At 39.9% G+C, this 144179-nt stretch overlaps 1 protein-coding gene across 2 annotated transcripts; it reads left to right on the forward strand.

Annotated features, from left to right (window-relative positions):
* The first annotated feature begins 302 nt into the window (after positions 1-302).
* VCAN (versican) lies at positions 303-116049 on the forward strand. 2 transcript variants are annotated; one of them, XM_072860701.1, is made up of 15 exons: positions 303-569; positions 8439-8514; positions 17370-17741; positions 29829-30003; positions 30118-30245; positions 42594-42887; positions 55050-58235; positions 78429-83948; positions 86124-86237; positions 88598-88711; positions 95617-95775; positions 96536-96618; positions 111572-111716; positions 112867-113049; positions 113511-116049. In XM_072860701.1, the coding sequence occupies exons 2-15, from the start codon at positions 8445-8447 to the stop codon at positions 113639-113641; spliced, it is 10674 nt and encodes a 3557-aa protein (XP_072716802.1). In that variant the 5' UTR covers positions 303-569; positions 8439-8444; the 3' UTR covers positions 113642-116049. The 2 variants fall into 2 exon arrangements, with proteins under 2 accessions (XP_072716802.1, XP_072716803.1); XM_072860702.1 differs by having other exon boundaries at positions 304-569; positions 55050-55466.
* The last annotated feature ends 28130 nt before the right edge of the window (positions 116050-144179 follow it).

Genomic DNA, 144179 nt, shown 5'->3' on the forward strand with positions numbered 1-144179 from the left:
AGGGGACCCGTCCCGCCGCACGGGCTGCGGCTCCCCGGTACTTTCGGGGCCGCTCCCGGGCTGGGGTCTGCGGGGCCCCGAGGGCTCCCCGAGGGCTCCCCGAGGGGGCGGCCGGGCCGGGTGGCGGGAGGGGGGGACCGGGGCGAGCTGCTCGGCGGAGGCAGGCGCTGGGGGCTCTCCTGCGCCCAGCAGCTGCGGGAGCTTTGCAAATTGCAAGGAGGCTCTTGCAGAGCTTGTGAACCCTCCTCTCCCCGAGCCAGCGCCCCTCCTCTGCAGCGCTGACGGTACAACGATATAATAATGATGGGTGGCTGAGGCTCGCATTTGAACTTGCAGGCGAGCTCCCTTTGCCCACAACTCGGTTCAGGCTCCGCTGCTCGGAGTCAGGTGCTCGCCGGCGGGGAGGGAGGGGAGACCGAGCTCTGGGAGAAGGGGAGACCCCGGAACCACCGTCTCCTTCCAGCACTAACGAGGGGATTTACTCTTTCATGCGGCCACTGGGATCTCTGGACTAGCCTAGCCACCACGTTGTGATTTTTTGCAATCTCTGCAATACGCTACCTTTTAAGGTAACTATAACTCTTTTAATGCGGGTTGGTTTTTTTGCGGTTTTTGGTTGTTTTTTTTTCTTTAGATATGATTGCCAGCAAGCACCTAGTGTAAGACTTAAAACGGTTGTTTTACTGCTGGTACCTGTAAGGACAAAGAGTTGAACTGCAAACCTTTAGCGGGAGAGAATAGCGATGATTGGTGAATTTAAACAACCTGGGGTAAGTTCAACGACACGTGGGGGGAAAGGAGAAGGGATGCTCGGGGACCCACAAAAATCCCCTGGTGCGAAGAGGAGAACAAAGAAAACTAGGAAATAAAAGACTTTGGGGTGGGACCCCTGACAGAAGTCTTTGGTACTGGTTGTTTGAATGGCCGGGAAGGTAGAGCTGCACCTTGGTGTGCGATGGGGCTCAGGAGGGAGCAAGGAGGAAGCTATTTCGACGGGTGTTAAATACACAAAGCGCCCGTGTGGCAGGGGCGACAAGAACGGACCTTTCCTCCGGCCACCAGGTTCTCTTGCGCGGGGAAAACCGTGTGCTCAGCCTCCTCCGCTCTTGTGTGTTCCCCCATCCCCCTTTTTTTTTTCTTTTTTTATTTTTTTTTCCCCCTCTTCCCTGATGTTCCTGGAAAGCTGCTCGCAGGGCAGAGCGGGGCTGAGGTGCTCAGAGAGCATCTCTGCAGAGGAGACGGAGAGCAGGAGTCCTGTGAGCCACATTTTCATTGCTGAAAAAGGGGGCGGTGGGTGAGGAGGAGGATCACAAGGTCAGTGGAGCAAAACGCCCCCTTTTACACCCACGGCCAGCTTCTCGGGGCACGGGCACTGCCTTCCCCGGCCGCTCCTCGGGATTTCGCCTTTGTTTTACAAAGAAAAAGTGAGAGCATCGTGGAAGGAATTAAGGGAGTTTCGACGGCGGGAAAAAGCGGGTGGGTGTGTGTGTGGGGGCGGCATCGGCAGAGGGTCGGGATGCCCGCGGCAGGGGATGGGACCCCGCGGGCAGCCTCCATCCGGCCCCCGCCCGGGCGGGCCCCAGGCACCGTCCCCACACAAAGGGGCGACGGGGAGCGGGCGAGGGCCGGGGCCAGCCCTCATTGTCCCCCTTGTCACGTCCTCCCCGGCCGCCCCCTCTCCCTCCGGGCACCGGCTTTCGGGATTAAGCCCCGATGGCTTTTCTTCTCTTTTTTCCCTTTTTTCTTTCTCTCTCTCTCTCTCTCTCTCTCTTTTTTTTTTAAAGGAATGAGTGTTGAAACGTGTTGCAGAAGCCCATCCCAGGATGGAAGAGTGTAAATGTTGGGTGGGTTTGGGGTGGTTTTTTTGTGGACCCCCCCCCCCCGCCCCCCCCCCGTTAAAAAGGCTGAGTGAAAGGGGAAGTTTCCTTCCCAAAAGGAGTAAGACTTGGCGGAGCGAGAGGGGCGCAGCGCCCGGCGGGGAGCCCTGGCCGTGGCGACGATGCGCGCTGGCGGGGCGGACCCGGCCGCCCCCGGGACGCGCTGTCGGGCAGGGCGGGGGGGAGAGGCTCTGCCGGGGCTCAGCTGCGGGGGTCGCCGACGGCCGCTGCTCAAACGCGTCCTGGGTCGGCCGGGGGGTCCCCAGGCGAGCGGAGCGGGGGAAGGCAGGCGGGGGCCGGCGGGGAGCGGCGGGCCGGGGCCGGGGGGTCCCGCCGCAGGCGGGCGCGGCCCCGGCCGCTCTCGAGGAACGGGACGGGCCGGGCGCGGCGGCGGCACCGCGGCGCCCCCTGGCGGCGAGCGGCGGGCTCGTCGTTTCTGTAGTCGCTCGTTTCCCGCCAGAGGGCTCCGGTTTCCCTCACCTTCAAGAGGAGGGGGGGAAAAAAAAATCTTCATCATAATAAAATAATTTTTAAAAATTGTCGCCGCGGCGTTTCGGGCTGTTCCTCGCGCTCCTCGGACCGACGCGGGAGCTGACACCGTCGATGGCCGCCCGGCGGGTGGTGGTTGACAGCAGGGCGGAACCGGCGGGTTTCTCGTCTCCCACCGGGCCCTCTCAGCGCCCCGGGCCGAGGGCGTGAGGCGGGCCCGGGGGCGCGGGTGCCGGCTGAGGGGGTGTAAGAGCACCCGCAGCCTCCTGAGCCCCAGGGCTAACGCCGAGGCTGGACAAGCCCGTAAGACGCGCTGAGGAAACCCTTGTCCAGCCAACACGCGGGCCCTTGTGCTGAGCCCCGCGATGGTGGTGCGGAGTCCGTGGGTGCCATGAGCTGCATCTTTACGTCTTTTTCCCGTTGCTGCTCCTCACGTGTGCCCCGTGCTCCCTTCACCGTGCTAGTGGTGTGGGTGCTGGGGAGAGGTGGGGCAGAAGAGGTCCACAGCTGTCCTGGTGAGCAGGCTGGCAGGTGAGGAGGCAGAGCCTGCTTTTGGGGTGATGCCGGAGGGAGCACGGGGGCGTGCGTGGCTCCACAGGCACACGAGCTCCGGGACCTCGCTCCACGCACTGCCTCCCACAGTTTTCCACTGTGTCTCTGTGAGGCTGTCCGAGAGCCCGGAGCCGCTTTTGGCATAAATGAGCGCAGGCCTGGGAGGGACGTCCTCAGGCAGCAGCTTCTCGGCAGCTGCCAGAGCGAGGAGAGCCAGAACATGCTGTGCTCTGGTCACTTTTCCCGTCTGCGCCTCTGCCTGTGCTTGGGGCTGGAGGCAGCGCCGCTTGCCTGGGGAAGAGTTCCCCCTGCGACTGCTGGTGCTGGAGGTGGTGAGGAAGGGATGGTGCAGGTGCCCCTAGGACCTTCTCGGAGGCCTTAGGAGGACCTTTGCAAGTGATGGGCTAAGCAGACGCCACTGAAGAATGAGATGCAGGCCAAGTCCACCATGTGGCAGCACAGCGGGCTAATTAATCACATGGAAGAGACGGTGAAACTGGCAAAGTTAATTAGGCAGCGCTTACGGTGAGGTTGATACATGTCAGCAATTAACAGTTAGATGGCATAAAAGGATCAAAGGACTGCAAAAACAAACAAAAGTGCAGACTGTGCATTTGAGAAAGGATAGCAGTTGTGAAGTTTTTAGGCAGAGCTCAGAAGGTAGCAAGAAGGTGTGCTACATCTGGGGTTGGTCATTTCTAGCTTGCTGGGGTTTCACTGGAAAGCTGTGTAATTTACTGTTTTACCCGTTAGTAGGAGCAGCAACCTCAATTCACTTCTCTAGTGCCAGGTTCTGTTAGGGTTCCCCCCCCCCTTTTTTCTTTTTAATTTTTTATGTGAACCCGACTTTCACTATGGAGGCAAAGAAGGTCAATGGGCAGAGGCTGCTTTTTATGTGTTTAAGGAATATGTCCAGCTTTCACAATACAGCTGTAGAGCATGTGCTGAATCAATCTCAGTGTGACCTGAGAAGCTGCAGCCTTTAAAGACAGTGTCAACTCTATGAAAGTAGCTAATTTCTCATTGTTCCAACTTCAGAGAAATTGGGAATAGTTTTTGGATGGTAGATTTTAGTCTGTTCCAGACCAGCACAATTCATTTTCTTAACCTGGAGTTTAAAACAAAGAGAGACACAATGTTTTCCCATCTGGTTAAATTAAAATAGCATTGGTGTGAGATCAAGCTTACATTGTAAACTAAACATGAACTGGAATTTGATCAGAAGTTATTGCTCCTACGAGTTTTTGCTATGGTAAGGGAAGGTAGCAGTGGCTGCAAAAATAGGAGCCCTGCTCTCTCTTCACAGAGAGAACCTCTGCTGCTCGTTTTTAAAGATGTGAAGTTTGCCAAGGACTTGGCATCTTTTGGTTAAAAGACGCTGTGCTCAGGGTTGCATCCAGTTTAAAAATGTAGTGCAAATTACTACTGTAGGTCGGTCTGCCTGTAGTAGCTCCTAATAAAATGGATCAGTCCAGTTGGAAACTAGCCACCAGGCAACCCAAGTTTGGTCACATTAAGTGAGATACTTTTTTAACAGAAGGTGGAAATTAAACACTTACTCAAGTCTTGCAGTCCTGAGTTGGCAGGATTTTCTTACTGTGTCCATACTATTGTGGCTTTCTCTTATTCTAGGTGTAGTGACACCAAGGGGAAAAAAAAAAAGCTTGTGGAAAAAGGTATGGTTACAAGGATTTTGGCTAATTACAGTGGACTTAGGGGCAGTACGGCAGCCAGCCAGCGGAGGCCTTTGTAAACTGTAGAGTGCAGGAATGGGAAATACAAACCAGTTTTAGAGCAGAGATTTTGCTCAGGAGGCTGCACCGTCTGCTGCAGCCTCTGCCAGCGAAAGGGGAGGAGGCAGGAGCAGTCACATCTGATAGCGGTGGCCTGGAAATGTGGGGAGCACTGCGTGGGAATCGGGGTGCTAGGTGTAAGCAGCAGCCTCTGCCTCGCCTGTGGCTCTTGAGGAGGATTGCTGGTACTGGGTCTGCAGAGCTCTGCTTTCTCCTAAGCCAAGCTGCCCTGGGGCGCTGAGTGAGGTACTGCTGCTATGATCTGCACGCTGTTGTTTGGAGAGGGTGGCAGGAGTAATTGCACAATTAATTCTGGCAGCTGTAGTGGAACAGCATGCAGTAACCCAGGAGTGTTTATGGGACCCCACTGAAGACTGGAGTGTGAAAACCCTCGTGCATGGAGGGTTGCATGGGAATCATGCTCGTGAGCCTAAGGGCTGAAAATCGTACCCTTTCCCCAATGTTTTTCATTGCTTGAGTAAGCAGCTTGGGGTAGAGGAGATTTAGAAAAAGAAAAGGTTGAGGGAGGATTTTCCAGGAGTCGGGTGGGGATTTTTGGCAGGTGTCTCATATTAAGCTCCATGCTCAAACAGTGCAATTTTTTTGAGCTATCCGAGCTCTTGGTGCAGCAGGTGTAATTCCTGCACTACTCAATATGCGGCTAAATAGCCATCACAGCCATGAATGCTCTCTTCTGTACCAATGGTTGAGTTCAGCGGTCACAGGATATCTTGAAAATTATCCTTCCACAGCTGTCTTTCTGTTTTCATATTTAATTGTGGGTGTGTATATTGTGTTTAGTGACTGGAAGCTGAAGATGTGAGTTTTTTTTTCAATAAGATTCCTCAAATTGCATTTGTAATGCAGTCACCAACACGACGTTGGAGGATCTGTGCTTGTGCGCAAAGCGGAGAGGAATGGGAAGATGAGGTCATCCCTGTACTCTGGACTTGTAGCATAGGGCAGAAACTTGGGGTTTGTCATCTTACCAAACGTGGAAGCAGTTACACCATCTCTTGTCATGACAGTGTTGCAGTGAGCTTCTGAGGGCAACAGGCCTCCCATTGACATGTGCCAAGTATGCAGGTACTCCTGGCCAGGGCCGGTGCAGTGGAGCAGGTGGTGGGTGCAACATGCAACCAGCCCTGTTTAGCTGCAGCACACCCGTCTTCCAGGAAAAAGAAAATCCTTTATTATTTTTCTTGGCAAATCTCTTTGATTCCGTTGTTTCTGGTCACAAAAGCCAAGGTGGCCTTCTAGGGGAGGAGGGAGATAAAGCGTATGGGTAAACATGGAAAGCTAAACTTGTAAACAGTTTGTTCTTGATTTTTTTGTTTAGCTGTTGATGTAGCCAGTGTGATGCATGGGAAACACATGTGGACAAAACATCTTAAAAGAAGGTCTGGAGCCACTCTGCTTTCACAGGGGCCAGAGCTTTTGCATTGTCTTGCAGGCGGGTCCAGCATTCACCGCCTTTGAAGGTGGAGAAGCCTGTGGTCTTCTTATTGTGCTCTCTTCAGAGTGCTTGTGTTACTGAAAGCACTAGTCTGCAGTGGCTTTGGTGCTTGAGACTTCCAGCAGTTTCAGGATACAAGGGTTGTGCACATCTGTAGGCTCATCATGACCTCTCATTTTTTTTTAAATGTTGTGTAATAATGAGAATCATTTAAGTGTTTATCTAAGCAAACACGTGACTGTCTGTACTTCAGAGTCGGTCCATTGCATTAAAAGGACTTCGATGTCTGCAGCTCTTATCTTGTGCAATCTCCTCACTCTTAACAACCTTCTACAGGGAATTACTAGGGCATACATAGTATCCCAGGGCACAATACAGATTTTTACAGTTAGTTATTAAATAGCCACTTTTGTTCTCTCCATGTACAGCTTGGCTTGTGTAAGTGGAGGGAGAGATAAAACTCTGGCTGGATGATGTTGGGGGTATACGTTAGAGTCTTCAGAAAAAGTTTTATGGCAAATAGGGCCCTAACTGAATGAAGTCAAAGAAGTCCTGGTTCTTGTTTGGGACTCAGTCATAAAAAGTGCAAATTCCATGAAGTTAATATTGCAAAATAAGTGATATCACATTATACACTCAGCTCTATTGAACGGCTGGAGCAGAGATGGGGCGGCTTTGGCAGCATGCAGTCTGCTCTGCGGAAAGCAGCTGTATTCTTTCCTCCACGCCCTGGGAATAGGTTGCAGCATATGTTTCCCAGTGCAACCAGCCAGCTCTGGCCATCCACATATAGGGAATGAAAAGCTCTTGGGTTTTCAGCCCTTTTGGGTGGGAATTTTTAACATGATGCTGTTATGTTAGAGATTGCCTCATTAGAAAGGCTTGGTTTGAGATGTTTTGCATCTTTTCTGAACTGTTCAGCCATTACAGGATAGATGCCAATTCACACAGACTCGTGAAGTTTGGGCTGCAGCTGTAAGCTGTGGAGAAAACTTTCCTGAGATTGAACACGTCACCAGTAGTTTTCTGAAGATGTTTCTCTGTGTGTCTTGCTATCATGTTCAGTATACCTTGTGGAGGTTTTTGAATGTATTAGTTAAGTTTTAACCCTAGAGCATTATATGTAACTACTAAAGAACTAAAATGCTAACGTAAAAATGCTAAAATATGTATGTGCAATACAAGTTCCATAGTTATAATACAGATTTATGTCTATTAAATTTCTGTTTCACTGTTCCTTAAAGCAGTTCCACTGTAATCTCTCTTGGACAGGAAAAAACTATCAGTTCAGGTTACTTGCCCAAGTAAAGAATCCAAGTAGCATATTTTGACAGCAATATCAGGAAACTCAGGATTTTGTGATAAAAATTTTTCAACGGCAGTGTTTGACAAACTATTGCTGAAAGTTATTTATTACGTTGGCTCGATAGTATGTATGTGTAACTATACGGAAGAAGGACTATTTATAAACCCTTTATAGAAGTTGACTTTTATGGGACTTGTAATGCTTTTGTTAGCGAACTTTTGAAATTTTTGGGATATTTACAGATTCAACATGTGTAACTAAGAACAGGAATAAAGATGAAGATGTACTATTATGAACATGCAATATATTTTTAGGTATATATGATATATGTGGAGAACTTTTCAGCTGTTAGAAGGTGGAGCCTATAAAGGAAGTGAGAAGCAAACCCAAAGGGAACTGACATGTCTGAGTATCATTCTGGACTCAATGACCTGAAACTCATTATGAACTTGTATTCGATAGGGACACATTGTCTTTATAATAAATTTCCACCATAAAATATTATATCGAGAAATCTTGAAAGCAGGAAGTCATCTGGCAACCTACTTAGAGATGGGAGGGATCATAATGTGGACATTGACTTGCCATCAGCGTTCAGGAGAAGTTTGTCATGGGAGCTCCTTCTGACATGAATCGGGTTGTTAGCTGTTGCTAAATGAGAGGGTAGTTTGTGTTACAGACATAAAACTACCCAGAGGTTGGGTCTGAACTGGCAACACCACACCAGGAAAAAGTCATCAGATTATACTCATATACTGCTACCACTGCATGGGAATAAATTTAAAACAGTGAATAAAATGGCAGAAGATCAATATATTAAGAATTATTCACTGTCCTGCTGAACATATTTTTAAAGTAGATGCCTGCTTCTAATATCAATGACAAATATTGATGTACTGAGTTACAACACCTGATAAGGACACAATGCAATACTAACCACTTACTCCTTTGTTCTTTATTTGTAGGTCAAGATGTTGTTAAGTATAAAAAGTATCTTATGGATGTACTCTACGTTAGTCATAACATGTATGCTACCTAAAGGTAAGTCTGTTATACACAGAACCATTTATTAAAATTCATTTTAGTGGTCCAGTCGGTAGGGTATTTCCCAGGACTCAGGAAACAACCCAGACTCAGGAGATTCAGTTTCTGGTCTTGCCTCTGCCACTCTTTTTGCTGCAGTGTGTAACTAACTTCATTTCCATGTTCTCCTCATTGCCTTACTGATGTATATAGAAAACTCTTGGTGGGTGGGGATGTTTTTGACAAGGTTTTTACATGCCTGTCTGATGTCTCCTGAGGTTTGTAAGTGTCATTACTGTAATTCAAGTAATAATAAAGAAAGTGCCATAGGATTACATTGTGTAAAGCAAAAATAAATTGCCTTCTCCAAATATTCAAGAATGCATTTTAATCTTTTAACCTGTGCTTCTGAAATGTTGACCTGTTGGCCAGTTATGTCTTGCACCTTCATTTTCAATGATCCACTAAGGAGCTCCTTGCAATAGATGAGGTGAGGGCTGATGGGGAGGGCTTATTTTAGTGGAGGGCAGACACCTTCCATGGGAGCCTCCCTCCATGGTGCCATGGAGGGAGCAATGAGCAGTGCCGGTGGCATGGGAGGAGGAGCAGGTTCCTGGGACAGGCCTAGCCAGGCTGCAGAAGTGGTGAATGAAATGGGGGAGTTTTCGGGCTACAGGAATACTGGTTTGGCATACCTCCCAGTCGGATCCCAACGCACGTGCTCCTGTATGCTGCGCCACAGCAGCCTTTTGTGTCTATAGGTCACAGCTCACACCCTCGCTGTATTCAGGGTGAAAGGTGCCATGTGCAAGTGGGATACAGGGGAAACCAGTAGCCTCAGTTTCTGCTTTGCTCTGTGATCTGCCAAGGAGCAGTTGGGGACATGCCTCTGGAGTGGGCAGCCTGGCTGCCCCCCCTGTTGTGGGGGGGCTGCCATGAGCTAGCCTGGTGGCAGGTCCCTTGGCTGCTGGGGTCTGGAGCAAGGACGTTTTAGGGCAGCTGCAGGTCTTTGGTTTGGGTGGAAAGGAGGAGCCCTTGCTACTTCTCTTGGTGATTACATGCTACCACTAAAGTATGTATTCATGTGTGGTTGCCATGGTTATTTGAAAGTTTGAGTCAAGCCTGTAGTAAGGAAAAGGTCCCTACAGCTGCTGCAGACTCACAAAATTGGGATAATAGCTTTTCCAAGCCTCAAAGCAAGATTTTTCTTGTTTGGGTTTTTTTTTTTTTTTCCTTCTTTTCTTTCCAGGAACTCCTCAAACTGACTTTAGCCTTTGGGAAAATCAAATGTACTCATTTTTTTTCCCAGCTTGAACACTGTTGCTAGCAAAGTCTTTAGGTAGTCGTGTAAGATAAAGGAAAAGACTGTTGTGCTTAATGGAGCCAACTAAAAAAAAGTGGGTTTTTTCCCTCAAGCAGGTTGGGAGCACCATCCTTTACTATTTCCCACCATCACTTCCTCCTTAAAGCTGGTTTTGTTTTTCCATTCTTCATTAAACATATACCAGGCCAGGACAATTAGACTTGTCCTCAGGGACAACAGACTCAAAGCTTCAGGCAGGGGGCAAGCCACTAAAACTGAGCTTCCATTTTCTTATTCGTGGAGGTCTGAGACTGATTTGGTTATTAAATGTCAAGCTTTTTTTCTCTCCCCAGTTTTTTACTTAGTAAATTATCTGTAAGTGTAGACGGATGTATAGATCTTGGATCCACAGCTGACAGTTAATAATTTGTTCATATGAAGCATTCCAAGAGGCAAAGTAAGTGATTGTCAGAAAAGGTCATGGACTTGCAATGTAAGTCGACACGGTGAACTTGGAAGTTTTTATCTGATAAGCTACTTATACTTAAAGGGGGCTTATAAGAAAGATGGAGAGAGACTTTTTACCAGAGCAGGACAAGGGGCAACAGTTTTAAACTGAAAGAGAGTAGGTTTAGACTGGACATAAGGAAGAGATTTTTTACAACAAGGGTAGTGAGACACTAGAACAGGTTGCCCAGAGAAGTTGTGGATGCCCCATCCCTGGAAGTGTTCAAAGTCAGGTTGGATGAGGCTTTCAGCAACCTGATATGCTGGAAGATGTCCCTGCCCACGGCAGGGGCGTTGGACTAGATGGATCTTCAGAGGTCCCTTCCAACCCAAACCACTCTGTGATTCTAAGTTATGGCTTTCTTTAAGGCAGAAATGTCTGTTTTTAAGGTATAGGAAAAGGAAGAGCTGCTAGCAATAATTAGTCAGCTTCAAAATGGAGTAAATGGTAGTACATCACTCACACAAAGAGAGGTCTAAAGATAAGATTTTACCTGAAAATCAGCTTTGGAATGGAGAACATGTAAGGAGATAGAATAAGTAAGGCAAAGGAATCTGACGAGAAATTTAAACCTAACATTTCTGTTATGACCTATTGAAAGTCTCTTCATATTTACTTAGGGCATAGTTCCATGGTCAGTCTAATTGCACATACATTTTAGCACTAAATGGGATAGTTCTGCCCTTTTCCATCCCCCAGTGGAGTTTGCATGCTTTCCTTTGTGCTGACACTAGTATTTATGTGCGGATATGGCCAGCTGAATCAGGTAAATGACTTGTTTGAAAGAGCACACGGCATTTCTTGCAGGTTATTTTTCCACTGGATCAGACCTTTGATCTGACTCACTGCCTTGTGCAAATGCTAATGCTGGCAGAATTGAGGGATTGGGAGTACATGACTGGAAGTGGGGAGGAGTGGGATGGATCCTTAGGGTGGTAGAAGATGGGATGGCACCTTTAGATGTCCCCTGACTTACTCCACCTTTTATCACCTCTTAAATGGCTCACGTTGTCTCCAGAGTAGAATTTTTAGTACTTAAGCAAGTTCCGTATGAACGTCCCGGTAAGGGCTTCTCGGGAATATAGACCAGGTTCTGACTGGTCCTTATTTGCCTGAATCTTTCGGAAGGAATTCAGAAAGACCCTTATGTTCCTAGAATACACTGTGAACTTTGTGGGGATTATTTTTGAAGTTGGTGGCCATACTTTTGCCATAGAGAGTCTTAAACATGTTCAAAGTATGGCCATGGTGAAGAAGACAAAGATGAAAAACTTTTTCTTTTTCATGAATTGATCCAAGGGAGTCTGTGGGATCAACTCATATCCTTCTGTTTTGTAGAAATGTCAGTCAGGTTGTGTAATAACATTTTTGAGGATGAGTGTTACAAGATTACAGACAATCTTTACAAGTACAGCTGTTTCTTTTGTTTAAAAAATACTAAAAAATAAAATATATCTCTGCATTTTGAAGAGTTAGACATCTTAAGTTTCAACTTTTTTCTTTTTAAATCCTAAATTTGAATAGAAAAACTGAAGCCTTGAAATCTTTCATTACCATGATTCCATTCCCACAATGGATTGGATCATTCCATATGATTTCATTAAATTTAATTAAATAGCTCAATATGATGCATTGCAATATTTCCTTTCAAAAGCTTTCAGGCAAAACTGTTCTGAAAGTTTAAAATTTTTCTTTTGAGAGTCATATGGGAAATTTGTAAAAATCAGCAGTTATTTTTAAAGTGTAAATCCTGGAATCTGTGAGTCTTAATATTAAGTCATAACAAAACTGAAGCTTAATTTAAAACACAGCAAGTTATAAACCTGCAAAGTTTTATGCGTTCACCACTAATCATTATTCCTGTCTTTGTTTTCCCTTCCACTCTCATCTTTGTGAATGGTCACATTCATAAATACCTAGCAAGTTTGCATGGTGTGCTCTTTAGATTTTATGTAGCAACAAAAGTATTTTTCCTTTGAGGGCAAATTGAGAATAGTCTTGCATGGCTTCTTTAAGACTTTAAATTCTCAGAGGATGTGTGTCAGGAAGGCAGCAGGAAATACGGTGTAAGCTTCTGCGGTCGCGGGAGTGCCCCTCTGTGAGACCTTTGCTGTTTGCTCTGGTACATGTGAAAGATTAATGACAGAAGTTCACGAGCAAGGTTTACGCCTACTGCTAGTGTGACATTTACTCACTTTGAGCTAGCTGGTGTTAGGATGTTGTAGTTTACAAGCTGGACCTTGTAATTATGATCCATGTTGGAGTTTATTTTACCCATTTTAAGCAACTATTTGTCATGCCATGAGTGAGTATGCTTTCGTGAAAGCCCTGTAATCCAGAAGACAGTAGAAATCCCCTAGATTGCAGTGTGTGATATGTTCTTTCAAAGGTATATAAATAATATATCAGTTTAAACATCAGTTTATCTGATCATGTTTGTGTTCTATATGTGCTATAAAACATGTGTGCATGCCTATGATGTCTGCATATGTTATGTTGAATTCTGCAGTTGAGATTTACATTTGTGTGGCTTCCTGTGATTTTCTTGTAGAATATGAAGGTAGCCGGTTCTTCTTCATGCTATGCCTCCTTCTCTTATTCTGCCTGCTCAGACCACAAATCACCTGGTAAAGAACTCAGTGAGGGTTTTTACTGGGTCTCAGTCTGTTACCTCTGCTGTTAGAGTTTCATACAAGTTTGTGTAAGCGGTGCATTCATTTTAATTTATCATTATCTTCATTAAAAGATTTATGGTTAATGAAAAGACTTCTCTTAGGCTCAGTGTTAGTAGTCAGATTAACAGAACACATAATTTCATTGATCCTTTCTATTGCTGCTGGTAGGCAGGGCAGTATACCATGTGTCTAGGAAGGTTGTTGATGAACTAAAAAATGAGATTCAGGGTTTTTTGTCTCATAAATTTGGCTTAAATTATATAGAATTTTTTATTCTTTAAGCATGTGGTTTTTTGTCTACATACTCAGTAGCAACATTCTGTTCAGTTAAGCTTAACTAACCTCTAGGCAGTGTCACTTCATGTAGGGCATTCTTTTCTTCAGACTTCTTGTCCATTACAGACCTACTGGTCTGGTCGTTATGGTTAATGTAATACAAAAGGGCAGAATTCTGTCTTTTTTTTTTTTTCTCTTTAGATTTCTATTTTAAGGGTTTTGTAACATTTGCAACAGAAAAACCGTAAAAATTCTAGGGAAAGAGACTTTGTTCTTAAGCAAGAAGTTCTTCTGTAGTTTGTCTCCCACTTCAAAAGAAAGATATCAAGCTACGTGTCATTGGTAGGATAAGCTGACTTTGCAGCTGAAATGGTAGACTGGGGGACCTAAGGCAGTTTTGCTGAGGAAAAAAAAAAACATGAAAAGGCAAGCTGGAATTTTTTTTTTTTTAAAGAGTGTGCTACATGCCATCATCCCCATGATAAATTGATACAAATGCATAGCCATAGCTTCAGGTTTGGAGAAAATAAGACAGTAATAAGTTGTGGCAAAATCCTACCTAGTAAGTTAGGCCTGACAGGACTGTCTTCTGTCAGGACACTGCATGGGAGAAGTTTTCATCCTGCATTCCATTCCAGCTACTTATTCTGATGCTGGAGTTATTTAGTATTTAAACAGGGGAAGACAACAAAAATACCCAACTGCTAAGGCACACTATCTACTGAATCTGCCGGTAATCTGACTGCATTGTGCTGCTCTTGGCCCAGCTCTGTAGTCCCATCATCTTGTACAAATCTCCTATTGACTTTGCTGGGAGTTCTGCCAAGATATATGTTTGTCGCCAGGTGATTTGGACTTAGCTATGTATTTTATTTCTTTATTGTCTATGTATTTTCTGTAATTAGGCATGAGTGATACATATTAGTTAGCAACAGAAAAAAATACTTATATTAATTGCCAACCTGCTTAGTAATTTCAAAACCATCCTCTTGTTTAAGAGTACATGATGTTACAAGTATTCTAGGCCCTTCATGGCCACATGGAGATAAGGTATAAAACAATGTTGGCAAATACCTGCTTTTCTCAGTTTTTGTCCAATTTACAAAGAGTTACAAAATGTTTTGTTCATATTTTTGCCTGCCATGTCCCTTCTAAGGAACAGTCTATCACATAACATTGATAGTGGCCTAAAAGGAGACATAACATGGAGTATAAGCATAGGGAAAATGCTAAAGGAACAGAAGGGCTCTATGGATTAATAGAAGATATTGATGCTTTCTGCATTGGCCAGTAAATTCTGCTTGACTAACTAACATAGACTGCTGCAAGAAATCAAGCTTTTTGGAACTGTGCAGGAACATCACTTAATCGTATGTTTCAATGCCAATTTTTTTTTTTTTTCAGTAGGGAAAAGCTTCTCCCCTCGTCTTCTCCCCTCGTCTTCTCCCCTCGTCTTCTCCCCTCGTCTTCTCCCCTCGTCTTCTCCCCTCGTCTTCTCCCCTCGTCTTCTCCCCTCGTCTTCTCCCCTCGTCTTCTCCCCTCGTCTTCTCCCCTCGTCAAAACAAAGAGTGCTTTTATATAGTGTTTTATAATGCTTTCTACAGTTAGACAGGCATGTTTGTAGCTACATGGTCTCCTATTCTGGGACGTAGCCCAATTTAGGATAGATCTAGTTTGCATATCATGATGATAAATTTTGTTTGCCAACGGTTTCAGTCTGCTGATGTGAAGACATAAAGTTTAAAAAGAGGAAATTTCCTCAGCGTTCAGTGCTGATATTCCAGATCACTTGTAATCAGAAACAACGTTCTCAAAAGTTTATTAAAATTCTGTCAGTCAGGATAATTATAACTAGGTCATTTTTCATTTAAGAAGTTCCTGTAATGTATACAGATGACAAGAGATCATAATAAATACTAAATATTTTGAGACCGATTTTAATCTCCCAGCTGTGCAATTTGGCAGTAATTCCAACTTGCAACTAATAGGACTGAGTATTCATTCTGTTTCTTTATCTCTACCCCATTGTAACTCAGTGAAGTTTTAATAAATTAAAGGTGATATAAAAGGTAGTGGTGTTTCCATACTGTACATCTTCAAGATAATATCAGCCCTTTCTAGTTTTTAGCAATCTATTCACCCTAGGTGAGTTTAGTTTTTATTTCATTATGGAAATTAAAAAAAAAAATCATCAATGGAATTTTTTTCCTGAAGAAATGTGTATGCAATCAAAGCTTTTGAGCTAGCCTTTAGTCTTCAGTAACTTCTACAGGCTTGTCTTCACGCCTTGTGTAATTCTCCAGTCTTCAGTTTTATATTGGACCTGTTTTGTCTTTCCCTGTTTTACAAATAGATTCTTGCTAGGTATGGGCCCAAAGTGTATGAAGTGATTAGTTTCTTTGACTATTAAATGTGATTTGTACCGGTCTCTGTTTATGAGTTAATGGAAGAATGAAAATCTTACCACATGCCTGAATCACAAGAGTGAGCATCTTGCTTGTAAATGTGCTCAGACAGTGCTGTTCCATGTGAACTTTTCAGCTGAGCTTTGGATGCAACACAGCTGTTTTGGCACAGCACTACCTCATTGTTGTTATACTCTCTCTAGTCTAATCAGTTTTGATACAGTCATCTTGAATGTATCTGCATTGTGTTTCCAAGAATTTCTAGTTAGGTAGGCATGGATGGAAAGGACCTGAGGACTTCCATTCAGACTTCTGGGTCTTCCTTGGTCAGTCCATTTTTGTTGTTGTTTTCCTAGTTAGTACTTTATTATTAAAATGCTTGGCCATCAAGCTGATGATTCTTGTATTGAACCTTTTTAGATAATACTATTAATACTTTATCCTGTATAAAGTAATCTGTCTGTTAAGAAATCAACTTAGTGAGCAATTTTTCCCTTTTCCCCTTCTTTCTTTTTCCCCCCAAAAAATCTTCTACTCTTTATGGAGAGATTATATTTTTGATGACAGATAAATAGCTAGATAATTTTCATGTGCTGGTGTCTCCTATTTCATGTATCACTCTGTTGGTGGCTAGTATTTGAAGTTATTGTATTTCTAAACTTTACGAATCTTAGCTCACTTCAAATTAATGATCAGCATGTTCTACCTTTCAAAAAATGTTAGAGTGCAGGACAGTGAAAGAGGTAAGATAGATACTGTTGTGCATCCTCATTAAGCCATTCTGTATGGTGAAATAACATTACGTAAAAAAATAAATCTAACAGAAATCCTCTCTTCAGACAGTTGCTGTGTGCAGGCTGGATGAACAGTAGTCAACTTTCCCCTCAGGATATTGTCAGATGGAAACATTTCACTGTAAAGTGTTTGCAGCTGGAGATGTCATAAAAAATGATAAAGGTCCTATCATGTCAAGTCTGAGCCAAGTAGGGACTTTCTGTGTGCTTTACTTCCTTCTTTGCTTTAACATCCTGAAATACCTTATTTCTTCAATGTGTTAAATTCCCTGAGGCTACAAGGAAATAATTTTAAAATAATGACTATTTGGGAGAATCTCAAAGGCTTTTGTTTCAGCTCTTATGCAATAAAAAGAGTTAACCATTGAAGGAATAATGGAGTAAGGGTTGTCATGTATGCAAAGTCATGGGCTATGTTTTACTCTTAGGACAGGAGCAAATGAACAAGGTACTGTGAGGTAAGGACAGGTGCAAACATCAGTAGCTCCTCTGTGTGCATGCTTTTGGCCAGCAATAGATGCGAGATAACTCACCATCTTTCACTCAGAGTGGTCTTCCTCCTACAAAGTAAAAAAACATAGCTTTTATAGTTCATCTGTCATCTACAATTTCAAAACAGTTTCCGAAGAAGGTCAATAACTTGGTGACTATAACAAATGGAGAAAATAAGTCAGAGAGCAGTGAATTAAATTTGCCCAAACAGAAAAGGGCTCCATCAGCAGCCTAGGATATTGTCAAATTCTTTTTTAGCTTATACTAATCAGTCCTGTTAGAAATCAGCTAAGGTTCATGGGTTTCTGGTCTTGCACGTCTGTGAATCGTTAAATAACAACAAAATGTGTCTGTTTCCGATTTTGCTGTGCCACTAATGTGATTTCTCCTTTCTCTCTCCCCCCTCTCTCCTTTCTCTAGTTAAAGCAGAAAAAAAAACCCTGGTAAAGGGATCCCTCTCTGGAACTTCAGTCCTGCCATGCTTCTTTTCAACCACACCCACTATAGCCTCCAGCTATGCAGCTGAGTATCTTCGAATTAAATGGTCAAAGGTTGAACTGGATAAAAGTGGAAAAGATGCAAAAGAAACCACAGTCCTGGTGGCCCAAAACGGCAACATCAAAATAGGTCAAAGCTACAAAGACAGAGTGTCTGTTCCGACCCATTCAGAGGAGACTGGTGACGCTTCGCTGACATTCTCTAAGCTGCGTGCAAGTGATGCAGGGGTGTATCGCTGTGATGTTATGTACGGGGTTGAAGACACACAAGGCATTGTATCATTGGCTGTTGAAGGTAAGGATTTATCGATTTCATTTGTAGTCATCAGTGACTCCAGTTAAAACAGTAAAAGTTAGTATTTAACATATAACTGGAAAGCATTTAAAGGAGCATCTTTAGCAATTTGCCCTTCCTTAACTGTTCACTCTTCCCATTCTCTTTCTGTCTTCTATTTATTCTTATGAATCTTTTCCAATCTGTAGCTGTCTCATTTCTCACTTACACCTTTGGGGAGGCTACTCTTGATTCCTAGAGTAAATGCTGTTTGCTTATTCTCAGAGTAGTTTGATACTTTGATTGGGTTTATATCCTTTGCAAGACAAACTCCTTTTACTTCTTTGGGGTTTGTTTGGGGTTTTTTTAGGAGATAACTCTAAAGTCCTCTTAAACCAGCCCTTTTGAAACATGATACATATTGTACTAATACATCTGTCTGAAAATGTCAGTGTCCTTACAAGAAAATAGACTTGGCAGGCAGAAGCAGTTTCTTTTTAATTGTTTGTGTAGGATGAAAAGAAGCAACTGCCTTGCTACTGGAGCTGTGGTTGGCCTATCTTGCCACTTGACGTACAAACCATAATGCCAACAAAACTGGGAGCCACTCTTTCTGCGATAGGAATTTCAAGCACAAAGGAAGAGTTTCTTTTGTCCCAATAATAAAGGTTGGATAGGTAGGAGGAAACCCATCTGGCAGAAGCTGCAGGAAAACAAGTAAGGAGGTGGCTGCTAACGTTCTTCCATGTGGAGGATCCAGGGCTAAGAGTTTGCCTGCCATCACTATAAGGAAATAGCCTCCAAAACTTTGAGGGGGAGAAGTGTACATGTAAAGGGATAGAAGAGACAAGACTTTCAAAACCACATAAGTGGCGAAAGGAGCATCTGATCTACGGGTGTTTTTCTCCTAAGAGCCTGCCTATACAGCATGATAAGTACAGTGTAGAGACCGTTCCAGAGCTTGGTGCTATAGCTCTGTCAGTTTGGCACTGAGCCTGAGCTAGCAAACTGCGCTGAAAGGCAGGACATATTAGCTCAGGCTCTGTGCCATGTAAATGCAAATTCTGGACCCAAATTGCTCTGTGTGCTTGGAACAGCACTGTGCTGTGTGGATGTACCAGCTCGTGTGAGCCTTAGTTTGGACTCTGCCTTGTACTCCTTTGCACTTAGGTGTTTTTTGAAAGTTCAGTATTTACTCAAATGACTGAATCCCAAAACAAACATTAATATCTGCTGCTGGAAATTATGGCTTTGGCTAAGATTTTTTTTGTGAGCTTAATACTGCATTGTTCTTCCAATATGCTTAACCTAACTTGAACAGTCTTTCGGCATTGATTCAATGAAAGGTTTGGAAGGTGTGGTCTTAATTTGGAAATGCAATAAATCAGTGTAACCATTAATGTCTGTATAACTTCATAAACTGTTTAGTCCTAATGGCAAAAGCAAAAGAAAACCTGGTTTGAACATTATTTTTCAGTAACTAGTGTACCTGGCATTCCTTATTCCTTTTCAAGTGCTCCCTTGATTACATATCTATATCCAGAAGCAGCAGATGTTTACTACAATAAAATATCTGATGATTTATGGCAATACTTTATCTTCTGTAGTTAGTGCTCCTGCAAAACACTCTAATGAGATGAACTGATCAGATTTATTTTTTTTAATTGAAAGAAAATTTCACACACACCACTTTCTTGCTGTGACTGTTCTTTTCCATGGTTGCTTTAATGTCAAAATTTCATGAGGGGAAAAAGCCAGATCTTGATCCAAATGGAAAATAGCATTGTTAGACTGTCATTTCTGCACTCCATTCTCCATTTTCTACATTAGAGTAAACAAATGTCATTTATCAGACTCATAAGGATTTCCTGTGAATGTTGCTGCTCAAATATTCTGCCCTTATTTCAGTAAGGCTTTACAGGTTTTTTTGTGATTTCAGCTTTTATTAAAAAAAAAATCAGTCCGAAATGTAATTTATTTCCATTGTGTTGTCTCTCTGAGTCTGTACCCAATCTGGTAACAATTGCAGAGATGTGATCTTCTGTACACTTTCTTTGTGCATTCTTTGCTGCCTGTCATTAGTGTGGTGTGGGGAGATCTTTCCATGTTAATTGTGGTAACTTCAGAGCTGACAGCTAGCATGGTTCAGCACTGTGCTTTGGTCAGCTCTCCCGGCCGGAGCTGGGGCTGGTGCTTGCAGGGCAACCATGAAGTCCTGGTAAAATTGTCACCACTTTTGCTATTCTGCACATTTCATGCTCATCACAAGTGAAACATAAAATGCATTTGTGTAGCACTCTTCTTCTGAAGACTGAGCAGGCATGTGTTGCTTTAGCTTTTCAGTGGATTAAAAGTATGCAGAAAAAGTGGTAACTTTGGCTCAGGTAGTACTTGCTTGATCATACAGCTTAACCCTAAAGTGAAGCAGAATCATTTTATTAAGGATAGGAAGCTTCTGCAAAATTCCCTGTGTGGGGTAATTTAGGTGTGGGAAGAAATGTTACTAATGCTTCAGAAAGCAACATTCATCTGTTTCTTTCAGTGCCAACACTGTTATGTGTGTTAAGTCTAATTTGATAAATTTCTCAGAAATGGCCAAATGAAGTAGGCCAAAGCTTATCTGCATTGTTCTGCTGAAGTAGATGAAATTGCTCTTTTGTTGTTATGATGACTTTATGAAGTTTGTGTGCTTGCTTGTTTGGGTATTTTTAAACCAATGCAGGACTTTAGTTCTAGGTATTTTCAGGACTTCCATTTGTTTTACGGACATTCCCTCATTTGAAACTTTCAAACAAAAAGCATTCCAGCATCAATGAAGCCAGGTAGATAAGCTTAGACAGCTGTGCTGTTTGTTTTTCAAATGAACCCTTGCAAGTAAGATAATAGATAACTGGGAGAGCTAACTTGAATAAGAAAAAAAATACTGTAATTGCTATTTCTATCCTTTCATTTAGGTATGTTAGGAATATAAAACTGCTCTTGAACCCATTGTGCATCAAATGAATGTATTTTACCAGTGATGGGATGTATTGTGAATGAAAAATGGGATTTCTAAGAAGAATAATTTTCTCTGTAGCACATAGTTTTTCCCAGGTTAAGCTGTACAAGATGAACAGTTGGTATTAGTCATTGAAAGTAAACAGTAAAACTTTTAATGTCTAATTTTTTTTTGCCTGAATCTCAAGACCAAGGCTGTCTACAAAGGATGTGTATAATTATGCATCTACTTTTTTTTCTGTGTAGCTATCACAGCAGACAGAGAATTTGTATGTAAATATCTAGTTAATTTGCTATTTTTAGATGCCAAATGAACTTCTTAGGTTCATAAAACTCAGATTTATATGTTATTAAAAACAGTATAAATATTAGTTTTACCAAGAAGATGGGATGTAAATACAAAACTGCCTTATTTGACCATGACAAACCTGTATGTCGGTGCTTTGACTCAAAATGCTTCAGCATCGAATCCTACCTTGCCATAGGATTATTTATATAGGGTCTGAGTAGAAGACTTTGTTTTTAATATAATAAACTGTTACCTAATTTACGCTCTTCGCAAATTAGGCCAAAACCAAATTCATGTCTGTACCGTTTCACACAAAAGATCTGTCTGTCCCAGTGTCCTGTTCCAATTAAAGCAGCAATAGCTGATACCAAAGGGCAAATGTAACTGTTTTTCCTGTGTACTCTATTGCTGTCAGAGACTTGTCACCCATGGACTTCCTGAGGCAGAGGTGATGGCTTTGTGTTAGACAATCCTGCACAGATTTCCCCCCCCCCCCATTTGTTTTTTGGACATATGTAAATTTTTAGTATCCACAGCTGGACTCCTGGTTAAGCCACCGCTTAATCACTGGTTAAGTTAGTTATTATTCACAAGGAAGATATACATGTTTAATCACCCATGTTGCCTTTGTCTCAACATTGCATATTTCTACTTCATCCTTTTTAGACAGGTAAAACCTTTCTAAAGAATGGCAGGATCTTGGAAACTGCCATAATTCTGTGCTTTTTCTTTGCTTTGCTTATAGGCAGAACTTATGCCAACTGCTTGGGTATCAATACCTGCTTATATTCTGCTCACTAGGAGCTCAGAGACATCACCGAGACACTGTGGCTTAACATGGTATCTTGTATCCGCTGAGCAGTGCTTACCCGTATGTGCATCATTAGCTTGTGATAGAGGTGGAATAATTTGATTTGAACTCTGTTTAAACTGCTCAACTTAAAGCTAAGTTTGAACTGCCTTGTTTTTACTAGGGGCATAAGAGTGGTTGTGTTCATGTTACTAACTGGGGTGACTCAGTTGTGTGTACAGTCCTGGGGATCTGATCTGGGAAAGTCATAGCAATGTAGGACTAGAAGGACATGCTGGGTCACTTAATCTAGTTCCTTTTGGTATCGCAAGTAACCATGTTACGTGCTGTGCTACATGCCTTTATTTATCCCGAAATCAAGCCAGAGCACCCATTCACATGGGTTATCAGGCGCTTTGCATATTTCATCTCTAAGATCAGTGTGGTTAGATTGAACTGTACCCTGTATGTTACTATTTTCATTTTACAGCTGGTGAAAGTGTAGGGCAGAGGAGTGAAACACTTAATTTTAGCCCATGCAGGAAGTTTCAGGGCAGCCAGATGCCTGCCCTGCTTGTTAATCGCAACCGCAGAGCTGTCCTTGAGGCAGGGGACAGCACCAGTGCCGATAGGTCTGCAGGCTCATGCAGAGGGGCAGTTTCATTGCACTAGATACTGCCTTTCCTGTTACTAATTGTGGAAAATGCTTTCCTTACACCCTAATTGCTGCTATAATTACATCGACCTCTCAGACAGGGTTATTTTATGTTCAAAATGGATCTAACAGTATTACAGTGTTATATGCTTCAGCTTCTTACAAGAAGAGAAATATGCAGAACAAGTAATTCATATTCATTTTTCCTGCCACGTCTTGTCTTCCCTGACTTCTCTGCACATCCCTCTGAAATTTTCCCTTTTTCTCAAGAGCAACTCTTCCTTTGTCAGCTCTTGTAACTTTATCTTTCTACAGTGTTTTGAGCTTTTCTTCTGACCCTTCTTGATGTTATTAAACCCAGAAGTCAAACTGTCTCATGATAGGAGTCCTTGGCCTCACAGTTTTTGAATGCTTAATGTTATTTTGTCTTCATTCTTAGTTGTTTCCTTGCCACTGTTGTATGAAAATGTCAGGTCTCGGGAGCCTTCAGTTATGTGAGAGATGGTTTTCACTTCTCTGTAGCTAACACCGAGCTTCACACTTTAAGCTGCTTTTGAACACTGGTGGGTTTTCACTGTATCCCAGTAGAGACATTTGGGAACAAAGTGGAGGTTGATGACCAGGAGGTAATGCCTTTGAAGATCATCCCCAAGTGTTCACTTGCCTGCTTTACTGGACACAATTTAACAACCTTGACTTGAATGCCAAGTCTGAAATTAGGAAACCTGAAATCAGGGTGGGATTTATTTCACCTTCAAAAATTTAAGGTTGTGCGCCTAGTCTAAGCTAAACACACAGGCACATGCTAACTTCAGCTCCTCTCTGATGAGAGTCCTGGGTGAGATGAGCTCTCTGGCAGTCCATATCCCTGGTCACCGATTAGAGAGATTTAGATGACTAGTTTAGACTAGACTTCTAACCTTTAGGCAAAGCAAACTTTGAGCTGAATCCCAGAAAGGATTTTATAAAAGTGTTGCTGTACCTCTCTATGTCCACATTTATTCCCTCTCTCTAGTTATAACAAAGTCTGCTTGTATAAAATAGTTTTGAGATTCCTAGAAGTGCAATGTAACAGTACTCTTCATTCTGGAACATAATTGAATATTTAATGAAATTCTTGTTTTGTGTGGTGCTATGATATTGGGCAATAAAAAATAACTTGTATGACCAAGTGTAATAAAAAAGAAAAAATCTGAACAAACCACTCACTTGAACTGATTTTTTGTTATCCTCCTTGGAGATGATTGGATTTAAAGGGATAAAAGTGGCAAACGGGATCATTTCAGTTTTGTTGCTCTTTTTTGATATCTTGTCCATGAATGTTTTTTACCAACAGTGAGGGCACTTTATCTTTTCCTCACTGGTATTTTGGGAGACTACTGTTTTCTTGGGCCTCATTTTGGTCGTTTCTGTTTGATTCTGCTGCAAGTCTGAGAGCCGTTTTTAGTCTTTCTAGTTTTGTTTTGTTTTTTTTAAAGAAAATCCTAGGCTTAAAATACTGACCTTGTTAATGGAAAGAAGCAGCAATTAGGGAAGCAGAGTAGATGGTAATTCACATTTTCCTTTTTATGCAAACTCTTCTTTCTTGCAGGCATTATAATGATAATAAATGGGAGTTGTTTCCAATGTGGGAATGCTGCCACTCAGTTGTGCTGTTAGCCCTGAGAGATTGTGTGTTGACAACCTAATTGATTTATTCTCTCTACAGCCAGAACTCCCCTTCATTATCTCTTAAGTATGGCATTTGAAGAGATGCTTTTATTTAATCTTTTAGACTTATCTGTCTTGAAACCTTACCGTCTCTTGATGTTGAACTTCCGTGCTTCCTTGCTAACTAAATTAACATGGGCTGCTGCATTTTTAAGATTGTGTTTTACTCTCCTGCATCGTGGATCCCAAGGAATCTCCGACTTCTGTAGCTGGGAAGGAAAGAGCACAATGGGTAGCGGCCATCAAAGGATGGGAGAGGGAAATTTATTTCTGGGTGAGAAAGGCCCAGGGTCTATGTGCAATGCACGTCAGGAACAGGAAAGCAAATGTCTGATCAAGCTGCCATGTCGCTCACATAGGGACTGGGAACATGGCAGCTGAAGAGCAGCCTGGTGGGGTTTCTGCATCAGGCTGGAGGTAGGACCTTTGGTGGGAGACCTCTGAGCCCAGGCAGCACACAGCGTGCCTTCACATGCAGGATGGTGGAGCAGGGCCAGTACTAATGGCTAAACTGGTTTTAGGATGTTGGCCATCCCCCAGTATGAGGCTGTGTATTTTTTTGTTTTAAGTAATTTTCATTTAAGTAGCAGTGCCTTGGCCTCAGTGAACACTTAGGTGACCTAGTACGTTGCTGTGCAGAGATAACGGGGTGGGGCAGGTGATCCCACTGTGTATTGAGAGATCAATACAGATGTAGTAAAGAAGTCCACCCCCTGAGAAAAACACAGGTAAAGCTTAGCATCAATCACCTTCCTTATCTGGACCAACTTGATCAGAGGAGGTCGTGTACACCTGCACACAACTGCGTTGCTCTGTGAGGACGGACACAAAGATTATGCACAGAGGAGCAACGTGTGAGTTAGTGCAAGAAGTCTCTGTCCCTGGAGAGCAGGAGGTGCTGGGGCTGACAGAGCAGAGGGGTTGGTATGCACTTTCTCTCCCCATGATGAGAAGTTCCCTGAGGCATTTGGCAAGGAAGCTCCTGCTGATGTAAGGCGAGCCTGTTCTTCTCAGGTTGCCAAAGCCTATGACAGGGGTCAGTAGATGGGTGCAAAACCTCAAATGAGGAACACAAATGAATTATTCATGCAGGAAGCTGAAAATGCTGCCCTATTCCTTCCTTTCATACAGTGCTCAGTCCTGTAACCCCTATTTTGGCATGTATTTGTAATGTAAATTGTCTTCTGCATTAAAGGCAAGGAGGATCAACAAACTGTGTGGTAGCTTTGGCAGTGGGTTGGGGATTATTTCAGGGGTCTGCACCACAGTGGCTAAGGTTTGAACATAAAAATTAACAGAATAACAACCACTACCATCATAATCTTTTCTCTTTAGATATTCTTTGCTGTGGGAGACAACTTCTGAAATTTTAGCTTTATGTGCCTTCAAGAATGCATGTTGCAGCAGTGTGAGCTCACTAGTGAAAGTGAACTGTAATTCATTAGCCATACAAGAAACCCTTCCCGTGCAGTTCCACGAGGTTTTGCTGCATGATACTCTGGCAAGTAATAATGCAAAGTTGCAACCCAAAGGTGTGAAACCACAGAACCAGGCTTTTACCTGTGGAAGCCCTAGTTTGTTAAAAGTTAAATACTTACGATTTTGTTTTCTGGTCTAAGACAGAGATAAATTATTAAAAGGCATTCCTTCTTGCTCAGACAGAAGTGAATTTTGGATGCTACAAATTACTTTCCTGTGAGTGCTCTTTTCTTGCAGACACTGCTACTCCTTCCTGTAATTACACTGACTTTGTTTGCCAGATGTTCAGTGACAACGTTATACTGCTGTAGTCTGTTTTCCAGTTGCTTTATTTGTTCCTAGGACAACTCCTTTCTTGCCTTTTCCTTCAGAGAGGAAATACACAAAGGGAAAAAAGTCCTTTACAAATGTTTTAAAGTGCAAAAACTCGGACAATGGATTTTGCCCCTCTCTCTCTGTCTAACTGAAACAATGAAAGTCCTGCGCTTTAATCTTCTTAGCCCCAGGGGGTCTTCTAATTATTGCAGCTGTTGCACAGGCTTATACATACTGACGTCCTCCTTCCCATTCATCTTGGAGGCTCTTTTATGTCCATTAGCTCCTCACTGGAAATGGAAGAGCCTTCAACTCTTAAGAATAGGTGAAGTTTACCTTTTGGATCAGGGTGAGGAGAACAAAGCATTCTCCAAGTTCCTTTCCAGGATTTACAAATGACCAAAGGCTCTTCTCAGCACTGCAAAAGCTACTTTAAATTAGCAGTGATATTAACTCTTTAGTCCTTCCTTATTCAGGTGTCCCATGGATTCCAAATGTATGCCAGCTAGGAAGGGCAGTGCTTGCTTCCAACATCGAAGTGAGAGGCAAGATAGCTGGTAGTGGAGCATGCACTTGTATATTTAAGCAGTAGGAAGCTTTAAAAAAATACAGGCTCAGAGAAATATGTTGCCATCTCCTGCTAAGCTAATGAACCTTTTTGTGGTTGTACTGAGAAGCAGTGCTCTTGTGCCCAGTTGAAGTCATATAGCATCAGTTAAGCAATCTCGCAAAAAAAACCCAACCCAAACCAACAAAAAAAGAAGCAATTAATCTAAATTCATATAAAATACATTTTAATTAAGATTAAACCAACAAATTGAATTAACAAATTGCTTCACATACTTGGGCATTTCTGGTTCGACCATGAGTTATAGAGTCAGTGTAAAATATTGTATGGTACAGAAAAAACAATGCTACCAAAAAACCCCCAGGTTTAAAATGTTTGTATATATGCAACAAGAACATGCAGCAAAGCCAGATGCCCAGCTTGAGAATATTATTGTGGGTTCATACTTATGAATCAGGATAAATGTTTTATCTGCTTCTGCTGTGAGCTCTGTAAAACTTGCCCATTTCTTATTTCTAGACCCAGAACAGCAAGCAGGTCACTTGAACTCCAATTTTTATTTACTACTGTTCCACTGAATATAGTAATGCTCATTTATACATACAGGTAACTTGCTCACAGTGCCAACCAATGTTACTAAATTCTGTCTATATTAAAATAAATATTTGAATGCATACCACAGCTTTAAAAAAAAAATCTCCAAATAATATTTTTGTTATTTTAAGCTTTTAAATTCCAAACATGATTAGATGCTGTTGCCTAACTCTTTTTATGTTGTGAGGTAGTACTCTGTGTTGGACATGTGGTAAAGGACTCTGTTGTTTAGGGTACACAAAGCCAAATACGCGCGCACACATGTATACATGTCTGTATAAATATATACATGTATGTATAAATAAAGTTTTTCACATCTTGTCACATAAAGTCTTTCACATCTACACAATGTAAATGGTATGTAAATTTGCCCTAACCAGGCAATGGAGGATGGCCTATAACAAAGAAAGTGTGGGGATACAGGAGCTAGGAAAGCTATCTCTCTGACATTCCCTTTCAATCTCTCCTGGTACAGATAGTTCACGTTAATAAGAAAATGTGCTTGAGGCTGTGCTTTAGCACTGAGGCTGTCTGGAGCGGTATGGCCCCCATCCATGCTTTTAAGCTCCTTTGGCTCCCACCACAGGATGAAGATGCCCATTGGAAGTTGTCCCTGGTCTTCGCTAGCTCCTGAAGTCTGCCCAGAAATTGTTTGGAAGGGTGTTACGGGTCCTGGGCCAAATAATGCAGTGAACTAATCTAACAATTTAACAGTCTTGATGACTGAATTGCAGGCACCTGGAATATTTAGCCATAATTTTTCAGGGTGTATTCTTCACTTGTCACTGTTGCCAAACAACACTTGGGTCCATTTGAAGCTGAAATTATATCATTGCTTGGAAGAAGCACTGTTTGTGATGGGTTCTGTCAGTGGTTCCGAAAAAGCACTTTATGGGGATACTAGTGGTCTGTAAGCTTCCAGTTAGTGGCTGCAGCTGGTATGTGACTCCATGTTAAATGATGAAATATTGGGATTGCCAGCATTTCCTCTTCTAGTTCCTGTTTCTCTGCCAGTAGCTTTGATAAAATTGGTGTCTGATGATTGACATTTAACCTACCTGTGAGTAGTTTTCCAATAATGTATTCTATTTTAGTTTCAGAAACCTTCTTAGTGTATCACGACAAGAAGAAAAATGTGTATTTTCTATTTATTGGCCATATCCAGACCTTTGATAAGTGGCAAAATTTTACTTAATTTCTCTGGATGAGAAAAAATATTTCTAAATATGTTGGAACCTCTTGAATCAAAATTGTACTAAGTTACCCGTCTTTCTATTTACTCATAAATTAGCAGACTTCTTCCATCTTTCAACAATGCTCTAATAACAAAGACTTGTTGTTAAATTCATTATTGCTACAATGCCACCATTTTCCCAAACTGTATTACATTATGTTATTTCCTCATCATGAAGTGCCCCAATAAAATCATCAGAGAAAAGGAACATTTCACGGTTTATTTTTTTTGCTTTGTAGCCATTCTGTGTAGTGGACGTTTTATGGTGTTGCAATGCTTCTGAAGATTTTAGAGTGCAATAAGCGTGGTTGAATGTTATTTTTCAGAGATCATCAGGGGACGTCCTTTTGATGCTAAACTGTAAAAGACACTGGCAATAGGGGGGAAGTGATTTTGCAAGGTGGAATATCTATTTTCTGCCACTTTGGAGTTGGTGCCCTTTTTGGTTTGTTTTAGGTGTGCATGTGCAGCTGTTGCCAAATTCAGTGGGAATTATGTGTATATAGAAAACAGAATGTGGCTTCTATACAGATCCCATCTTAACCAAAACCATCTTAACTCTAGGCCTCCCTCTCCAAATGTCTGACATGCTCAAGGAACTTTTAAAATTGTCAAGATTCTTTCCAGAACCAGAAAGGCCCCAAATAAAACCAAGCTTTGTTTTGTCTGCATCATTTGTAGTGTGTGCAGGAAAACATGGTTATGAAAAATTGACCAACAGCCATATATTTATAAATGTTGTATTTGTAGTAAGCTTTGATGCATAGGAACAGACATCAGGGCCATCACCGATTATCAAATCTGCATCAAAAGCACAATGTTTTTGGTGTCCTTGTTAGTCACATGTCTCACTGCAGCTAGCTCACCTCAGGCACTCAAGGGATCCCCCATTCACTGTTGTGTGCAGTTACTGCAGCTGGCTGCTTTGGAAAGTTTATTTTTAAGCCCACTTTTTCCAAGGACTAGATGTGCTTAGTCTTGTCTGGTCACGCAGTTTGACTTGCAATTGGATGTGTCACGTAGACCAATAAGCCAACATGTCAGGTAGCTCTGTTAGCATAAGCAACCTTGCCTGCGGTATAATTAGCTGACCAGCACTTGGACCTGGAAGAGTCCGGGCAGCTATGTGATATCATTGATATCATTGACATATTTTAGCATTCATTCTCCCTTTTGATCACAACTTTCTGTAATACAGCAGTGAAAATGCATATATGGTTTAATTACTCTTTTCTCTGTGTACAGTGAATATAATTTCACCAACTATTAATAACACAAGGTGTTATATAATTACTGGTAGCAGCCACTAGAGGGGGAGACATCATTTATATGATAGCATATCTCTTAGCCTTTTACTATTTTTATCATACACATCTGTTTTCAGCATTGTAACAATACCTACCTAAGGTTACAGTATAATGATGGTTGCAGAAACAATGCAAAATGTGTCACTAATGTAAGTTTTTTGGCTTTTCAGGTGTTGTATTTCACTATCGTGCAGCAACCAGCAGGTATACTCTGAATTTTACACAAGCTCAGCAGACTTGTCTGGACAATGGTGCTGTCATAGCAAGCCCAGAACAACTGAAAGCAGCCTATGAAGATGGATTTGAGCAATGTGATGCTGGCTGGTTGTCTGACCAGACTGTTAGGTGAGACATTTAAAAGGCCCCTTGACACAATTTCCCAAAATAAATATGCTTAGCCTGTACAGACTTAAAATGCTGACTTATTGTAATAATTAATATGAGGATGCTATATTTCAGGTATCCAATTAGACATCCAAGAATTGGCTGCTTTGGAGATAAAATGGGAAAGAAAGGAGTCAGAACATATGGGCGCCGTTTTCCTAATGAAACTTATGATGTGTATTGCTATGTGGAACGCATGGAAGGTAAGATAGGTCCATATTTACTCTGCACGACAAAATTTAAAAATAACTGGAGATTCTAATGTGTAAAGGCAAAGAAATAAGAAATGCTGTGTAAAATAAGTTTTGGCTGGTTTGAATCTGAAGGGAATTGCTGAATGAAGTGAACCTATAGTTTGTGGTCTAGCAGGCCTTAATTAAAGGCGAATGTGGAGCCTACAAAGAGACAGTCAGGTTTAAAGCTGCTATAGTTAGTGCAGTAGATCTCACAAAAGTTGCTGTTGAAGCATCTTATTTTTTGAATGTTATAAAAGGATTTTCAAAGAAATGCATTTAATGTTTGAGAAACTATATATACTATATCTATATAAAGATGGATATAGTGCATGTGCTAACTGTATTATAGTTCATAAAGTATGCAATTAAGGTTTTTATGTGTCCATGACAAAAAATTAGACAGATATTTAATTGCAATCCAAGTTTAATAATATATTTTTAAAAAGGGGGCATCTCAGCATCAAAAAGAAACAAACAATCAAAAGCTTTCCAGTGAGGAATCTGGATCTTCTTTAGTAAATTTTTTTACAATTCCATAGTACAACTATAGTCTTTGCAAAAGCTGCTAATTAAATGGCTCTAATGCAGCAGAGTGGTCATGATTCTGCCACATGGTGATTATGAACCATGGATCATATTGTGAACCCCGTGGTACCTTCTGATCCATGGTTAGGATCTATGATCGGTCTTTATTCAACAGAGAATTTGATGGTAAAAAGAAAAATATGGCAATTTTTTTTGTGATTGGGCAGTTCTAGCATGCACAAATCTCTGTATTACAGGTGTGATGTTGTAATCCTTTCTTATAACCTCTCTTCTGGAAATGAATTTAACTATATCCTTTCAGTGGGCCTATAGGTATGTTTCAGACACCAGATATCCTTATGCTTAGACATTACTGTGACTAGTTAAATACATATACTTAAAATATAAATGCAGAAATAGCCTTTCCTGTCCTGTAGCCTATTTTTTTTGGCTTTGTGCTGGTTGTGCACATGGGAACTTCATTCTGGTACAGAAATACTTTGCAACCAGAACCAAAGTAGATTTTCCATTTACTGCAGTGGTCTGAGTGTGTCACACTGCTTTTGTCTTGACAGGTTTTTTTTCCATACTAATTTCACTGTTCCTTTCTAAAAAAAAATGTATAGTTCCTAATTAAATATCTTTTGGGCTGATCCTTGACTGATTGCATTTAGTTTAGTGCTCTTGAAGTCAACAGAACAATAAATCAGCCATGGCTCTGAGCAAGCCTGCCTTTGTATGTGTACATATATTTGTAACAAGCAATTGCAAAATTAAGGTGCTCAGTGTTTGTATTCTGTTTTAGAGCAGAAATAAATTAGATCATGCAAAAGTTTTCTCCTGGTGATGACTGATAGAGACTTTAGTCACTGAAATCAGTAAGTGTTTTCCTCTTAATTTAGTAGCTGAGGACCTGCCCCAGACTATGTTCACCTTGGAGAGTTATACAATACAAGCAATACAAGTCTTGCAAAGACTCAAAAAACTTATAAGCTTGGGAACTCTGAAAATTAAGTGATGGAATTTTGTTAGTGCTCAGCATTGTCTTACTTTTACATATATTCCATCTATATCTCTCAGTGAGCAGCACATCTGAACACCTAGAGTTCATAACATTGATCCTCCATCAATCCTTGATGGGATTGAATTCTGAATCATCTGTGAATCAAGGCTTTCAAATTCAGTTTGGGTCTTTCCTAGCTTACAAAAAGAAGTTTTGACTAATATGTATCATTCCTGGATGAAGAGCAATGCTTTGTTCCTTTCCTTCTTAGGAACAGAGAAGTGTAACTAATATGGAGAAGCTTATCCTGGATGCATGTGAGCCAGCGATTTCTCGGGGTCAAATATTCTCACTGAGCTTTTAAAAATAAAAATTAAAGAAAGTCAAAACTGAGGCCTGTTTCACTGAGGCTAATGTTCTGTGCTCAGAACAATCTGGAACCAGGCCATGAGGTTCAAAGAGGCTGCAGTGACTGTGCAGTCTTCTTTGGTGAAGATGCATATGCATAGGTTTTTGATTTGTCATGAACATTAATTGATTCTTCTTTGTTACAAAATTTAATTTACCAAGATTTATGAGCTGGCTTTCCTCTCTGTATAGCTGTACATTTCTGTCCTATTGTTGTGGGTGATGACCTCTTTAAACATATGCATGCCTTTGTGGCCTATCATCTGGACTGTGCTAATGTGATCTGCTTGGATATGAAACCTTCAGCATTTAAGAAGTATAAGCTAGCACAGAATATTGGGGAGATTTGATCTATCAACCCATGTAACAATAAGCACATTCATTTTACCTTCTTCCTTGCACCGTAGCTTCCTCTGGAAAACTGATTAAAGCAAATGCACAGTTTCAGCCTTTATCCTAAAGGCTCCATAGCGTGGGACAAGAGTTAAAGACCTACAAGGACAAGACCTACAAGGGCCTGTAGGTCTGACTTGGAGACTGTGATTGACCACCTCACCTCTGGGGATCCATTGAAACTCCCCAAGACCGTTACAAAGCCCCTTGTATGGTAACAGAATGCTCATAGAGATGGGTACAGGTTCAGAATGAAATTCTGCAGGAGGCAAAGATGCCTGCAAGTTTCATTACTGTCCTTCCCAAAGGCAAAGTGTGTTTGACCTGGCCTTTATCTAAATGATTCTCAAAATATGCACTTATAAAAATGTTCTAGGATCTTTTCTCCCAAATTAGGGAAAGAGCACTCCATCTTAGGCTGGTACATATTGTACGATTTTTTTGCACTGAAGAGGGTGTGAGACAAAACAGCGTGATAAATGACGGCTGCATGTTTTATTATGTTCATAGATAATGGCATTGCTACTGGAAGCACTTCACTGTGGTAGTACGCTGAATCTGAGAGAATTCCCTTTACAGTTTTACCATTGACTTCAAGAAAGCAGGGTGAGGTCAACACTTGAGCACATAGGAAAGCTCATCCTTAAGCTATTTATGTATGTGCTGTAAAGAGGTGACTGCTGCAGATGAGATAATTGCTAATTAGCTGTACACCCTCAACCTGCTGCATAGGCATTTTTTTTTCTGATTATATTGGTCAGTTTTAATGGCAGATTATTATAATACCTAACCAAAGATACTTTCCCTCCCCTTGTTTTTCTGTTGGGTTTTTTTTGCCTATTTTCTCAGAAGTTTTCAAATTAACTGGAGTCATAAAATAACTTCTAGGAGTCAGAGGGGTGATGGTTTTATGGATACAGAGTATAGGCATGTTATACTGACATGCAGAGGAGTTAATTTATTCTGTTTCGATGAAGAGAAACAGATGCATGTTAGGAAGACACAGTACTGCATCAAGGTATAGCGTAGGATAAATTATTCTTCAGTGCCTTCACAGAAACCTGAGCCTCTGAGCCAGACTTCCTTTTTAAGACGGGGCTAAGGAGCCAAGATGGCTTTGTCTATATAACTGAAGCAGTTTCTGTAAGCACAATGGTTAATTTCAAATGCAGAGCTTGTTTGAAGTTACATAGCATCAATGAGCTTACACTTTGGAACCACTCATTCACGGAAGACAGAGAATTAGATAAAATGTCAACAGAAGTTATTGAAAAGCAAACATTGCAGTAAACTAGATCCCGTGTTTTCTTTGCTGTATTGTAACATATTCATACATTGGTAGAAGACTTACAGTTCAAGATTGAATGTTATGCCAAATTTCCGATTGGTCTGTCCACGTAAGGCTGATTCTGCAAGGTATGAACTTTCTCTTGTAATGAGCGCTGTCAACACTTCATTAATAACAAAGGACATTCATGGTACTTAGTATATTGTAGAATTGTGCTTAAACATGATTTTTTCTATGTGAATTTGAAAGTTCATAGCTGCATAGCCTATTCTGATTTAATGCCAGATCAGACTTACTTGCACTAAATAGGTCCTTATTTGGAGAGCCTGTGTCAGTAGGATGACTATTCATGGAATAAGATGGTACTTGATTAATGATATCAAAATCTGGGCCGTAATGAGAATGTCATAATGGAAGTCATTGAACAGTTACTGGTCTGTTGGCTGCTATTAGCATGTTACCCCAGAAGGCCATAAATGGTGGTAAGAATTCTTGCAATACATTGTAACATAAATATGTATTGAATTTACAGTACTAATTTGGGTACTTGCACTGAGGATTTGTAGGAGCAACACCATGTCAGTTTTCTTCCTTTCTGGCCATATGAAATCACAAAGTTAGCCAGAGACAGGGATTTCTCCTTGAAACACAAACTATTAGCTTAAATTAAAACCAGTTGTCTAGGCTAACTCTTACCATTTCCTTGTTCTGACGAAAGCCAGAGAGATTAAAGACTGCATAATTATAAGTTAAATATTTTGATTTTTGCGAAAAACCACAGAAGAATAATTATGGGAAGGATTTAAAATTTCTGAGCTCCTAGTGATAAAAATAAGAACCTGGAGTCAAAATGCCATTGAACAGGTACTGGGCATGGTCTCTTATTACAAACTGACTTATATTCCTCATATTTCATCACGTATTTCAGTGTACTAAGCATTAGCAAAAACATTTAGGATACCTTTAATGGTGGGAGATGATTTACTAATAAAGAGTTTAAAGTGACTGTGCTGCAAAGGTTTGGATATAACTCTGAGGTTCTCTCAACACCTCCAACTGAAGCAGTGTCTGCACCAGTGCCTTCTATGGAATAATCCCTTGAATGGAAATGGGTGATGGGGAAGGAGGGGTTTCCATTCTGTCTTGAGATAAGCGTGTATGTGACTGATTTGACGGTGCTGTGGTGTCAGAAATGGAGGCAAAGTGAGATCTGCTCGCCAAAGCCCACTGATGAAGTGAGGGGCTGTGAGTGTGTGGTGCGGAGCCAAAGCACAAACTGCTCCATGCAGCATTGTCTTCTGGCCAAAGCCAGTTAGAAGCCATATATGTCTAACAAGCATATGTAACATGCAGATGGGGACTCATGCTAAGAAAGTTATTTTGGAATGGCTGTGGGGAAGATTATACAGTTTCCCTTCCATGCACTATTTCCCCCCCCACAGTGATGCAGGGAAGAAAAAGAAAAACAAAACCAGATGTCATTTAAATACTTTCCACCTAGTCTTAGGCCTTTTTGCTCTTGTCATGGAAATTTCTGTGAGAATAATACCAAATAAAGAAGTAATAGTCTAAAATATGGCTTCAGGTGAGAAGTTTCTTCTGTGTTTTGGGCAGCTAAAGATCTCCTCCGGAGTCCATACTGATTCTGGAGCAACAATTAGATTAGATTTTAAAACAGGGACACAGAGAAAAGGGTCTTTTCTTCTTAGTTCAGGGCCAATAGGTTCACATCCTTTGCATTGGCTTATACTGAACATTTCTCCAGCCTTGAATTGTGTGACCTAATCCAGGGTCACGGATTCAAGAGTTCTCAAGAGAGGTACAGAGCCCAAATAGAGTAAACCAAAAAAGGAAATAATGCCATGGTGGTTTTTATGCATGACATTGTATGCGAGCTCATAACGTGATAAAGCTCATCTTTGGAGAGATCCAAAAATCCTGATGTCTAAATGATTTTTGTAAGAGTAAGGCACAAAAAAAAAAAAAAAAAAAAAAAAAAAAAGAATCTTATAGAATGCAAAGTTCATTTTGACAGCAGAGCTCTCTAAGGCTATAGAAGTTGCCATGCTATTCTTCATGCTTTAGGGCAAGCCTATGGGAAAAGTATACTCTTCCAGTCTTGTCAAATGCAGTGGATTCCTGTTCAGCCTATGGTTTTGCATAGAACAGACCTAAGACATTCAGGAGAGTTTAATTAAATCATTACTGATGTGTATCAAAAAGAAACAACTAACTTGTTCTAACGTGTAAGAGAAAAAGACTTCTTCAGCTTGTCTAGCCTTCTGCTTTAAAGTTGAACCTAGCTGCTTAGGTCTTTGTGGGTTTCCAGTCCTAGAGAGTGTTTCGCAGTAATTTGTGACTTTGTTAAGGATACCTCTTTACTAGTCTGGTGTGTCAGAGAACCAGCCCTTAACAGTGGTGAGATGGAGGAAGAGAACTGCAGCTGAGACAAAGCATTTGTCTGTGCAGTTTGGGAAAGAGGGGGAACGCTGGAGCATGAGTTGGGTTAACAAACAGGCTAACTATATGTAGCTTCCAAGACCCCTGCTTATGGTGAAGACAAATGAAACTTTTCAGGTCTGTCTTGGCCCAAATGTATCTGTATGTTTTTTCCAGAGTATTCAAGACAAGGGTAGTGGTCTCAATTATCATCACACATGTGTAGAGAGGAGGGACAGATGTAGGCAGTGCCTCTTCCCTCCTTGGTGCACAAGCAGTCTGGTAGTGCTGTTGGTGGGTGCCACTGCCTTTTTGCATGGGCCTTTTGGCCAAAGAGAGAAAGAGAGGAGGAGGAAATGGAAATTCTTGGGACACGTGGTCATCAAGGTGCAAAGGTAAATGCTTTATTCCCCAAAGTGGCCACGATATTCCTGCTTCTTGGCACACTTGATTGTGTTCTAGAAATGAAGATTTGGGCAGATTCCATGTTTCTGAGGAAAAGAAAGTCATAAAGGCAGTGTCTCATGACTGCTTGAGCTTTGAACTGCCAACCATGGGGCTGTGACCAAAGGTTTGTGAGGAACACTAACATCAGGTTACAGCTGCAGGTGGGGAAATGTCCTTAGAATGTTCCATATAACATCAGAAAAGATGATATTTTGTCACTTGTAGCCATCTTTCATGCCTGACCCAAAGGACCCTGATCTGCAACTGTAGTCACAGAGCCCTGGTGCATTAACATCCCCATAAGGGCATCTTTGCTTGATGAGATTGGTGGGTTCCACCATCTCTCAGGAACAACTCATGAACAGGTCTGGAGTTCACCACAGACCCATTATGCTCAAAAAAGGAGAGCCGCCAAATTCTTAGTGAGTGATAATATTTCTTCTCCTCAAACAAGAACACACCACAAAGCTAAGATGGAAAGGCACTGGAACTTTTTTGTCTTGTTTTTATTTAAAATTGTTGGAGTTAAGCATTTCCATCTGTGGGAATGATTAGCTTTTTGTGTATTTAATATAACTTTGGATATTCTTATGTCTTTCTTTAGTTGATGCTGAAGATAGTGGAGGTTGTAGAATCTGAGCACCCAACCACAAGGTAAAGCTTGTGAGCACCAAATTCCAGACAGGACAGTAATAATGAAGGCTCCTGTTGCTCTGGGAGAGCAAAATGGGGAAAAAGACTAAAAATATTACAACTGGATAAATATAAGTGTCTCCTTAGTATTTGTCATTCTCTCAGATGGATAGGATAATAGCAACAACATTTCATAGGTGGTTGACCAGCCACCATCCACAGCACTTTGTGTGTAACCAGATGTGTCAAAAGCATTCAGTGGCAGACTCACAGGTTTCCTCTTAAGCTTTTCTGCAGTTTGGGAGAATCCTTCAGACATCTGTAAAACTTTTGTCACAGACTTGCATGTGATGCCTTAATCTTCCAGGTGCAAGTGACTTGTAGCTCATTTTATTGTGCCTGGCATGGTGGGTGATGGTATGTGAAGTTGAGGAGATGATACTCTGCTCTGGGAAGAGAGTGCCACATAGTCAGGCTCAAAGATGTCCTCTAGGAAGCAGCAGCCCACCAATCCCTTAATTGTGGTTTCATCTATGGAAAAATAAATTACTGGTGAGGTCTGTGTTGGAAGCCTTACATCTAGATTCATTACTTCTACCCTAGTCAATACATGTTGTGTATTGACCCCCGGCTATGGTTCTAGCCTGCCATTATTTCTGTGCTTGCTTTTAAGATGTGTGATTCATGACATTCACATCTACAAACATGCCCAGCTCGGTGAGATGTCTCCTGATGAGAGAGAATAAATGAATTAACTTTCAAAGGAATGAAGCTTGCTATAAAACCAGCTGATAAGTCTGTAGATCTTAAGCTTTTTCCTTGGGGGTTGTAGTGAATCAGCTTTTGTCTTAAATAGAAAAACCTGGCTTCTTCCTCTAGCTTGATATATTTGAAAGAGAGGGAAAAAGCATGACTTCATCAGGTGTCTGTTTTAACCAAGCAAAACAAACCCATGTAACAGGAAAATCCTGTAGATTCTTCAAGTGCTCTGACCACTGAGACTGGATGATCAACCTGAATCTTGGTTTTAAACAGGAGCCAGCAATAATATACATTACATTATTGTCTGCAGTCTAAACATTTTCAGGGTCTCCATTTCACCCCCTGGTACTGTAGGGCTAGTTTCTCTTCATCCGCTGGTCTCAGCCCTGGGGTTTGCCTACATAATATTGCTAAGTTACTTGGAGTGTACTGCAGCTATAAAAACATTGCCCATGGCTTTTAACACACACAAAAACTGAATCTGCCCTGCTGGTGTTGGTGGCTATGTCATTAGTTTATGAACCAGACAAGTTTTCTCTTAATTTCCTTGTTTCCAGCATTTTGGCTGGGAAATTGAGGTGCTTTCAGACATCATAATAAAGATACTGTAAGAGTGTGACAGGATGAATCCTCCTGCTGTAAATATGGAACCTGTTGTGCTTCCAAAAATAGGAGTTAATTTTAGAGACTGTATGGATTAAATACATTTTATTAGCTTCACCATTGACTTTTTTGCTTTTCAGAGGAAGTTTCTGTGCAAAGGTCAAATCCTTTTCTGTTTGGTACTTTGAAGGAGCCAGGATGTTTCAGCTACATTGACTGACATGCTGGAAGTCAGGGTTGGAGCACAAGCCCTTTTTCCATGGCCTCTTGAAAGCCACTGTCAGTTTTGAGGTTGAGTCCATGAAAGAGATCAGCAGAACCTGAGCTCCTTTGTACAATTTTTCCCCAAGTGCTTGGCAGTGCCAGAGTAAACTCCTAGAGCTTCTCACTGTTCTTCCTTCAGTGATCAGCACCTTTTTTCATATTTCTTCTTCTGTGTTTCCTGCTCTATTGCTCAGCTTTTGTGTTGGCTGACTGGGGAACAATGTGGTTTCCAACCCAAGTTCTCACTATGAGAGAAAAAGCCACATTGACACTGAAGTAGGATCGGCGCTCTTTCCACATACAATAAACTGAATTTCCACATTGCTGTGAGGATAAAGAGGTGGGGGATTATTAAGTAGTGCTTCCAGAACATGCACCTAAAATATCAATAGTTTGGTAACCATCTCTTTCTGACCAAGGAGACTGGTGGTGAGCAAGTGTCTCAGCACTAATCATGTCAGAGAGGTGACATGGATAGTAAATGTCATCCCTCTACATTCCAAGTGATTGCCCTTACTGCACACAAACTGTAGGTCCTGATTAGCTGTCTCTGTGATGTATGGGTCACCATATCCCTGAAGTTCTAAGTCTGCTGTGTATGTAGTATACATGCCCACAGTCTGCTCCAGGTGAGAAGAGCAGGAAAGATTGTGCAAATTTTCTCATCACATAATTTAGGGCTGCTGTGAATCAAACTGATGCCATTCAGCTGAAGAAGTTTTGAGCACCGTTTTCTTCCCAAGCACTCAACAGAAAACATAAACCTTTCTCCTTTTTGTGATGTAGTTTTGGAAGATTGCAGGACAACTTTTAAGTGTTTTGGATTTATATAGCAAGGCCTTTATTAGGGTCTTGCTTTGTTTTTTACATTTCATCCCAACAATTATTATGCACATTAACTGCACACTCAGATATAATACAGAATTTTAATTTATTTTCAGACTGGACAGACGAATTGCAGTCTCATATCTCCTAGTGTAAATGACTCTTATTTGGAATCTGACTTTCGCACTTTACTGGATTTTTTTAAAAATAGGAATTCTGGAATCATAGCAAAACACTCTTTAACTAGAGCAATTGCAAGCTGCCATGTTTTAACATCTTTGTACCCTTTATCTTATCACTAGCATTCCTGTAATAAATTAATATTTACTTGGTATATGATGGAATGACAATAAGGGCATTTTGCTGATTGCTCTGGCACCTTTTTGCATTCTTTGTGAATTTGTCCTCACAAATTCTTTGATATACAAAATAGGTGGCAAAGAATGCAACTTTGGACTTAACTTATTGGACTGATCTGGTTAGGCTGCATTTTTTCTTAAACACATGGGGTTGTTTTATTGTTTAATTTTTATGGTAAAACACCCTTTGACAAAGATATGGTATCTGTATGACAGCAGCTGACTTTAATATATGAACCAAATATATATAAATATGTGTGGGGTCAGTAGAATAGATTCAATACAAAGAAAGATATGCCACGCATCTTTTAAATGTGCAGTATTATCAATATTGCAAATACGGGCATACTCCAAGACAAATTTAAGGCAGATTTCCATATAGAAATGCTCTTGTGCAACTTGGGTGAGTAAGTTCTCTGCTAACGTGACCTCTCTTACACAAGTACTGATTGAACCCTGGATTTTGAAGTCCTATAGCCATTCATTAAGTTTCGTTCCTTTAACAGAATCCAGATGACAGCTCAGAGCTAACTTTAATGGTGTTATGTGCAAGCTCCATTTGGAGGCAGTGATCCAGATCAGTTGATGGAAAAATTGCTTTGCTATTAATCTTGCATGGTTTACCCATTTTCCTATGTTTTCAATAAGTTTCTCCCAGAAAGAATGTTGTGGGATTGCTTGACATTATTTACTTTTTGATCCATCGTACTTGTTACTAGAAAACCATTAAAATACATTGGTTTTCTTACTTGTCTAATTTTCTTGTCTAACTGGACCGATATCATCTGCTATTTAATTGCAATCATTTTAACTACTAATTTTCATATACATGATGGCTGCTGTGTCCTCAGAACAGAGGGGGCTGCCCTGGAGAGGTCCTTCTTTGTTCCATTGTTTCATGGTGCTGCCACTGGGACAGTATGGTGGGATAACTGCATCCATCATTCTGTATTGGCCATGATACCAGATATGCCCCTTGATGCAGAAAAATCTGTCTTCTGCAGAAGTGTTTAATAAAAAAGTACATTATCTGTGTGGTCTGAAGAGCTGAATGAAGCATTCTGGTACTTCTGAGGGTAAATGATTCTTTGCTTTTCTTATCTTAAAGTATGTCCTATAGACATGCTCTGTCCCTTTACCTCTAAGTTAAAAACTCCCTACAACATGTATAAAGAAACTTACACTATGGAATTGATATTACAGCTGTAATAACAAATCAGAGTTTCTACCTAGGAGGAAAAAGAAAATTGGCACATTGCCTCCTTTCACACTTGCATTCCTTTCAAGCCCGAAACAAGCGTAATATTGATGTGAATGAAACTGCTTGGGGTGATGTAGTTTCTGTCTTTTGCTAGGTTGCCTTGAGACAACTGCAGAGGTGGGACAGATTGTATGTCCAATATGAATAAGCAGTGCTCTCCTGCAACAGTGACTGTTGTGTTCTGGCCTACTGTAGTTGAGGAAGAGAATTACAGTCTTGTAACAAATATTTTGAATTTGCGCTGTTTTCTACAGCTGCACATATTGATTTTAGGTCTCATCAGTTCTAGCTGAAGTCTGAGCAAAAACTAGAGAGGAGTCAGTTTACTGTTTCATTCCCAAGATACAAACATTAGAGCCTTGATTTTCTTTATCGTGTTTGGGTAAATGAGGCAACAAAGCCAACTGCATAATGGTGATTTAGCTTGGAAGTAAAATATTAGATGTGCTAGTTTTGTTTCAGTTTCCAACTGGAAGGCTATTGTTTACAAATTATTATTCCATGGAAGCTAAACTATGCCAGCAGCATTCTAGACCAATTCAACTTTTTCACACAAAAAGGACTTTGTGCATGCAACATGTCTGCTGCATTCCCTCACCTTTGTTTCCCCGTGAGGCAACATGACGACTGATGGAAATATGACATTAGAAGCTGCTGCGGAGCAGCCAGTGATGAACATTCACTTTTTTTGTGAGTCTCAAGTGAGATTCTAGTGATGACTAAAGAGGTCAGGTAGGAGGCTTGCAGATGTAAAAGATTTGTTTTACTGAGAAAGTAAATTCTGTTGGACTGGATTTAATTAACACAGTTGAGTTGCAAAATCTACTCCAACAGAGGTCACAGAGGAGCTTCAAGGCTGCTGTTACATCCGCCTAGAGACCGAGGGAGGGTCTCAATCTCCAACCACAGTGTACTTCATCACCTAAAGTTTGCATATAAATGCTCATGCTTTGTGGTAGGTTCATTTTCGTATTCAAATCTGGGACATTGGCTTTGCTGACTATCTGATTTTTTTAAGCAAAAAACTATTGGAAGAGGGGAACTAAGCTGACTTGATGGTGGAATGTGATACTCAGTCTTTGTTATCTTTGTTTTCTTCCTCTAGGTGAAGTGGTTCATGTCTCAGTCCCCGAGAAGCTCACCTTTGAGGAAGCTAAAGACCTGTGTCGGAAAAGAGATGGCATTCTTGCTTCTGTTGGGAACCTGTATGTCGCCTGGAGGAATGGCTTTGACCAATGTGACTACGGCTGGCTGGCGGATGGCAGCGTTCGTTACCCAGCCTCGGTGGCAAGGCCCCAGTGTGGTGGAGGTTTACTTGGGGTGAGAACCCTGTATCGCTATGAGAACCAAACAGGCTTTCCTTACCCAGATAGCAAGTTTGATGCCTACTGCTATGAACGTAAGCTTTTTTTTCAGTTGTAATTTTCAGTATGCTCACCATGCTAATCCTGAAAAGTGTTTTCTTTAATATGTATTTTGTTTCAGTTCTTGAAGCGCGCATGAGTTTTTAAAAAATTCTTTTATTGCTATGGCTTTACAAAAAAGAGAGAAAAGCCAAACTAAAACAAATGTCTTAAAGTAACATTGACAGATAAAGATAGGCAAAGTTTTAAGGTAAGATTTCAGCCTGAGTAATGTTTTTACACGGAGTGACACACCATATCCACAGTCACCCTGAGGCTGCAGGTGCTACATATTTTGGTGCCTCAGTGCACCCTGGTATCTTTGTGTCATGTCAATGAACATAGGAACAGAAGAAATGTCCTACTTGACCAGGTGAATGACTGTCATCTAACTTGATATTCTGTCTCCACTCATGGAAATATGAGAGGTTGTTTACAGGCTGCATATAAGCCTGGCCATTTTCAGGTCTCTGAGATGCCAGTAGTTTGGGGGTTATCTCTGTATTCCAGGCATTTTGTCCCATCATATTTTTTAGGTTTCTAAAGCAGTTGTAAGTTCTCCTCTCACTCACTCAGTGTTTCATGTGCCAGTCAGTTGGTACTGTGGATGGTCTAAATTGCCTTTCTTTCTTTCCCTCCTGGTATATTCAAAGGCACATCAAGCCTTTGCCACATTCAGCTGGTAGTCTGCATCAATCTAAACCAGATCTCCTCCACACCTGTCAGCTTTCCTTTGGCTTTGGGGTTAAATATTGCTGTGTAACCTCTTCCATCTTCAGTGCCAGCAGCCTGGCTCTGCTATTATTATGGTGCAGCCTATCCTTGCATAGGCTCCTTTTGTCCCAAAAGGTTCACCAGCTTCTAGTGTACCTGAGTTTCTCTTCCCTATATCATCTCACCTGCACATCAGTTCCAGATCCCTGCCTGTCTCCCAGGCCTTCCTAGAACTGGCAGCTCTTCATAGACCACCACCATGGAGGTCCTGGTCTCATCTGCCTGTCCTCCTCCAGAACATCCCTCCTACATTTCTCTCTGTCATTAGTGATGACTACTTACTCTTTCCCTACGCCTCCAGAAACCCATCCATGCATCTCATGATGTGCAACATGTACGTTTCTGTGTAGCCCTTTCAAATACCACAAACCAGCTATCTGTGTCTGTTAAGAGAGGATCCCATCACCTTACTTCTATCCTTTAAGATCCCCTCCATCACAGGAGTGTTCTTTGTGCAAGAGGACACTGATACTGTTGGAAGGTGCATGACACCTAAGAGATCAGACTGCTTCTTCCCAGCTGAATGTCCTGCTTCCCTGAGACTTGCAGCCTCCTCACCAGCATAGGGAGGTTGGACTGCTCAACAGTTTTCCTGCAGGCCTCTCTGTTGCAAATAGTACAATTGACATTAATGTGTAAAGGCTACTTGTGTTGACTTAAAAGTTCAGAACTTGGTCTATAACTATGAATATATAGGTTTTTTGGACTCAGTCCTGTGACTGTAAGTCAGAACTGCTTGAAATGTGGAGCCTCTACTGTCCCCATTTCTGTGGATGATGAACCAACTGCAGCTGCAGATCTTTCCAGCTCAGGCATTGAAGGCTCATTTATGAACAAATATTACTGCTTGAGAACAAATCCCAACATCTGGTGTAACGTTACAGTGTGGCTGTTCTCAGACAGTCTTAGCAATATTTTCAAATAGGATTGTTTTTTTTTTTCCTTTATTGCTTGTGTGTAAGATGTTCCAAAACTTTGCATGTGGAAGTAGTCCTAATGGAGTTCAAGGGATACAGGAATAAGGACTAGTTAAGTTCAGGAGTGTGTGCTCTAATCTGCAGAGCAGAGTTTTGTTATATCACTCTTTCTGTCCCTCCCCCAAATTGTTTATGATAGGTTTAAGTGTCATGGGTCAAATTGACTTTAATGGGGATAAAATTTGTCAGTCCCTCTAAAAGAGTGAAGTAGGGACTGGACATTTTTCCTTTAATCTAGTCTTTAGTGAGGACAAATTACAAATTTCTGTTTGTTTGTATGAATTTCACCCCTTTCAAACAACACATGCCTTTTTAATGCTCTTTCTGGAATTTTTAGTTAACAAATTCTGGTGACATACCATTTGTTCTAAAAACATCCTTGATAAGTATTGGGTTGTTGCCTTTTGTATAACTGCTTTTTCTGCAAACTCTTGCCCTTGATACATGAGAATAAATATTTCATCAGTTTGCAACCCAGGAAGTAGACAGTCTATGACTATCAACCCTTTTACAAGAAAAAAAAAAGGACTAAACAGAACCAACACAATTTGGTAGACAGTGGGCTGCTCTCCAGCAATTTTAATTGCAATCAACATTACATCAGAATTAATTAAACACTGCTAGCTAGATGACTCAGGTTTTGCCAGATACATCTGGTTTTGTGTTGGGAAATGCAGGAGTGTAATGCTGAACTGTGTGCCCTCCTTCAGGGTGCCTTTCTGCCACATGTTTCAGAAGTTACTGAAAGCTCTCTCTCCCTCTCAGAAGGTGCTCAGGATCTCACAGGAACCAGCTGTAACTCTTCATTGCTTTTGCTAAAAGATTTATGCAAGTGGTGAGTAATGAGACTCGCTGCCTAGCATCTTGGTCTTTCACATCTGAAGCAGCTGCCTAAAGCAGTGGCTGTAGAGTGAGTCACTCTCTCCTGTTGGAGCCTTGGAGTCAGTCCCTTTTCGGGGGCAGAAAAAGGGAGAGAAAGCAAAAAAATGGTTCTACAGTATAGCAGGAGGCTTGAATTTAAGTCCTTGTTTCAAGTCATCTTTTGTCTGGAAGTTTCTTCCAAAATTTCCCATTATCTCTATTTCAAAGTTTCAGTGCAGTAGTCCGTCACGTAAAGTCCATTATCCCCAAGCTCTGACTGCTTTTAGCTCAATAGGAAGCTTTTATGCAGCAGTTCCCACTGTGCCAGGCAATAAAACAGTCCTCCCTAAGATCTCGACTCCTTCCACATAACTCCAATCCAGTGCTTATAGCTCTTACTGTGCTTGTTAGGTGTCTCACATTACATTGTTACGTTTCTCTCCTTGCCTGAATACCCAGTGACACCAGCAAATAACTTCTGTTGGTGACAAAGAAGAAAAAAGGGAGGTCGTTACATGCATTTATAAGATCTTAGCCAGCTAAAGGGAAAAACACAGAGTACCTCTGCGAACAGGGCAGGATCAAGCCAGCTACCCAGGTAGCTCAGTGCTGAAGGTCTGCAGCACAGATGTTCATGCAGTGATCTCAGGTTTTTTACAGCATCCCTGTAAAGTTTCCTCTGCCTCCTGTGTGAAAGCTAGTGATGTTCCCATTGACTCAGCTTCAAGGGTTATGGCCACATGTTGCACATTTAGTCTGAAGTGAAATAGCAATGATGAAGGGCCTGCGTCCGCCACTTTTACTCATGCTGAGTAATACTATACTCCCTGAGTAAGGCCACCAAAACAAATGCCTCCCAGGCACAGAAAGGATGAGTCCAATGCTTGAATTTACACATACTCTGAAGCAATAGATTTGTGGCAAAGCAGGCATCTGTTTTAGTCATTACAAAGACAAATTGTATATTTAAGAAAGGGGATATCTCTTTCTTCAGCCCTGCTTAAAGTCATCACTCCTATCCTGTGATTAAAAGTCTCTTTGGTGGAAAATCTCAAAATATTAATTTTAAATTGCAGGTAAAAGAAACCTCAGTCAGTATTTTGAACATTTGACTTACTTTTAAAAAGGAATTGCATTTATTAAAATACATGAAAAACAGTAACCCAAGCAGTAAATTCAACTTAAAAATGATATGCACTAGTTTCAATAAAACAGCCAACCTGGACAACATTTAACAGTACAGTTAAGTTCAGGATTTTAACTTCAGCAGTGTTCTGGTTACAAAATTACATTGTACAAAATGCCTTGACTTTATAAAAATAAAAGTGGCCCAAACTAATAATACATGATTTAAAATCTAAAAATCTTGTTAAAAAAATAGAAAAACCTTCTTCACTTTGATCACAAGTGTTTTTCACTCTACAGAAACCACATGGCTCTGAGTTTCAGAAACATTATCCACATGTTTCCTCTCATCCCTCCAAGACTTTTGCCAGACTTTTTAGTTCTTCTTTTTGTCTGAGAGGTACCTAATCATGTATCTGATGGGGCTTGAAAAAGTTTCAGGTTAGACACATGATTAAGTACTTGAAGGTCCTTGGAGGCCACCATCAGAGGAAAAGTTTTTCAAGTGTTAACATGTAGAACTTTTCTTTACAATTAAAAAAGAAAAGGTAGAGCAACTGTTGCTGAAACTTATGTTTATTTGTAAGAGAATAAAATATGGTATCAGCAAAAAAAAAGTTCCATTTTTAATGGGTACCTACTTAATAGTTAGTTCTTGCATAGAGCTATAGGGTATTTATTTAATTCCATCCCTCAGCCCCCTTCGCCAGGTCTTATTAACTGAAGTTTTTGAGAATCTTGCTACAGACTTCAACTGACTTTGGATGGGGCATTTTATACTATAGTATCTGTAGAACAAATTGCACTCCAGAAATGCACTAATCAAGATGTATACAGTTTTTGTCTTACATACCTGCAGCAAAACTGAACTTGATGAACTGCATACACAGAGGTGGTGGAATTTTTGAAACATAAATCTACATTTTGCTGAGAAACAGATTTATTAAAGCTTAATTGTTTCATAGACCTATATTGATTTTGGTGAATCTTCCAGCTCAGCAAAACGTTTTTTGCTTGACTCAAAACATGTGTTGACCGTTTTGCTCTGGATTTGGCCATTTTGTTTCAGATTTGCTCTTTCGTTTTGACTTTGTTTCACGCACCTTTGTTGTTTCTCTTGGGTTATGCCACTTTGGTTTGGCATTGTGATTTCATTTTAGCTGGAGATTGAAAAATTCCTGTTCTGAGATGGCATTGCCATATCTGTTCATCATGAATGGAGTCCACATTGTTTTGTTTCAGTACAGCCCCGTCAATAGTGTATCCAAATCAACCACTGCTTGTGACTGAGGGACTCTTTCTTTGATGCTTCATCCGTCTAAAGCTCAAAATCAGAGCACACTTTTATAGAAGAAATATAGGAAGCAGCAACCTTCTTAGTATGTAGCAGGACTGACCTTTGTAAGATGAAAGTGGAGAATAATTGTCTCTCTGCAAACCTCTCCCCTGCCCACCCCAAAACATCTCCAACCCAAAGCCTCTGTTTCTTGTCAGTTCAAGTAAGAGTGTTTTGCTAGGACAGGAGTGTTTGGTAAGCAAGGCAACTTGCAAGCAGTGTTCTTCTATGGAGGACTTCAGAGCAGGGAAAGAAAAAAAGCCCCTTCTTTGTGAGGTCCTACAGCATGAGCCACCATGATTGCAGGCTAAGGCTCAGAAAACATCAACTGTGCTCCACTTGTCCAGCAGCAGAAAGGATAAGATTTTTATGCATAGCTCAAAAGCTGGCAGAAGAAATGCTGTCTTCCCTTTTGCTACATGTGACTTAGTTTGGAAAACTTTGAATAACTAGGCAGTTCTGTCCTTCTCCACAGCAACCGTTGGTAGCTACATGTCCCAGCTATTTCTTGGATGAGGGAATTATTTCCAGCCTGATGTCAGGGACTGTATTAGAGGAGATCTGTGGATTTTTGATCAGTTTGGGAATGACCACAGAATACTGAAGACATTGGGTGTGGTGACACCCAGGGAACAAAATTGTCGATCTGAAGAAAACGAAACACAATAGAGTGCTGAACATAATAAAGCCAGTGTCCTCCACCATTTCACAGTCCAGTATCAGAATGGGTAAAATGCCTTTGAGCCAGCAAGCATCTCAAGGTCACGGCACTGACCACAGTGTATACGAGGATGTTGGCTCTGCTCATGCTTCCTTTCCCCTCTGTGAAGGTGAAGCTATGCAAAGGGCTTAAGCTGCCTTAGCGAGGCAGCTACCACCAGATAACAATTCTCTAGCTTTTATTATTTGGCTAAGAAGGTAGATCTCTGTGCTTCTCTCACATACGCGGTTTAGCAAGACCTACATAGCTGCAGAGATCTCCAGTAATATCTTGGACCAGGTGTAGGAGGAGTAAATCTCTGAAGCTCTCTGCTGGGCTTATAGCAACAGGCAAACATCCCAGAGGCTGTGCACACTAACAGCTCACAGCATGTTTCCCACCCCATTCTACTTCAGTTGCATGTTGAAGGAATTTTGAGAAGTCAGTCAGACCATGCTGAAAACGGCAAGATTTCAGTCCACTTCAGACAATCCTGTGCCATAGACCTCACTAGTACCTCACCCTGGGAAGGAGGAGGAGGTCGTGGTTGAGTGCAGCTTAACCTTTTAAATGCTGTGTAAAGTATGAACAGAGAGAACCTGATTTATCAATCTAGCTGATGTATGTGGAGCAACTGTTTGAAGCCTCAGGAGCTGGAGCTTCAGGAGGAGATGCTCCTTTTGCCAGAGGAAGTGAACTTGCATTTATCTGAGTCATTAAAAACTGGGTTCCTTAAGAATATTCCCTAAGTGCAAACATTGCAGACAGAGGGAAAGAGGAAAGAAAAGAGGACACAGTTGAAGGCATTTTCCTTCATTCCCTCAGATCACTGAACAAGTCAGGTAACAAGGGCGGGATTAGGAACAACAAGGTGAAGAATTAAAAGATCCATCCCTTTAGGTGTTCAAGTACAGGAAGGATAAATTGTTTTTGCTCTTTATTAGCTTTGCTCACTGCTGTGGCAACTGGGTACCACTCATGGGACATACAAGTAATTTGTCTCTTTTCACACTAGGTGGGGAGAGCAAAGCAGCAAGATTTTTGCTGTTGGTTCCTGACCCGAGTGACAATCTTGGCTCTCTTTGTTCTTCAATTGGTTTTTGTGGTCAGGAAGCAAAGATTGTTGCTTTTATTTGGTGCTGGGATACAGATTTCATTAGGAAGAGCTGACTAAAGAGGCTTGCTGATTTTTTGTCCTCTTTGGCAGTTTTTTAATAAATAATGTGGAAGGAAAAATGCTTTTTGCTATTGTTCTTTTGTGGATAGATTGACAGGTTATAATTTGTTCACAGACCTACACTTGCATGTGGGGAAACCAGGAGATAACATATCCTTCCCTCTTTAACTATCTGACTTCAGAAGTTATGAAATAGCAAGTGGTTTTACTTAAGAGTATTTGTGTTCACAGAGCTAATAGAGCTGCTGCCTCTGCTGTTTTGTTAGCTGGAAGAAAAGAACGTTGGGCAATGGTGTGAAGAGGATGCATGACCTTTTGTCATGTTTTTAAGTTTTTCCTTACAAGTAAGATAGACCAATAGCTTTTAAATTTTTTTTTTTAAGAATCACATTCATTTTCTCTGCTGTTGCACATATTTTGTAAATGGAAATGGATACTGTGTTTAGATTTTTAAATTATTTTTCTCATTGCATTTTGCTTGTGTTTTGATGTCAAAACGCACTGTAGGTGAGTGGGAGTATACACCTAGAGTTATAGAGAAACTCTTATGGCTGCAGTATCGTATTTTGAATCCTCCTTATGTTACCACACGTCTCATAAGTAATGAGCAAAACTCCACATCCGCTGTCTACCTGTCTGCTTCCTGAAATGAGTGAATGAGTGGGTACTGAGTCAGTGTAATAACAAGAGCTTTCTGGTTCAATCTGTAACCCAGAGCACCAATTTTTATTTTTTTGGATCTGTTCTTACTCTTAGACTTGTCCAGTTTGTGAGGTTCTGCCAGTAATTTAAACTCCAGCTGGCATAACTCTTGGAGTCAGGGGAACATTCAAGACTGTCCCCTCTGCCAGGGATGGTAGCAGGGAAAGGACAGACAAACAGAACAAACTTAACAAAGCAGCAAACAGAAATTAACATACAAAAATATGTAAAAATTAAGCAAAGCAACCTCTCTGCATAGACATCATGCTCTAAATGGGCTGGAAGATGTCAAACCATTAATTTGGACGGTCTCAACATTACTGATATTTTGGAATAATTTATTTTGGCTGAAATTCACAGAAAGAATTCACTATTTTGAGGTTTTGTTCTGACTTAAAAATTTTTTTTGTTGTTTTGGCTGTTGGTAATGACTCAAAACAATTTATTTTTCCATCTGTAGGGTCTATGTTCTTTCAAGTTCTTTAGTACATACCTAAATGTGAACACAAAACAGTATTTCTGAGTGTAGAGAAGCTGCTCAAGTGATTCAAGTTAGACACATGGTTAAAAATTTTGTGGGACTGGTTACGCTGAAAATGCATATATATAAATTATAATATATATAATCTTTAAAATAAACATTTTCTCCTCCAGAAAGTACCCCCAGATGTCTTGAAAGTATTATTAGACAGCACAGAACATTCTAAAATCCTTATTTGGTAATTGCAAAGTTAAACCATGTCAAAAGTTGTGTAGTGTGATTTCCTTGAAAAAATATTAAGTTTTAATATTGCTACATTATTTTGAATCCTTATTTAAACACTGGTGGGAGAGAAGAGGAAGAAAATGCTGTACAGTGAAAGCATAAAATAAATAAACAGAAAGTGAAAAAATGTAGTATCTCTGCAAAGTCATATACTCCATCCAAAATCAACTTCATGCAGGTTGTTCAATATGAAAGGAATCGATTAAAAAATGACAAGATATTATTTGATATGAGCAGCTGTTGGTGAGATAATTTGCTTTCTTGCTGCTAATATGTTCATGAATTTTATTAGGAAAATCTGCCTCATGTCTTGAATCAGAAGAAGGACAAAAGAGATAGCATATTGCATGCATGATGCAAGGAGTACAGTAATGCAAAACATCTGGGTGGAGAGGACGACAGTTCAAACTGATGTTCAGTCTATTAAAAAAGCAACCTTCTCTTTGTTTTTTTTTTCCCCCCATAGGAGAAAAAAATAGCACTGATAGATTTCTCCTTGAAGAACCATCTTTTTTTGATCCAGTTAAATAAGTTTGCAAACCTGAATGATCTGTATGAAGTGTCTTATATATCATATTTATGACAAAGCAGTTTTAGAGGCCCTGTAGTTGATTATAACCAGAACTAGTCTTTGCACACTGGTAACCCTGTGTCGGTTTCCACAGGAGAAAATGGCTGTTTACTTATAAACTCTTTAAAAATATGTGCTTTTCTTACACCAGTATATGAATTTAATATTTATTGATTCACTTATTAAAATAAGCAAATCAAATACACTTGGTGTTTTTTCAGGTTTACTTCATAAATGTGTACCTATTTGATCAAGTAATTAGCAGATAATGAGTCATGAACAACAAATAACTGCATCTCAGGCATAAATATGTGAACTTTTGGGACTTCCAAACATTTATTGGAAATTGGGAAGCTATATAAATGGTTGTGATTAAGTGTACACAATTTCCCAGCAGTGATAAAGTAAAGTTAACTTTTTTCCCCACAAATTTTAAAAACAATTCTCATGCCGTCATTTTTGTCTAGCTTTGTTAGAGGGTATAATGTTTTCATATTCTTTCAAACAGTGATGTTGATAATCACTTAAAATATGGTAATTGCAATCTGAATGAGTACTTGATGTTAGCTGCAAAACAAATTCAATCTGCATTAGGGAAACTAATCTTATGATTAGAAGGGAGAATATGAGACTATGCTGTCTCCTTTCCATTTTGCCATAAAAAAGAGCTGTTAAGGCAAATTGGCATATTCGTTGGTAGAAATTTAACAATTACCAACTACCATTCAGGAAGACAGTGCTAATTTATTTGTGCGCACTCTTCACTCCCTAGTTGTAAAGTACAACTGTGGTTTAAACCATCCTCATGCCTGCAGAGAAGGAAAACAATTGTAAGAATTGGTTGATTCTTGATTGTGGGAACGCCATCTCACACTTGAATCAGATAGGCATTGAAAAGAGCGATAAACCGCCACTTCAGGTTGTAGAACCCCAAAACACAAAAATCACTTGTGTTAAGGCTGTGCTTTGCTTAGTGGGATTTCAAGAACTTTATTCCTTCTTGCTCAACTGAATGTTTTAAGCTACAAAAAAAGAGTATATAAGTAGCTAAGTCTTCTTTGTAAAACCACAAAAAGATTTAACATATGGTAGGGAAAAGAATCCATTCCTTTTTCTGCTGGCAAAGAACACCACCACTTCTAAACATAGCGACATCATATTTTCTTACCCTTACAATTTCCTTTTCACTTTCACTTCTCGTTCAAGAAAGCTGAAATATCAACTCTTTTTCCTCATTTCCCTTCCCTGTAAATCTACCCGTTCTTCTAGAAATCCTAAGAGGCCATCATCTGGCAAGCCTACTTACTTTAGGGTAAATCAAATAGCTCTCTTGCAAAGGTGACATTTTCAAAGCTTGGTGTGTGAAACTAAACAAATATTTGTGTGACCCTAACTTACACATGTGGAATTCATATCTACAAATATCAAAGGGGTACCTAATTAGACATGCGTGTGTGAAGAGAACTGATTTGTGCATACATACTGTGTATGTTTGAGTATAAACTGTCATTGCACAAATAAGTTACCAAGTTGAGTCTTTCTAAATTTTTCATTTATTTTCTTCCTCTTCTTTGGTCACACTATTAGCTCCTGCAAGTCCCAAGTCAGTCAGAAGCTGTACCATTATCTAGAACATCTTCTTCTCCATATGCCAGGCAGTAAAAATCCAATCTCAGAAGTCACTTTTTCCCCTGATAACTGGTATTCATACCTTATATTGAGTAAAGAAAGTTTCTTGATCTCTTTTATTAACTCACAGCTATAATAGCGAGCCTTTGGCTTCAATATTTCCTTGTAAAATACTGTAACTGTTTTGATTTCTGCACGTTAGGGGAATAGACTTCTTTGCTCTATTAGAAGTTGACCAATATTTTCTTCTGCAAGAAGCTGTACGTGTAGTTGTGTCTGTCTGGTAAGCAGTTAGTCCTCATATACACAGCCTGTTTAATGCATTCTTCATAGGCTTAGTGTGATTTAAAGAACCATATTTTGTTCTTAACTGGCATCCATATAAAGCTTTTGACTCTCAGTCACTTAGCAATTAACAGCACTGATTTAAGACCTTCACATCTTCCATCTGTCTGCTCCTGTCGCCCTTCTGAAGATTACTGACCTGGAAGAATTGGCAGAAGGGGACATGTTTCCACCCTGGGCTTTTCCCAAGTAAATCCTGTTTTCTTAGCGCAAACTCACCTTTTTCAGGAGTTTAAAATCTGATATCAGTGTCATGGTTGTCGGCACACATTTCCTCCTCAGATAGGATTGAAATCTGTGGCAGAAGGAGAGGACAAGGGATAAGGCAGCAAGATTCTTTAAAACATCACAATTTGGTTCACTGGAAAGACCTTTCTTTGTGTCTCTTGTGAATCTAGGTTAGCTACCCCCTTACTCTTCCCATCATTCAGAGGGGTCAACACTCTGCCTTTTCATGTTCAACACTCCCATAGAAGCACTTTTGTGTGTGAAGGAGTTTCAGATGTGTATCTTTGAAGTCTTTTCCAAAGATCAACATCATTATAGTATTAAGTTTATGATCTTATGGTTTACTGTTCTCACCTTTCCCCATAATAAATTTCTCTCAGTATAATTTAAATGCAGGGCAGCAGCTCTTGTGGCATTGTAGAACAGTACTTTCTGATGGCATGTTTGTTCCTGTTGCTTAAGCATGCTCTCACTCCTGTGAGGGTTCCTTTTTGCAATTTGTAATTATGTGCTGAAAATAAACTAAAGTGGTATTTCACTCCCTTTATACATTTGAGTTGTATGCTACAGTAAGCTTTGAAGAAAACCCACAGGTTTGCAGTACCACTCATTCATGACATCATGAAATAAACTTTTATATTCCCTGATCGGTACTTAGCTGTTTAGTGGGTATTTGTGTAATATGAGGACTTCTAGGGGTAATTATATAAACAATGAATATGAAGAATACTGCTACTCTTCTCATTTCATCTGACTTTAAGTTAGATGTTCTGCAGCTTTATAATGTTTTATTTTATGTCATTCGAAGCTCTGTTGTATGCTAAACAAGTATCTAAAGCCTTTGACCTTTATACTTATTTCTCAGTGTAGCATTTAGTTTTTGTTGGGAACATTCAAACTGAATTAAAGTAACATTCGTTTGTGCTCTGACTGAATGATTCCTTAACATTTTCTTTTCTTTTTTAAGGTAAAAAAATCATATCAGAGCCCACAACTGTTAAGCTGATTACATCTCTGAAAACTGACAGTGTGAAATCGTCATCTGCTAAAGTTACTCTTAAACCTCCTGTTTTTGAGACTTCGATTACTGAAGTGGCTGTCACCAAAACAGAGGTCCCTGCTTTGGAGGAAACAACCGTAGAGACTGAAGGAGATATGGAAATGACTACTGATGTGGCTGAGGAAAAAAGGGAAATGGAAGTGCTTATGGAGAACATTAAGTTAACCACCCTTCTACCTCAGACTGTCACAGATGGCGAAATAAGCACTTACGATACACTGGGAAGGACTGAATATGATGTTTCACCTAGGTTAACAGAGAGCACATCTGCAGCTTTGGAACTGGAGCACACTTACTCTGAAGCAGAATTGCCCGAGGAACAAGGTAGGTCTGAAAGCATTGAGGACGCTTTCTTGACCTCTATAATTTTTCAGGATAGCACAGCTGTAGCTAAGAGTTCCACTGGTTCATGGGAAGATACTGAAACAGGAGATACACAAAAACACGATGCTGATAATCAGACTGAACAAATAGAAGTGGGTCCTATGATGACAGCTACAGATAGCTTGTTACCAGCTTCTCGGAGAGAGTTTCCCAGGACAGGGACTTCAGTTTCACTAACAAAAGAGAATATGTATCTTGGTGCCCACTCAACAAAAGAACCCACAAAAAAGTCAATGGAGGTGAAATCTGACAAGGAACTTACAACTGTTGTAATCCCTAAAGCTTTGTTCACTGATCAGTATGATCTTACTACAGAGGGGGAGGGCAGAGAGAGCATGTACACAGTTATGCCTGATAGAGTTTCCAGCATGGCTACTGGTAGCATCCCAGAATCAGACATGCCTGCTGCATCAGAGACACTTGTAGACGAGCATGCAGTAACCACTGGACAATTTTCTACAGCAGATGAGTCAACTCTATTCATTAAATTTAGTTCTGCAACAGTGTTTGGTAATGAGGCGTCAGCTGAAGGAAGCAGAGAGGACCTGAGAGATGTGCAGCCTACCGTGTCATCTGGAATACCTGTATCCTTTTCTGTATCAACTGTTAATCAAACAGGATCTGAGGCCATCACTCTCTCAGGAAGTACTGTTTCCCCGCAAAACTTTGGAGAAGGCACCACATCTGTTATCCACTCATCTCAGCAAACGGAAGGATCAGCCATTTTAGAGGAGCAGGAAAAAACAAAGGAGCCAGAAATGAGAACAATGGATGTTAAGATCCCTCATGCCACAACCGTCATTCCTACTTGTGTTACAGCAGAATCTGAGGGACATTCTGCAAGTGAGAAGTTCACACAGGCTCCTCCAGCTTCTGGCGTGTGGCTGCCAACAGATAAAGATCAGGAGTATATGACAGAAGTGTCATCTCATACTAAGAGAATACATGAATTAGATACAGAAGATGGTATCTCTGGAATGGAGCCTACATCATCTCTAGGGCAAATGACAGAACACACAAAGCATCCAGGAGCTCCGATTTCAGCAATTATAGATGTAACTGAGACAAGCGTGGAGCCAGCAGAAACGAAAAGTGATGAGGAATCTGTATCGGCTGATTTTGATCAGAGTAAAGATACTACAAGTGTCTCCCACACAAGCAGCTCTTTGGATTTGGAAATGATCACAGTATCCAAAATATCAGTGGATGAAAGTAGTGCAACAATAATGTCTTTTAGCTCCTCAAGTGTTACTGTATTACCAACAGCTATACCCACAGTCATGGAAGTAACTGAACATAAAGGAGGTGAAATATCAGGGTATGTTTTGAAAACATCCATTCCTACCCCAGAAGTTGAACAAAGAGAGGCTACTGAGACCTTGGTAGCAACGTCTGCTGAAGAGGTCTCTACTGAAATGGAGGTCTCAACATACACAGTGACAGAGGAAGGCCAGACAAGCATTGCATCATCAGCTGAGGAGGAGTCAGTGGCAACACTTCAAGACAGAAAAGGAACACCATCAGCTGGCTTTGGAGGGACAAAGGAATCTATTATATTTACAGGTGTAACAAAGGTAGATACTACAGTTCCACAGAAAGAACATGATGCTTCCCTAGTTCCAGTTACTGTAGAGAGTGAGGTCACTAGAGATATGCCAGTTACTGATCAGAGTCCTTTTGATGGTATCTTTCATACAGAAGCAACAGAAACAACTGCAAAAGATAGTGAGGTGTTCCCAGAGGAACTCTTCACGGAAGATCAAGATACTGCCACAGAGTCTACCTTATCTGTGACATCTGTCCAAACACATGAACAAAAGACGGCACCAGGATCTGAATCACCTCAAACAGCTATTCAGGAAAAACAGGATGAGACAGGTTCAGCTTATGATGAGACATATCCAGCAACAGAAGTATCAGTGCCTGCAGTGAAGCTCACAGATTATGGAAGAGTTCTGGGACCTGATGAAGCTACCACCAGGACCTTGCATCTCACAATGACTCTGAAAGCTGAAACTGCAACTCATCAAGAAGAGAAGGTCACTGAAGTGATGCCTATAACAGCAGGTACCCAAGCAAAAACATACGAGAGCAGAGGAACCCCCACCAGGGAAGAAGACAGTGATGTAGTCAGCTGGGAATCTGTGTTGCCCCCCCATACGATGCCAACAGGTCATTCTACTGTGGAAAGCATTACTCACCTGACTTTAGGAGCTTCTCCAAGCCAAACTCTGGAAGGTTCAGGAATATCAGAAGAACCTGAAGAAATCAAAACAGCTATATTTTCAGCTAATGCAACAGATAAGGCAACAATTCTCAGTGATGTAACACCACATTCCATTAGTGCTGTAGACAAAATTCAGCCTACATCAGCATCCAAACCTTTTGTTACTCAAAAGTCACCACTTATCATTCCTGAGGAAGAAGAGGAGGTAACAAGCAATGACATCATCATAATTGATGAATCTATTTCTCCCAGTAAAGCCACTGCTGATGATGATCTGACAGGAAAGATGTTAGAACCAGAAATCGATAAGGAATATTTCACAGCATCAACTGCTACTGCAGTTGCACGACCTACTGCACCACCCAAAGTGAAGGAGGCCACAGAGGCTTTACAACCTCAGGAGGTGTCTCCTTCTACTTCACACCCTGATAGTGGAAATGACATAAGATTGTATGTTATTCAAATCACAGGCAATGATACAGGTAAGATTTTGCCTTTTAGACCTGCAGTCCATCAGAATGGACAGTTTGTCATAACAAACTGGTGTACTTTAGAATATACTGGAGATGTTTCTTGGATCACTGAAGGATGCAAAGTACAAGTTTTATCTAGACAGCAGCTTACTAAATATTGGTAGGTCTATTTTTATACCCATTAAAAAACCCTCAGAAATGTGTTATATATATAGTTTGGGTTAAGGTTAATTTCTATGTAAGAATGAATATGAAACTGTTGTATTTCCTCTTAAAAGTCATGATGGCTATAGTCCAGTTTTCTTATTTAATTTTGTCAAGTCACTGATTTAACTTCAGCTATCTGTGAAACAAGCATTTTAATTTCACAGCTTCCATTCCATGCATTACTAGTCCTAAACGAAGCACTAGATTATTTTAACATTCCATTAGTCTGGAGCAATTAACAATGCCATGTACAGTGTAGTCAGTTAAAAAAGGTTAAGATACTCTACGGCGTCCACAAGTGGACCTCCTGTGATTTGGGGGAAGGGGTTTTTCACCTTTTTGTAGCATATTGTAATACTTTTTAATCCGTTTTACAGAATCTGTGATGCAAATTGCCATAATTTTTAGTTTCATTACATTTTTTTAGCTGATGGCACTGTACATGTGTATGTAGCTTCAATTCCATGGGTATCCAGAACAGAAACTCCTGAAGTAGCAATGAACTGTTGAGTTTTATGATGAATACGTCTCCATAATGCAATAGCTGAAGGCTATGCAATTTTACATTAAAGAAGCCTGTCAACTGACTATTATTTAAGATGTCTTGGTAAAACCTTATTTTTTAAAATGAAATGTAAAACAACTGACAAAAAGGATAAAGCTCAAAATATCTATTAGGTTCAATGTTGCATTCTGTTTAATTATTTTATAGTTATTTTATAATTATTTTATTTTTTGCAGGAACACAGTAAAAATTCATTTTATGTCTTATAAACCTTAACTATATGCAATGCTTTTGAATGGTTATATAAGAAACTGTTTTCTCATTGGTTCTCGGCTGTAACATCTGTATCTTTGAAGAACTTATCCCACAGAATTCTTAATTTATGGAAGTCTTTTGGTTGGTTTTGTCAGGTTTGTGCTTGGTAGAGTTTCATTCAAAAATGAAAAGGCAGAAGTAGTTTCCCTGAGATGTGCCATATCATTATTGGGCTTTTCACAGAGTGGATTTTGTATCTTTATTCATTTTATGCCTATTATCCTACTTTATATTTACAAGATGTAAAACTGCACAAGTCATATCAGTGGTAGCTTAGCCTTCTACTTCAGAAAATTATAGTTCCGTTACTTTAACTTTTAAACACTACTTTTGTTTCTGTGGTATATGACCATTATTTTGCTTGAAGCTTTAGATCTTGCCAGTGTCTTGGAAGTCTTAATTAAATGAGACAAGTCCGGTAAGTCAGAAGGGTAATTTTTGAAGACTAGAGTTAAGCCACATATTAAATAATTTTGTACCTGTGGAAATTTGGTTAATTCGGCTTAATAATTAATAGTTGGACTGTGTAGTAGTGAAATAGTTTTCCCTGTTACATTGTTGAGTTATACTGCAGTTTATTACATATGGGAGAGTGGGTTGCGCTGTGCAGCTGTATGTTCCAGGCAGACAGAAAGAAAGAAGTAGGATGGTTTGGGAGGGTGTGGAAACTTGGTGTTTTCTTCAGATAGTGCACAAGGTATATGATTCAGGATTTCTCTGCATATACATCAAGGAGAGTCTTATTTTATACTTTTTATCACAATGGTGTGGGTACTGTGATTCATTAAATTAGGAATTAGTTCAAGCTGGATTACCTAAAGGACAGTGGATTAATGCATAGCCACTCTTCATAGCTACTCTTGCTTTCACTTGGGTGATGAGGTCCTTAGGATAGACTTTCTTCAGGATTTGCCTTCTGGATCCTCACAAATTTTCTAAAGCTGTGGATGCACTTCCCAGGTATATATATGCATATGTGTGGGGGTGTTTATAAACAGAGTTAAAGCTATACATCCTCAAAATTCTGCCTTTAGGAATGATTTAGTCTGACAGCGTAGAAAAAAAATTCTTTTTCTTGAAATGTTATGAAATTCTCTATATGCCAGTATCTGTATTCTCTTTAAACATAAAGGGATTTATCATGTATGTAGTGAAAGGTCAAAAAGGAGTTTTCTTTATTTTTCTGTTTTCAGAGTCTGACTGTGGAAATTCTTCCATTTAGCTATCCACAGAGAAAAGGCACCCTATACCTACTTACCACAAGTTAAATTAGAGCTGCCAAAGATTTATCCTCTCTGAGGATTCGGATTAGTGTTTTCTTTTCTTTCTCCAGAAATGAGAGACTGCATCTGAAAAATCCTGTCAAGCCCAGTTTCACTTCATTGTTCCTCAGTCCATAAACTTTTCTTTGTGCTGAAGAAAATGTACATAGGAGGTGCTGAAGAGGAATGAATTTGGCAAATATTACTAACATATGCCTTTCACTAGCACATAGTTCAACTTCTTATTCTGTCACTCTTTGTTTGAAAATTGATCTGCAGTCATACAGGAACTACGTAAACTGTACCTTTGGCTTTTTGTTCTCAGCTAAATGGGAACAAGAAATACAGTTTTCATCAGTACATCTCTCTAATAAAACAAGGGTTTTTCCTCCTTTGCTTTGGCATGTTTTCAAGGTAATATAGCTTAGCATTCTTAAATAAAATAATCAGTGAGTGTTATAAACAAAAGCCTTCATGATTTTCAAGTCAAGAGTCCAAAAGTGCCTCCTAAGAAATAACAACTTGCTTACCAAAGCCCTTCAAATAATAGCGGTTTCAAATAGGAATCGTAATGAGAGGTTTGCTGTATACATGGTATTGAGTAAAAAGAATATAATATTTTCCTTTTTGAGTATGCACAAGTGTTGGAAATATTTATGAGATTAATTTTTTTTTTTCATCTTTCTTCACCTCCTTGTTATTCAGCTGTTGCCAGAAGCAACAGTTTAATAGTGAAGCAGGGCTCAGTGGAAATACGGTACCATGTTTTGTTTCCTATCAGCTGTATCAATTAATTACAGTCAAAACTTGCTATTATACTAACACAGCTGAATATTACTCTCTGCAGCTCCATTTACCATCTGTAGCATAGGCATAATAATATTTAAGTGCTCCATGGAGGTGCTGTTAGGCTTTGTTAGTTATGAGCAATATTTTATACTCCATGTGGAAGAGAAGGATCATGCCAAACAAATGGAGTTTTGAGAGATGAGGACATTTTTAGCAGTTCCCAGCAAGCAGGACAGAGCGTATCCCTTGCAGCACAGGAGTCCCTTTCCGATCGGTGGGTGTCCTACCTCCCGGTGAAGTATGGCGGGAGCAGCCCATTGCTGCTCTGGGTCTGGTGACTTCACCTGTGGCCATGCACTGGTAGAGGGAGAAGCGGGAAGGATTTCTTGCGCCTTTCTTCTCAGTCTCAAACCCTTGCTAAACTGGCACCAACTTTGCTGAAGTGCTTTGAAGTCTTTGGCTGGAATGTGCTGTCGGTGTATGGAATGTGTTATGGATGTATGGAATGTGGGGGATATTATTCTTCATTATTGTAGACTCAAGCTGCACTTGAAAGACATTGAATGTTGACTGGGTTAAATTCAATTAAATATAGTGACAAGGATCTTAGGCTGTCTTAGACACACCCCTTCCCTTAATGTGAAGTAGTACAATATCTAACTGAAAGTTGATATTAAATATTTTCAATTTTTTAATACAACAAGCCCTTATATTTATTAGACCAAAAAAAGTTTATCCTAGAGGACTTCTTTTCTTATGCCATCCAAGAGGTAAATATATTTCTAGCTTTTTGAAATGCCTGCTTGCAATCAATTAAAACTTTCATAAAGGAAGTTTCAGTTACTTTTAGATAAAAAAATTTACCCATGGAAACAGAAGTAATTTGGGGGGCTGGTGGAAGGTCAAGCTCATTAGCTTAAATTCTGGAAAATGCGCTCTAGTGCAGATAAGAAAGAACACACCACTGAATGGATTAAGCTGCTTATTTGTGTAAGAATACAGCAGTTTTCATTGAGAAAATGTATTGTACAAACAATCCATATACTTCCATGTAAGCAAGTGTGAGGCAGGTGCACAAATTAATGAGGGATATAAGGCATGGTTTTTCTGACAGCCTATGGCACATGGGCAGACCTAGGGCAGGTGTTCCAATTAATGAGGAAAATATATTTGTGCATGGGGAAACATCCCTTTTTATGCTACAAAAAGGACCACGCACATGCTTCATAATGGAAGGAGCTTGGGACTTCATTCACTTGAGTGGAACAACAGGCTATTCCCTTGGGATCATGACCATGTTGTGAAAGTGAGAAAGCAAAATAGCCTTGCACTGTGATGTGTTATCGCATTAGCAGCTTTCCATTGCATCAGATAGGACAGAGTAGTTTGTCTTTCACTGCAAAGATGCAAAACTTACCACCTTGTGCCTTTTATGTTCTCATAGCTCCTATGTATTGTAGTGGTGAGGGCTGATGCTGTTGCTGGAAGGTAATGGATTAGCAGCTGAAAAAAAAACAAACCTGAAGGAACTTTTCAGCTCATAAAGCTTTTATGAGCTGAAAAATGTTTGTGGGGGTGTTGTTTAACAGTGGTTGAGGGGATGCTGGAAACATAACTCCTGTCTGTATCTGGAGTAATTTGCACACCTGCATTTTTTGGAGACATTTAAAAGTCTTTACTTAGTGAATATGTTTCAAAGTACTCATTGGACCCTGGGACTCACACCAGCTCTGTCTGGTTTCTTGTCCCCTCCAGCTTTGAACAGAATGAAATTGCAGGAACTTGTGCTTTGTAGATGTGGAATTTTATGGAAAGAGGTTACAAACCTTTGTGTTTCAACATGTAATTCTCTGACATGCATATTTCTGTCTTAGCAGTGTAAGAGGGCATGTGAAATTTGAATGAAATGCAGAATGGTAATGAGTCATAGTCATAAAGCTTAACAAAGAAGGCAGAATAGAGTCTTTTCAGGTCCGTCTTAGGCCTTGTCTTAAAATTCATTTAATCCTGTTGTCTTCATAGCTTGTTCTGGAGGGCTGTCCCAAATTGTCATGGCTCTCTCAGTCTGATTCTAATATCTAGCCTGAATTGCTTCTTGGCCAGTTTATGCCCATGTTTATTCCTGCCAGCATTGTCTTTAGCCTGAATAGGTCTTTTTTCTTCCTGACACTTATCCCTTGATACTTTTATTTCTCTGTTCAGTTATAGAGAATAACTGTGTCCTCTTTCAGCCTTCATTTTGCTAACTTCTATGGGGAATGTGTGTGTGGGAGAGTGGAAATGTGCTGGGAACATGCTGGGAGGAAAGACGCTGGCTCTGTTCTGGAGGCTGTGGGTGTGAGGATGGTGCTATGGCCAGACCAGATGATGGTGTGGAGGGACAGGAGCAGCATGCCTCGCAACACCATTTCCAGGCAGCACCTTACTTGCAATAGAGCCAGCTTAAAAGCATGCAGCATGTAAGCTTGTATTGGCCTGCACCTGTACCCACATTGTTCTAAGTTATTTTATTTAGACCCACTGGCAAATATCTGTCTGGACACTGTTCTTTGCAGTAGACACACGTGCTATGTGCAATTTTTGGTGTATCTTTCAAAAATTATATGTATTAATTATTGTGTTAGAGAGACTTCTGCTGAAGGTGAGGAGACTTTGCCTTTTATGTGCTGAAATCACCATTTGTTTTTCCTCAAATGAAAAGTATATGAAACCTAATACTGAAACCTATTGTTTATTCATAGGACCTGTTTTAAAGTTTATTATATAGAAAAGATGCAGTCTTGCATTCACTGCATTCTGCTGCTTTATGCAGTGACTGATAAGACGCCCAAGTGGATGTGTATGAATAAGACTTCCCTGCCTGTGCAAGCTGTTCAACTTTCTTAACAAATGCTTAATTCTTGATATCACTGTCATGCATTTAAGAGAAGAAGAGTTCCAAATTTACCTAAACATTGCGGTGAGCAAACTACCATTTAATTTGCAAGCACATTTCAACTTGTATGCATTTGGACGTGGTGTTCTGTGGCCACGGTTTATTGGTATTGTGCAACTAGACTGACCTGAATTAATTTCTGGTGGGATGTTGAAGCAATAGTAAAAATGGCCTCACGTGGGCTGAACCAGCTTCCCATCTTATTAAATGCAAAATCTCCTATTTATTTAATGGAGGGCTGGGCTTGTCTCCTTATTAACTGTAATGTTCCAGCTGACATTAAGACTATGGCAGCTGCTGCTCCTCATCAACCCTGGAGAAAGAGCACATTCCCTGCTGCCCTGAGCATGCTGCAGTCAATGGACATGGTCTTATTTCAATGTTGAATTAGTAATGCAGTCCTCCCTGGTAGTGTTTTGTTTTGAGCCCTCGGCTTGTGTGTTCAGCTAGGAAAGAAAACCTCCTAGTGGTTTTGAAACACATTTCCAAATGAAACAGGTTTGTCAATGTCCAATAGCTACCCCAGTCGTTTTCCTGCCCTGAATGACCGAACTCTCTGTGTTATTCTTAAAACCTGGCATAGAGACAGCCAAGTTCTCATTTTGTCTAGAGTAACTGAAGTGTTAAATGCTAAGTAACATGGCCAGATTCTGATATAATCTTCCCCAGTGTAATTATGCCATAGTAATTCCAATGAGGTGATGGAGAGCAGAATTGTTATGGGGATGTGGGGATGGTAGGTATGAGCATGTCTTCATAACATTTACAGCTTCTGGTTCACTCTATAATTAGGTGATTTTTTCTTCAGAACAAATTTGTGTCACATATTTAACCCAAACTGATAGACCTGTTGCTTAATTAAACTGGTTGGAATTTTTCTATATTAGAATATTCATGTTGTACTGGTGCTGTGGAGCGCTTTTTAAAATAGGTTGGACACCATCACATATAAATCATATTTAAAATGCAACAGCAATCATGCTCTGTATGAAAGCAAGCTCTACTAAACAAATAATTGTAATAAATTCAAGCTTTTTGTACACTGATCCTTTTTCCAAAACAAAGGAAAATAAAAAAACCAACCCCATATCCAACAGAGCTGAAACTTGATACTTAGAAAGTTTCACAAGAAGCTAAGACTGTGGATTAATAAGTAGTCTTTAGGCCTTAAGTATTGCTGGCTCTTCCTGAAGACTTATTGTAGAACAATAATTTCTTTTTTCACATTCCTTTATAGACTTCCATAGATACAAGGAACAGTGTCCTCACATTAAATACTGTTCAGAGGATGCCTACACATTCCCTGCTGTTTCTGTATTGTTTCCAGGGAAACGTCTCAGATCTAGACACAGGGATTACACATTTCTAGCTTTCTTATAGCTCTGTGTTTATTCATGAGAGAAATGAAGGAATTTTATTCATACGTACAATGTAGTTTTTCATACTTCTGTTGTGAAGGAGAGGAATCCTTTTAGAAGTTTTATTTACACGTGGAGAAAGTCTTAAGAAATCCTATTGCAGAAAAGATGAGCTGTCTTTTACATGGAAACACAGTATGAATTAATTTTTTTGAGGAAAGTGGTTCTCTGTACCAAAGTTTTCTGAATGTATCCAGGTTGTAACAAATCTTAGTACTTATGATGGGAATATCATCTTTTTTGCCTCTTTCAGAAAATATTATCTATTCGATTTTACTTTACATGAAATGATTCATTGGATACAGTGAAACTCTGAGTGAGTACAGGATGTGATCTTGGAAATGTAAATAAGTGTCTCAAAGGCTAAAGATCTTAATAGAAAGTCCTTCCCTTAAAATGGGTCACTTGACAATTAGTCTAAAAATAATTAAAAATATTTGTTGGCTATTCTTTCTTTTTGAGTATGTAGTCTTCAGTGGTCTTTTTTGCAGTTGTTCTTTGCACATTTTAGATTTAATGATTGAATAAATCCTTGTTAGTCCAGCTACTCTTTTTCTATCTCCCTCTTTTTGTAAGTGTTTAGATGATACATTTGATTAATAATATATTTATATAATACTTGTGTCTTTCCAGGTATATTATACCTGTACCTATATATAATACCGGTGTCTTTCAAGATACTTGTGAATTATTTCCTGGCACAAGTCAGGATGTGTTCAGTGTCTGCTGCATATTTTGTGTCACCTTTGGGAACATGGAGCTGAAGTTATCTATCTTTTTCTATGGAGTGATTAACATTTTTTTAAGAACTGCTCAGTGAATTGTATTAGGACTTGTCTGACCAGTCCTGTATTACTATATTTGCTTAAATGAGGAGAACTCAGTATAAAAAAATTGTATAGAAATTTCTCTTCATTAATGATTAGAGCTGAAATCCCTGAGGAGAAGAAATGCAGTTGGAATTTTGTTCCTGATCAGGAGCAGTCTTACCTTCCAGTGGTCTGTGCCTGCTTTGGTATTACCTCTGCTGTACTTCATTACTTTTTTGTTACCCACCATTAGCTTAAAGAGTGCATAAGAAACATTAATTTTTAACTTTTTCAACCATAATCTTGGATTTTTCATGTAGTACCTCATCAAGTGAGAGTTCCATCGTTTCAGTGGGAGGTTTTTGGCATTAGGAAAAGAATATCCACATATTTGATGTAATTTTTTTTCCAAAATAACAGCAAAGAATATGCCTATATGTACACAGAGTAGCATCAGGATTTTTTATAAGATTTTGTTGTGGGATTTTTTTCTAAACTACTTTTTTACTTTATTGGAAGTGGTGAGTGAAATGATTCTTGAGTTACTCATGTATTTACTACTCAGGCTTGTAATGAGTTTCCAGTGACATGTTTAGTTAAATATTAAATATTACAAGCAAAATTCTTGAGTCCTTTGGAAATGCTGTGTACACTTGGTCCAACTGACAGGCAACAGGATAAGACCTTAAGACCACAGGATATATGCTCTGGTGAAACCAGATAGTAATAATGGGGTTGTAATGGTGAGTGAACCTGGAAAAAGCTTTTCAGTGGCCACTGTGTCTTTTGACTTAGTGCAGGTACTCCTTTTGATGCTTGAAGAAATCAAAGTTAGTGTAAGTTCCCACAGAACTTTGTGGACTAATCATCTGAACAACAACTAAATTTGGTTGATTTCATGCCATCAGGGAGAAGGACACTAATGTCAAACACATCACAGTTTGGAAATTACTAAATTGCAATAGGTAAGAAAGACACTGATGTTTGTTTTTGCTCTTTGTGGGTGTTGGATGTAGAAGTCCAGCATTGCCAAGTGAGAAACACTGCTGAGCATTGCAGTACACGTAGTGGATAGCAGTTTAGCACAGTATTGAGTTACCAGGATTACCAGATGACCTAAGAGCCCATAAGCTAGTTGTATACTTCATACTCCTATGAAGTAGGAACACTATGAAAATCAATGAAACGGAAGTATTTCTACATCTTCAAGACGTTACTCAAGAATTTATTTGTTCTTACCTTAATTGAATTATTTGGCTTCTTGGGCTATATGCTTTTTTTCAGTTTATTTTGCCCACATTCAGAGCCTGTCAGGTGTGAACTAATTCTGAGTCAGTAGCCATATAACCATGTTAGTGTAGGATGGATTTTGTGCTAATAGGTTTATAATGAAAAGTCTGTCCCGCTCTGCCATTTTTTTAGTGCTGCACGAAGCTTACCACAGCTAGGCATGTATTTTTAGCTATAGCTGGTTGAAAACTTTTGTTCTCAAGTATTGTCCAACAAAAATGTCTTTTTTAAAAAGCAAGTGTTTCTAAAAACTAATTAATATTTTTCCAATACAAATGTTCCATTTTTTGCCAAGAAAAAAAAACCTAGGTGGAAAAAGTTATGCTTTTAAAAGAAAAATGAAACCATTTCTCATTTTCATACATGCATGTGATTATATGGTTAAAAAGAAGCTCATGCTCTGTATGCATTCTATGTTCTTTTCCTAGCTCCAAGCAATGAAATGGTTAAATACGTACAAGTATACTGCAGCTTGCTCTCAGATAAGTCTTCTCCAGTTATAAGCTCATTCTAGAGTATTTGCTGCATCAGACTTCTGCTTCACTCTTCTTTCTGTTTCATCTGCTGTTCACATGTCTCTGCAGAGTTCAGGAAAGTGTAAGGATCAAAGGCACCCCAAAAGTTGATCCAGGTAGAAATTATGTATCAAAATACTGTTTAGTACTTATTTTTTGAAAGGCTTTCAAGCACATGGCACTGCACTCCTTTTCCTAAAATTGTGTCTGAAAGAGAGAATCACACTTGCGTCATTCTGTCTGCAGCAGTGGGGTTTTTACAGCCTTATGTTGGTTTAACTGAGAATCCAGTTTATCCCTAGGCTGCTTTGGATGTTTAATACCCAAAGCAATCATGTTTATTAAACCCTATAGCAAAATTTCAATTTTTTTCAGCTTTTTTTCCCACAAGTCAAGGGATGATGTTAAGACTACTCCATTAAAATTGCAATTATAGAGTCCACTCTGTCTTCTGAATAATAGTTGCAAAGCACAAGACTCAGACCTATGTGCAAAAATTCATGTACCATGTATGTCAATATTTGTGTGCATAATCACTCTAATTGTATATTCTAAAACATATTTTTTTAATTTAAGATATTATGAAGATACTGTAGTAACTTGAGTTACTACTGCTACTGCTATAGTAACTCAAGTCATTTTGCACAAGCAGATGGGTCTAGGACAAGGGTGATTTGCCCCACAATGGACTATTCCAGCAAAGCTTTGGTCACATTTCAATGAAGAAAACGGAAGCTTAAAAAAAGATTTGCCATAACAGAATGAGTATATGTTGCCACATGTTTGATAGCTCTAAATATCTCCCCAAAAGGAGTAGGGACTGCAGCCAAACAGTGTATCTAATCAGCTGTGATTTTGAGTGCTGGCTGCATGACCAGTGGGCTTGTGCAGACATTAAAGTAAAAGTGTGCTTATGAGGTACTTGAAAGAAGCGTGGAAAATTGTAGGGGATAAAATGTCACAAAAGCATCATGATAAGTGGCTGTACAGATACATAAACTTCTCCAGATATCTGTAAAAAGAGCATTGTGGGGTAGAGCAGGTAGGGTAATCATCATCCTAGCTTTAGTTCTTCGAACAGAATTATTCAGAACAAAGCCATTTTGCATAGGGAGGATCCTCCTGAAAATGTACTGTTTTTTTTTTTCTCTTTCTTTTCCTTCCTTCCTGCCTTCCTGCCTGCCTTCCTTCTTTTTCTTCTTTCTTTCTTTCCTTCTCTCTTTCTTTCTGTCCTTCTCTTTCTCTCTTTATCTCTTTCTCTTTCTTTTTTTTTCTCTTTCTTTCTTTCTTTCTTCTGTTTCCTTCCTTCCTTCCTTCCTTCCTTTCTCTTTTTCTCCTTTTCTCTTTTTCTCTCTCTTTCTCTCTTTCTCTCTTTTCTCATAAATATGCAGCCACATATATAAACACTGCTGTCTGTCCTAAAGCTTGAATATCAGAATATTTTCTGGTTTTATTTTTGCCACATAACATTCCCCTTTTGAGACAAATTTCTTTGATTAAGAAAGTAAAATTTATTACATTCCTACTATGTAAACCAACCTTTATTACTCCTACACTAATATGATATCAACATAATTTTTTCCAGAACTGCCACATTAAGGAGTATACTGTAAGTTTGCTCCTAAAGCTAAATATTGTTGACAATACTGAAGAAAGGGACAGGGGAAGGAATGTTCATTACAGGCCATTTCACATCTGAGCAGCCACAGGAGCTGTCAAATTGTGGACATCTGCTTCGACATTGTAACTGTAGTATTTTCACTTTTACCCCAAATTTTTGTTGTGATAAGTCATTTTTGGTTCTTCTCAGAGGGGACACTCTCTTCCCACGTTAGCAGAGCCAGAACTGGTTCCTTCTTGTTCCATCTGTGTAATGGCAGAAGCATTTGAGGTTGCCCCAGTGTAACACGGTGTAAGAGTAACCAAGGGATGGCGGCGAAGTGGTCTAGAAAGGGCAAGACCCATTGCTATCTCACTGTTTCCACCCGAATGATGGAATACCACACATGAGATCAAGGCTGAAGTCATTTTGGTGAGCAGTTGCTTTTGTTCCCAGCCAGCACTTCTGTTTACCACCTGACCTGGTGAGCTGTCCTGTGGAGTTGGGCTTTTCTATATTTATATCCAGACAGACCAGCTAATCCAGATACTGTGTGCTGCACAGTCTGACTTTTTGCTTTGTTTAGGATTTCAGCTGGAGAAAATGATTTATTACTTGCCAGTTGTTTGTTTTTGGGTTGTTTAGCCCTGCAGAGTTTTAGAATTGTCTTCTCGGTAGGCGGTAAGTAAAATGTTGTCATTGGAAGGATGCTCGTGTCAGGGACCACTCAGGAGGAGACACCGCTGTCTGGAGTGCCATTTTGTTAATGACATATTGGAGTAGAAAAGGAGTGGGAATAGTTGTCCTTTGAATATTGTATGACAAATATTCAGCCATTAACCAAGGAACTGTATCCTGCACTTGCTGGGGCTTAGACTTGACACTGCAAAGCTGCCATTTTTAACAACTTGACATTTTACTCAATATGTTTTTTCTTAACAAGTTTACTGCTGCATCAGGGGGGGAACACAGGAAGCCATGAGGCTGAAGGAAACGCCAGAGATTGCCAGAAGGCTTCATGATATGCTTTTATAATGAAACGGTTCCTTTATTTCTGACATGGTTTTTGCATCATCGTGTCTATTACTTTAAAATTTGGCAGGGGTGTTTAAGCACAGACATGCAGGCCAGAGCCCTGTGCAAAACAGATGTCCACATAAGCGACATCCACTTTCCACAGGTGTTTCTGGTCATAGCCAGCAACTCTGTCAAGATGGAGCTTAGGGGAGTGGTATAGCTGTAGAAAGGCTGCAGTTTAGGAACATGCCAGCAATTGATACTCAGGTTTTCAGCAGGGCTGTATCTTGCATGGAAACAGAGACACCCAAATATGGTAAAGCAGACTGGGTAAGTGAATTTGAGTAGGCAAGACTGACCACCCACCTTGAATTACTTTAAACTCCTACCCAGCCAGCTGTGCAAAAATTATTTTTTTCAAATATTTTATTCCAGAAATTTACTTGAGTAGTTGAGATTTTTATGCAAGGTCAACTTATATATTATTTTTTGTTTGTTTTTTAACTGCTGATGAGATTTTAAAAATGCAAACTTCTCTTTTGACTGTCAGAGGGAGAACAAAACATAAATTTTGATAAAATTTAGAAGGTAAAAAAAAAACCTATTGAAACGTGCCCTACATCCTTAAGCATTTCTAAAGGGAGCCAAAGTTAACAAAACTTTTAGAAATATATATCCATCTGGGGAACATTTTTAAGTGAACTAAATAAAACCTTTTGTTTATTTAGACTGAACAGTAATCAAGAACTGGATTTTACTAGACCTCATCATACGTACTAGTCATGTTAATGTGAGGTAGAAGGATTACAATAATCAAAAATTTAATTATTTCTGGATCTTTCTTTGTTGCCTTTTACTTAGGTGTGTATAATAGTAGCCATGTTTCTTTAACACCTTAGACCAGCTCCTTGGCAGTATTCCCACCTTTTCCAGGGGAGATGGAGTATGCCTGAAGCACTGTTGCACTTTGACCGTGCTTAGGTAGGTTAATGATATTACAAGATGGCACAAGTTAGAGGAATTGCCTGTACCGAAGGCTGACACTTGGAATTTTCCTTCAGCAGGAAACGTCTGTATTTCAAAATCTTATTTCTTTTGAAATGAGATGAAAAGAACAATTAAAAAAATCCTTTTTCTGTGAAACAAAATGGCCCAAAAGATGTTATCAGAATGTTTTATTTCTGTAAAGTTGAAGTTTTCTGTTCCACTTTAAATGTAATACTTTAAGGGGGAAAAAAACCCCTAAATACAAAGGTTTTGAAACAACAACAACAACAAAAATTTTTTTGTATGGGGGCCATCTTGTCAGATCACTTCTTTACTCCTTCAGTATGCTTTTAAAACAAAATATATTCAACGAGACTGACACATTCCTGTGGAATTGGTTGAGTTTTGTTTTGCTGGAAAAGTTTCAGCAAGCCGTAGTCATAAAACTGCTTGAATCCACCCAGACTGCAAATCTGGTCCCTGGCAGAGCTGAGGTTCAGGGAAGTCAATATATGACATAAAGCTTTTTAAGTCTTTCCTCATGCTAGATCTTCTCACAAGCCCAGATACGAAGTTTCACTGGACTTTCAGAGGGTTTAAATAAAGCATTTCGAACCTCTTCTACTTTGAGGGCTCCTAAATATTTTCCAGGTGAAGTGGAGACACCTGTTGACTGAATTTAAGTCTGCTGACTGTGTGCTGACTGCTTGCTCTTGGTAGGTCACCTTTGTCAAACCCGTCAGGAGTGTCCCACAAATGTGCAGGGATTTTGAGATAACACATTAAAGCCATTCGTTTAGGTTATTCAGAGAGTCTTAATCAAACACAATGTGCATGTTTACTGAATTATTCTGTGGATTGTCTGTTTGGATCCACTTTTCATAGCAGCTTCAATCTGCAGCACATTCTGTGAATGTACAAAAATGAGGAAGATAATGATTCGTGCATCTGCCTTCGATCCTCATTGCTGTCAGTGTGCTTTTCATAGCATATTTTTACAATCTGTTCCTGCAATGACTTTCTCAGAATAATGTTTTTGAATGAGTAAAGGTCTGATCAGTAGCTGTTATGAAGCTTGAGGCATCTGTCTTGCGTTGTCATTTAACAGCCTACCTAAGCTGATGGTCTGTTCTTCCAAGATGAGCTGAACTATTGTGCTAACTGCTAGGTATTAGCTATTTTGCTTGTCCCCTGGTCCTAGTCCCGGACACCTCTGACCTTGGTCTCAGAGCATCCGATCAGTTGGAGGTGACGTTTAGGGCTGTTGCCAGGGAGTGCAAGTTTATCATCATTTGTGTGATGGGAGCCTTCTGCAGGAGGTGATGACCGTGGTGCTGTGCAGACCAACTGTAGTAAAGAAGAGGAGGCATATGAAAATGAACGTAGAATACATATCTGTGGGGAAGAAACAAGGTGACAACATAGAAAACAGAGTAGTTAACAAGTATGCACGGGGGGAAAAACCCTAGATTTTACCAATTTTCATCTTAAATGAAATTGTTTATTGCTTTTCTCTCTGAGCCAAACATTTTTTATTTTCATTGCAAGTTACTGCATTACCTTTTTCACAGTCACCAAATGTTACATTTGCAGAAATTTGATACAAACCCACATATATACAATGTTTTAATGACATTTTAGTCATACTATGGTCTAAATTCACCCTGATATAATTCTGTTGAAGCCAAACCCAAACTTTTCTGTTGAAGCCAAACCCAAACTTTTCTGGTTATCAAGTGCAGGAAGAAATTTGACTAATGCAAACTATTTTGTTATTTCATGCTAACCTGTCTTATGGTTATGGGTTCTTGGTGGTGAACATTATGGAGTTAGTGATAGTGTCACATTATGCAATAAAATGCATGCTTTCAAAAAAAAAGTCCAAAATGTTTTTGGTCTTCTTTTTAAATTCTTTTTCTCTTTTTAGCTCTATTCTAATCAAAATATAGGGTCTAATTCAAAGTCCACAGAACATTTTATGAATCTTTCTGTGAATTTCATGGGTTTGTCAGATCTCTAGTCCTTCTACAAAACACTGAACTCTATGACTTCTCACAAACAACTCATCATGTTGCTCTGAAGCAATAAATGGACAAATTGCAGGAATCTATAGGTGAAATTCTGTTATCTGCAGGATGCCAGATTAGATTTTAACAGTCCCATTTTGAATGAGATTTCACAAAACCATGCTAAATTCATAAGTCTTCTGAATGAAATATTTTGGTTTTTGAAAGTGTGGAATGCATTAGAATCTGTTTTCTATTTAATTCTCTATTAATTCTTCTTCAGCTGCTTATCTAAAGGTTTTTGAGAGAGAAAATGCTTTTTACTTCCTGCCCCCTCAAAAATTATCTTGGAAAAACCCTTTAGGGTTCTTTGTAGAATATCAAAATCTTCTGAAGAAAAAGTGTTACCACACATTACACATTTTTTTGGATGTGCAAAAGTTAGCTTGTCCATCAGTAACATAGCGGCAACTTTTATATACGATCCAATGAAAAATTAATGTGGGTTTAGAACCAACTGTCATTAGAAGGGTTGTAATGGAAATTAATGCCACCTCAGTCAGTCCCTCTGTGGTTATATGTAGTAGCAGTCAAGTCCTCTTGTGACTAAAAGCACCCTGTAGCCAGAGGGATTTCCATTTCTTACTCATAGTTGACTGTTACTGAGATAGATGCCTATTCCATACAGGTATTTTAAAACATCTAGACATATTAAATGGGTTAAGAAACACTCTAGGCTGCATATACAGTCACCCACCTATCTATTCCATCTCTATTTCAGTGCATACCTCATCGCTTTCCTCAATAAGAGGCTTTACTGATAAATCTCCTTTAGGTCTTGTTTGGATTGGCAGTCTGAGCTGTCAACCCTTGGTTTTACTACTTTTTAGCTACTTGTTTTTACTTTCTTTTTCTTGGAGTCATAGTAACAAAGCACCTCTTTGAACAAGCGCTCCTTTTGGCTTTTTTGCCATGATAAAGTGTAAGCTATTGATAAACATATTTAGGATGCAAACTGCTTTCCTTTAAGATCCTCCTTTCATCTCTTATTAATAGTCTCAGGTCTATATGTCTTTACCTGCAGCTGGAATGGACATGAACATAAATAGGGGCAACATAGGTCAGCTGCATGTAGCTAGTTTAAAACTATTGCAAGTGTTCGTGTGTCTGCCCTAAGGGTCTAACAAACCAATTCAACAGATAAGACCATCCTATATTCATATTTAATGGTAGCACTTAGGTTTTCATCCTAGTGTCTTGCTTATTATTAGAGGACAATGTTATAAGTTATATGAGCTATATTGTTATGTAGATTATTGGCCATCTGTGGGGTTTAAGAGAATTTTCTATAGCTGTTAACCCTGAGCATTGGCAGCTTTACTGCTAACACTAAATAATCAAAGTTCTAGAAAGGAGAATAAACTCTAATTTAAAAAAAAAAAATCAACTGGATTGTTTAGTATTTTCTTAAAAGATGGTTATTTTTTTCTTGGAAAAAAAACCAAAACAAAACCACTTAGTACTTAATGAAAGAGCCTCCTGAAAGTTTATTATTGGAATATCATACCTTTAGCTAAGGTTCTTTTATGTGGATCTTTGTGGCATGTGAGATCTTGAAAAAGCTAACAAAGTAAAATTAAGGTCTGATAGAGATCTTTGCGTATGTAAGAATTTGTATATGTCTTCTAGGTGAATTTGGAACAGATGTTGTTCATTAAATTTATTACCTACCATAAATGATTTAGCGTGAGCTAGTAATTTGAGGGACTCCCAGGTGTGCACTGCTACAAAAATAATACACTGGTCAGAACTTGTTAGTCATTGTACCGTCCTACAAATTACAGCCTATCCAGTCCCATCCAGGTTTTTTTTTTTTTTTTAATGTATAGTTCTGTGCAAAAGCATGCTACATGCTTTTTGCACACAATCCTAACAGCTGTGTATGAAATAATAATGAATTGTTATGCCACATTAGTCTATATACCAGGTTATTTATACATATTCCTTCTTAAGCTGTGCACACAGTACAAGCCATCTTTCTTGCCAATGCAGATTTCTCTATGTGGTTCTCTGGTTCTGTATGTTGGTGCAGTTATTTTATAGTGAATTTACTGAGAATCAGAAACTCTCAAAGCTCCCTAGCAGCTTTGACTTGCCTTTCCCCTTTCAGTTATTCAATTCCCATGTATTTTTACATTCACAGTTTTGAAAAGAAGGTGTCGATTAGACCTTCTACTTTCATGAAGATATGATTCCTCAGTATGACTAGCTTTGCTGTTTGCTAAAATTTGTGGATTCTGAAAGTGATGTTATTAGACATGCTTCTCCACATCACATTGCAAATCTTGGACAAATAACTAAATTCTTGCTTTTCTGCTTGAACAAAAGTTGAAAGGGAGATCTGGGAACACTCAATAAACGGCTGCAGAAGCTATATTTTTCTGTGGTATTGGGCAGCCTCTGTAAATATTTCTGTCCTACTGGAGGAAGGAACAGGGAGAAATTCTCTCTTTACGAGCATTGCATAAAACACCTCCCAACAAGCACATGTGAGGGAGAAAGAAGGAGTTTCAATTCTGTAGTCATCTAATAGAGCTGTCATAGCACAAAGTAAATACCAGGCTTCATTGGGGCAATATAGAATAGCTAGGCAGAAATGAGGTTAAAAACAACCTTTTTTGGTTGCACTGGGAACGCTTAGCTCAGTGCTGTACAAACTGAACATTTTAGTGGAAATACAGAATGCTGAAGGTGGTTTATTCTCTGTAAGGCAGGCATGGATCTTAATTTTTCCCAAGTTGTTTAACAATTAGATCAAAGCCTCGGATTCAGGGCACCTTATTACGTGTTCTTTGTAAAACAGACCTGAAGTTGCATTTACTCTTCAGCTGGAGGTTTAGCAAAATGAAGATCCAGTAATACTTCATGAATTTAGCTGTAAACAGTGTGAGATATCAGAACATTAATTCTCAATAAAGTTGCAATGACCTTTTCAAGACCCATGTTGCAGTCAATTTGCACACACAAAACACCCCAAGCCAAAGAATCACAAGCCTTTCATCAGTTTAATGTGATTTAATACATTCTTTTCCAGAATGATCACCTGATTATCTCTGAGGGCTCAGTAGTCATAGAGGTTAAATGATGTTCATATGTAGGGGAATTACTTCAAACTAATGAAATACTTTACCTGTCAGGTTCTTATTTTTGTACATCTTGTAAATAGTTTTAATGAGGAAGATTTACTTAAAAATTGCACTCTGTCATATACTGGGTATGCCAGAATACCTGCAAATATTCTTTGGGGAGCAATCATTGCTGACAGCGCTGTAAGACAGGAGTCCTGTATGTTCGTTCAGATCCTCTACTGGCATATGTAGACAAGGCTCCGTTGGCTATAGCAGTTTATACCATCAAACAATAATTTTGCTTTGGACAAAACAGTTATAAACGTAGATTCAGAAGAAAGATACAGTCATGGAATAAGATTTCAGCACAAAGTTTCCAGCTTCAAGTCAGTCAGCCAAGCCTGAAGTTTGCCTTTTTTCTGAGTTTGTTGTATCCTTTTTTTTTTTTTTTTTTTTTAATGACGGTAGCATCTATTGTGTGGAACAGAAGGTTTGAAGTAATGTTTGTGCTGAGAGGGCACATTTAAAAAGTGTCTATGGAATTTGGGATCATAAATCTTAGAGGAATTCATGAGGGCTTCTGGCACTAAAACCTTGTCCACTTAGAATTTCCTTCATTCTCTTTATCTGCTTGGCCACCTAGAAAAAAAATTGAGAGCTTTGCGATCTGTGGGAGTGTGTAAATAATTTAAAGTGAGTGGTGAGCAGAAGAAAATAGCTGGACTTTACTCATGTTACTGTCTCAATGGCAATTGATTTTTTAATCTGGGGTATTTTTTCTTATTTGCTTCATAACGCTTTATAATGCCAAATAGCAACAACTTTGTAAAGTGAGACATTATTTACTGACCTAGGGTCCAAGTGTAAAGAATAGAGCAATTGATGTAGTTTTTATGGTGTTCCTAGAAATTTGAATTACTCTATACCGAGAATAAGTGGAGTTGCAGAGGCATATTCTATAGGTCCTATTTTATTTTAGACTTTGCCTTGCTCAGCTTTGTCAAAGTTCAATTTTTGGTAAAGATAGCTAGTGTCTCAAATCCATGGAAACAGTTGCTGCAGGTTGGGACCAGTCTTTCGGTCTAAAAATGATTTTCATCTTATCCATTTCTTATCTCTGCTGAATAGCGTAGGATAAGTTAGCTCAGGTGTGGGTTTGGGACTAAACACGCATGGCAATTGACGGTAATACAAAATCAATGTGTTCAATATACACAAAGGCTTCAACTAGAAAGTCAAACACTGTGGTAGCATTTAACTTTGTGTCAATAGAAGAACACACTGAATTTACTATGTTTCATTTTGAATTTTTTTTGTTGTTTTTTTTCTCCTATGGATTTCTTGTACTTCATATGTCTACTATAACACGCAACCGTCACTGTCACTTAGGGATTATGAAAAGCTCTCTTTTTTTTGCAGATCATCCGGTGAATGAATTTTTGGATCTGTTCAGTCGCCACATGCTTCCTCATGCAATAGATGAACCCCACATTGATGCAGAATCAGCTCAGACTGAACCCTGTACTTCAGACTCAGTGCAGGATTCATCTGAATATATAATATTGGATCCTTTCTTTCCAAACTTTATAGACTTTGAAGAAGAAGAAGACTGTGAAAATACTACTGACGTTACAACTCCTCCAGCTTTGCAGTTCATCAATGGAAAGCAACAAGTTACTAGCGCACCTAAGAGCACAAAAGCTGAGGAAGCGAGAAGTGACCAAATTGAAAGCGTTGCACATTCCAAAAATGTAACCTTTTCACAAATCAATGAAACAAACACATTTATAATACCTGAAACTGAAGCTTCTGGTACTATGCAACCAAGCAAAGCTGGAGAAGTAATAGGGGCATTTGAAGTTACACAACCGACAGCAGATGTTGCAATGTTAGAACCCATTTATAGTGGTGAGTCAGAAGTTGCCACAACAGATAAATCAATAGCCATTACTTCTTCATATGAGCAGTCTCTTCAAAAAAATAAAGAGACCATAACATGGCATGGAACTGAGGAGAGCTCTACTAAAGATACAAAAAACTTGCTTTTGATTACTAGTGAATCTTCTGGAGATGGCTCCACTGAATCTGATTTATCCAGTTCTGTCTTCTCAGAAATTGTGACAATGTCAAGAAAAGAAGATGATGAAAAAAATTATAGTATAACTTCTGCTCCTGATGCATTTACTGTGGAAAGTTCTGCTGTAACTGCTTCTCTGGATGCAGTTTTTAATACTGCTACAGTAGGCATAGGTGTGAAAGACCTTATTCCAGAAGAGTCAACCCCTGCTCCAGGGGATCACAATAAATCAACTATTAAACTTAATGCAAATTCCCCTGTTGAAAATCTTCTGGAAACAAGTAGTCATACAGCAAAGCCTGAGATGAGTGCTTCTTCTTTTCTAGTTCTAGAAGGCTCTGGAGATGTAGAAGAGGACATCAGTGTAACTTCAGCCATGACAACGGAAACAGCAGTAACAGAAACATTTTCAATGCATGATATTTCTTTGGGCTCTGGCACAGTACTGCCAACAGAAATTTCTGTAACCATTTCAGGAATCACCTCTGCTTTGCCCAGAGGAATAAACACTCTTTATTCTGCTTCTGATCAAAGTTCTGAAGTAACTGTTGCCACCAATTCTGTGTCCGAGTTTATTACGGAAAAAGTAGTTGCCAGCTCTCTTGTAACTGAAAGGAATATTGAAGATGAAAAAGAAATACAGACCACTGTTTATTCAAGTCAGGAAAATTCAGCTACTGCTGCAGAGGGAAATTCGGAGTTGAATGAACATGGGAGCACTACTAGTGAAGTCAGAACTGTAAGTCAAGAGCCCACCCTGCTCAGAAAAACAGTACCGGTAACAGGTACCATAAGTTCTGAAATCAGAAAGGTCACCACTGTTCCTCTCTTGAGAGAGAAGAATCTTTTTATAAATGAAGGATCAGCAGAAGAACCAGCAGACATATTTTCAGGGGGTCCCACAAGAACAGTGGTAAGTACTGACTCCCCATTTATTGATGCAGGTTCTGGAGACATGGATGTTATCATTGAGTCTGCTACTTTGACTTCAGTTCCATTAAAGCCTGTCACTGAAACACAAACAGAAAAGCATGAAGGAAAAGTTTACAGCATAGATGATGCTTCACTGAAGAATGCGACAACAGAATATGAAGAACATGCAAAAACAGATGAATCAGCAATATCAGTTTCAAGTACTGGGTCAGATGGCTTGACAAAGGAGGCTGGAGTAGCAAGTCAGATATCCCAGGATGTGTTTAGTACAGGAAACCTGGGAGAACAAAACCAGGAAACACAACCAACTTACACAGCTCCTTCTGAAGTAAAATCTAGTCCTGCTTCTAGAAAAGAGGTCATATCTCATGTTGCACCAGGAGTTAAAACTGAAGATCTAGAAACAGGTGAGGTCACATCATCTCCAGAATCAGTGGTTAGTAACAGCCCTCATGACATCATGGTGACACATGCTACTGGCAGTATAAAAGCAGTAGCTGAATCTACAGAAAGCAAAAATGCAAAAGTTAGTTCTTCAACTGTCTCATTAGGCAAGATTCTCCTGATTGAGCATGGCTCTGGAGAAGATTTCAAAGGTGACAGCAGCACTACAAAACTAATGTCTAATGGACCTACTGAAGAAATACTTGGAAGTCATTTTTCATTTATTGATCCGGGATCTGGAGAAACAGACACATTCATTGAATCATTTGCAAAAACAACAGTTTCACCCACTGGGACACCAGAAACACGAGAGAAGTATGACAAAAAAGTTGTCAGCACACCATCTATGGATCATGCCTTCACTACCAAACCTGATGAGCTAGTCACAAGTACTGAACATGAAGAAACCACAATGGGAACTGTAACTGACATAAGAATGGAAAAGAAAACAATTGATGAACTGACAATGAGAGCTTTTACTACAAAGATTCCTTTGCTGGAAGACATACATTCTGGGGAAGACAGACCAAGGGAAATTTCATCAAAAGCTATAGAATCTTCTGAAGAAACAACAACAGACCCATTCCTTAAAAGTACACAGGCTAACTATGTACATCTGGAATTTTTAAGTGTTCCTACTGTCAGTCCGTATTCAGAAGAAAAGGAATTAGAAACTGAATCTGTTAAAAAAATACTTTTGCCATTTAATGATGACAGAGTAACTGAGCCTGTAAAGATTGAAAGGAAATACATAAGCTCTCCAGTTACAGATATAGAGCAAGAGGAGGAGTTGGTACAAAATATTTTCCCTACGAAAGATACTCCCAGACCACTCCTGACACCTAAAAAGGAAGAGCTAATGAATAATGAACTCATCAGTGATCCATTATTTTCAGGACAAGGATCAGGAGATGACCTTGCTGTTATTTCTTCTGTAGTGCCATTGGCTGTCAAAGAAATCATGAGTACTTCAAGTCCTCACACTTCTCATCCTGCAAATATGGGACCCAAACTTTCAACTGACAAAACACAAGACTTTGAAAGAGGAAGCACTGAATCAAATGCTGAAGTTAATGAAGAAGTTACAAGTGCTGTAACTGAGCTGCTGTCAGAAACAGAAGACCAGTTCCCCAGCTCAGTGATCACCAGTGCCCCAGCTTTAGCAGAAGAGAGTTCCAAGAGCTTCAGCTCTAAAGAGATTGAAGAGATGACACATTATTTTGTTGCAATTGAAGAACCTCACAATAAAGAAACTAACTATAGGAGAGGAGAAAATGAAACAGATAGGACAACAGCTACTTCTAAAGCTGTTTCTCAAGAGGAAACTTCACATTTGCTGATTAAAGATGGTGTAACTCCTGTTTCTGTAGTACTGAGTGGAACTCCTAATCTTGAAACAGAAGAATCGCTTGTAACAGCAACAACAAAAATGCCAGGCAGAATACTGCCTGAAAGCTCTGGAGAAGGATCTGGCTGGACTGGTGTTTTGGATTCATCTTCTCCTGATGTGTTTACTCATTTGTCAATACCCCCTGTGTCACAAGTAGAACTAAATGCTTCATCTAGTGTTCCTGGGGAAGTTTATTCTGAAGTTATGACAACAGAGGCACCGATAGATGGATCACAGACTGTGATAACAGGACTAGCATCCCTTTTTACAGAAGAAAAAGAGATCATGGCAAATCCATCTGCTGTTCAACCAAAGACAGCTTCATCAGAAGAACTAACAAGTGATACTGGGATATATGAGAAAATTATTCCCATGATTGATGATAAAAGAAGTGTTATATTGAATGTTTCTGTTTATGGTGATATTACACTAATTGAAGAACGACTTCAAATCCCATCAGAAGAAACAACTATTATAGACATGGATCACTCAAAATCAATGCCTGAAGATATAATAAGTGTGCAGACAATGCCAAATCCTGTCATACAATCAACATACGGTGGTGATGATAGCATGACAGCTGAAGGGGAGAAATATGGTTCAACACCTAAATTTTCCATAACCAAAGAGAAGACACTTGAATCTGGTGATAGTCTTTCTTTGACTACTTCCAGTCAGCCAAGCAGTGAATCAGTAACAGCTGGGCACAGACCAAAACCAGATGACAAGGATTTGGGTTCAGGGAATGCCATGAAGTTTGCAACAGAGACTCTCATCACTACAGAACTCTCTGAACTGGGCATTCTCCTTCCTACAGTACCATCACTGGCAAGTCCTCATGTGCCTCATGAGTCTAAACATGTTGTAACAAGCACAACAGAAGACACCTACGAGCTGAATACTTCAGCAGACAACCAAGTAATAGCAGATCAAAGTGAAACAATCTCTGTCTCTGGCTTTTCTGGAATGGGCCAAGAAGACCTGGATGATAAGCAGCCTGTGGTTCCTTCTCTTACACCAGTTTTAACTACTGAGACAGAAAAGGCTTTGACAACTGGCATGTTTGATGTAAGTATTGTCACCACACAGCGTACATCCCAACTGACAACTGTATCATCTAGCAAGAATGAAGAAAAGCATCCTACAGTATACACAAACACAAAATCAGCATCAGCAGAGTATGAAGAAACAGATTCAGTGAGCTTTTATTCTGTACCTCAAACTCCTAAATCGTCAGTAACTGTTCAGTTAGTTAATGGAGTATCTGAGTATCCTGAGGTAATCATTCCAAGTACATCATCATCGCAGGATTCAGATCAGTCAGGTCATTCATCAGCAGGAACCTTCAAAGAGGTCAGTTCTGATATTGCGGCAACATATAAACCACCCACTACAGAGCTTCTCGACAGAACAGAGTCTTCTCTGCTGGAGTTTTCTCCCAAGCCTGTTTCAGAAAGCTCAACTACTGAAAGTACTCCTCACTTTAATAGACTTGTAACAGACAGGACAGAGGAGACAGAAACCTCTGTAACTGATTTGGCTGTTGAGGAAGAAGCTACTGTTTCTGGAGATTCTCCATCAATACATGTCTTGCCTACTGCTTTTCTGAATTTTGGAGAAAGAGCAAGCACAGATGTTCCGAAAGTAAGCACAATAAAAGTTGAAGCTTCCTCAGGGAGAGTGAACAACCCCCGTCAAGAAGATGACAGGAGTACTGAGAGAGAGATGCCATGGCTTTTTTCCACACCTGTTTCAGATTCACCCAGTAGTGTTGAAAGTGAAGTATTTAAACCTGACCAGGAAGCGGTTACAATGCTAGCTTCACCTTCACAACCTTTGGATAGAAGCACGGAAACACAATCAGCTTTGTTTGGTCAAGAGGAGATCACAACAATTTCTTCTAACATTGCAACAAACAGCACTGCCCCCGGAAACAGTCTGTATCAAAATGAGCAGTCAACGATAAGCTCTGAGGAGCCAAATACTATTGAACTTGTAACTTCATCATTTTCCCTTCTGGAAGTCACTAATGGATCAGATTTCCTGATTGGCACCAGTGTGGGTTCAGTTGAAGGCACAGCAGTGCAAATTCCAGGTAACTTCCAAATATGATCACTGTTACATACCTTTGTTGTGATACTTATGCTGTGATATGTGTGTCTTAACTGTGGTAAGAGGTATGACAATCAGAGCACCGTGTGAAATAACAACAGAAGTTGTGAGCCTCAAGCTTTGAAGTCAGCATGATTGTAATCCCTATAAACTGGAGGAGGACAGGGGTACCAAAACTCAAGCTCAGTTACTTTTCCTGAGTACATCATGGAGCTCTGGATCAGACTTGAGGTGAACAGCCAGTTCTAAAAGACAGGAAGGTAACATTGATTGTCGTAGAGAATTCAGCTGTAATTATTTAATTTTCCAATTTCCAACAGATAATTTTGTCTGAAAGCTTTTCTGTGTTGGCATGATGGTAGTACTTATACAATTGGTTTATAGGTAGGGTTGTTTTATAACATCTTGCAGCTGACTGAGAGCAGATCTCTAGTGAGCATTTTAGGAATTTTCTATAAAAATTAACTTCTCTTAACCTACCAGCTAACTTTCCAGACAAGAGAAAACTGAGATTTCACATTTTCAGCCTGTCTGTAGCTTTCACTGGTTGATACAGTGTCTGTCTCGTATAAATTACAGATCTTTTTGTTAGATGTCGTTTGCCACAGTATTTTGTTTTACATAATGGTTATTAGGCACCATTTCACCAAATACACAGATGATGAAGGTAGAGTCAGTATGAGTAGCATTGCTTCAATTCATATTTCATCTAGATATAGCTGAGGAAAGAACTGAACTGGCTTAATTTTATAGGGTTTTCTATTTATTTTTCCTCAAATAATCCAGGTAGCTGTCAATTTGAAAATTTTACTGGGAAAATCTCCAGTCTGTAGTAACGCACAATAAACAGTGGTAGTAGTAACAGTAAACGCACAATAAACATTGTTAGGTGCTTAACATAGCCTCACGTTTGGGACTTCCAGTGATGCAGTCCTAAAACAAGCCCCCTATTTCATGGATATGATCAGATTCTTTTCAAAACCTCCAAAGTGAGATCCTGCCCACTTAATTACATTCCCAAACTTATGTAGATGGGATTTTCTTCTGGAGGCTTTCAACTGAACCTTCTGCTTTCCAGTGACTAGATAGGGAACTTGGTACTTTAAAAAGACTTCTTTGAACATCTAACTTGCAAGGGTAAAATAGATATTATTTGTCTTTTATTTCATAAACCATAGTCAGATTGTTTTGGAAAAATGTAACAAAAAATCTAAACTTTTCTCATGTCTCTGAATTAACTTAGGTTACAGAACTCTCTTACCCATTTCAAAGCTAGGGCTTTCTTCTTGTATCCCAGAAGGACTGTCTTCATGATTTTCCTCTAACTCTGAGAAGCTAATACTTAGAAATGGTTATCTAGTGCGTACTTGTTTGTGTGAATGATTGCTCCTAGGCATTAAATCAAATGCAAATACCTAGGTATCTAAACTCAGTTGAAATAAACATCACTAGAAGGCATAAAGCTCTGCAAGGAAAAGCTATTTAAATGGTAACTCCCATAACAACTGAGGATTTCACAGCAGGTAAGCCTTTATTTTAATGTTTAGTTCAGTTATGAATGTATTCAGTACCTTTATTTGTATTCTTGAAATGTGTTTTTAAGAAAGACAGATGGGAAATATGCATGTGTGAAAACATCCTTTCAAAGAAATAAGACTTTGTGGGCATTGATTGATTAAATATAACAAAGTGAAACAACAGCAGCCAGCCAGTATGTTCTGTGTACCCAATCATTCCACATAAACTAACCCTGTTCAAAAAAAAGCAGCATTTTCCATTCATTTTGCATATGTTTAACTGTTTTCAGCTATAATTAATTGTCATGTCATGCAAACTAAATCCTCAATAGAATATCATGACTGCCAAATATAATACAAATTGCTATGAAAAAATGTAATTCTGAAAATTATTTATACTGGTTCATAGTAAATGCCATGTTGTTGTTAAAGTTGAAAATAGTGATGCCTGAAAATAAGCTTTACTATTTTACAAAACTTTTATTCTTACTAGTCTATTATGTTAATAGAGTTTCTGTAACTACAGTAAAGCCTGCAACATCAATGCAGAAATGAAGGAAGATTTCTTCTTCCAAAAAATCAAAAAGACACCAGTTCCTTGAAACTACAGAGTCAAATTTCTTTTTCTACTTGTTTAACAGGCCAAGATCCATGCAAAAGCAATCCCTGCCTTAATGGTGGTACCTGCTATCCACGTGGTTCATTTTACATCTGCACATGTTTGCCAGGTTTCAATGGTGAGCAGTGTGAATTAGGTAAGCTGATGCCGTCTAGATACTGATTAAGTTGAGTATAAATTTTTCATACATGAGATCTGCACAAGTGGTGTGTTTTGAAATTGAAGAATACATAGACACTTGAAAAATTCTACAGTGAGGCTTTACTTAAGAAGAGAACAATAAAATGAAGGAGGTCCACTTACCCCTTTTCTCTCTCCCCATAAAGTGCACAGATGTGTATGCACACAAACATAAGAGAATTGTAAATCAACTACATGACCTAGAATTCATAACATTAAATTCATAAATACATCAAATAAAACCAAATAAACATTAATATTTGGGATAGTTCTTAAAAGCTTTGTGTAATTATTTGAAAGGGTGGTAAAATAAACTAATCCCAAATGTGGGAAGCTGAGCACTGAATGCCAGCTTGATATTTTTTTCAAGGAAAATGTAAATATGATCATAATCTTATATAACTTTGGTATAAATTAGTATTTTGGTAACTTTTCTAGCTGAGGACCTCTTCAAGCTGCCTGTGACATCTGTGTTTACCTGCTATGACTGTAGGTTTCAAGAGACTTACCAGTACAGTTCAGAATAACCAGCTTTTCCTTCCAACCAGCAAGCCAAAGTATGATAAAAGTGGTAGTTTGGCTGTTTAGTGTAGAGCTGGTTTAGGCTTTTGAAAAGTTGTAAATTTCATTCCGTGATGAATACCATGGATTTGCCTGTTACACAGTTGCCTGCCAAATTTAAAAGAAAAAAACTAATTCAATGTTGCTAAAATGAATTCAACTCATCCTGTATAGCTTGGGAGAAAAAAAAATCACCCCCCCAAAGGTTGATATCAGTGCAGCATAATTGTCAGGATTACTATGGTTTTATTTGTGTTCTGCAAGACAGTATGCGATTAAAAAAATAATTAGCCAGTGTTTTTTTCTGCTTTCCTAGCTCATGCTTATGACTTTGCTAGTTCCCTACTGGGTTGTTGCTGGTAGATATCAAGTTTTAGATGGTACATCTTAAGTCTTCTTCTTTGTCAAGGAATATGGCATCCCCTGGTTGCAAAACGGAGGTCAGAGATGATAATTTTCTCTTTTTTTCAGATTATAAAAGAATAATCTGGCCACTTCTTGTCCCCTAGAACTCTTAGTGGCTTATTAACAAATTGGAGTAGGACACACCATGGCCAGTTGCCACATAGATATATGTTTTGTGGTGCTTAAGAAAGTAAACCTCAGCATTTTTAGTCCTGGATTGAGGGATATTCTGTACATAAGGCATAAAATGTTGATTTGAGAGCTTTCCAAATGACTGGAACAAATGAGACCAGCATAAAATTTTAACAGAAGTTGTTCTTTTAAATAAAAATATTTTTAGAAAAGCCTTTCACAAGATGCAGCAATTATTCCTAGGATTGCACAACTGTTTGTTGGTTTGTTGATATGTTTAACTTCTCTCTTATATTTTAAGTCAGTCACTACCAGCAGTTCACTTTGGACTAAGATGTTTGCAAAATCTGCGTTGAAGTTTAAGCTGTGATTGTTTCAGAGGAACAGAATTAGAAAACACCATATGATCTTTACAAAGAGACGTACTAGTTTATAATCTGTGCAAATACATGCACAGAGTAATTATATTAAATTAAGTAGTGCTCCAATTTAAAAGGTGAAGACAAAGTATTTTAGCAGCCAGAGGAGTGGGGGAGAGAAATGTTATTTGTTTACTCTAGAGCCATAGGCTCAGCAGTAAACCTGTGTATGACTATGAATGTTACTATCTGACTGGTCATTTAGTGAGATTGCCTTTATGATGCTTTGTCCTTATCTTGATAAGATTAGACAAGGAAGAAATGAGAAATGCAAACCAATAAGATGCCAGGGCATGCTGCTTTGCAGACTGAAATTAGCAGTCTGTTTGATGGTATATGATAAGATTTCCAATATTTAAGATTCATGAAGATATTTGAGGTCTCCAGTACTTGATGAGAATTTTTTGTGCCATGGTCACACACGCAAGTCAAATTTTCCGCCAGTACAGGAAAATACTACACAGTGCACAGTATCACTTCCTTCTCAGCTACACAATGAGGAATTGAAGGCCTAGATTTTAGAAATTAACTCAGGAGTCAGAGTGCAAGATATAAAATTGTGGTTCAGTAATGTCACATTTCCTGAGGAAACTGCTTCTTGGCTTGTGGATGAAAAGAAAGGAAGACTGTGCATAGTGAAATCAGTTATCATGCAAATAAACCGGTCACTTGGATCTTTTGCAATACTTCATTATTCTGGATTGAACTGGTCCTAGTAAGAAGTATGACTAAGGCTGAAGAACATTTCCCTTCTAGGAGGTGGGTGGATTATAAAAACACTTTTATCTTTATGTTGTAGATATCGATGAATGCCAGTCTAACCCATGCCGGAATGGAGCCACGTGTATAGATGGCCTCAATACCTTTACTTGCTTGTGTCTGCCAAGCTATATAGGTGCTCTCTGTGAACAAGGTAAGGTGTATTCTTTAATCTATGGTGATCAAGGTCATCTGTTTCCATTTCAACACCATTCTGGAGTAACTAGGCAGAGCCTCCTAAAGATGAGAGGATGGAAGAAACTGTTAAAATCTATGGAGAGTCATCAGTGATGAGGAGAGGTTATAATTTTTGAGTATGTCAGACTCCCATGATTTGTGGCTCAGGACTTTTTGTTTAAGGTTACATCTGCATCACTTTTTGCAGATGGATGAGAGCAAACTCTATCCACATGCTAACCTCACTGGAAGTCACATTACTGCTGTACCGAATATAAACTGATATATTGGGCAGTTTCTGTGTCAAAATAACAACAGCCGTACAGTTTTCAGGTGGCTCCAAGGCAAGCACAGCCTGCTCATATTGGAAGGAACTACTGGGAAGACACATACGAGGTTGTCTCATTACTGTAGTGATGCTTATGGGGTAATGAGTGGGAGCAGAGTTACTCTCTGACCAAGCTTCTGTCTTAAAAAATTATATACAGTGTGAAAGACATATCCCATCACTTCCAACAAGCATCACTGGAAAGCAGGAATAGTCTACTGAATATGCCAGATTATGTACCCATCCACTGGGGACCACAGCCTTGACAACTTCATCCCAGAATTTTCAAACTGATTTTTCCTTTGATTATTTTAGAAAAAGTAGGTGCAGGATCACAATTACAAGGAAGGGGTAAAAGGGTTTCTAAACTGGACAGCTGAAATCAGATTAAACATCCAAGTCTCTGTAATTGTTAGAACACTGCCTACAAGAAATCCCACTGTATTTACAAGAAATATTTACAATGCAAGATGCTTACTCAATATGTGCATGTAGGAGGAGAAACAGGGTGCAAAATCTGTTCTGTCAGTAAAATTAATGAAGGCATTTCCATGGGAAAAAGAAACGGTGTTTTAAAGTGTGCTTTCTAAAGCTTACGAAAATACTTTTCTCTTTTTCTTCAAGCTGAGTGGTTTTGGTCACAGGTGAATGAGCTAGACCTTTGGATTTGTTTAATATTGTGTATTTTCATGTTTGTTTCTCATCTTCAGTGAAAGGCAGTTTGCAAACTCTTTCAGCTCAACCTATAGAGATTTGTTTGTTAGAGCTGAAAACTCTCAAAGCTGACCAGCTCCAGCACTTTTAACTGTTTAACTTTTTCAGTAGTCTGGCTAACCTTGTAATTTTAAATGACTTCCTGAATCTGTTCTCCAAAATTATAAGTTGACAGTGTTTTCACAACAAAAGAAATAAATGTTCTCACTCCCTTCCTCCTCACCTTCATTCCAGCAAATCCATAGTAGCGAGTGGCTCTGAGTACCGTGGTAGCTTTAAGCTGCTTTTTATGACCAACCTGAGAGCGCATTTTAGGTGGTTAATGGGAACATTTCCTAGTTTGTCAATCAGAACCAGAGCCCTGCTCACTCAGCTTTGGAATTTAAATTTCCTCCACTTAAAGTCCTGCAGTGGTTTGGGACTTGGGAAAAGCATTTAGTGCCAAATTTCCACTCCACCAGACAAAATAAAACTGTGTTGGCAATTCAGACACGGTTGTCTGGCAAGCAGGCTTTATTTCAAGGCACCAGTCCTGACCTCACTAGATTTAAAGACCAGCCAGAACGACAGAATGCGTACCTCGGTGCCACAGGAAAGGTGGAGTTGAGCACACCAAGATTATATTTCATTACTCTTTTTTTTTCTCCAATATATACTATTCATTCTAGAAAGCTTTGAAAAAAGTCAGGCTGAAGGGCTTTCTTAGGCACAGTGCTGAGTATTCAAAATGCCATGGAAGGGAATGGAAGCAGTGAGCGTGCACTGCCTCTGGAAATGAAGCTCAAAGTAGGAGACAACTCCACTGCATCCTGGTCCCACAACACTGGTGTAGAAAACACGTAGAGCTCAGAATTTCACTTAAATGCCCCTGTGAGACTTTTCTAGACTAAGGGATCTTCGGCTGATGTATTACGCCTGTGTCAGCATTAGCAGGGGATGTGACCAGAGGACAGTGCAGCTGCACATCAGGGAGCTCCGGCAGATGGTAGAAGTTAGAGGAGCCTTCAGGGTGATCTAACCTAGGGTGAGGGAAATCAATCCTGAGACTCAGTGAGCTGTAATTGGCTCCCTGACAGCCGTTTTTCTTGCCAGGTGGAAACAGTTCAGCAGACAATCTGAGCCCAGGAACTTCTTCCTGAAGAGAGCTAAAGTTGTCTGATGTTAGAAATAGAGCAGCTGAGGGTGTTTCCTTTTTAAACTAGATTGGTAGCTCAGTAAGTCAGCATCACTTCTGGTTCAGACTAGATTAAAAGTGAGTGGAATACCTCTATTAGATAATACTCTCTTTTGCCCAACACATGTATCTTTTCAAAGTACAGATGCATATTCTGCATGCCACTTGGTGACATTTGAACATCACTTCTTAAAATGCAGAAATATCCCAAAAACACTTTTTCAAAGGGCGATTGCAGGCTACAGTAGATCTTGATGCAGTCTTATCCTGGGGGAGCCATCAGTCTTTCCATTGTCACCCCTCTGTGAAAAGCCCTTATGAGAGCTCTCGGTGTCCAGTTAAATGAGCCCAGAGCTCAGATCCTCCCAGTTGTGCTGCCTGAAGCGTTGCTTTGCAAGCTCCATGTTTGGGGAAAGAGGGGAGGAGGGTTGTTTGATACCCTGTCTCACACCAGGCTGGTGGAAGCAACGGTAGAAAGTAGTCCCCAGGGACCAGTGTGGTACATGAAAGTCTGCGGCTGTTGTTGCATTATCTGGCCATCTGTATTTGTGGTAAGGAGTACCTTACTTCATGAATAGTGACATGGGAAAACATGAGAAAATGGTAGAGACTTGCAATTTGAACCTCAGTTTCAAGAAGTGTTCTTTATGAGAACTGGATGAGCATTTGTTTAGATTTTCCTCTTCCTTCCTTGGCTGGATAGAGTTTCCTTCTATTTTTCTCCTTTTGCTGTTATAACTGGTGCCTACCTGCTTTCAAGGAACGGTGTTTGTGTTTTAAACTTAAGGTTTGGCTTTCTCTGCTGCAGGATCTCTGCAGGCGCACCTATGCTAGCCTGTTTACCAAATGCAGCTGCATGCACAGACCTGTGTGCCAAAATGGCACATACGTGTTTGTTACGGGACATGCCTCCTTGGGATAATACAACCAGCTGTTCTCTTCCAGGTTCTGAAAACAAAACAGCTGGGTTTTTTAATCATCATATCAGGAACAATGTTTTTTTATAACCCAAGTTAATTGTTCAAATGTCTGTGATTACTCTGGTCTCATTTGATTCACTTTGTTCCCAGGGCTTGGTAGCTTGGGATGGAAGTATTTGAGAAGGACTCAGTGCAAAGATACTTTCTGAAAACAGATGGTCTCTAACTGATGTCTTTCAGCTGAGAAGGGATTATTTTGAATATTTACCAGAGAAATGGTTTCTCCTCGAGATGTGTGGGCTAATGGGCCTCAGGCATTTGTTCATTAGCTGAAGGCAGACAGTCACAGATGAAATTCACAGCTGAGTAAGACTCTCATTATGTTCTAGTACCTGTGTTTCGGTCTTTATTTTCTTTAAGCCTCTTATGGAATTTCTTTAAAGACAAGGGACTTATTGTCAGCAGCTTATTGCAGCTGTTGAAAAAGTGGTACCTATCTATGTTTTAAACTTACAGAGAACTTTTTTTTTAATGCAGTGTTTAGAGATGTTGTTATACATATACAATTGCAGTTACAGAGAACAGAAGTTGTATAAGTAACTCCTTGCACACATCACTGAAAAAGCCTGTAAATTGTCATAAATCTTAAGACTAGTCAGTCAACTTTTAAAACACCATAAATATGGCAAGCAGTGTTTCAGTCTTTCCATCGTGTTCTGGAATAAGGTTACGGAAAGCTGTGATTACCTCCCTGGATAAGTATAGAATGAACATGGACTATTGTATTCAGTCAGTGCTTGCCCCTACTCTGCTCACAGGTGATCAGGTCAGAAAATTTACAGCCACCTGCAATTAGACTTTACTGGTTCAGTAAAAGCATTAAAAACTTAGACCCATGTGGAGCCCTTACCTTTGTGTCACCCTTTCAGCTTTGTTAATGTAGTAAGATACACACACGCAGGACAAAGCACTGCAGCAATTAAACAGTCCCCACATTTTTACTTGCCTGGTTTACATTTTTAATCCTCTAGCCTCCTGACTCTCCCTTTCCCCATTCCTTTTTCCCCTCTTCTCATCAACTTCTCAAAAAAAAAAAAAAAATCCTCTCTTCCCCATCTAAAAATCCTCTGTATTCTATAGCCATCAGCCCTGTCTTTTTCTGTCTTTGTAGATTTGGGTTAGAAACAGGTGCAGAAGAAGTTATTCAACTTTTCCCCTTTGGAAAACAAAATGCCATTTTGGATAGGAGAGAGGAGTGGTATGTGCACTGCAGTGCATGCATTTCAACTAAGAGTACCTATGTCACTGTTTGGCATCCTCTATTTTAAGAAGATAAATTTTGTTATTTATGATTCATGCTCGGGCCATTATATCTCATTCTTTGAACCCAGTCTTCTAGGTTTTGTGTTTTCAAGCCTCTTTGCCTCCCCCATGTGCCTTTCAGCAGATCTTCTCTCGAATTGTGCACTTCTTCCTTAGCAGAGGCCAGGGAAGGCTTGATTAGAATAGCCTGGAAATGCTCTCTGGCCATGATTTTCTCAGCATGCAATGCTGCTTGCTGTTATCTGACTTCTTTCCTGTGGGACAAGGGAGGCCCTGAACAAGAAGAATAATAAAATCTTAAGTGCCTTCGCAAAGGACATAGCACTCTTAGTCAGCATTGTGTGGTTAAACAAATGTTCTAGAAAGCCAAAGGCAGACTAAACTTTAAAATGGCCTAGATGCCAGAGATTAAAGCTGTATCTGCAGCCTGCACCTCATACAGAATACAAAGAGGGAAAAGATAACGAACTACCAAGTTGGTAGTATAGATTACATTCCTTTTTCATAGCTGGGATTACTCAAGGCACAAGCAGTTTTCTACAGCTTAACTTGTTGAAAATAGAAGAGAGATAATCAGTGTAAACTCTATTATGCATTTGTATTTGGCACATTTATGTCTGTACTGATGAATTCTAGAAAATGATTTTGGTAGCAGACTCCAAAGACAATGACTGCTGCATTATTAGTGTTGCCAGGAATTGTCAGAGAAATTCTGTTAAGCGTCCAAAGTGATAAGTTTGCACTTTTAAATCCATTTATGTACATGTAAAGTCTAGTTTTTATCTTGGGAGATTTAAAAACTTTAACAAAAAAAATAGACACTTTGGTGCTTCGGGATGTGGATGGCCTCTTCCTGCTATGAATTAAGAACCAGCCTTGTGTTGTGAAAAAATTATTCCACAATTGTCTTTCAGGTGGTAGCTGCTCAAACCTAAGAAATATCATAGTTAAATAATTTGCAGTCATATGTCATTGGCATATTCTGTCATATTTGGCTTTTTCTGTACTAATGCAAGAGCCCCTTTGGCCAAAGCATATTATTGACTGTTGACTATATTGACTTACTGAAAATAAGAAATCCAATTTCATACCCAGAACATATCTATACCTCTGGAAAGGCCAGACAGTTGCTTCCAGACACAGTTTTGTTTGAGGATTGATAAAACTGGGTGGGAAGTGGCAAATTCCTGTTTGGTGGGTGGGGAAGGCCAAGCTTTGTCTTTCTGTTCTTCAACATCTGGCAACTGAAGCCTTTCAGGGTGAGCCATCATGTACTTAGCTGGAACCAGCTGTAGTCAGAACAAGCTGTAATCTTCTGCTGAAGTGTCCTTTATGATGCCATTTCATCTGCCATAACTCAAAACAATCTGAGTTTTCCCTATTATTTCTCCATTCCTCCCTAAAACACTCTCTTCTCAGTGGCAAGTTCTTCTTGGCATCAAGCACAGCTCAGACACATTCAGGCATCGTATTTATTATGCCCATCTTATTAATACTGATTTTTTTGTCTGTGATTCATTCTTGCAGTGTTGGTGCAGAAGCAAATTTGGAAACAGAACTTTGTTGTTTCTTGCCATCTATTCTGTTTATGGCTGCCTAACCTTGACAAAATAATTAACGCCAAATCCACGGATTGTTACTGTTCCAAGGCTCGTGTTTATGTCTCTTTAGATGAAAGGATATACTGGCTGATGTGAACTTCTGTCTATTATGCATTCTTATCAGTACCATCCCTCATACAAGCACAGGCAATGTGCATTTCATTACTTTGTATTTCAGGTTTACAGCCTTCTTTAGAAACTAATGCCTAAAGTTTATTAAGTTAGACTTTGTCAAGGAAGATGGGTTTTGGAGGAGGATTTGGAGGGGTAAGTTCAGAAAGGTAATACTGCAGTTTTGCATCTGTGGACTGAACAATCACAAGGACTTTCCTTCATATTATTTTCAGTTATCAGTTTCTTCCAAACCAAGGTAATTCAGTACAGTCACTCAAACAACTATTTGGCCTTGCAAATAAAAATTCCCGTCCCCATATACGGATTCAGAAAACTCAGATGAAATGTAGACTGAAATGCAGTCCAACATCCAGGCATTTCATTCATCCAGAATTACGGACTGAAGATGTCCTCCTGAGATTGTCCAGATTCAGCACAATTCGATCAGTGGAAGTTCACAAAGTTGCCAGTTGCAACTATACTCCTTACATAAGTAATATTCTTGCAGCTTATACTGAAACTGGGTAAACAGAAATACCTGAAAATGTAATGAGGTCTCAAGGATGAGTGTTGATTTTTTGCATTTCTACCGCTTAACGGGTGGGTATCTTCTTGAACCTTTGCCCTGCAGAAAATCCATCCGCTTGCATGAAACATGTCTGTGTTTCACACCCATTGACAGACATGTGATTTATTTGTTTGTTACAGACACGGAGACCTGTGATTATGGCTGGCACAAGTTCCAAGGACAGTGCTACAAATACTTTGCCCATCGGCGTACATGGGACACGGCTGAAAGGGAATGCCGTCTCCAGGGAGCACACTTGACAAGCATCTTGTCTCATGAGGAGCAGATCTTTGTGAACCGTATGTACTGTTAGGAATCCTCTAAACAAGAGCGGGCAATGAGAATTCAGAGCTAGTGAAATATCCTCTTGATCACTCAGCTTTTACACCTCTGTCTTAAAATATACTTTCGGAATGTTTAAAAGACACACTTTGTGTTCTTCATGTTTACTTTTGCAGTCAATGCAAGTTCCCTATCACTATTAAGTTATTATTTGTTACATAGAAAATACTTTGGTTTTGAGGAAGAGAACAGGAACTATGGTTTTGGCATTGGAAACTCATGAAACATTTTTTTCTGGAGGCTTTAGATTTTTTGTGCACCTGACATCAGTGACTATGCCACCATTTATTGTATTAGGTAGCATAAAGAAATAGTTCCTATATGTTGTGTTGCACAATCTAGACAACACTGGTCACAGCCTAACCGGAACCTGAAAAATGTACATTAAAATATGTGGTTTTATTATTTTAATCTTTTTTGCTTTTTTTTTCTCCCCTTCATATGCATTCAGATAGGAAACTAATCTGTTTTCTTTGGGAGACATCATCAGGAGGGAAAAGACAGGATTGTTTAAAACTGTTAGATGAGAATCTGCATTTTTATAGACATCCCAAAATTGAAAAGATGAAAAACAGCCTGTAAATAGTTGTTTGCATAACGAGTGGAAGAATCTTAACAGGATGTCTGATTCATTCTGTGCAAATTCTTTTTATTTTCTTTGGTGAAATCTCTTCCATTTATGGGAAGGTTAATAAAAATATCTTTCTGGTTCCTTAGGTATTGGGCATGACTACCAGTGGATTGGCCTCAATGACAAGATGTTTGAGCGTGATTTCCGCTGGACTGATGGTAGCCCACTGGTAAGATGCCTTTGAAATGAAATCACTCATTCATTTCTTTTTGTGGTGGCTTATCAAATTCCCACCAGCAATGAGGGAAGTTGCATGAAAAAATGCAGTCACTAAATATGCACCCAAGCAAACAGCCAGCAAACTCTTGTTTCGTGATAACTACTATTTTGTGGTGAAATTTTATTCTTAGTTCTTATTATTGTATGTGTGGGAGCTCTCAAAGCTTCCAAACAGAAAACTCAAAAAGTCTGAGATAGTAATTTAAGGGTCTCTGCTGGGGCTGCTTTGTGCTCTTCTGGTCTTATGCAAGGACACATGTGGCAATTCTCCTCTCCTTTCCGTATATGGAGCAGAATGCATTTTTCAGAAGTGGATATGGCATTCAAGCTCTTGCATTCACTGGGTCTGTCAGAGTGCACAAAGGAGCCTCTCAAGTATTGTTGGCAGTATGGCAACATGGCATACTAGTCTGTATGGCAGGTCTACAGCTAGGATGGAGAAGCAGCCATCCTTAGGTGGTTCAGGAGGCCTGTAACCAGTAATCTGTCCATAAAATTTTAAGATGCTGTTGATACCTCTTATTGCCTTAAAACAAGAAGGAAAATCAGCAGGAGAGGGAGAACACTCTACCCACCTTTAACTAACCTAAATCAAAGAGCTGATGGATACAGGAAATGATTGAGCTCTTTCCAATTCAAAACAGTCTCTTTTGTAGAAGGGACAGGTGATTTATTGCTGTTTAACACCCATGGAAGAACATTACATTAAAAAAACCCCGAACTGGTTATGCTTATTATTTTCCTTTCCAGTTGTGAATTATTCTTAAAGCAGAAAGCATCTGGACACACATATGCACATGCTCACACATGCATGCAATGATCATTGCTGCATACCATGTGGCTACAACTTATGTAGAAAGACACCTGGGGCAAAGCAGGCTTCATTTATTACCATTTCATGTAAATAACCAGAGGTTTAGAGTCCTCTACAATGGCTTGTAAATAAGCCATTTCTTGGGGAAACTACCGTGTATAGCAGGTGACAACACAGGGGGGAAGAAAAGAGATGATGAAACTTCTTGTTGCTGGACTGATTGCTCAGTGGATCTGTGGTGGTACCAATGCACCCATTTGTGCTTGGAGCCAAAAAGTCTTGCAGGATGTAAGCAGAAGAGTTCCATTTCATCATTTTCTCTTGCCTATCCTTATGTATTTTTGGGAGCACAAAATAGGCCATGGCCTTGAACTCTACTCATTCTGGATGAGTTCATTCTTTGCCTCCTGATGTGGCTTCTTACACCTCACTGGCAGTAACAGGCACCTTCTGAGAGTGACTTAGGTTTGGTTGAAGCTCAGGGGTGGTCCAGGCCATCTGCAGTGGTTGATCAAGGAGCCTACACTTCAGTAGGGGGTCTAAAATTAAGTGAGATAAATTTGGGCATAAATGTAGTGCCTGAAGGGGCAGCCCATCTTACACTGGGAATTGTAAAAGAAGATACATGCTCATATATTGCAAAGACAAATTTAGTATGTCACTGAATAACGAATTCAAGGAAATTAAAATTAGGGCTGAGATTCTATTTTTTAATTCAGGCTACTGGGCAAATGTGGTATTACATTTTTACTTTAATTTTCAATTTTAAGAAATTAAGATATTCTAGGAACAGAATAAGACCATCTGTCCAACAGATTTTTCTTTTGATTGATCTTTTTTCCACTTTATTTTTCTTTTCTTTTTAACAACTTCCCTCTGTCTCTTCCTTCGGAAACAATTTAGGTGTCTCTTGAAATCATTTACGTTCATAGCTTCAATAGCTTTCCCTCATAACTTATTCCATATGGTTCCTGGATACCATGGTTCTGAGCAGCTTCCTCATTTGTTCCTTTTCCCTAGGTTTTAACTTATTTTTCATACTTTCTAACCACTCTTCTGGTTACAGTGATTCATTACTTCTCCAGGAATTAATAGGAACAATAACATAATTAAATATATGCATCAAATGTATTTCCCTGATGATACCTTAAAATTCCAATGAATTTGAATACTGTGTAGGTCAAAATATTACATCATTTTTGTATTTGCAGGTGAACAGTAGTCATGTTAGCGTTAAATGCATTAATGCAATTTGTGATCATAAAAAACAGCATTATTACATCAACACTCAGGTTCTAACTTGAATTTCTGAGATTAGAGGTAGCTCTTGCATATAGTCAAAATCTAAATAGCCTTCTTGTGTTTCACATATCAGGGTGCATCTGTAATTCAGCTGTTTCTAACTTTGTTGCCCAGCTCCATGCTTTCTCCAAGATAATATTATCTATCTACAATTCTATTCAACACTTCCGGCACAGAGGAAAATTTGTCAAGTCTTCTGAGGATTCCCCTGATATAAGAGTTTTCTTGGAGTTACTATCAGAAAAGTCACTCCAGCTCTTTGATAGACCGTGCATCTACAAGTGATGTACATTCATCTTTATCTTGATACTTGTTTGAATTTTCTGCCAATAACAGCTTGGTTTAATCTGAAAATCATGCTTACATGATTTTATTAGGTTTTGGATTAAAAAAAAAAAGTTCTGATGCTTGGCAGACTTAAAAGAAAAAGCAAATTAACAACAACAGCAACAGCAAGACATGTTGTGGAAGGAATTGTTCGCCCAGTGCTGCAGTTGACCCAGTACTGCCCACATGAAATAGTTGTGATACATTGTAGTGATTTCTCTTTCATGAGTTTTCTTTCTGAACCAAAAAAACCCCCTAGAATTGGGAATATTGAACCACAGGCTCTACCATTAGAGATTATGGAACAAGGTTTGGATTACTTTGGTGCTCATTTTCCATGGACAAAAGGAAACCCACAACTTAAATATCCAGTATGTTGAAAGGAATTCTTTTGCCAGGTGTTGGCATGCATTTTATTAGCAATTTCTGGAAAAGGGATCAAATACCTTTTTTTTCTTTGCACCTAAAAGGTATTTCAACCAATGAGTTAAATGGAAGGAAATCAGTCATTTTTTGACATTTTCAGCTCATGCCAAGTTGTGTTTTTCCAGATTTTTTAAACTGAAGCTAAGTGCCAGCCACCATTAAATATGATAGTTGGACAAAGCACGTACATGAGTTCCTTAGTGAAAACTAACAGACATACTTCCAAGTGCACTGCACATTGTTTCTAACTATAGTGAGCTACTGAATACACGTGCCCACCTTAGCTATTTTTTGTGGACTTCATAGTCATATGCAGCACTGGCATATAAATCTTGTGCTGTCTCACTTCCATTGGATCCCAAAATACAAGGGGGCTTTTTTGAGCACACTTCTTGTCGATTCATGTGAGATGAGGGTGATAAACTCACCTTTGTAATTGGCCTAGAAATGTGAGAAAGCTTAAATTCTCAGATGAGGTTGTGGAAATTTCCCTTACCTCATGAATCAGTGGATGATAGTTTCGCCAATCAAATAAGCAAGGGCCATTCAGTTTTCTGTGCAGTGTCCAGATGAGATCCGTTCATGCCCCTTCAGTGGGATAGGAGTTTTTTTTGTTTTTTACGGTGTGTGGGACAAAGTGACCAAGATTCTTAAAAAGTGAGCATATAGAATTAAGGTTCTTACTGGGAAACCTACACTGAACCTAGAGTCCCCTTGACAGGCTCAAGCCCTACTGAAAACAGGGGCAATTATTTAGGTGCCTAGTAGTGGACTAACTATAGTCAGCCACTTTTGATATCTTGGCCTTCTTTTTTTTAACCCCTATAGAAAATACTGGCTGTTAGCAATTCATCAGAAACAGCAGCAGTCAGAAAAGCCCCTCTATTCCTGTCCATGTTTTTCATGTATCAACTGGAATTTACATTTAACTTGCAAAAATAATTCCAGTAAGCAAATCTTGGAATAAATGAAGAATGATCTTGTAAATACACGCTCTGATTCTCAGAGTTCCTCAAGGAAAATGTTGGTATCTTGAATAATGAAGCAAGTACAATCAGATTCACTGAGAAAGCAAGGAATGGTATTTAAAACTCTTTGGTCCACATGGTATTTGTCCATTTCTGTATTGAGTCTACCTGTTTTCCATAACAAGAACTTTTAAGACACGGAAAATTATCCTAACAAAATAAAAATGGGCACACTCCTAAATCATAGTATTGTAGGTTCTGTTCCTGCAAAGAGAACTTGAGGAGGCTTTTTGATCTACGTCACTGAAATGTTTGATGCATAATTATCTGTGTGCTTTTAGGGGATTTTGGCAGGTTTATTTCTTAATTGTAAAGTGGTTTTTAATTTAAAACTGCTCAGCAGTTTCCTGCCTCTCAGGCAAAATGGCATAATCTTATGCAATGGATTGGGTTGTGTAGATAAAGCCTCACCATCTCCTGGTAAAAGATGCCTTTTCAGCATGCTGTACCCACTACATCCCAAACACAGACTGGACTTGAAAAGTGCAAAATAACATGAATAAAGTAGTTGGGTCATACCTTTTATGCCGTAATGTTTAATTGTCAGTCCAGGTGCTACTTTTCCATATACAAATTACTTTCCAGGTAACTGATTTTTCATTATACTGGATTTTATTGGCCAGGCCAGTTTGCTTATATTTGTCTTTTTTGCGATTTCTTTAAAAAACAAATTGGGAGCTTCTTGGCTAAGGTCAGAGCACGTCTTCAAAGGAGCTCCTTGGCTAAGCTTAGGCTACCTTGTCCAATATGCAGAACAAAATAAGCTATAATTAAACTAAACTGTGGAATCCATTGCTGGCTACCCGTATGAATCTAATTTGTTCTGATTTGCTGTACTGTATCCATATGGCAGGAAGCAATCTTTTCTCATGTACAAACTCTTTCTTTTCTTTTATTTTTTCTGGTTTTGAAAGAACGAATTTTTCAGTGTTTCTGGTGGTTGGGAGAGGTGGATTCGTGTTCTGGAGCTGATGGGCCACATGAAAAACACTTTAGCAGCAGCAACCATTCCCTTTTTATATCAAGGGAAAAGAGTTGATTGCAGCTGTGTTAGTACAACATAAAAAGTGAATGCTCCTTTAGGAAACCTAGATCCTCACTTGTGGTGCAAATTCAGTGCGAGCTGGAGATTAGGCCAACTGCCACAAGCATGGGCTTGGAATACTGACAACATCCGAGATCACGTGGACCAGTAGGAAGGGAATTCGTAAGCTGCAAACTTTGGCATATCTGCCTAGTCCCTAACTTCAGATAATTTGTCTCAAAGGTGAAGGTAGTGAGAGCAGGTACTGAAGTGTGTTCAGAGAAGTCACAGCACCCCAACATTTTTAGAGCTTCATTATTCATTACTTCCTGAAAATCAAGCCAATTTCTGCTCAAGACATTTCAGGTATGATTACATTGACAGATGCAAGAGGCAGAAGAAAATAATTTAGTATTTTAAAGAGCATGATTTGTTAGCTCTGCTTTTCTTCTATGGCAGTGTAGTTATAGGGCTGTTCTGTTGGCATTTGGTGTGGGAAAGCATTAGTTTTCCTCTGATTTACATTATACACAGGAATGAAAATGGCTATATATAAGACTTGGTTTACATTTTAAAAATTACAGAATCAAAATTATTCTTGCACTTTTCTGTAGACTTTTCTTCTAGCATTTCTGTGATAGTGAACAACTCTTTAAGGATGAATCATGGACAATCTTCATCCCACCATTATCATAAAAAGCTTTAAGCAATAAAAACAAATACATTTGGGAAAATCACAGTGATACAGGAGAAGAAAGCAAGGCCTAAATACTCAGAGAACTATGTGAAAAGAGGAATTTCACATAGAATTTGTAAAATTTGCAGAATTTGTCCATGCCTACTTGGATCTTTGTATACTTTAAATTCGATGTAATACAAACTACAAAATAACAAAACTTACATTATCAGTGGAGACATTTAATAATTGGTTTGATCAAAGGAAGAGTGAACACAATGTGACATTTGACAATATCTTAGGGAAATTGAATTTAAATAATTCACTTAGTTCTGTGAATAGTAACTTTTACAGCTGTAAAGCACACCCATCCAAACAGAAAAAAATCTGGTGTTGCTTTTGGCAGCTTCTCCATTGTATTTGGATTGCTGGCGTTTCACTGTTAAGGACCCTTGTGAGCAGGCACAGCGGTAAAGGAGTCCTTTGGAGCTATTCATGTTATGGATTAAGCGCATATAGCTACTTGGGGTTGTGCCTTGGGCCTCCATCTCACAAGGGGAGTTATTCATATCCTTTGGAAAATGCTGTTGATAATTAGTGCTTTGTAGGGCGGTGAGCTCACTCCCATTACATAAGATTAGTGCTGTAATAAGGAGCTGGCTAGTGTCTGTGGCCAGATTGTCTGTCACTTGGAGAATGCTGCCAGCTAGGAAAGTAATGGGGCATATTGCCACTTTTAAAACTGTCCAGAGACTCTACGTTAGTTTTTCTTCCCTTCGGCATAGGAGGGTTTATGCTTTGTGATTTGCAATGCTGGACCTCAGGTTGTCAGTGTTAGGTAGCTACATTAAAAAAAAACCCCGCAAAACAAAACAGAACTTAATTCTGGCAAAAACAAAGCCGTCTCTTTTCCTTCCTTTATTGGTCAGTGAATCAGAATGCTTTAACTTGAGTAAATCTGTAACTGCACCCCTCTCAGAAAGAGTAACTTTATTGAACACAAAAACCTTCAAAAGGCATGGAGTATTGTAGGGAAGGAGCCTGCCTCTGAGGGTTAAATAAAGCAAACAAACTAAAAAGTACTGTAGTCAGCTGCAAACAAAAAGCTCATTGTGCCCATGTCCCCCAGGATCCTTGGAGAAGGAGATTTTAAATCTACCAAATGTTTTGGTTTTGTGCTGCAGTCAGTCATTACAGCCTCTTTTTAAGATGCTCATTTGACCTGCATTTAAATGGAGGAGAACTATATAATGTTATTAATGACAGGTATATTTTTAGTTCAGTATGTCATAGGCAGTAAGGAGGGCCTCTTGGACAAAGTGGGTTTTTGTCTCATTTTTACCAGGGGGGTCAGCAGTTACTTCAGAGCCTCGTTATGGTTGGCTCTGGGCTAAAACTCTTGGACAGCTTCAAACCTACAGTAATTGTTGACATAAATGACAAAGTGCAGGATTTTCCTTTTTTCAGTGGCTCTCCTGGCAGTTGTGCACAAAAAGAGTAAGTCACACCCCATGCAATTTGCATCATGTTGATAATATATAGTTATGTTAGTGTGACTCCCAAAGAACATGTATTATACCAACCAACATTTAACACCCTGCCATACTTTTCTTCCACAGTAAAACACCTGCCTATTAGCAAGAGAATTTCACCAGCTCTTTGCCACTCATTTCTCAGTCTCTGTACTAAGGTGACTTTTGAAAGCCCAGCACACACAGTATACCCACAAAATTGAACTATACAGTGTATAAAACATGATGAAAGTTATTACTCTAAGAAGAGTCGGTACAGAGTAGATAACAGTCAATGGAGTCATGTCCACTGGCTTCAATTAGCTTTTAAAGAGTTAATAAAAGAGATATTTTCTGAGTAATTACTATTTTGGAACTACTCATAGTATCTGGACTCAGTAGTGAGTAGACATTGCCATCTAGTGGGAGCTTCTTGCCATACTTAGTGGTTTCTGCTTCTCATGGAAAAGTTGTCATACTATGGTATCGTTTCAAAAAAATGTCAGAGCTAGTCATCTGCTCCACCACACAATCAGCTTCCCCTATAAGATAGGATTGATAGTGCTTTTATTTTTCAGCTTCATCAGCTAGCCTTTTTTACTTGTTTCATTTGTATTCCTTAGATTTCTTTTCCAAATTATTTATTTTTGCACAGATCTTGCTGCTTATTCAATCTGCTATCAGTGCTTTTGGATATTCATGGATATACATGAGTGTGTGTTATTCAGAATCCTTTTTTTTTAGATTTCTTTTCCAAATTATTTATTTTTGCACAGATCTTGCTGCTTATTCAATCTGCAGTCAGTGCTTTTGGATATTCATGGATATACATGAGTGTGTGTTATTCAGAATCCCTTTTTTTGCAAGCTGTTGCACAGGAAATCAAAGAGTTTTTCAATACAGCCCACTGCTCTGTTACCAAAAAACCCTTTCAAGTGAAATCTTTTGCAAAGGTCCTTAGCAAAGCTCTTTCTGGGAGCTTGTCTTGCTCACAGTGTGACTCTGTAACGGGGAGTGTTGGGTGCCTGCCTGATCCAAATCCTGCCAGTTTCCCAAATCCCATGCAAATAAAGCCCAGATTAAAGGCTTGAGGGAAGCCATTCAATTATGATCTAAAAAATATCAGGATCATGACATGTGATTTTTGTATGCGCTTGTAGGTAAGTTTAAATATAGCAGTTGTCTTCAAATTGACTAGAATTTCTCCCAGCAAAGATTTACCAACACACTTAGCTTGGTCCCTCCTTCAGCAAGTTATTTTAGCATGTGTCTGAATTGTGCATGTGATCTACCCTATAGAGTTTAGGGCACCACTTACATCTTTAAAGTAAGGTATATGCTTAAGCACTCACTGAATGGAGTTTTTAATCTCATGAATGCTTTTGGAGTTCTGTCAGACTGCTGCCATTCATAAAATTAAACAGAAAAATCCTTTGAAGGACTGGGGTGAAATTAAGTGAAACAGAGCCTATGCTATAAGGTAGTTTCTTGTATTTCCTAATGTATAAATGCATTTAAATACTAGGTTAACTTAATGGAAGTATTTCAGGCATTGCCAAATCTTCACAGTAATCTGTTTGCGTTTTTTTCTATCGAAAGGAAATGCAACCCCTTTCAAACTTCCCATGAGTGTCTCAAGTAACAGAATCAGTGCTGTATAACAGCATGAGCCACAAATGAGGGTTTTCTGAACTGATCCATATACTCATTGTAACCTTGTGCTGATCTTGTTGTAGTTCAGCCAACCTATAAAACTGGGTTATTGCCAGGACTTACTGAAAGTGAGATGCAATTTTTAGTTAAGCTATCCGATTATAACAGAACCTCCACAGCGAGGGACTTTTTCAGGGGCTTTCCTGATAAAGATTTCTAAGAATTTGTCTGCTATTGTGAAAAAAGTGTATTCCTGTTCTTAGCAGAGTTATGGGGGGGGAAAAAGGACAATAGCCAGTAAGCTTTGCAGTGGTGGTTTCAGCTTGTTTAGTGATAAATACCAGGCAGGAAACATTGCTTCACTTTAAGACGACATGATGCAGAGAGTATCCAGTCAGCCAGTCCCTACATCTTTCCTTGGTTTTTTGATTTACCTCATTAGTCTTGCGTTAAGAAGCAATCAGATAGGGAAGCAGCCAGAATGAAAGAAAATAAAAATTGCATTGGAAATTACAAGTGCCAAAAAGTGCCAAGACAGATTTGTACTTTAAGGTTATTTAAACATGCTGAAAACATGCTTCCTTTTCCCAGAAGGAAAAGCATTAACCCTGTAAATCTAAATTAATGTATTTCAGGTAAATTATTTCCTAGCTTTAGTTATGTACAAAAGATTATTGGCCTTTACACAATAAGGAGGTCAAGCAGTAAAGTTTTGTTTGCATCAGTAGTTTATTTTGTTGTGCTTCATTAAACACAGTGCTTGTTGACTATTTTGGAATGCAAAATCCAAGCAATTGATCTCAGCTGCTTGATGTGCCTTTTGGAGATAAAGGAATGGCTAAAATTTCTAAATGAGTGTCACAAAGCTGAGATACTGCTTACTTGTAGATTTACCTTGTCAGTGCAAACTTCTGAAAGAGCTGAGTGAATTACTCATTAATACGGAAATGAGTCCCTCAAATAAGGCTGGTTATCTGAAAATTTAAATAACAATTCTCCCACAAGTTAGGATCTTGTACATGATGGGAAGGCTATACTCATTCAGTTTAATTAGCGGCCATCTCAATGCGAAAAAGTAGTGACTAGCTAATAAAGTTAGCTGCTTTACAGCTCTTGCTATAATCCTGGCTTTCTTAGATTTAATTTATGTGAAAAGTCAGCCTGTCACCCAACTGGCAGATTATGGCTGTGAGTTAATTCAATGCCATATAAGGAAATCCTCCCCAAAAATGTGGAACTTAATAAAATGTCTTCATGGGATCTTGTAACCATCATATCCAAGCTCCTCCTGTGAGGCAAGAGAATACATTGTCACTGTTTTACAGACTGGGAATCAGCCAGCAAAGTGCATTGTCTAATGCCACGTAGGAAGCCTGAAGAACTGAACCCTGTCTCAGCTGCAGCTCTAACCCATGGACCAACCACTCTCTTTCTGCAGGAAAATTTTCAGTGCTCTTTAGCAGAGAAAGCTAGAACAAGTAAATCCAATGTGTCAGCATGGGCTTTGGTTGCAACAAAAAAAACTGTACAAGAAAGATTAATTACTATGGTATAATTAAAGGCATAAAGAGCATGACAGGATCTCCAGTTTTCAGCCTGAAATGATGGCAAGACAGACTATAGTGGTGTGGCTCCCAAAGGACCAAATGAATGTACAGGGACCAAAATTCTGTCCCCAAGGCTAGGTCCTGCAGTTACTTGATTACACAGAAACCTTGTTTTTTTGATTAAAAAAAGTGTCTTGCCATCATGGACGTTGAGAACTTTGCAGAGTGGCTGGTACAGTGGTGTCTGCCTGAGCCTAAGGTATGTGCTTCCAGCCTTCACTCGCCTGCGTTGCTTTGAACTTCCCTCTCCACAGCCACCTCAGCAAAGCACGCTTCATGGCTGGAGGAGAAAAGTGTCGTGGGCCAAACCTCCTTTGAAGTACATTTTGAGTCATGTACATAATTAAGATTATATGTCCTAAAATGTGCAGTCTGGAAGTGCTTTGCATTATAATCCAGGGGAAAACTTCACATGTGTTGTGGTAATGTTGCTTAAAATCCAGCAGTATTTCTGCTGAGGACTAAAAAGGTTGTAGCAGCTTTTCTTTCATGTATTAACTTAGTATTTGAAACTATTTAGGTTTTCAGAAACATAAGTCATACCTTATGAATGATACAGCTAAGAGCATTGCTAAAGGTGTCAACTGAAGCTTGGTTGTTGGCAAAAGGATGTCATGAGCTTTATCAATTCAAACACAGTGCTCCTTACTGCGGTTTCCTTGGTCTGCTGAGACAATAACAGTTTACGTGAAGATATAACCTAGCAGCAGGATAGCTGGAACAATGCCAGCAGTTTTTGGCTTCTCTGTGAATATGGCTGGTATTTTTTGGACATGATCTCAAAAACCAAACAAACCTGAATGGTACATGTTGCCAAGGAATTAAGTTGTTTTGTTTTTTTTTCTTGTTGTACAATATACTTATCTAAAAGACAGTAATGCATTGAAATACAGGGATCTTAAATGACATAGCCACTTCAAAAAGGGCATCTTGTTCAGGATATTTTGAGCAGCGTTTCCCAACAGAATAATTATGACCTGAGTATCTTAGATGCTTATTGCACTTATTGCAAGGGTAGGGGAGTCTTTACACTTAGCACACTTGGTATGAGAGATTGTAAGGGATACCTTTGAAAACAAACAGTAAAAATCAGTATGTGACTTACGGGATTTGGTTCCTTCCCATTAATTTTTTGCTCCTGTAGGTTTACTGCAGTCACCCCTGATTTACACTAGTGTAAATGAAAACCAGAATCATGCTCATGGCCATGCAAGAATGTAATCCGTAAGAGGAAAGCAAAATATTAGTTTATTTGTCTAGCAACTTATTCCACTCAAACTGTGAGAATCTTTTTGTATCATTATCCCATTATCAGTGGCTAAATAAGGAGTTGAAAAACTACAGAAGAGCTGGGTGGAGACCTAAGAAAGCAATTCAGCAGTCTGGAACTTCCTCTGCTAAGCAATTCTGGCACTAAACCCAAGCAAAATCAGAGTTACTCAGCCAAAATAAATCCGTGCAATGACGATATCAGATGTGAGGTAACAGCAAGTCACGCTGGAGGATATCAGACATTCTTGAATAAACCACAGGGCCTAGATATAATCCTTTGCCATTACGCTGCAGCCCTGCCAGCAAAGCAAACACAAATTTTGGAGCCATTATGGAGTCACAAGTAAGAGCATATGGAGTCTATGTGCTTAGGGTGGGAGCTGGCAAGCTGCTGAGCACCTTCAGCTCACACACCCCCAATAGCTATTAAATATCCTTCATTCCCACACTCCAATCCTTATGGAAGCAAACAGCTCTCTAGTATCATTTCCACAAGAAACAGCTGCAAGGCTTGTTGAAGTCTTTCCTTTGCTGTCAGGATGTTATTGATCAAAATTTTCCACCACTAGCTGTGCTGTTTTCTTTAATTTTTCTATGTGTCTGTACATCTGGGCATATTCTTGAAAGCAATTGGATTGCCTCAACTTAAGAAGTTGCTGCCCATCATCTGAGCAGTGTAACCAACCATGCATACACTTGTGCAAATCTTACTTTTCAGTTGGGTTGAGTAGTAAGACATCCGGAGGTGAAGGTGAGAGCTGATCACTTCTTTCTGCTTACCCCACCTCCACAACACTCCGACAGACTTCCCTGCAGCGCAAGTGAAACCTCCATGGATTTTCCTTCAATGCTTTATACTTTGTGGTGCTCCTGAAGGTGCATCACAGCCCCCCGTGTAGAGGAGATGGAGCAGGTATCTGGGGCAGTACCATCGGCAAGCCTAAGCCTTCAGTGGGTGCATGCACTCAGCTATCCCTGGTTTAGCAGGCAGTAGCTTTCTATGTTGCGGTAGCATGACCTCTTCTGATTGGATTCCTGCATCCTTAACCACCTCTGCTGTAAAAAGGTGTTAGACCTTTGGCTCAGCGGCCATTCCAAAATACCCTTTTGGAAAAGGGGTTTTGGAGCACTCTAAGTTACATTAATACACACCATGCATGGGCATATTCCTTTCTCCCCATTTTCCTTCTCACTGGCTCAGGAGATACGCACAGAGCTTGCTTTTCTTTTTTTTTGCACTAGGTGTTGCAGGAACCCCCCACACCACAGATCCCATTTGACTCATATGTATGGTATTTGGGTACTGTGCTTTCAAAACTTGTATTCTGATTTATAAGCTAATGTGAAACGCTGAATTCTGGACTTGAGTAAATGAGTTGGAGTGTATTGTAGTTTAGGACTATTAAACACTGAAATGTAGAGATGGAATTAAGTTAGTTCCACATAAAAAGAGGGATGTTTCATTAGAGGTAATAAATTCAGTGCAGAACAAATTTATTTAGACCATGATTGTTAAATTGATTGGATAATTAAAACCTGTGATGGGTAAGATGACACGTGGTAGGAAAAAGTTAAGTATTTAACTCAGTTTTTTCACAGTTTGATTCATTGTAAGGTAAATACTACTTGTGTGTGGTATGTTAACTTTATTTCTAAAATTTGTTTGCCCAGGCAGTGAATAGTGGTTATTTCATAAAGTTAAGAAAATAGAAAGCTAAACTTTTATGACATTAATATGGGCCAGCTCTAGACAGAAAGGTATAAGCACCGAGGAAAATATAAGCACTGTAGAAACTGTGTCATTTTGACCATACAAGGGGCTAGCTGCCTGGTTAATGTCTGGTGTTTATGTGAATTCCAGTTCTTTCAGATATCTATTTTTATCCTTCATTAAATTCTTCTTGGAGTGACACAACAGAAATCCCAAAGAAAATCACTAAGAATAGTTTCCCAAATGTTCTCTAGCTTTTCTTTACATAATGTTACGCAAATCTCGAATTACTGTGCTTCATTTGGGATCAGGATTAAACCGGAAGTGGGATAAAGATTATCCCACCTCTGCTGACTGCAAGGACAGTAGGCTATATGTCCCCTACCAAGGACTACTGCATAGATTTTCAGTCGGTGTGCCACTCCCTTGGTTTCTATTTTTCCTGCTTATTGATTGAAAAAACAGACTGAATCCTACTTAATTGTCATCCAAAAATGACATTGTGCAATGACGAGCTTGGCCATGCTTGAAAAAGTGCATTCTGCAGTGGAATAAATGCGGGTTTAGCCCATGCACGGAGCTGTGCACAGCCTGCCAGCAGCCAGCATCCACAGCTCTTGGTAGGGACATATCTTTAGGTAGATGCAGAGCTGAAAGCTGCAGAGCTGTGTAGCTAAGTAAGTGCAGATCCTCGTGTAGCCAGCTTGGATCCCAAAGAACAGAGCCTGCCCAAATCGATATGCCAGATGTGTGTCCCAGGTGCAGGGCTAAGGAACTATTTTTTTTTTTATGCTAAAGATATTTTTCAGCCATTTGAAGGTTCTTTTTTTTTCGTCACATACCAACAATCAGATTTCTACTTCTAAAACTAGTGTGCCAGTTTCTGGTTTCATTCATATATATTCACAGATGTCTGGAGTTGTTTTTTCTACAGAGGGCAGAATTTGGATCATCATTTCTAAAGCTGAAAGGCTGCTGTATATGCTCAGTCTGCCACCTAGGCCTTTTTAATGGAAATATCAATCTGCAGAATGATGTGGGGACACATTCTGACACCTTTACTTATTTTACACCTAATTCTGCATGTCATCCCATTGAATGACTTCAATAAATGAGGTCAGAGAATAAATAATTTGAGTCTGAGAAGCTATGTGTAATTTGCCATTTAGTAGATGTGGACTAATGAGGCTTATGGGCTATTTACTGCATTTCCTGGCATTCCGATTCTTGTCTGCCTATGTAGAAAAGAGTGTGTTTCAACACACTTAGGATCAGATTTTGCTTGCACTGAATTGTGTCACTTTGTTTTGTTCACCTGACATCAGTTTACAGTAAGTGAGAAGTTAGATCAGAATATTTTTTCCTGTTGAGATAATCTGTTAATAGAGTGGGATGATACTATAAATCTAGCTTTGTTTAGTTTGTGCTTAACAGCCTGAATCAAACAATTGAGATTGCTCTTCACCAAAGGTAATATTGTGTGTTCTTCTGTAAGATGGAATGTAAATATACTCCAGCACTGGGAATAATGTTTTGCTCCTCTTTTCTGCAGCAATATGAGAACTGGCGACCAAACCAGCCAGACAGCTTCTTTTCTGCTGGAGAAGACTGTGTTGTTATAATATGGCATGAGAATGGGCAGTGGAATGACGTACCATGCAATTATCACCTTACCTATACCTGCAAGAAAGGAACAGGTACAAACTTTCCAGTAACAATACCATAATTCTCTAAATTCCAGTTTTATAAAGCTAAAATGACAAATTCTAGCTGATTTTTGGTGACCAGTACAGTGAGCCCTCAACTGAGTTAGCCTCACAAAGTCATCCATCGTCTGTATCCACATATTACATCTCTACCTAATCTGTTCTTGAGTCAGGCACAAGTGTACATAGTTGAAACTCTTGGTTAAAACCCAGCAAGTTTCTTCTTAGGTACAGATCTCAGCAAAAGAGGCATTCATGTACCAGGCAGGCCGGTTTTACTTGCATACCATGAAGATACTACCAACTGTTCTTTCCTGGGATGGCATCACTGTGAAGTATGTGGGCAGCAGAATATTGGTAGGCAGTCAGAGCAGGCAGCTGATCACTGGTATGTGGTTAGCTTTTCAGCTTCACTTGAGCATACTTTTCATCCATCAAGTAATGCTGACCTTTGTCTTCCTCTTTTCCAAAACCATCTAGTTTAATGGCACCGCTGGACTCTGAAAAGCACATTTGGTTTATACACTGTTAGAGCTGATACTTACAGGAAACCTGACTGTTACCAGGAGCCGTACAGCAATACTTTAGGAATTGCCTCTGCCTTTTCAGACTGGGAAAGTAAAGCAGCCAAAACCTTGTGTGCGCTCCATTGTTCCCAATTACCATTTACAACTTTTTGTTAACATGTTCTCTGGGCCTTGACAGATCCATCAGTTTTAAGTGCTTTTAAATAGTCTATTGTTGAGGAAGACATGAGAAGTATTGAAAATGAGACTTTTTTTCTTAAATGCCTGTAATAACTTCACTGGTTTTCAGGTTTTGCAGCTTTCCAGTGAAAGTCACTTCTTTGTGTGAGTATGACAACCTTTTTGGCTCAAATTTACATCAGAAATTTAAACCAAAAAGGCAATACTAACCATACTATCTGCTGTTTTCTAATTTTCATCATTACTGTATTTGGTCTACAAGACTGGAGAACTACAGAAAAGACTGATCTCCCTGTCCTTATTTGGATGTGTCTCTTGGGAGTGTAACTGAGGTCCCTTGACATCTTCCCTTAGCCAGGGTTTAGAGGTCAGTACCATATTCAGAAGTGCATTTACAAACTGCTGTTTTGGGTTATGTTCTCTCTTCCTTTCAGTTGCTTGTGGTCAGCCTCCTGTTGTGGAAAATGCGAAGACCTTTGGGAAGATGAAACCTCGTTATGAGATCAACTCCCTTATTAGATATCACTGCAAAGATGGTTTCATCCAGCGTCATATTCCAACCATCCGGTGTCAAGGGAATGGAAGATGGGATATGCCTAAAATTACTTGCATGAATCGTGAGTTCTTTGAAAGCAAATCGGTGCTGGATCAGAAACAATGACGAATTTAAGATTAATAAGCAATGAACATATATTTTAAGAGAAGTGCAAATCTGGTATGATAGTACTGCTCACTCTATCTGTAGGAAAAAACATCAGGGCTCCAAAACTAATGAAAATGTTCCTCTTCCGTTTTTGCAGAAGCCACTAAGATTCTTTTAAAGTAAACTACAACACTCTTACAAAGCCCCTGAAATCAACAGGTTCCTAATAACACCAACAATTCTTTCTGCAACTGTGGTCTAACTGTATGTGAGAGACACTTCTCCCATCTGTAACATGGTCATAGTACCAGTTAATAATTTGTTAACCCTCTAATTAATCAAGAATAAATTGAACTGTAAAGTGACGGGTAGCCAGCCCATTCGTAGTTAAATAATTTTAAATTAATTTCCCTTTTTTCCTCCTTCTCATTGCAGCGTCCACATACCAAAGGACTTACTCTAAGAAATACTACTATAAACATTCTTCATCAGGAAAGGGAACATCGTTAAATTCATCAAAACACTATCATCGCTGGATCAGGACGTGGCAGGACTCAAGGCGCTGAGAGCTAAATGGTGAATGGGGATTTCCACCATTTCAGCCAAAGTCATAACTTTCTGTGCCTTTTCTATCACTTATAGGAGTATTATCAAATTGTTTTGAAACTATGGACTGCGGTATTCACAATGCATTTTGCAAAAATATGGTGTTTATCAGAAAATTAAAAAAAAAAAAAAAAAAAGGAGAAGTGCTTATGGGGATAAAAGGAAACCATTTCCAGCCTATAAAGATTATTAGTTTTCTATATGCCATCGGTGTGGACCATTTTATGATATATACCAGCCTTCTGCAATATTTAAACAGCTCGATTTTAGCACCAATGAAAATGTAAATAAGATGATTTTAATGTTGTTTAATTGTGTGTTGTTTTTAAAATCCTGTATATAAAATGAAAAGTCACACTAATTTCAGGCATATTTATGGTTAGAACGGCCTCAGAGGTCTTCAGTCATTTATGACGTTGTTTTTATGCTGTTTACCTAGGCTGGAAATGGTTGAAATAACTTCACTGACTGAAATTTGCTATTATCAGGTGAAGATAAACACACAAGTTACATGACTCTTTTTTTTTTTTTTTTTTAATGAGAACTGTGCCAATTCCCATCCAAGGTACAGTTTGTGTCCATGTGATGCAAAGTTTAGACAGAGCACATAAAAGTGGCAATGAAGCATGAACTAGGGACTGCAATGTGGAACTTTTTTTCTGCTCTCCATTCCAGCTTCACCATTCATGAGAAAGGACTGCATGGAGGAGTTGTGTCTGACAAGGAGGGCCTGTAAAAATCCAAGTGCTAATACATTAACTTTATCAACCAGGGCCACTTTTTTGAAAAGAAAAAAAAAAAAAAGAAAAAAAAAGAAAAAAAATTTACTTTCATGACATTAACCACAAGGTCTATATTACAAGTCTCTGCATTCTAAAATGGAGATAGACCTGGTGTTTGGGGGATTTTTTTTGTAAAAAACAAACAAAAATCAAAAAAGTAAATAATTTTGTATATATAACCATTTTTTAATCTTTTTATAAAGTAATGAATGTTTGTGTATGAATGCTGCAGCTGTGAAGCGTACATAAATAAATGAAGTAAGCCATACTGATTTAATTTATTGGATGTTATTTTACCCATGCAAAGAAGATTAAAAGAGCTCGCCAGTGCAGTATTAGCCCCTGAGCTCCACTTTTGGAACCATCTTTCAGTTAAACTGATATTTCCCTGGAGAACAAAATTCCTGCTAAACAGGATCATTTGTTTGCGGTTAGATGGGTGAGAACTGTGTGACTTACAGAAGAATCAGAATCTTGGCTTTCTAGAAGGAAATGTGTGCACAAGGAGATTATAGGTTGTAGTTGGTGCAGTGTGTACGTAGGAGTTTACTATTATGATTTCTTACCCTGGTCAGCTCGATGACTGACCTGGATGTGTACAGTAAGTGTAGAAGGTAATGTTTGAAACGACCTCTCCACAGAAAGGACTGTTATTTCTGCAAAGTGCCTTGCACACCTTAGGGCACAGGACAAAAAAAAAAAAAAAGAAAAAAAATGAAAATAAAGAACAGCAAGTTCCCTATGATATACCTTTTAAAATAACATTACAAATAAAAACACAGACGGGAGGTTTATGCCTTTGTGTTAGTGTGGGGATATGATGCAAAAAGTTGAAAGGGAAAGGAAAAGAATTGAAACCCAGCCAACATATAAGAGTTTGTACTAGGCAGAGCTGCCCATGGAGTGACCTTGCCATAGCTCGTTGGGAACAGTAATTACAGTTCCAGACAACATCTCTTAAGAAATTGCAGTGACTGCTCCATCGAGTCTACCCAATCTTTGTGCGTTCAACGTGGCAGTGCGTCACTGTGTTGGCCGGTTCATTCCCCACCCCTCGCCCCCAGACAATGCACATAATACTTTTCTCTATTTATATTATTATCTTGTATAGTGTATAATGTGAATGTCTGTTTTTTTGTGAATGAAAGTCTAAGATCTTTGTAACTTTTATATCTGCTTCTGTTTCACCAAAGAAACAAGGTTTTGCTATACTGTGACTTGTCTTGTTATTGCATGTCTTCCTGTTTAAATCTATGCAATGTGATTTTTTTCATATGAATACAATTAGACTGTCAGGTACTTCACAATTATCATGGGCTTAGTCAAGTGCCCACTGGAGTCAAAGAGTCAGCTGGCTGAACTTTAGTAGGTGCTGGATTTGACTTTATATGAGCAGCTCTAGGGGATATTTTAAGATATACATTGTATGTTTTGAAGTCGATTATTGCTTGTATAAGTCAAGGCTCTGTTCATAAATATACAGTATTCTACACATCACTTCCTTGTACCAGAAACATACAGAACAGAAAATATATTTTAACACTTTGCAAACTTTCTCACCATATGTATAAAAAACCCTGCATAGATTTGTTGTTTTCTTGTCTACTTGTTGGATTTAAACAATGTTGTAAGGCATTCAGATAACATTGTGATTGTAGTTTTAAATAGGCTAGATACAGTGCTTATATTGATTTTTTTCAGCTCTTTCTATTACGCATAATAAAATAGGACTGACAACATTCCTTATTAAAAAAAAAAAAAAAAAACAAAAAAAAACAAACAAACCCAACCTGTTACCCATGCTTGTTTATTTAGACAGAGAATGGGACTTTATTCAGCTCTGGAGACTTTTTCTAATACTGATCTAAACCCCAATGTTCCAATACCAAATGCACCCACTCATATCACAGTTAGGTCTGCTGTGAAGCCAGGGCGTTACCACAAGTGCCATGATTCCTTTTCGTGGAGCATCTCTGAACTCCGGTATGTGGAAGTGTGTTGGGATTGGAGCAGAGGGATAGAAGACAAAATAGACATTCAAATTGAGGTTTTCATGTTGTCTCACAAACGGAGTTTGTTACCTGGTGTGCAACACCCGATACGCACACAGAGCCGAGATATCACTTTATTTCAAGTTGTGCGCAAGACCGGATGCTAGGTGGTAGCTCCACCAAGCTAGCCCCCGGCTCATTCATCCAGGTACAGTATTTAAACAGTCTAATTATACATCTGCATCAATAATTATGTAAAGCAGTTCTCTATTGGTCTACATTTTCTTGTCTTATTCTTGAAGCTGCAGTGCTACTTTAATATTCTGTGCATGCCCAAAGGTGAGGGGTCTCTGCTTGGGCTGGGGTCTCCAGCTCAAGGGGTCTGACTTTTAGTATTATGATGAGGACAGTTAGTGCAAGAGTGCTTCTTATCACACGTCTACTAGTAGCTTCTGATTGTTCCCAAAACATCTGAATTAGCTTACATATTTCTCCAGGATGTGTTTCACTTCCCAAGGACAATAATTTTGATTAGATGTTCCACATTCCGGTCTGAATCCCCCTTATCAACTTTACGTAAGTCCTGGCCTTCTACCAGCTCCTGATTGTCCACATTCTGAGTGAGTGTTTCTTAGCTCTGCTGTCTTGCCTCTCAAGTTAAACCAGAATTCTTTTTAACTTATTTTTCACAGTTACCTGTATCTGCTGCAGAGATAGAAGAGTCCACTTTAAATTGTGTTTTACAAGTACAGGCAAGACAAATACCACAGTAGTATTCCTGTAGTAATCTTCCCCTGTTGCAGAAGTATTAAACTTTTTGTCTCTACTAACACAGTGTCTGCCATTTAAAAGGATATAGAAACAGCTGTAGATGAGGAGGTGGGAAGGTTAGGAAAGGATGGGACACTGATGATTAAAGTCATTAGCTTAAAGGAATTCAGATGTGCACTGCATATCTTGGGTTGCCACATGGAATATCTGGTTCAGCCAAGTCTCAGGCTGCAGGTTTGTGCACAGAGCTCAGAATGCCACGGGCGAGCAATTGCATTTTGTGGCCCCTGAAAATCTCTGCAGAGTAGCTATTATTGTTCTGAACATCTTCCTGTCCCTTCAGATACTGACAGTATTTGACTTCCCGGCATGAACCTCAGAGCACAGGGTTCACCTCCTGCAGAGGTTAACACCACACAGGGTAGAAATAAGCCAGGCCACCTATTTCAGTAGAGCTTCTCAAATAGCAAGAGAAGGTGCTGGTTAGTGGAAACATTCCTGTGTTCCAGCTACACCCTAAAAGATGCACAACTTCTTGAAGGTAGGGAGGAAGAGGCAGCTCCCTGATGGCAGATCTCCTTGAGGGACATTGGCTTCTATGGGATCTCTTGCCTGAGATGTCGCTGCAAGTAGCGACTCGTCAGAGACCGGGGATGGATGAACCACGTAGGAAAAATCCCAAGTGCCTGCAAGTGCAACAGGTGGACCAGCAAGATACAAATGGAAAGGATATCCGATGGAAAGGATAGCCTGCAAAGAGGGCTTTGCAGTCAGAAACTGCTTTGCCAGGGCAGTGGCTGGAGGAACGCTGAGGTTCAACCTATGGGTGTAGTTAAGGGCTATGTCTGTAATACTTTCTAAGTGAAAAGTCTTCATTTCTGTAGGCAGCATCTTTGCTCTGAGCATATGCAGAAGCCAGCACACGCAAGCAGAGACATTCCCTTTGCAATGGGAGGCTGAAACTGCAACAGCGGGTGCAAGTTTGAGCTGCAAAAAGCTCAGCAGCACAGCAGCCTGGGGTGATTGAGGAGGAAGTGAAGCTAGAGGTGGAGGAGCAGGAGCAGCTACCAATGTCAATGCTATTATTTAACTTCTGAAAACCTAGATCCTGCTAAGAGCATGACTTGTGGATATAATTAAATCCTCAGTGAAGCTCTGCACCTCTAGTAAGTTTGGGGTTTTGTTTTTTTCTTTTTTCCACATTGTAAATGCTGACTTTTTGCATTTGGAAGAGCTATGGTTTTGTCTGCTAAGAAGTCTTGCTGCTGTTGTGTCTAAAAAAAAAACCCCAGAAGGTTCCTCCTCAGCATGAATAGGGCTGCCGAAGGAGCAGCGGCTGCAAAGATGCCTCCTAGGGAGATCTGTGAACCTCAATGGCATTTGTAGGCAGAGGGGTATGAATCGCTCCTGGTGTGAAACAGCGCTATTTCTTAGTCCAAATGGTAGGGAAAAAAGGTGGTCATGTTCTTTGCCTAATTAAAAGGCTTGCAACATGCCGTCCTGTTCCCCAGAGGTAGAAGATGACTCAAGCTGTCTGTAGGCTTCAGCTCTCCAGGTAGAAAATTGCTCCTTCACCAGGAAATGTTAAAGGTGTGGCACACCAGAAATGACTGCAGAAATCTCTGGGTTCGGTGCAACTGTGTTAATGCACAAAGGCAAATGCATTATTTTTCAGAGAAAACATACAACTCGCATTATTGATTGCAAGCAGTAATGTGCATAGGCCTCTTCGAGCACAATGTTTTTCCTGACAAACGACGAAAGGGATACAAACAATGTTTGGACAAAGCACGGCCAAAAGCTTACAGGCCACACAAAGTTGTTAGCACGGTGAAGGCAAGAAATGTAGTCATGGTAAGGACAGAAATGTCATCCAGAAAAAGGTGTATCATTTGAACACTCCATCAGTAGACCTGGAAGGAAACTTAAGAGCCTGTAAAGCACAATTTGATGGCAAATTTTGATTTTCATGGCAAATAAATATTTTCAAGTGGGGAAGCCATCAGCTGTTACTGCTATAGAGGCTAAGTTACTGTATAAATGCAGATAAAAAAGAGAAGTGGGACCTTGAGGTGTATTAGTGAGGAATTTATTGCAAGGGTGGGAATGGATTCTTGGTATTACAAAAGTGACTCCAGATTGCCAGCTGCCAATAGCCAGGAGAAATGAATTCAAGCTGGAAATGGTCCAGCAGCATGGAGAAGCTAAAAGGAAGGCAAACACTAGTGGTGGTCCTGCACAGATGCAGCAGTCTTAAGGAGCAATTATGTGGCTTCTGGTTTTAAGCTCTACAAGTTGCATCGTGTAGTGGTAAGAAATCCTGTGACAGTAAAAGTCCTTATTACTTTAAGACAGGAGGTAATCAGTTTAGGAAAGGGAATAAATGGTGTGGTTGTCTTCAGTAGCAGAATGGCAGGGATTTTAGTCCTGTGTTTCTTACACTACAGTGTTTGGGGTAATAATTACATGTAATGTTCCTATGTGGTAGGGAAGAAAGTAACGCAGAGGCTTGACAGAGGTCATACACAAAGATCTGCAGCAGACCCAGGCAATGAATCCATGTTTACTAAGGGCCCTGTTCCTTCACAGGTTAAAAAAAAAAAAAAAAAAAAGAAGTTTTTCTAGGCCAGTGATGGAAGTTTTGCTTCCAAAGGCAGTAGGATCCCAGGCTGCTCTCTTCAGGGTTAAAACAAACCTTGGGCTCACCCATGTACCACATCTTTGTCAATATATATATATATATTTTAATAAGCTTAGAAAAGGGGAAAGAAACAGCCGATGTTGCTGACGGTGCTATTTGCTTGCTGAATGAAGGATCCCTTTGATCGTGAAAGCCATACCTGTTCTTCCACTGCAGCTTGCTCATCTTAAGCCATGGCAACTTCTAGATATGCTCAAATCCTGACCGAGGACAGTATACGGCATGGTAACAGGGCCGGTGACCGCTCCCAGTACTCTTTCCATGTCGACCTCTTGCTGAGAGAGGAGGCAGCCCCCAGCTTCATGTGGGTGCAGAGATGGTGCCGGACCTGCGTTAGCTGCAGCGTGAGGTGGCTGAGAGGTGCAAGTGCCAGGCTGGAGCTAACGCCCCGTGTCTCCCAAATGGGAATGTGTGCTCTGTTAGCAAAACCCGTGGACTTTGGTGTATTTTGAACCATGCTGTGGCCAGGCTCGTATTTGCAGCTTGAAAATGGCTGACGGTACAGGGCTGAAATGTCAGCTATTCCCCTTTGCTTCTGGGGGGAAAAAAAAAAGATGTTTTCTTCTCAGTAGGCTGAACAGGCCATGCTGATTTTCTCATCCTTTCAGGCTATAAAGAGAATCCTAAACCCAGCACAGAGTCATTGATCATGGTACTGAATCAATGACACCCCACTGAGTCTTGCAGAAACCATCTCCATTAGGTATCTCTGTAAGAGGACCTGCAGCATGTTGGAGCAAAGGTCTGTCTGCTTGCACTGTGCCATTGCTGACAGAGACCAGTGGAAGATGCTTTAAGGAAAAAGACACGATTGGAAAAAGTGATGTTTTGATCCCTTCTCCCCTGTGTCCTTCCCGTGCCGGCAGCCTAGCTCCCTCCCTGTGGGTGTGCTTTCCAGACTGAAATTTTCAAAGGCAGTGTAAGAAGGAAGAAAATCATCAGAAAATAATGGTTATGAAAGGGAGTTGTGATGTAGGAGATAAAAATGCAGGAAGAATGATGGGAGGAAAAGTACATGGGTATTGATTTGAAAATGGAAAATCAATCCATGTTAACTTTGAATTCGAGAGGAATTTGAATTTATAGCAATGAATTTGTACCAACCAGACAGTGATATCCCCAGTATGTGCACATCGGTATAATAGCTAAATACAATATAAAGCATATGCTATTGTAGTTTTTTATAAACTGGCCTAAATGTGTGTACTCTCTGTTTGGTAGCAGTTTTTGTTTGCACTCTATGGTTACAGTTGTTCTTTTAAAAAGCTACTTCAATCCTTCAGGACTTTATTTAAGACAGACCTTTTAGCTTGTGTTTGCACAAGTGCGACACACTTTCCGTCACTCTCCAGTCCTTGAAAATTGTTAGGAACAGCTGGTTGTACTTGTAAAGCCAAACATTTGGGTTTAACATGACAGGCAATGTGGACACAGAGATTTTTCAAGTTGCCTGAAGTGACATCAACATACTGCTGAAGTGAAACAACTTCTAAAGGTAAGAGAAGAGCTTAGGACATCCAGCTTCACTTACTGTCAGTCTTGAGTGGAAGGTTCTTCCTGAAGAAGAGATTCCAAATGTGAAAGTTAAGATGAAGCTTGGGGTTTAGTCTACAAAAGTCTTTTGAGCTTTACAGTGTACTGGATACTAGCTAACACGTAATTACACAGAGAAGCAAGTTTACCTTTACCTTTTAGGACATAGTTTTGTAGTTGTATATAGTAAATCTTAATTTTTGCAGGGGTAAAAAATCAGATATGTGTATTTTGATTGATTGACTCACTATAGTGAGTCCAAAGCATCATTAACAGCATCAAGGCTAACCTTAGAGGAAAAAAATAACTGCCAAAGGAGGGATGAATAGCATTACAGAAATCCGACCCTTTTTCTCTTGCCCTGCCCCAGATGACTCCAAGCACAGCTTTGATCTTAAAAAGGCCATGGGGATTGCTCCAGGCTGCTGAGGATGGCTCTGGGGCTGCTGTGTGTGCAGCTGTTGAGCAGCTGAGATGTGCTCCAAGCCCCTGGAGCAGCAGGAGGGCAGTGCCAGCATGGGATAGCAGGGGACTGCCATGCGAGGGAGAAAGCAGGATAACTGAGGCTGGTGTCACCGAGCCAGTGCAGGAGCAAACCCCCTGCCTGGACGAGCCCCGTCCTGTCACCTTGTGCTGGCAGGCATTAGACCTCAAACCTCCCCTGATGTGATGCGACTTGTGGTTTTGGCTGTGTGAAGGAGCTGCGATGTTCCTATTACGCTAACCCAATTCTAAAATGGCCAAAGTAAAGCAATTGTAACCACTGTTAAATTTGCAGCAAATGATAATAGACATGGTCCAACAAATCGCCAGGCTACTAGGACCGTTTCAGTTCATTTCTTGGGGAACAAGTCTCCTTTCTGTTAAATCACCGTGGCTTTTCACAAGTGGGTGCAGATCAAAACTATTGTCCCTGTATGTAGCAAAGTCAGCTCCTCTGCTGCATTCACGGCTTGGCGTAGCCGATTTCCCTCAAGGCCGGATCTCTTCCAAACCATCCTCTGCTGCTGCTAAGCTTCACTTTACTTCTGTGAAGTTCACAGATCTTGCTCTTCCTGTGCGAAGAAATAATATTGCACATTCGAAATAATTCTCTCAACCTCTATGATAATAATCTACCAAAGATAACACATTGTTTTATTTTCCTTTGTTTATTTTACCTTCTTACAAGAGTCCATTGTTGTGTGTACCTGGAAATCCAGGACTGCCTCTTGATGTCTTATGTGACCTTCTCATGGCACAGGCACCTCTTTGGATCTTGGCCCATATAAATTCTGTGCGATAGCCAGGCTGTAAATGCCTCCAGCTGATCTCGCATCATATAAATAACCCTTTTTGGCTGTAAATTTTCAACTTGTGCTCCACGGATGGTGAGCAAAGAGCACAAAAGGGAAACAAGTAAATTCTGTGTAGTACAAAACTTTTTTTCCTTTCTCATCTCTGCTATATCACTATTTACATAACCAATAGTCTTAGCATTTAACTGCCTCTATCTCCTTACTTTTTATAATAGATGTTTTTGAGACCTGTGTGTCTTCAGATAAACCAATGGTAATATCCCAACTTGACCCTCCATGGTCAAGAATTTAAAAAAAAAAGAAGTTTTCAACATACACCAACAGCTATCCCTCCATCTCACCTGAGAAGTGTATTTCATTAATTAATGCTCTCCAGCTTTCATAAATTAATAAATGCTGACATATTTTTTTGAAATTATGCATTGTGTATCATAAGAAGTGTCTCTTCTGGAGCAAGGACAATGAAAATATTTAGAAGCCTTAATCTCACTTTATTAGAGTGTGAAATAATTATCTCATGTTTGAGGAACAGATTCAATCAAGAGTAAATTTGATGTTATAGTCTCAAAACTGGAGAAATTAAGATCACCTGTCATCAATTATATTGCTTTACTCCAGCCACAGACTCTTCAGATGGAAGTTGTGCCATGACCACTTTTGTGACATAAGGTGTAAGTTAACATAATGGTTAATTTAAAAATTGAGCAGCTATTTCCCAGTATTTCATGCATTCACCCAGCCATCTGTGTGTTTCTGTGCAAACTGAGTGCAGAACTCAGCAAGGATTCCCAGGAAGAAATGTGACGGTTCCATTTTAAGTACCAGATCATTAGCGGAGTTGTCCAGTATTTGTTCTCAGATACTCTAAATCATGCATGATGTGAAGTTCAGGGATAACACAAAGGCACAGAGATGTGCTGAAGGACTGATGCAAAATCATTGCTGGAAGTATCATAGAAAGCAGGACACAGGAGGAATCCTTTGCTGTGATTTATTGTAATCTGGTTCTGCAGAGGTAAATAAACCCATTTGAAACTTGGGCCAGAATGTGTATGAATAAACTGGGATTTAATTGTACAGCTGAGGCGAAAAAGGGATGTTCTCAAATCAAGGGACCCATACCCACTTGAATTTGGATCTGAAATATCCAGTTTCATAATGACTTTTAGCTGTTTCATGGCAAGTGCAGTTCGAGTCTGACCTACCCGCACAGCTTGCTGGGTGGCTTCTTCTAGTTAGCGAAAGTTTTGGGGTCCCCTTTGGGAACTATTCCTATGCTTATTAGCCTTGGAGCACAGCGTAGCCAAGGTCTAATGCAAACCTCTACATCGCTTTTCCCCCAACCCAGTATTGACATTTTGTGGTGAGGGCAACTCGAGGTAGGAGGAGGTTTATTACCCTTTGTGGGGGGTGGCAGTGCCAAGTCGCATCTGCCTGGCAGAGAGGCGGGTTGCACCCTTCCACGAGTACCAGTGTGCTCCAAAACCACCCCTGCCTGAAGTGAGAAGCTGTATTTGATTGGGATCTCTAACTCTGAACTGAACAGGGATAGTTGCACCCACTGCTGAAAATGCCATCTGGGATCCCTCACTTGCAGTCAGGAGGTTATAGGGAAAAATGTTTGCCCCCACCATGTAAATTAAGTAAGGACTGATTGTACCAGCTAACATGGTACATGGACAGGCAAGCACAAGGAGGCATTTCATTCAGCCTTCCCTTAACAAGGGGCAAAAGCATCAATTTTAGCACAAACATTTCGAATACATATATATATATGTATAGCATGATGGATAAGGTAGAAGAGCAAGAGACTAGAGAAATATTATTAAAAAAATAATTGTTGGGGGATAAGTTTTGGTGGACATTAGTAAGTCTCCTTCCAAGATCAGCCTCTCCACATCCAAGAATGAGATAAGCGCCCAGAAGTATTGGACTACATGGATTTTATTAAAGTTTATGACTTCTTCAGCTTCACACATGCACAAAAATTAAACCCATATATTTATGCCCCAGGGCAAAACATCTCTGGATGAAATAGCCAGCAGGATAACAATAGCAGAATGGAAGTCTTTGCATTTTAAGGGACTGTATCTCTCTCTTTTGTACCTTTCCTGCAGCAGACACATAGCTGCCTAACTTCTGAGATACAGTCAGTCAGGGAGTTAGAGGTGAAAGAACTTTATTTGCTTCCCTGTATTATTTATTTAAAAGTAAAATTGCTTACTTAAAGTTCAAAAGTGGAGGGAAAAAGGCTTGAAAAGTCAGGAAAAAAGAAAACAGAAAAAGAATCAGGTATTTTTTCTCAAAATCTTGGAGGGAGAAAAATGGCCTGAACAGAGGAGATATTTGATACCTTTAGGGAGAATTCAACACCTTAAAAATTTTCTTGTTGATGACAGATTCCCTTGTGGCTCAGACTTTTTTTTTTATTGGGAACTAATCAAGGAGGGGTCAAATCTTAAGATGCCTTGCGAATCTACAGCACACATTTTTGGTCAGTGAGAATTAATATTGCTGTTCAGCTATTCAAAGAATTGCTTTGGGTAGCTACAATGTCAGTTTTATATCATCATCAGATTTATATAATCTGTTCTGACATGGCCTAGAGTCAGAAAGGAAAAAAATACGATAGCTTAAAAAATGAGTGTACTAATTACTAATCATATCTACAATGTATGAGCAATGCCAACAAGCCATATTTTTTATAGCAGCATCCTGCTTTAAGACGCTGCATTGAAATACCTGCGTCCAGGTATCATGAAGAAATGCATAAGCATGAAGAGCTTGGTCTTACAAGATTTTAGCACCTCCTCATACTCATTCTTCAAGTAGATTTGGGCTTGTGCAAACTAATTTTCAGTACCAAATGGTTCAGTACAACTGGGATTTGAGGCTTTGCTCCAATATTTATTAATGTAATAAGTTTCTTATTGTGCAATATGATTAACATTATGCCCAGAGGCAATGTTTACCAATATAAAGCCAAAGACAACTAAATAAACAAATGATGAAATGTTCATGTTTTGCTTCATTGTGTGTTCAGGAGCAAGTTCAAAATGGCTGGGTAAAGGGGAGAGCTGTAAAACATGACTATCTGCAATACCAAACATTCAGACAGAAAATGTATAATGAGGAAACTCTGTTTACCATGAGCACAGTCCAATTTCAGTTTTTAGGGCTTGTATTTTGTGGGAGCTACAAGTGCACCCCTGAAAGCAGAAGTGGAAGCTTAGCCAAGCAGGGTACGGTCTCAAATATTACAGAAGGATGTAAAATTTGCTGTTACTGTCAGTAAATGCCTGCCTTCCCGAAGTCCCTCCAGGGTGGCTGTGGGATGCTGGTGTCTGTGTTTGCGTAGGGGGACGATGCATCCTCTGACCCTACAGGCCACCGTCTGCTATTTGCACTTGGCTATACTTTGGTATATTATAAGCTGACCATAGTGATCTCCCTTTTGTCTACACGGGTCTCCATCTGTTCACTCTGGCACTTGGCTTACTTCAGTTTTGTAGAAGTAAGGCTCCTGGTACCCACCCTCGTCTTTCAGCCACCACCGGATGCATCTCAAAATCCCTTCCTCCCCTGGTTGCTGTGGGTCAGTCCTTTCCCCAGTTCTCCTCCCATGCTGCTAATTAGCCCTTTAATCTGTAACACAAGGAACGTCCCCAGCTCCTGCACCCCACCATATGGAGGGCTTTGGGAAAGGGCATCTCCTCTATATCTGCAAATCCTTTCTGAATCTCCAGTGCTTGGGTGTCCCAAGCCACCCTCATGACCAAAATGCCAGTGTAGACTTTAATTTTCTACCCATCGTGACAATATCCTTCTCCTGGGCCTCGTCATTGCATCATGCATTGCTGAGGTGTTCACTGGACACTGGTGTTAGGACGATTTTCTCAGCCTTGTGCTTTAACCTTGTCATGTTTTCTAAAAACTTTTTCTTGCTCTTTTGATGCTCTTACCCTAATCAGATGCAAGTGACTTGACTCCCAAAGCTCTCTGACCCCACATGACCTGACCTCCTCCACAGCACTGAAAGATTGGTCTCTACCACCACACATCCCACTGTGCCAACAGGTTACACACCACCCACATGTTATGTCTGCAAGAAACTTTTATCTCAGTCTTAAGAAAAAGGCAAAACGTCCCCTTGCAAGTCCAATGAAATCTCCCTTTTTTTTTTGGTAATACCTACAAGAGCATAGCTGTTTTGAGTTGTGGTCATTAATATCATCTATCAGGCTGAGCAATAGGAATGTATGTTTTCTTACATTCATATTGAGACTTTTAGAGTTACAGTGCATGCCTCTACCTCTTAGCTTCTACTTGAAGTGCAAGGTGTTGTAGTTCAGTCCCTTCATCTTTTATGCAAGACTCTTTTTCACCTGTTTTAACACAAATGACAATAATGGTGCCAACATTTCTCCATCTACCAGTATAAAGTTGTGAGGTAAGACAGCTTTATATTTTTCATCTTCAAGCTTAGTATTTTTAGCAAAGGAAAGTCTTGCTAATACTAAACACTCAAAAAAGTCCTAGGGTCTTCAGGCATTCTAAGATTTCATAAGAAAATTAATTTCTAACTTTGGAAATGCTGGAATGATATTGATTCTTTTTTTTTTTTTTTTTTTTCAGTTTTGTTTGGAAACTACTAGGCTGAACATTTTCACTTTTTAATGAAGTCTGCATAATTGCATGACTGGGGACTTCAAGAAAAACCTTGAATATTGCAGGCCCTGTGGTATAAGAGTTGAATCTGATGCCTGCATGGGAAACTGAAAAAAGAGCTTCTCAGGTTATAGACAGGGACTGACACAGTCAAAAGTCCCCTTTGAGGCATAAAGGTTTGCACTGATGACAACTACTATGTACATTTTATTGATAATGTTATGGTGAACTGACTTGGGAAATTCCAGTGTCTATTAATATCTTTTTCATTATGGCCCCTGTTAAAGTTGCTTGAAACTGAAAGGGAAAAAGTATATTATTTCCCTCCACCATTTGAGTCTTCATGGTAGTGGCATGTATCCTTTATAAAAGCAGAAAACACTAATGGGAGTGTAAAAATTTGTGTTTTCAGTGAAAATGCTGCTTGGGTTTTCCCCCACGTGGTGTGTTGGCTACTTCAAGAGAAATCTGGCATTTGTTACCATATTAGGATCAATTTTCAGTTTTAACCTTGAAGTAGGAGTGTACAATGTTTGCCTCCTCTTCACTGAGAAGACTAACAGCAACAAGCGCAATGCAGCAAATAAAGCTCTCGGCTATCAGTCTATCCTTGTAAAACAACAATCCTGAAACATCAGGTTATTTTTCTTTCTTGCCTGTGCGTTTTACTGAAGTAGCACAAGGTCCATTTAAGGACCATTTGGTCAAACTTAAGTGTACAGAGAGCGCACACAAAGCCTTTCCCCTTCAGGCATAAAAAGGCAGCTGTGGTTAAGGATTTCTGCAAGTGAGTTACGGGAAAAGGAGGAGAAACAGATTTCTGTAATGCGTCAGCTGAGGGGGATTTATAGGAGCACTGACCTGTTGCCCTTGAAGCTTCTGGGTGTTTTAGCTGGAAGCAGAGCTCAGGTAAGCTACGCACTTCTGAAAATCCTGGTTACTTTATGTAAGAAATGCAGGTGGCTATACGAGAGAGACAAATCCTGGGTGCAGGGCTTGCAGCTTCTGGGGCAACAGGTGAAAGACCTGGCAAGAATAGCAAAGGGTTTAGGAGCGCTGCAAAGGAGAGCATGCTCAAGCCCAAAGGATAAACCACTGGTGGGCTTTGTTGGAGGGGGCTTGGCTGAGTGACTCGTGACAAAATTATCCCTTAAAATATACATGTGCATTTTTATAGAGGAACCTAGGAAGAAGAGGGCCTCATTATTCTTCCAATGAATTGGCTGCACTCAGATTATGCTTTCTTCACACGTGCTGAGGCATGGCACATTCCTCTAATTTATTTCACTTTTCAAGAAGCAATAAAGCTTATTGAAAGGTAAATAAATAAAAATAAATAAAGCTTTGAGAAGCTTGTGGCAAGCTGCTGTTCATTTTCTTGTCAAAGCTACCTCATGTGAGTCAGAGATGTACCTTTTCTAGGTAATATGTATGACAGTCGTTGTAATTTAACAGATCCTACTTAAGGATTAGTGTCGACTGACTTTGTGGTTATTATGTTATCTTTTTTTAATCATATGTAATCAACAAAGGTAAATACCAACTAAACTAAAAATAGCCACCCTTTTGCTAAAATGTACAAATAGCAATGTCTAGGACACAGGAAAGTCAATGACATCGACCACAACTCATTTTTTTGGCTCCCAACACTTGTAGCTGTCTAAACTCACCTATCAGATACCGTGATCAGGCAATGCAGCAAAACCCCTGCACAATGTCTGTTTGCTCTTCTGGTGGGGATTATTTCCTTCTCTTTTTTTCTTTTTTTTCTTTGCCACTGATCAGGTGAGAACACATTATTTACATCAGCTCCGAAGTGCTGTTGGTAGCATCGTGATTAGTTTCTGGGGGACTGACCTTGAGAGGTGATTATGGTATACAGTCCCAGCCTGGATGGGGTTTAGGGCCACAGATATTGCTGGCTGTGTCACACAGTGGGGAGGAGCATTTGAAGCTGTTATCTAGGATTTCTTCTTTCCTGCCATGTATGTCTTCCATAACTACTCTGGACTTAATTGTCTTTGGCTGAAGGAGCTTATCGGCGCTAAATCTTCTGTCGTTCTGCCCTCAAGACTCTAAACTAACAGCCTCAACAATTGACTGTGATGGGGCGTTTTGAGGTAAAACATCAGTGCTTTATAAGCCAAGACTTTCTAAATTAGTTTCTTGGGCATTTGATTCTCTGCTACTTCATTGGCAGTTTTATTTCCTGTTAGCAGCTGAGCATGGGCAGTGTTATTTTCATTAGCTTTGTGATTAGTTACTGTCCTTTGCAATATGAGGTGTCTTTCTCACAGTCTGATTTGGTTTCTGGCAGTGCCAGGCCAAATCAGTCTCAAGTACTCCATCTGTTGATGTTTCCAGTTCATACGAAAAAGTGACCTCATGTGGCCTATGAATTGGTGGTCTTTTCTGCTTTCTTACAAGGAAAATGTACCCTGTGCTTTCTCCAGGGATATTCTTGCATGGGGTAGGAATATCCTTGAATTTTACAACAGCTTTCTTCAGCGATCTGTAGCCTTAGTGGAGTAAGTGATAGCTTTTTGAGTATCAATGGACTGCAAAAATTTAGCAATATGCAGATTCAAGACAGACCTCTCCAGTTTGACCTAAAAATTGCCTGCACTGGTGGGCAAAAAGAAAGCACTGCACTCCTGGGAGCTCTTTCTCAGCTTTCCTCTTGGAACACAGGATTGAAAGGGTTTCATTTTCCCCTTCTCTATAAAAATGTCTTTTTCTAAACTGTATCAGTTAGAGGAATGGAAAATCCTGTATCTTCCTATAAATTTTGCCTTTCATTATATCCCTAGACGACCTTGGCTAAAATAGCAAATTTAATCTTAAACCAGAAATACTGTTTCAAATGGAAACTACAGACCACATGTTTAAAAGCATATTCCTTTTTTCTATCAGCCAGTCAACAAGAAAGACTTGCAGATTTTGCTTTTTCCCCTGACAATAATTGATAAAGGTGGGATACCAAGGAAGGTGAAAAGCTGCAGGTAGGTTTACAATGGTATGAAGAGGCTTGAGGGACACAAGTACTGTTTACTTTCTGCACATATCTTTTTTTCTTATAATTTGTTTAGGAGCCTCTGAAAAATCTCTTCTCTGCGCTTTATTTATTTGGCCTGTTCGCTGACAAGGACTGAAATTATAAATGTCAATAACTCTGCATAGCAGTGGCCATTACATTCGTATCCAATTAAGGATCTAAAATACAACTGTAGCATTCCTTGCAATTTGCATGCAAATTAGAGCACTAAGATTCACTCAGCGAAGTTTATTTCCTTAACTGTTTTTTGGTTATGAACTTATCTTGTGCGCTATCCAGAGAATGCCTGTGAAACACTATTTTTTCACTCTTCAGATGAAATAAACTTGGTTAATTTATTTTGGGTCCGGTACTAGTAACAGTCTTGCTAGAACGGGTTAAGCAGTTTCATACCCGTTAGCAAATAATTGCATTGTAATGATGGACTCTTTTTCCCCCCTCTCTGGCCTGAGTAAGTGTTTGGGACACCTCGGACGACCTTTGTAAGCTCCAGGCTCTTTGCTCCTCTTTCCTTTACGGTGTGTGGCAGGAGAGTTCCCACCAGCACCAAGAGGGTGGCCCAGAGGTAACAGTGGTGGGGACAGCACTGCCACCCCCTCCTGAGCCCGGGCCCCCCAGCCGTCCCCTCTGCCCTCCGTGGAGGAGAGGTTCAGGCAGGGGCTTGAATTTGTCGCAGCTAGGGCCAAAAGTGGTCAGTTTGGGGTTAGGTGTTAGAGGTTGGAGAAGCCTTGGGTTTTCTCCCGTTTTGGTGGCAGAGGTACGATTTGCAGGGGCTCTGGCTGGCGGCTGGCTGGTGGTGCCGTCCTTGCGGTGGTCGTCCCCCGGTCAGCCCCATCGGAGGGGCCTTCTGCCGCCGAAGGGCAGCCCACTCAAGCCCAAAAGCGACCGTGCGCGCGAGGGCTTGCCGGAGCGAGGGTGCCGAGGTTGCCTTTGCGAGCGGGGTGGAAGCCAGAGCCGGGGGAGCGGAGCTGCCGGCTGCTGGGCTGGGGGGAGGCCGGGGGGTCCGGCACCCCTTCTGCAAGGCTGCACGGCCGCCAGCGTGGGGCTTGCGGGGGCTTGTCCTGCGGGCAGCCGACGCTAGGTGTCAGGCGGAGGAGGGTTATTGCGTGGGTCCTCCACGCCCGCTTCGGAGGGCTCTCCCTGCCCCGTGCGGCGGGGCGGCGGGGCTGGGCGGGGGGAGCAGCCTGCGGGAGAGCGACTGGTTCTAGTTTGCTCCATTTCATCTCATTTTATTTTATTTTGTTTTATTTGTTTTTATATTTTTATATATTTATGCATTTATATATTTAATTTTAATTTATTATTTATTATTTTATTATTTTATTATTTTATTTTATTTTATTATTTTTATTTTTAATTTATTTTTTAATTTTATTTTTTATTTTTTATTTTATTTTATTATTTTATTATTTTATTTTATTTTATTTTATTTATTTTATTTTTATTTTTATTTTTTATTTTTATGTATTTTATTTTATTTTATTTTACTTTTTCATTTTTTATTTTTTAATTTAATTTAATTTTATTTTATTTTATTATTTTATTATTTTATTATTTTATTTTATTTTATTTTATTTTAATTTATGTATTTTTTATTATTTTTATTTTTTTATTTTATTTTATTTTACTTTATTTTATTCTTTTATTTTATTCTATTTTATTCTTTTATTCTTTTACTTTATTTTATTCAGCTGCAGCTAGGGGTTAACTCATAATAGACCAGCAGCTATACAAATATCCACTACCATAGCAAACAAAACCAATGCATTTCATACGTTATCCAAAGGAGAATATAACCTATATCCTCTCACAGGACCGACAGCTGAGATCTGGGTTCTCTGTTTCCAGATCTCATCTACATTTCAGCATGCCTCTGTTCTAAGTGAGGCATGCTTAGGGTCGTTCGAAGAGGGTAGACTACCATCTGCAGGTGGAGATTACGTAAAATTGTGTTTTCAGACATTTGGGATTGTTGGTGGGAGTCGCTATAGAAATGCAAGCTCTTGCTGCAATTACTGACAATGTGGACAATTCAAATGAACCCAAAGCTGCACTAGATGCTTCAGATAAATCACATACATTTTCTGTACCCAGAGAGCTGTCTGACTCAATCTTAACTGTTTGTCTTCTCTTTTCATCAATATCCTCAGTTCTCATGCCATATTAGGTACTGAATAGAATAGTGAAAAGCTTGGGTTTGTACATCACTCTTGATAACTCTTTCTTTTTCCTGGCTGTAAAGATCCATAGCTTTATGAGTTAAAGTATGAGCCTTAAATTTCCCCCAAATTATGCAGAATTCTACGAATCATATTTGCAGTCCTTTTATTACTTAATCTTTGGAGACTCTTTGGGGCAGGGGGGCAACTGTGTGTCTCATTTCTATTAAAATCACTACAGTTGCCCAGTGGTGCTGTGTGAGTTGTCCTGAAGTTCATTTGCAGAGTTTGGCTGCTTTTATTACTGAGTAATCATTTTAAACGGCTAATTGATACCTAGGACCCGGACCCCAAAATTTTACAGTCATATACTTTGTTACTCTAGTCATCAACAGGGAAATAGATACTGTTTTGATAGATGCCATTGTCTGTTAAATTTTCAAGTTTTTGAGAAAGGAATTTATCTGTGATGTGGAAGAATCTGATCCAAACAACATAGATTTGCTGGTGAAAGTGTGCTAACTTGAAAGTGTAAGGAAAAGTACCCCATGGTGTAGGCTCAGCACGTCCTCTCCATTTGCAGGCTTCTGAAATATTTCAAGTGGCTTCCTCCAGTGAGCTAAAGCCTCCTCATTTTCTTTTGCAAGCCTCTGCAGCAGCCCATGTACATCTTTCCCTGCCACCCTCCCCACTCCAGGTCTGTGAATCAGCACATGAAAAATACATGTTTACTGTATTTGTGGAAACAGTGGAGTCACCCCAGTGAGGGAAAAAACCCCTGGTATTCTAGATTGGTCTCTGTTAGGGGTCTCTGCCAAAATTATATGCTAGCACAGGTACATAATCTGAGATGCTGTAGTAAGACATGCTTGCTGTGAATACAATGCTTGAAGTCTGTGAAGTTCAGGGGAGATGCATAGGCAGACTATGATTTTCCTGCTACATGGATTTGTAAACAGAGCTGCAGAGGAGAAGTAGGAAAGTGAGTGCTTGTGGCTGCGCCTGCTAGCGAACACAGGTCTAGTGTTAACTCAGTGGTTTAGTGAAAAAGTGTGTGCACAAACATAGTGACGATTGCTCAAGGCTGGGAAAATGGCCACAGGAGGACATTGACAAGCTCTGTATCACTGTGAGAAGGAATGGCCAACAACCAATGCTGGAGAAAGATGAAGAATAAAGCAAACACATTTCTCATTGTCGGTACAATTACCACCGAAGCGAATGGGAACTTGTGAATTTTCTGTGGCTTGTTATTATCAAGATACAGCTGGACACACTTCTGGAAGTGAAGTATTGAGCAGGAGTACGTGGTACCTGGTGAACCTTGAATGTCCCATGGTAGCAGAAGGTCAGTTTCCACCAGGGCTGGCTTCATACTCATCTCCCAAGCCTGACTGTGGCATGTGGCAATCAGCAGGGCTTGCAGGACATCAGCCATCCCTTCATCTTTGAAACCCAGTTTCAGCGCACCAAAGTCAGCACCCAGGAGCTGGACTTTGATGTTACATCTGGCATTGAGTCCTGCCAGTGAATTTTTTTAAAGGTTTTCAGTATTGGCCTCAGAATGCTTCTGAACCTCCATTCCAGCTAAACAGTGGTGCGGTTTCTGCAAAGGCAGCCTGCAGGGTCAGATAAAGTCATGTGGTCATAAGTGATGGTGACTGGAATAGTTAAAACCTTAAATTATCATGACTTTTTACAATTGGTTGCCTGGGGGAAGAGTGGTGTTGCCTTGTAAATAGTATGGTTTAACTACAAAAACAGACATATGGAATGAAAGAAAGAAAACCAGAGGAGTGAGTTAGTATTCAAAGCTCTGGTTGTGGATATTGTTTTGAGTTCTGGTTTGATGTAGAAATGAGACTAGAGACTATGTGAAGAGAGTGGAATCCAGCATTTCAGGAACGCAGCTAAACTGTCTGATCTCACAAGATTTCTACTACATTTGGTTATAATGTATTTCATTAATAATCATCACTACATCACAAACATCATTAATAAGATCTCAGAATGGGAGGGACCTGCTTCTCAGTTTGGATAGACCTGAAAACTTGTATTAATCACCATAATCCTAGGGTATTTGGAGCTGGTAGCTGAGGCTGGTGTCCTAAAAAGCAAGTGAGATCCATTCTTCCATCCCTTTCCCAGGGACTAACCAGGACCGTAATGCCAGCGTGCGAGATGTTCTCAGAGCCCTTGTCTGGAGCATTTGATGGGTTGTCTCCATGGTGGGTGAGGCACTCGTGGGGCAACTGAAATCTCAGCCCCTGCTGAGAAAAGTGGTCAACACCAAAAAGAAATTTCAAAACCAAAATATTTCCACTGACTAGAATTTGTGTTTATAAACTTTATGTGAGCTTAGTGCAATATCTTATTGGAAGTGTGACACTGTCATACCTTCATTTACTTGGAATTACAGAACAGCTGAGGTTGGAAGGCACCTCTGGAGATTACCCAGTGCAAACCTCCCTGCTCGAAGACAGGTCAACCAGAGCGAGCTGCCCAGGGGTTTTGAGTATGTCCACGTGTGGAGACTCTATAACCTCTGTGGACATCCCATTCCAGTGTTTGGCCACCCTCACAATAAAAAAATTTTCTTGTGTTCAGACAGGTTTGTGCCCATTGCTTCTTGTCCTTTTCTGGGCATCACTGAGAGGAGCCTGGCTCTGTTTTCTTTACTCCCTCCCATCAGGAATTTATACTCGTGGAGAAGGTCCCCCTGCACTTCCTCTTCTCCAGGCTGAGCAGTCTCAGCTCTTTCCACCCCTGCTTGTATGACAGCTGCTCCAGTCCTTTTGGTCCTCTGTGTGGGCTGCTGCTGGATTCACTCTGGTATTTCCTTGTCTACAGTAATACGTAGATACTTTTATATGTATATATTCATGTGCGAAGTGTTTGTGTGTGTGTATATCATTAAACAAAAATGTTTTTTACAAGTCATATCCTACAGTTGTTATCCTCAAAACACTTGCTGGGATAATCAGTTTCTTTCTTTTTCACGGGGCATGTATTCTTCACAGAGGTATCAGAGAGTCAATGTTGTGCATACGATTCATATCTAACATAGAGTGGATACTTGCTGTAAGAAGAAACAAGTTCAAACTGAAATGTATGCAGAATTTAAATTTGTTATGGTACAACTGCAAAGGTCAGATGCAGATTAAGTAGGACTGGGAAGAACATTTGCTCCTACGCCAATAATGCTATATCAGAGAGAAGGAGACAACGTTTAATATGGCCACATGATTCCAAATAGATTTACAGTGTCTCAGCAAGTGACAAGTGCAAGAACCAAATATGAAAGAACAACCTGCTGAGCCGTACTGCTGGTGGTAGCACCTGAGGTGCAGGACTGCGTGACCAAACATTACAAAGGTTATTCATAAGTTACGATATCACGTGAAAGAGCCAGGCAGTAATGTCTTTTGCCTAAGTGCCCTGCAAAAGTGTTTATCTGTCAAGTAATGTTAGCCTTTTAATCAAATAAATAATTCATGGCCAGTGTTTGATGATACCAGCGCCTGGGAACTGGACACTGTATGGAGTGAAATAAAGCTGTCAGCGTGAAAGGGCAATGTTAGAGTCCAGGACGGATCAGTGGAAGCAGAAACACATTTCCATTTGGTTTATAACTAAGGGATCTTTTTCGGAAGATCTAATTTTGTAAAGCCATACTTCGGTGATTGACTTCTTCCATGATCAGTCAAGATTTGGGGAGTTTTGAGTAACCTGGAAATTATCCTTTTTTTTAGTTAATTCAGTGACATTTTAAATGGGCTTGTTTCATGTAGTCATAAAGCCGTGAAACAACCCCTATACAACCAGTGTTCAAAGGTTATTTTAACGTGACCTTGGAGTTAACGGTCTATCTGGCTGCTAACGACTCTCTGCAGGATTTAGCATTTATTCCTCACCTAGATACTGGTTTTAGTCCTCAGCCCAGAAGAGATGGTCCCCAGAAGCAGTACTGAGTGCCAACGGTGCTCCTCCTGCGGGAGCCCGGGGTGAGCATCTTCCCTCGCTGTACGAAACTTTCCACAAAGCCATTGGCAATGAAACCGCGACGCGGTGGCCCTGGGCTCGTGTACCGAAGGTGAATGCCAACCAGATGGGGGTTATTTTCTCTTGTGCTCGCAACAAGAATCCAGCCTTGAACCGCGTACAGTCATGGTGTGACAGACCATTGCTGAGTTAGGAGAGAAACAGTCTTTTCATAAGTTGTTGACAACTGGCCAGTACTCTGACTTGTTTTGCATGTTTATGTTTGTGCCCAGTCCGCTGCATTCATATGGGATCACTTGAGGATCAGGTTGTAATTCTATCACGCAGCAAATGTAACTCTCAGTGTGAATAATGGCTTGGTTGTGCTTTGTTTTTTCCATCTTACACTGAAGAAATGAAAGGCATCTGGTCTTTTTTTTTTCTCTTTTTTTTTTTTTCCCTTTAGATCTAGAATGTTAAAAAAATCCTAAAAATTCTTGTTGGTTTGGTTAACTGTCTCATCACATGATTGAAACCCCATTTGAGCTCGGATGCAACCCACTATTGACTGGTAATAAAAAATTGCCCAATATTAGAAACAAAATAATTCTTCCCTCTCCTCCAGAGTCGTGCTTCAAATTTTTTCTTGACTTTGGATAATTCATAATTTTTCTAAGACATTTTGTTATTTGGAAGGCACATTTTTACATTCCTGTTCTCTTCATGTCTTCTTTTTGCATTACCCCAGGCTTTTCTTAAAATCTTGATACTGACATTTTTGTTAATATGGCAGTAATCTGGCCAAGTTGGAAACAAACCCTAATTTTAGAAATAGTGCAATATTTTGCCCAAATAAAGTGGCATGCAGGCAGCTTAGAGCAAAAATTATCCACAATGGTATCTGCACAGTCTCTTCTGTCAGTGATACAGACCTCTGCAACTTTCGCATGGGTTCTTGTTTCTTCTAAAAACATATGTCTCCAGAGTCATTCTGCAAAACAAAAGCAGTGCTCATACATAACTCAAAGTATTTCTGTGGAAGGTGATGTTTTAGTTTACTTTTTGTTGTTTTTCAGCAGGAAACTAAACAGGGGAGATCCCCTAGAGACCTGCCTGAAGACCCAAGCATGCCCTAAACTGACAGCTGTGGTATCTCACACATGGGGACGAGCAACAGAGCTAAAGGTACGTCTGGTTATACCGTATTAGAGATAATTTATAAGGACTACAGCAGTTGTAGCAAGTAACATTAAACATACAGAAAGAACACTGAGCAATTGTTTTCAATGCTTATTTTAGGCCAGTTCTCCCTCTCTTCCCCTAAACACCCTTTAAGGTCTGTGGAAGTTTTCCAAGTGGGCAGTACGGGGATCCTTTTTGGGAGCCAGTATAGTCCAGTACTGAGTGACACAAGACAGTCAGGCCTTGCTGTGTATGGTTAGGGCCAGCCTGGAAAGTGGGGTCAGAGAAAGGTTTGCTGAATAAGTATTCTTCCCTTACTACTGGGGCTGCTGTGAGAATTGGCTCTTTGTTGTTTTAACTTGCAAGAGCAATGAAGTCACGAGTCTGTGCTGGATTTCCAGAGTGCAGCATCCTCAGTATCTCCACTCAAAACTTGTCAAATAGTGTCAAAGAGCAGGAAATGTACAGTTATTTGCACATCTTTTGCAAGAGGAATGTCTTTAATGCAATCCCAGTCAGCTTTCCATCTACTTTTTATTGACTGAATAATGCGAAGGGTTGGAATAGGGCTAAGGTTGAAGCCCAACATCTGGACATACCAAATGCACCAGTCTTCCAGAAGCAAAGGTTACTTTTGCTAGCTAAAATCTCCTCCAGAGTGAAATGCGTTTATCTAAACTTCGTTTACTGTGAAGTCTGGAAGCTAATTTTATTAGATTCTTCTTTTTTTTTTTTTTTTTGGTAGTTTGATTAATACAAGCTCAGTTCCTTTTTCAGTTGTGGAGTTAGTGAGTGAAATAGGCACACTTCAGTAGGGTTCAAATAGTAAAGAAGTGCATTTACTTTATATATATTCAAAACTGGGCATTAAATAAAATATACTAATTATTGTATGAGTACATGTAAAAGAAAACCCAAGTAATGAGGAATATTAAATGTTTCTTATGAAAAAGTGGAGGCAGGTAGTTGTGGGGGGAAGATCCTGGCTGTGCTCTGGTGTGCTTCTCTCCCTGACCAGAGTTCCAAGCCTCCACAGACCTGGCATTTGGTCTCCATGTTGAAAATAGCAGCTTTCACCTTCAATTAGGAGAGCTCTGCATAGGCTTTCAGTGCCTTCTTTTCCAAGACCTCTTGGAGGTTGCCCTGGAAAACTCCAGCTGCCCTGGAAGGAAAAAAGTGTGACCCCTTTGACATAGATTTGACCTCCCCCAGGACATCTCAATAAGGGTGTATTTCTTCTTAGTCTCCGCTGATTTCTTTGCAAGGCAGCTGCTCACTTGTGCACTGACGCTTGGAGGCAGCGGTCTCGCAGGCTTTTGCCTAAGTGGCAAAAATAGGGCCTGGGGTCTAGAGATAGACCATGCCACCATCACTTAAAGTTACTAGTGCCTTACTCTTTGGGCAGTCCCATTTAAATCAGCAAGGCTCCCCTTGCCAAAAGGAGCCACTCAGTTGCAGTGGAGGTACGTGCTTCTCTGGTGTTTTATCACTTGCTTTCCCCAGACCCTGGAGAGCAGGGGAGATTTCAGCATCGTGGCGTGACCATAGCAGAAGTGCTGTGGACCATGGCTATTTCAAGTCCCATTTAACCCTAAAGGAAGTACGATTTGAAATGCACTGGCGGTTCAAAGGGATGAATGAGCAGACCACCCAATAAAAGGTAGTCCCCATTACTGCACTTGCAATGCTGTATTGCAGCGGAGGTGTAGCTGCGGCAGTGTGTGACGGAGGCTTGGCAGCAAAGGAGACCTGCAAGCATCGTACAAAGTGCTAAACTGTGAGACAAGAATTTGGATAAGACACTTTCATGACTTCTGTGACCACAGCTGTGAACTCCAGCTGAGATGCAGACAAAACTTGCTGATTTCTTGGTGAGAGGCAGTAAGCAGCAGGGCCGTCTCTTCAAAAAATGTCTGGCAGTTTGTCTTGAGATGTCCAGTCGATGTGGCTAAGTCAACATTTAAGATGAAGGGGTTAGTGATCTCTCTTTTCCCTCCTATGCAGGCCCAAAGTCCTCTCCCGTCTGATTTATGAGTTTCTGCTGGTTTCCAAATGGCCCCTGATCCTCCCTCTGTACTTTGAGACCCAGAGGACCCTCCTGAAGTTTCTCTTTCACACTCAGGGGGGGGAAAAATCAATTTCCAAGTTTTCTGATGGATGCTTTGTGCCTATCACCCTTCTGTCCTTACCTATTTTCACAGAGGAGAGTGGCTACAAATTATTACATTATCAGCTATCTCCTCTAGTAGGGATAACCTAGGGATCATTTGGGATAACCTATTGTGTTGCTCTTCAGTCACATAATTGGGTTTACACTTAATCTGTTGTGGGTATGGTGTGACTCCTACAACTGTGTGTCTCTGTGCCTGATAACAGTCCAGGTGAGGCAGGGGAAAATTATTTCCATTTTACATGAGACACACAAAGAAGATAGAGAAATGAGTTGTATAGGATGACACGGGGTTTTGTGCTGAATAAAATGTTTGAATCCAGCCTGTACAAAAATGAAGCATCCTAACCACCTATGCTAACCTCTTTTCTTCACCTTAGGAGAGACCTCATTGCAAGAGGGAAGAAGACTTACTGCTCGAGTGGCAGGCAGTCACAAAAAATCAGTCCACAGTGGAGTGTTCGTTGGATGGCTTCCAATGACGTTTATTGCTTGACACCTTCCTGGCAGGTTTCTTAAGAGTGTTCAAAGCTTGAGAAAAATTGATGGTGTTTGAAATTTTGTAGCAGGAAGTATTAGTTGTGTGTGTTTTGTTTTGGGCTTTTTTTATAGATTGGTCCTTCTTATTTCTTCTATTATCTCGGTGCTGATTGAAGTACACTGTTGTGACCTGACATGGAAATCTTTGGCTGCTGTGACGTGGCTGAGCAATGGCGCTTGAGTGTTTGGCAGGAGGAATGTGGACACAGTGGCAGTACCAGAGTGTGGGCTGTGTTTAAGACATCCCTCAACTTCCCAATGAGGTCCTTTTCCTGAGTTTTGAAAGCAGTGTCCCAGCACTAGGCAGGAGAAAGAAAATATCCTTTCAGTAAAAGCTATGCGATGCTGGGGAACTTTGTGAAAAGCCTTTCTGAATCGCTGTGTCTTTCTTTTGGGAGAGGTGAGCTGGCTGGCTAGGACATGGCTAGGACAGGACCTGGAGTTGCTTCAAATCCATGGCCAGAAAACACCGAAGGATCTTGGGACTGTGTGGCTTTTAGAAAGTGTTGTGTGCCATTAAATCTTGAGGACATTTGTAAGGCAGCAACCTTACTTGAAACTCTGAGGCAACTCATGACTCCCAAAGAGTTTAAAAGACTTACCCAAAAACGAGCTTGTTGTTGCCCATTGAGACAAACTTAGGAGATGTGATGGGAATTTGATAGCTGATGTCCCTTGTCCTTTGTGTTGCACATCAGTAACACTGGCCAAACTAGTTGGACGCATCCATTTTGGTGCTTGTGAGTATGAAAAAAAGAGTGTCTGAAACCTGCAAACGCAACTGAAATTAGATTTGTTTAAAACAAATACCACATTCTACTTCGAAGGCCTTGAATTTAGTTTTCTTGAGCAAATTTATACCGTGTCTTTGTGGGCCTTGTCAGCAGTGCTGCTAACACAGCATGAAGCAATAACATTTAAAAAAGAGATTCCACCCTTCCCAGGACAGTGGTTGCTTTATCTCCTAAACTCTTGATGCTGTGCTGATCGAGAGGAGAACAATGATTTCTTTACCTCATTTTGTTGTGCAGTGCACCTGATACAAGATAAGCTACCTGCAGGCACTTGTTTTGACAGTATAATAGGAATTTGCTGAATTTTCAAGACTGTAAGTTTTCTTTCACAAACGGGTGGTCTTTGCTATCTTTCTTTGATAGGTGTCCAATTTCTGAATGCTGCTGCATTTTTGAAGGTGGCATATCTCAGCAGCTGGCACTTCAGAATTAAGAGCTCTGTGGTTTTTAACCAAAAGATATGAAAAATGCTGCATTCCTCTGCTTTCCCCCTCATTTTCTTTGTTATGATCAGGCTCTGAGAAGACTTGCCACTGTCCTTTTTCATTAAATAATCTACTGAGCCAAAACATTATTCAGCCAAACATAGGTGCCAACAAAAACTGAGTCACAAACACAATGCAATGAATCATTTGAGGTTCAGCTGAGACCTTGGTCTTTAGTGCTTACAGCTGACATATATGATTGTGCAGGACAATGACATGTTTTGCTGTGGTTTGTGTTCAAGGGTGCTTACACTCTGTGTCAGAACAATAATATTTAGAGGACTCGCACTGTTCTGTATAAGGTAAAAACAAACTAACACAGGTTTTGATGCTGTTTTCTTACCCCAAGTCTGCTGCATGATACTTGGAGCCTTTACAAGTCCACACTGGAAATATAGCTAGGTTAAAATGCAAGCATGTACTGCCTGCAAGGCTTTGGGGAACCAGAAAGGAGATGATTCAGCCAGTAGAGCAAGCACTGGACCTAGAGTTTTTAAGGCAACTGAGCCTTAAAGGGTCCAGGCAGGAGGCGCATCCCCAAACTACAGCAGAGAACCAAAGACTGACCAAGACCAGAAACCTGGAAGGACCTGTATCCCCTTCTCTGGGAACTAACATTTGTGGGCGGTATGCATCTGGGTAAGAAAATTCTGCTTTACTGTGTTGAGTTTGCCTTTAAGGATGTTGTAATTAGGCAAACTGCTAACAAGTTATCCTGGATTGTTTAGCTTAGGTTTTGGTTTTGTTTTCTGCACTCTGCCTGGAATTAGGAGCAGTCCCGGGCTGTCCCATAAAGCAAGGTGCTCTGCAAGATGTCCGAGTGAGCAGTGCGTGGTGGATCCCTAGAGCCAAAGACAGACTTTGTGAGGGCATGGCTCGGTTTGCAGAGGTGGTGGAATTTGCTTTATTAGTAGGGTGCTCCCTCACAGCCAATGAGCCTCGCCTTTCTGCAGGACCAGCCCTCCTAGGCACGAGGTTGTGCTGCTTCACAAAGATATTTCTTCACAAAGATATGTCCATCGTGCAGGAAAATATGCCCTTGAATATCCCCAGAAAACTATTTGTCTCTGCGGTTGTTCCTAATTCCAGGTAAAACTGATTAAATCAGACTGAAGGACAAGTATGTGACAAATAGGCATTGTAAAAGTAGCTGCTAGGGTACATCGGCTGTGCTCACCGTGCTGTGAAATGCACTCTACTATCCCCTTTCTTCCTCCCTCTTTTCTTTGGCACAGGCCTGGAGATTGCTCAACCTCTGTGCAGTCTGGAGCACAAAACTCTGCACGAGCGCTCTCCAGGATGGTAATGAGAAAAATCGTCCACAGCCAGGATAGATAAAACCGTGTACACTCTCTTCTCAGTTGTTCCGAGAATGTGCAAGAATCAGGACAAGAAATATGGAGATGCCATCAAACAGATGAGTTTGTAGTAAACCTATACTTTCTTAATGAACTGGAGAAGTTATGGGATTCCTTTTCCCCCCTTACAACAGATTCCCAAAATGGGAAGGGGGGAACAAGAAATTTTGAGTTTGAAAAGTTCCATTATTCCCGAAAACAGGAATTGTTGGGTTTTTTTTAAATAAAGCAGGCTGACATGTGAACCTTCACCCACATCCCAACCTGATCTCTTTTTTTCCTTTCAGACTGCGCTAGCTCAGTTTTCCCTGAGGAGCGGTACACATCTGCTGCAGGTAGAAAAGCCATTGCAAAGAAATACCGATTTCCAAAGTGCCTCTGCTAGGTATGGCAACATGGATTCACCATGGGTGAATTAGGATTTTATTTTGGCACTTTTGTGACAGTAATGGAGTTACATTGTCTGTTCCACTCAGGCCAATTTTCACTGTATGTACTCTGTTGCCAACCTTACTTTTCATCGAGCCTTTCCTCTGGCCCAATCCTGGCAGATTTCCACTGTATTTTTCCCTTGGTCCTTGTGGATTCCTGACCAGGTTGAAAAGCCCCGGTGCTGGTCAGAAAGATATCAGCTGATAAATGCCTTCTGCCTTCATAAATGCCATTAGGGCTATGGGGCTTTTTTCAATTCAGAAGGGACAATTTCCATTATCTTTCATGTAGAATTTGTACTCCATGCAACCGTAAAATTCATCTAGTGACTTCCAGTTCTATCCCAATTATTTCTTAAGTGCTATTTGTTAAAAAGTCATCTGGTCTTGATTTAAAGGCTAGGAAATTAATTTAAACTGATGGAGAATTTTCACAAATGACAAATTCTATCAAACTAATCAGTTTCAATCTGATTAAAACAATACTTTAGAATTTGTTTGGCATAATATTTATTCTTTTGGAGACTAAGGGAAGAATGAACAGACTCTTCTTTGAAATGTTGCCTTGAAACTATAGTTTTGTACTGCCAAGTTTTCAT

This window comes from Ciconia boyciana, chromosome 4 (assembly GCF_034638445.1).
Source record: "Ciconia boyciana chromosome 4, ASM3463844v1, whole genome shotgun sequence".
Taxonomy (NCBI): domain Eukaryota; kingdom Metazoa; phylum Chordata; class Aves; order Ciconiiformes; family Ciconiidae; genus Ciconia; species Ciconia boyciana.

What these genes read in the sequence shown, in the direction of transcription:
- VCAN (XM_072860701.1), top strand. Translation starts at nt 8,445, where the DNA reads ATGTTGTTAAGTATAAAAAGTATCTTATGGATGTACTCTACGTTAGTC. An exon ending in TTGTCTGACCAGACTGTTAG is followed by an intron (nt 30,004 to 30,117) that starts GTGAGACATTTA and finishes GCTATATTTCAG; the next exon opens with GTATCCAATTAGACATCCAA. An exon ending in CTATGTGGAACGCATGGAAG is followed by an intron (nt 30,246 to 42,593) that starts GTAAGATAGGTC and finishes TTCTTCCTCTAG; the next exon opens with GTGAAGTGGTTCATGTCTCA.